The 114087-nt window shown below is 39.4% G+C and overlaps 1 protein-coding gene across 11 annotated transcripts; it reads left to right on the top strand.

Annotated features, from left to right (window-relative positions):
- Positions 1–40936: 40936 nt before the first annotated feature.
- ZNF438 (zinc finger protein 438) lies at positions 40937–89922 on the top strand. 11 transcript variants are annotated; one of them, XM_032706298.1, is made up of 9 exons: positions 40937–41019; positions 43252–43333; positions 43825–43882; positions 44699–44735; positions 71987–72043; positions 76031–76188; positions 81396–81500; positions 85737–87585; positions 89122–89922. In XM_032706298.1, the coding sequence occupies exons 7-9, from the start codon at positions 81449–81451 to the stop codon at positions 89732–89734; spliced, it is 2514 nt and encodes an 837-aa protein (XP_032562189.1). In that variant the 5' UTR covers positions 40937–41019; positions 43252–43333; positions 43825–43882; positions 44699–44735; positions 71987–72043; positions 76031–76188; positions 81396–81448; the 3' UTR covers positions 89735–89922. The 11 variants fall into 11 exon arrangements, with proteins under 11 accessions (XP_032562189.1, XP_032562180.1, XP_032562150.1 ...); XM_032706289.1 differs by lacking the exon at positions 44699–44735; XM_032706259.1 differs by lacking the exon at positions 76031–76188.
- Positions 89923–114087: the final 24165 nt, after the last annotated feature.

Here is a 114087-nt window from a genome sequence, read left to right as displayed (position 1 = left end):
GGGTGACTATACTGCTTTCAAGGTGGGGGAGTTAAGGTACAGTGAGCTATGGTGTAGATCTGTGCTACAGTACCTACACTGGCTCCCTTTTCAGCCTTTTGAAAGTAACATTAAGGCAGAACAGCTTTCTGTGCTTTCAGTGTCCCAGAAACTCATGTAGGACAGGCCTAACTAGAACTGGGAGATGGTCAGGGATGCATGGATGGGTCTCTGCTCCTGCCCCACACACCTCCATGGGTTTTTGGGCAGTGTTCAACAGCTGGGTTACAGCACAAACACAACCTCTGAGATGATAATGAGTTTCCCTCTGTGAATACAAGTCTTCTTAGAATCAGCAGTATGCTGGAGCTTCAGCCTTTTCCCAGTTCTCCACACATCCTTGGTTGAAGTGGCCCATCCCCCCTTATCATGTGAAATAACTACAGGGCTGCCGCTCCCAAAACCTCAGGGCAGGGTTGTGTTTGCCCTGAAATGTAGAGACACAGTCCTTATGGGCAGAGATATCAGACACCCATGTGTGTGATGCACAACAGTGGGTTTTACTGAGTCAAAACAATAACAGTGCATTTAGAAAAAGCACGAATAAATGTATTCTGTACGATCATTTCTATTTCTGGGCACACAGGCTTTGTGCAGGACTGCTCAGACATAGGTATCATTTACCACAGCCAAAACAACACTTCTCCAGTTACCAGTGTGCTCTTTATTCTGTGAGGCATCTATGCAGGTCCAGCACTTTGCAGCAAGTCCATGCATACAAATAGCAGATGTTTTATTTTATTTTATGTTATTTTATGTTATCACTATCAGTTAGTATGAACCTGCAGTGCAAATTTCTGGATCCTTCATAACTAGGGAGGGCCAATTCAACAGGGCACCACTCTCCAGAGTCTACCCAGAGCACTTTTTGACAACCTGTTTTCTTTGAGATTTCAGGCATTCCAGTATTTCGGGCCATTAATTGTAGAAGTCTCCTGGCTTCTGTTCGAGAAGTAAAAACAATTTACTTCAACAGGAGGTAGTCCCTTATGAGGTACATCCAGCTGGCCACAGCGGGGGTCGGCCTCGTCGTCTTTACAAGCAGGATATGTTCACATGCCAAAGTCAGCAGAAGCAAAATAGATGACACATCCACAGTCTGAAGGTTTGTATTCCCAACAAACCCAAGCAGAAATAAGACAGGATGAGGAGCCAGGTCCAAATCAAGCATTTAATTCAAACATTTACATGCCTGAGATCAAACTCTTGGATTATGGATGAAATCCATAAAATGTGTAGGAAGGAGGGAGCTGCCTGTGAATTGTCTCTTAGGCATGTCTGGGGACATTTTGTGACATCTGTTGTACAAGCTTGGGTTTGTAAAACCCACATGCAAAACAGTGGGTTTAGACCAAACTGCTGATGTCTGAAATTTTCACTCTGCTTGATATGAAGCATTGCCAAAACTCCAGCAGTATCTGTGTCTGAGGCTCTTTTTCCTCTCATCCCACACACCTTGAGCTGATTTTTACTTGTACAACCTCTTGCTCTTGATACTTTGGGAGCCATATATCAAGTAGAAAGCTGCTTGGGAGGAGAGAACAGGCATTCTGTCTGTTCTCTGGTCCTTAATGCAGTTTTCAGCTTGAGGTGATTTAAGTCTTTCTGTTCAACAAATCTGACATCAGTCCTGCACTCTCAGCCGAGTGAGGTTACTCAGGATTTACAGCATTCTGTCATGTGACCATTCAACTTGGAGTAAGTTTGTTAGGATAATTGCTGTTGTGATTTGGGGACACTTTTGGCTCACCCTTGTTCTTCGAATTCCATATCCCCACATCCCCACACAGCAAGCGGTAGAGCAATGAAGTTCAACTGTACTTTGCAGAACATTCTACCGGGACCCATTGGTCCTGTCTGGAAATCATCACAGAGCCCCAGGCCACCTTCTCTGTATTCACCTGGGTATTTTTGAACAGGAATGTGCTTCTCGGAGGTAATTTCAGAATTTGTGCTGGAGTTTCTTGCAGCTTTGTGGAGTGAAACCTGGGGTGCTGACCAAAGAAAGCCCTCATAAGGATCACGCCTATCAATGGGTGCCTGAGTGCAGGGCGTGTCCCAACCTTTCCTCTGACCCCCCCACAGCTCTAGTGACAGCTCTGAGAGTATTGCATAGTGCTGGAAGGAGAGAGCTGCTTTCCGTGGCACCTGGAGGAGCCAAAGGTATTGGCAGATTCCTACTAAGGGCACTTTGTCCTATTTTGAACAAACTGGAATGGACTTCTTCTCTTGCCACACTGTTGGGTTTGAGAAGGAGCCCGTGTCAGCAGCTGCATATCACTGACAGACAGAAACTGCCATTAACAGGCCCTAAAATGGACCTCTGTGCAGATCTGGCATTTCAGCTCTGAATTCAGTGGGGAACAATCCAGAGCTTCTGTATGCTCAGTGAGTAGAGCATGAGAGAGGGTATCCTAGGGCAGGCAACTTTGTGTGTTCATCTCGTTTCAAAACCCCTTGCAGGGGTTAATATCTATTCCAGCATTTATCCACCTTTGGGAAATTTTGTGTGATACAGAAGTCCTGAGGGAAGAAAATGTTATGCTGTTATTGTTGGGGGACTGGAGTAAGGCTGCTTGTGACAGTCGTGAAAGATACATCCATGCTGTGTTGCTGCAGACAGCTCTCTTGGCACACAAACTCTCTGAAAACAAGGGGACTTCAGGCTAGGAGTGAGGAGCTCCATGAAAACCAGTTTCATTGCTTGGAAATAAAAAGACTGATGATTAAATGGACTAGTTTAGATATTTTTGACAGGTTGAGTGTCTCTTTTTTCTGTGCTTACTATTTTTTAACCTTCCCTGCATATATCATCCCAAGTACATGTTAACGCTTTCCTTATTAGTGAACAATAAAACCTCTTCTCTGAATTCCCCCCTCCCCAAATCTGTGCAGCTACATTCCTCCTTGACTTGATGGAGCTGCAAGACACCATCCCATGGATAACTTGCCATGCAACGTGTAGCTTTGCGTATATAATGTATAAATGTGTATATACAGTGTATGTAGTGTCCTCTGTAAAGGCAGGACTGTACATATTAGAGCTGTTTAGGATCATCACGGACTTGGGAAACATTTGTTTTGCATTTAATTTTCTCTCTCCCCTTTCCATCAGAAAGAGACTAAGTAGAAATTGTTCATTTGAGCAAGGTTCATCCCTGTTGGATCAATTCTTTACTCTGGGGGTGCCTGAAATCCAAGTGATAGCTCAGGCCTGAGGTTGCTACATTTGGGTAAATTAGGCAACCATGCAGGAGTGGAGTCTGCGGCTGCACCTGCCAACACCCAGCAATGGGGGGAGGAAGGGTGCAATGCCTGCCTGTGGGCATAAGAGCAGGTAGCATCCCACCCTGGGCAGTATGAGGCTGCCTGGTGCCCACAGGGATGTACAGCCCTGCAGTACTTCCCTGTGCCTTGGGGTTTACAAGCAGTGACAGATCTTTTCCTTTCAGTTAAAAAAATGCAGGCAAGAGTGAAGAATGAATCCTCAGCATTCACATCCCACTTTGTTTTTCAATGGCTTATAACTATTTGTTCCCATCCCTGTTACTGCTTTCTGTCACCCTCCCTTCTGCCAACCAAATCCTCTGAAAGTTTCTCCTCACTCCACAGCAGATGGAAGCAGCCAGCTCCAGTGTCTGCTCCATGGTCACCCAGAGGTGTGTGGGGCCAGGGCTGAGCTAAGCAGCCCCATCTCGGCTGAGTTGCACCGAGCTGGCTCAGCTCAAGATGCAGCTTATCTACCAACAGAGAAGCCACCCACGGATAATGGAAAGTGACTGTAGCAATGGAACGTGTTACAAAACTCCTACTGACTTCATGGGAGCCGACCGGCAGAAATCACTGTGTATTCACACTAGGGAAGTAATCTGGGACACTAAATTAATCTCAGCAGTCCTAGCTTCAGGGGTTCTTGAAGCTATTTTGTGCACTTTTCATTTGCATGGATTTGTTCCCTATTAAATTCATAAGGACGAAGCCAAACTTCTCTCAGACTGCTGAGCTGTGCTTTGTTTTGGGGCTTTCAGAAAAACAGATGAAGCCAGAGTTTTGTCTGACTCCCACCTGGAAGCAGAAGCTGGTCTTCTGAAAGCCTTGTGACTCTCTGCAAACTTGAATCAAACTTGGCCTGTGATCTACATCTGTGTCCACCTGGCTTCATGTTCCATTGCAGGAGATCCATCGAGCTGTGTTCAGGACTAGAACAAGTCAACCTTCGTGTATGAGCTGGACCATCCGTGATATTGGTTGGGTCAAAATGCAAAAATAAAAGCCATAATCATAGCAAATAGTGGAATTTCTGTTTACCTCTTTAATAAGAGATGTGTCAAATTCTGGGAGGAAAGAGTAGTATGTCTGCATGAGGCAAGAAGCCCATATTTAGTAATTCTATTTTTTGAAGTTAAAAGCAGGCCCAGCCTAAGCATCTTAAGGGAAGATCAGATTTGTGTCCAGGCTCCTGTTGGTATCACATTTTTGAATGTCAGTGGTACAGAAAGCAATGTTTTTCTTTTAAAGTTGAATTTCCATCTGTGGTGCTGTGCGGAGCAGCTCTGTGATGAATGAGAGAAGAAAGAAGAAAACTCTTGAGTTGCTGTGGATTATTAAGCAGCACAGGGAGGAAGTGGATGAATGCCCTCTTTATAAAGGTGCCTGTGCATGGGGGATATGACTTCCCCTCCATGGGTGCAAGGGCTGTCTCAATTGCAGCATCAGCTGGCTTGCTCAGCTAATGAGTTGTCCCTCACCTCTTTTCCTGCCTCCCACAAAAAAACTCTCTGTTGAGCTGACCTCTAGCCCAACAGGAAATACAGGCTAAAGAGAAGATGTTGTTTTCCCTCTACCCTGCCTGCTTGGATCAGCACAACCCCTCACAGTGCAGTGACTGCTAGGAGATGCTTCTAGAAATGCAGGTGGCACAGGAGAGAAGCACAGCCAGCAGGGACAATATTGGCCTGGTGGGACACTGTTGGGGCACGCTTAAGTCACCTGAGACAATTCAGAAGGCCCATTCAGTCTTTATTCCTTTGCCCCAACTCAACCCTCTGCAATTCCAGCTCGAAGACTGTCTGGCTCCCTTGGGGCCACTGGAAGTTCTTCAGCTTTGAGGAGCACAGTTGTTGAGTAACCTGACAAGGGAACAACAAATTTGTTATGCCTGTTTTATATTTTTATTGGCACTAGAACTTCTACGATAGGAGAAAGGGAAGGCGATACTTCCTAAGAGACTGAGAAGTGAAGGACACACTTGTATATAGTCACTGGTAATGGTGGAAGATGGTCACAAGAAGGTCCTAATTTGCTACACAGCAGACCTGCAATATGAAGTGGAAACAAAATGTACTCTTCTGGAAACTCCTGTTTGCTTTCACTTGAGAGTTAGCAGCAAGGCAAGGATCACAGTCTTCCAGGTCTGTTTTTGCCTGAGCACAGGTAAAAGCTTTATTGCTTGTAGAATTAAATACAGGTTTCAGATTGTTTTTCTTAGAGTAGTTTTTTCTCTTCCTATTTCCATAGCTGCTCTTAGAATGATGCTGTTGGTTGGATGAACACATTGCAACAAGCATGAAGATTTGTAACTTTCTGTGAGCTAAGACACTTTCTTTTCCCTTCAAAGGTTCCCACAGATGATGCTCAGTGCCTTCCCTTCTTGTGTTTCTGCATCAGTGAGTCATTTCCCTGTCTACCGCCTGCCTACACAGACTCCAGGTGCTGATGCCTCTGTGGGATGTTGAGCATGAAACTGAAGTGATTTGCTGAATCAAGGCTACATAAAAGTATTTCCTTTTTGTTGACTTCTTCAAAGATTTCCCATCTCTTTTTTTCCCCCCCATCTCTCTCTTATTGTAATGCTTCATCATATCTGCAAATTAACTTGGCCTGCAGACTACGTTCACTTTCCATTGACAGCCAGGGCAGTGAGGTGCTTTCAAATAGATTTTCCCCCCTCTCTGCAGTGGGAGAGAGTGATGACAGCTGGGGACCAGGAGCAATGCAAATTGATGTTGGGAAGGTTGGGAATGGGTTCATTTAATCAGGACTACAAAGAGGTTATCAGAAGATGAGATTCGGGAACACACTGTTGTGAAGTCTGTGTATTTAAACGGAGGATCCAAAGCAACCACGACAGTAAGGTCTAAACTTGAATACTCGTGCATCTATATCAGTGTCTTTGGGCCAGGAGCCACTTCCAAAGGCAGTCTCCCAGTTGTCTGCATTTCATGTGCTTCCTTTTGATTTGTGGAGTGAATCTGGAAGAGATGAATCCAATATCTTTCAGGTGAAACACACACTTAAAAACATGCTCTGGGAGCTCACGGTGTACGAACACATATTCAGTCCACACCGTGCTTCTGGTAGCACATCATTCCCATGGGGTGGTTGCTGAAAGGCCTGAAATTTAGGCTAAAATAAAAAAATCGAACTTTCAACATGAACAAAGGAACATGCATGTTCATACACAGAAAATCTAATGATACTTGGGAATAAGACCACCTATATTCAAAAAAGAGTGTTTAAGGATGTTGGTGAAGTGACATATCACTCATGAGAGAGTTGTCAGTCCAAACAGAGCTGTTGAAAAGATACCACATATATTGCATAAGAAATCTTTTTACGCATTTAAGAACCTTTTTAGTCTCCATGAACAACAACAAAAAAATCTAAGTAATATATAGAACAAAATATTTATATATATTATATATACACATAAAATCATTTCCCTGTGTATGTTGTGATTTTGAACACAGTGGATCTATTATTCACTCATGTTAATCTCTGTAAGGGAACACACAGGTTCCGTAATATGTTATTTTGTCCCAGTCCTTCCTTTGTATACAGAAACTGTAAAATTACTGATGTATAACCTGAAAGCAAATAAATTTTGGTATCTGAAACACAAACTTTGCTGCTCCTGCTCTACCTTGCTCTACATGACACAGGATCATGAGAAGTGGTTACAGTAGTGAAAGCTTAATTATTCTTTACTAATTACTGGATGAAATAAATTAGATGTCAAGGGCATCTGTAGTAAAAAATGACATCATATATGATATAATTAAATACACAAAACTATGTTTAAATAGCTGTAAATGTCTGGCTAAATCAAATCAACCAAAAAATTCAAAGACAATATTGACAAAGGCCATTACGTCACACTGTTGTGAATAAAAGTTGGTCCTAATTATGAATTTTCTGGTAAGTTAAAGTCTAAGTTTTATTTTTATGATTATTCATTTTTGTTTCTGTGGTAATAAAAGCCAATGATAATGTTATTTTGAACAGTTGGCATATTTGAGGTGGTGATAAAAATTAGTTGATAAATGTATAATATTACCTTGTGATATAGATATAGCTATGGACATAAAATTACCTAAAAGTTCTGGGAAGAGCTATCTAAATCTGTAGTGTGACTGCTACTGAGTTTTGTGTCTTCAGAAATCATGATCTCATGTGCTCGCAACAAAGTGTCTTAAATTGGATGTTCTTGATGTCAGCATGACTTTAAAATATTTGTGCAGTCCGACCAAGGTGTAAGAAAGCCTGCGGCAGAGCAGGAATTTGCAGTAGCTCCCGGGGTAGGTTTGATAATCAGCTGTAGCTTCTCCCTTCCTAGAGCTCCAGAGAATCTGAGTGTTGCTTTTGCCGACAACTTTTAGCTTAGGTTACAGGATGAAGTAGACATTACTGACATTAAAGGAGGAACTTACACAGTGTAAAAGCTGACAGACCAAACAGGAGCAGCATGAGTGTAACGCTATTGTAATGAAATTTCACAAAAGAAGTGTCATAAGAAGTGTCTATGTTATTCATTAACACAAACCTTGATTAACTTATACTAGCCATTGACACATTTAAGTTTTAATATCAGGTGTTTTCCGCTGATTTGAGTTGAGGAAGAACAGGCAACCCGGCTCTTCGGCTGAGGTCGCCGCGGCAGAAAGGCGGCAGTGCCGGCGCATCCGGCGGTACTCGGGCAGCAGCAGCAGCCTGGCTGCCGGTAATCTTAGTTCCTTTGTTCCCCCAGCCCTGCTTCCCTGAACAGACCAGCCTCCGCACCGCCTGGTCATGGTTTTGCTTTTTTTTTCCTCCTGCTTGCTCACCTGCAGTCTCTGTTCATATTGTTTTATGGTACTTTAGACAACGGGTTTTAACAGCTAAACATAAAAGCCACTGAGAGCATAAACAGGAAACTTGTGTTTAGGTGGGAGTGCCTAGGAATTTTATACTGCTGACCACAGAGGCCATGGGAGAAAGGAAATAGGAAAAACACTGTAAATACCTGGGTGACTAATGACTTATGCTGTTCATCTGGCTTTTCAGAACATGAAAAGTTCAGTCTTTTTGAAAGGCAAACCAGCACAAGGCAGGCACAATTTCTCAGGTCAATACTCTCCATGCCCCTATGCTGCCTGTTTCTCTGCTCCGCTTCCACTACAAAAAGTGCCTCGTTTCTATAAAGTCAAATAAACCCGTAATAAATTGTCTCCTGGCACTTGAGGCTGAGTGCATTCACTGCCGGCCGAGGGAGGGAGTGTGACACGCGAGGGTGTACGCCTGCTCTCCGCATTCACACTGCCTAAGAGGATTTAGACGAAAGAAACCAAATTTGTAGTCCCCTGTTTTGTGTTGAGGCAGCAGCTGGAGTTTGGGGGCAGCGTGAGCCTTTGTCCAGCCTTCCCTCGCCGGCTCCCGAAAGGGTTGTCATTGTTCCTGAGGGGCCTCCCCAGGGCTGCTCCTGTGCCTGCTCCCTTTTATCACCAGCCGCATGGCTTGTGAGAGGTTTTGTCTTTTGCTGACAGCAGCAGATCCGGCAGATCGGCATCTCCCACGCGACGGCACTGGGGTGGGATTTCCAAGTTAGCCATCTGCACGGGGGGACTGGCAGAGTGGGGCGTTTTGGTGACCAGATGATTCCCCTCCTGGAACCAGTGCTGTTGGTGAAACCACGACATCTGGTCACCTTCACCGGGAGTGTGGGGTCTGGTTTCTCTCGAAAGCTGCAGCGATTTCTCACACTGAGATCATGACCTGGCAGAGCAGGGATGAAAGCAGATGAGAATGCTCCCCAAGGGTCACGTTTCTCCCAGGGAGCAGCAGCCCTGAGGGAAGGTAGCAAGGCCAGGCCCTTCAAATGGGGTGCAGGATGCACGTGCAGCCCCCTGGGATCCACAGGAGCCCAGCTGTAGCCCTGGTCAATGCTTGCCTCAGTTTCCAAGGGAGTACTGACCAAAGGGTTTGTGTTGCAGGCAGGGCAGGGCAATGTGGGCTCCAGCAGGATGGAGGGAACCCCTTTGGTTCCTTTGGTCCTTTATTCAGTCCTTGCTGCTTCTCTCTCTCACAGTACAAAAACTGATACAGAATAACTAGTCCACTTTTCATCAAGGTCCTATAAAAAACCCCCAATGACTTACAGGTAATACTGATGTGCCCAAGCTGCTTCAGAGAAGGGCCAACGCACCCAGGGATGTCAGCCCTGAATCAGCTGCTGGATCTTGCTGAAATCAAGTGTGTTACTAAATAGGGCTGGAATTTCACTCATAGAGAGTTAAGCACATCTGTAAACATTTCTATGAATCCAAGCTGGGGTTTCATCCATAATGAACTTGTTGTTTGATTGCTGAACTGGTGTGATAAGCTCTGGCAATGTTTGGCAGGCAGCTGGGGAGTACACTTTTGTTGATAGCCAGGCATGATCACTTCCAGATGACAAGAACTGAATTGTATTGATAGAGATGCATGTATGTATATGCTATATATTTGTGCGTATATGTGTCTTGTATGTATACATGTATCTATAGTTATATGCGGTTGTAGATACAAATTGACCCAGTCTATAATAACACAGTTACTTGTTCCTACACAGTTAAAAAATATGTAGGAAAGGTTGCAGTGATCACAAAACAGGAGGTCAAACATCTACATTCATTTTTCCATGAATATTGTAGCAATAAAAGATGCTGGACTCTCTAAAGTCTCCTCATTTTCCGAGGGCAGCCACAGACCAAGAACACAGCAGTACAACCTGTCCAACACTACAATTCCAACGCATTCCGAGAGGACCTGCTCAGACCCTGTCCTCTCAGCAGCAGTGCCTCACTGCAGCAAGCACACAACCTCACTGCTGCCCAAGGAGATCGCTGAATGCTTGTCAGGAAAGTGAAAAACAATTCCGCTAAGTGACAGCCCTGGAGCAAAAGGTACCGAGGGACTTGGCGGTATCAGGATTGCACTGGTGAAGTTTAGCCCCTGCCACAGCCCGCACAATGTGGGTGTCTTGCTTTCCTTGCACGTTGCCTGGAAGGAATCACAGTGCTCAGAGGCCAGCAGTGCACACACAGCACTGCCTGAGACAGAGACACGCTGCATGGCTAATTCGGGGTGGGAAGGACACCGCTCCTTCCACTGAGCTGAGTACGTAAGCCAGCTCTCACACAATGACCCTGAAGTTGAGTCCTGAGGACTGTGGTGGCCAAAGCATTTCTCAGGGTTTTACTCCTAAATCCCTTCTCCTGCATAATACTGAAAAGGGGCTCTGACCCAAGACTCTTCTCACTTAAATACTTGATCTGCCAAGCTACAGATTTTCAGGGATTCCTTTTAAAACTCTTCCACTTTGTACAAAGCGATTAAATATTCATTGGCACGGGGACTGGGAGCCGGCCTCCTGGATGAGCACCCCCGCCCCAAGCAGCAGAGCCCTTTTCATTCCCATCCTCTGAATATTTAATCAGCTCATACAAAGCAGAGCAGCTTCAGCAGGGGAGCCTGGGAGAGACCCGGCTGTGAGACCCACTGATGACAGCACACAGCAGAGGCACTCGATCCCAGGCCCCTGCTCCAAAGCAGGCAGATGAAGGTTTTAAGCATTCGGCTCAGGATAGCTGTGAGCGTGTTAGCTATTCACAGCGGAGGATATGACACTTCCTTTCTCTTCTGTCCTCCACCCTGTCTTTTATGCCAGCTAGATGTGGTTTAACCACCTCAGAGTCCAGGAGAAAGACAGGATGAGGAATGCTTCGTTTGTGTCCTGAAAACTGTACAAAATGAATGGATGAAAATTTGATGAGAAATTTTTCAGCCATTCAAGCACCTCTCTTAATAATTCAGATGTTTGATTTTCTTCTTCAGTATGCAGTAAGGATTAATGCACTTTGAAGATGATATAGAAACTTTAGGTTTCAGAAAAGGAGAAAAGCCTCAGATTTAGAAAGAAAATCTCACACAGAGTATGACACTGTTATGTGAGTTTCTATCCCCCTGATTCTCTTAACTGATGACTGAGATTGGCTTTGCACTGAAATTTCAGCATAGAGAGATCTTTTGCAGCTTACCTCTAATAAACAAAGTTCACAGCGGAAATGCTGACAGGCTGTGATCAAAGCAGCACCCTCAGGTGTTGCTGTGATATACTACTTGCTTACTAAAACACAGCAGTTCAAACAGCCTGGCTGTATTTAATTGGGATATATAGTATTTCCAACTCAGAGAGCTCAACACTAAGGAGAGTTTTTCTTAGACCTTTCATTCTGCCATTGTTCTGCTATTTGCTCAGAATAAAGACATTTAGGAGACCAAGTTTTGCTTTTCATCTGGAACAAGGACTCTAGGATTATTCATAGCATTGCCTTGAACTTTATAGGAGGCTGCCCTGCAAGCACTCCTTTGCTGTTTCCACTTCGAAGACCACGCTGTCCTCTTCCGAGCTGTGGGGAGCAGCTCTTACCCAGTGGCAGCTGAACATCTTTACTTCAGTCACATCAACTGCATATGTAAAAAAACTGACACTAACAGTACACAATAATGTAGTTTTAGTGTCTTCAAAGTATTACAAAAGAGAAGGAGAAAAACATCCAGATGACGAATTCTTGGATTACCATCTCAGGCTCTACCAGGCACCATTCAGGACTTGCTAGACTCTGGAGTAGTGCTTGGCTCCATACTTGAAGTTCACAATTCACCCTCTGAAATTCAGATGCGTGTCTAAAACTTTGGTCTGGCCTGGCCACTGGAGATATAAACTATGCCTCAAGGATGCCAGCTGGACCTGAACTGCTCTAACCCTCACCTGGGATTAGATTTGAGCAATTTCTTTAGGGATACTTCTTTCAAGAGACCCGTGCAACAGTTAAAATGGAAGAGAAGTCTTTCAGGCTATAGGATCTGCTCCTGTTTCAGGAAGACAAGGGAAACCTTGTCTGCTAAGTGCTACATACTAAAACTGGTGTATCCAGGTTTGGAGTGAAGCAAACTCATTTGAGGTATGGTCCTTGTACTCTCAACACCATGACCTCTCAACACATGGAGCAGGGTTCATGGGCAGGGCACAACCCACATGCACAACTTGGATCAGCATGATTCTCTCCACACTCTTTCTCCATTGAGTCAGGGCAACGGACAGGCTTCGACACCTGAAAGGAAAGTCTCAGAGAAGATGACAGGGATGTTGCATGAGGGAAGCATTAACGAGAACAAAGGACTTATCAAGAAAGAATATTTTTTTCTTGCCCAGTTCTCCCACAACATCCACCACAGTACCAGATCCTGACTGTCACTCTCAGTCTTCTTAACTGAGGAGTCCAGACCCCACCACTGTCATGTCCCTCCCTCTTTGGTCAGCGAATTCCCACTCATAATCAGTTTTTATTTCTTGGTCCCACCATCTGTTTGTTGTTTTCCATTAGTCAATTTTTTGCCTTCTTTCCAGCTGCTCTGAAGAATTTCTTGTTTCTACTGCCTCATCGCTGGCTAGGATGTTTCTGAGAGTTCCCATCCCTGACCATTATTGGAGGAATCCTCTTTCTTTGGCTTTGGATGGAGTACGTTCAGCCCAGGGTGAAGATGATGCATGTATTAGCTTGTCTCCAGCAGGAGCTGTGAGGGGACAGAGCATGTGCAGTCACTCCCTGTAGACCAACAGTATCTTTTATAAGCCACTCCAGCAGCCCTGAGAAACTTGCCTGTGTGCCTTAAAGATGGGATGGATGGAGATACCAGCTTCTAAAAAAAAAAAAAATGTCTCTACTTAGCATGGGTAAAGTTTTTATTTAAAAAGTTTCTAACTTCTAACCTAAATGAGACACTTATTTAAAAACACCAATGGACATTTCCCAGCTGAAAAGGTCCCTTTGCCTCCACTCCTGCATTTTGAGTCACAGCTACGAATCCCTCAGAAATTAGGCTTTTTTGGAAAAAAAGTTTGTTATCATTTTTTTGGTAATATGAACAAAACAAAATGTTTTCTCAATTCCAGTTCCCAGAATCTGCTAAACTGTTTTGATAAAAATTTTTTTCAAAATTCAGCCTTAGACATACACCTGGAATATAAAATATCAGCCCAAATGATTAAAACTTGACAAAGTCTCAAAATGTGATTTTACAACAGGAAATATTGGGCAAACGTCATATTATGCACTATTAGCCCCGCCTATTAAAAATATTTTCTTATGTGTACCAAAGAGCTTTACACAAACTAGCAGATGTAGTCACTATTTCCTAGTATGCAGTATCTCAGTAATTTTGACTTTTTCATAATTACTGAGTGCAACAAGACAACATAAATTAAATAATCCCTTGATGAACTTATTCTTTTAAATAAGAGCTTGATTTGAATTATGCTGAAAAAATGTATCTTTAAATCAACTAATTTCCATTTAATTACACGGATATTAGTTAAAAACAGCTGAGTGGACTTTTTAATTTTTAATTGTGAAAATTCTCTCCCAGGCTGAAATCTTCTGTGCCAAGTTTCTGTGCTGAGCACATTTTTACGGTCTAGTTATAAACCCTAGAAAAACAACGTTTATAGGAAATGTTGACACAACCTTAACTAAAGTGGTGCTAGCTGACACCTCTGTATTTTCAATTTGGGGATTTCTACAGGGAAAATATAAACGCTAATGCAGTAAAGGAAGCCAACTATAATAAAACCCTCATAGTCTTCCTGTTCACCCCATGAAGACCTACTTCAAAAAGCACCAACTCAGACTGGAGATGAGTTGAAGTTAACTGCGTTCTTCTGAGGGTACTAAAAATTACCTGCAGGTAGTTCAGCCTTATATTACTTGCAAGACTTCAGTTTGGTCAAAGTCACATGAATATCCATTAAAAAAAATCCTTACAAGAAAATGAGAATGTGCATAAGCTCAAAAAAAGGGTGCTAGTCCATTTATATCCTTCCTAACACAATATAAAAAGAGGAAAATAGACTTTATAGATTCTAGTGAAACAAATGTTTCACACAGGGGAAAAACGGAGAGATGGAAAGTGAAAAGTGAAGTTAGCTCTCCTACTTGTATCTTTTAAGTCTGGCTCACCCGAAATGAATGAATAGAGGAAGGTCTGGGGCCTCTGCTTAGCCTTCTTTTTAAAGGTGTTTCAACAGATTCATGAGCCAAGATCAGGATCATTTTCAAGATCAGGATTTTCAGGTTTTGGTGACCAAGATCTGAAAGTCTTGGGTAGCTGATTCTGCCTCAATAATAAAATCTAGTTGTGTTAGTGACGCACTGGAAGTGATATATAATGTTGGAGGGAGGATGTTGGAAAACGTGGTAATCTTGGAACATAAATATGAAATACAGAATGAAAAATAAATTACATCGTTTAAGGGTAAATTGTGCTGAACCAGTCTGGTTGCCTTCTGTGATGAGAGGACTGACTCATGAGGGGAATACTACGGATGGCATTTCCTTTGATTTTTGCAATACTTCAAAGATTATTTCCCATAGCATCCTTGGCTGGACTTGAAGATTTGTTGTAAACTGGCTGAATCCTCAGGCTTAAAGAAAACCAACCACTGGTTCAGTCTAACTGGTAACCAGCTGAGTAGTTTTCTGGATTTAACAGTGGGCCTGATGTGGTTTAATGTCTTTCTTAGTCACTTAGACAACAATTCTTAATGCACTTTCAACAGATTTACAGACGGTATCAATTTGGGGAGAGTGATCCATAGGCTGGAGGGTAGAGCTGCCATTCAGGAGGACACTGACAAACTGGAGAAATGGGTCATGAGAAGACTTAAAGTTCAACAAAGGAAAGAGCAAATGCTGCACCTGGGCTGAATTACCCCTATGCAGCAGAACAGGCTGGAGTCAGCTGGACTGGTGGTGACTTGCCAGGAAAGGAGCTTGGTGAAAAGACAGTCTTGGTGAATAACATGTTAAACATGTCAGTAGTGTGCCCTGTGGGAACAAAGGTCCGTCTGCATACTGGGCTGTATTAGGGAGGGTAAAGTCAATGGGTCAAAGAAAGTGACTATTCTCCCCTTGACAATTATGAGACCTTGTATGAAATAATGAGTCCAGTATGGGATTGCCTGGTACAAGGGAGACATTGGTACATGGCAGAATCCAGAAGGCGGCCAGCAAGATGCTCAAGGGGAGGGAGCATGAGGTAATAAGGGGTGACTGAGAGAACTGGCTTTGCTGAGCCTGGGGAATAGAAGGAGAAATCTTACTGTTGTTTTCAGTTCCCTAGGGAATGGTTGTAGAGAAAATGGAACTGATTCTTCCTGAAGCTGCACAGCAGAGAGATAAAAGGTAAGACAAATGTAAGAATGGGAAATTCCAATTGGACATACGGGAGTAAAAAATCCCAGTGAGAATATTTGCCCAGAGAGATTGTGATAACTGTCCCTAGAGATACTCAAAACTCAGCTGGACAGGTTAACCCCAATTTGAAGAGTAGGTTGGGCAAGGTGATCTCCAGAAGACCCTTTCAACTTGAATGGTTCTGATTCTATTTGCTGTTTAGAAATCATCCTGACTTACGAGTTCAAGAGGTGGCTGGGAAAACCAAGATTTTCCAATGTCACTTCTGGCATTTACTTGTTCAGTGGAAAAGGAGAAAGTGGGAACAGTCAGAGCAGCAGCCTGCTATCTCTCAGATGCCACTCAGATTCCTCCTTTAGACAAACTGGCTGTTGATGGACCTGGATACTTGCCTGCTTCTGAGAGCCCAGCCTTATCTGTTTTTAAAGAAAGGCATGCTGAACTCTACCAACATTAGAAAGTATTGGCCTGAGTTTTTCTTTAGTTGCTATCATACCTAACCTTCACCTCTTCAGAGGCAAACACTAAAAGGTTACGTAAAAAGCCAAACTGAATCATCCTGGTAAACAAATGCAAAACATTGACCTTGTCTTAGACCTGAAAATGACCTACCCTTATATAGCTGTAATCTACTCCACTTAGTGCAGCTAACAAACTGTAGTCCTTTGATTCAGTGAGACGCTTGCTGCTTTTACCATTACTTTTGTCTTGTCTAATTGTCTATTAAGAAGGTAATTTGGGTTACACCCCAATGAAAATCAGACCTACCTAACCTTCTGGAGCTCCCAAGGGACCTTTCACTGAGGTATCTCTGTGAGCAGAAGAGCTTTGGATGATTTTTTTTTTTTAACCTTGCTAACATTTCAGCCATTCTGGCAGCAATTTTCTATTGTTTCTGCCTGCTGCCTACTTCTTCTTCCATTTTACCCCATAGGTTTCACAAGATATCACAGTAACCTTGGCAAAAATGTGAAGTCTGTTTTAAGGTTAATGCTAAACTTCTGTAGGACATTATTTTAAGTTTTAAAAGAAAGATAGTAAGTTCCAGTATGTACCTGTCAGTACTAAATGATTGTTCATTTCCTGTGAATTGGGAATAAAGTAATAACATACATCTGGCAAGCTAAAGCATGTTGCTTATTTCTTTTTCTTCTCTGAGCCATATCCTTTACCAGCTGTGAGACATCACTATGCAGAATCTCCAAATACCTTTGAGGAAAATTAAAACAAAGGAACAGAGGGCTGGAGGGGACCCCCTGTGTCTTGGAGCCCAGTCTCCCACTAGCCCCAGGCCACATCACACAATGCCTTTCATCAGCTGTTCCCGTCGCACTCCATCTTACAACCCCTCTTGTGCCCCCATACTCGTGTTGGAAGTCTGCTCTCTCCAGCATTTAGTGCTCAACTGGCTACATAATGTCCTTCAGTTTCCAGTTAAAAATGCATTCATTGGCAGTTTATGCCCATTTGTACTTGTGCCAACACTGTACTTTATCTTCAAAAGATCTTTTCCTTCCTTGATGTTCAACCTCCTGGTGTATTTATAGAGAGCAGTGACATTCCGTATCGGCTTTTGTTTTGCTACACTAAATGTGTCAAGCTCTTCTGGCCTCCTTATGCAAAGCAGACTTTCCATTCCCTACCACAACTTTGCTGCCCCTGTTCCCAGGTCGTCTTTGGCCCAGGGGGCTAATGCTGGACACAGCATTTCAGATAAGGTTTCACCAACTTATTTTATTAGTTGATAACCATTTTCTTGTGTGAATCAAGACAGAAGATGACATGGTAAGAGGATATACATCAGCAAATGTACTAAATACACTGAGGAAAAATCTAATTATAGACTGCTTGCTCTTTGTTAATGTAATATTTGTAAATGTTAGGTGTTTGTGGGCTTCACAAGACCATGGAGTTCTGATGACGGATCCTGAAGTACACGTTAGAGCCTAGAAAAGGACGTTGAGGTATGAAAACAACAGCCATGGAAACGCAGTGACCTGAATAAAAAGAGTCCTAGGGAGAGGTGAAGTAGATTTATTACTGCATTGCAATGGATGATAAAGGAGGTGATTAGAAATTAACTGTCAAATTCAATTTTTTATACTCTCCTGGTCTGACAAACACTTGAAACATAACAATACATATTTACATGAAAAAAATCTCAGTCTGTGGCATTCTCAGATTTTCCATTTGAAAGTATAAAGGATGGCAAGTGAAATTTTTTTTATGCTATAAATACTGTTTGCTTTCTGTGTATCTCCAAGTCAGAACAATAGAAAAATGTAACCAGCATGATTAAGTGGAGAAAAGAAGATCCTTTGCATTTTTCTCCACATGGACTCAGTCTACTGAGCTCTTGAGTAACTTAATGTAAAAGTTTATTATTTTATGTTCTCATTGTTCATTTCCAAGGTGTGACCTGAATAAAATCTTTGGGGAAAAAAACACAAAGCAAAAGGTCTTATTGACTGAATGTTGGTACACAGTATTTTATGGAATAAAAATTAAATGTACATATTGTTTATTATGGTATTGAAATAACAAATTTCCTCAGTCTTTCACAGCAGTTCCAGAAATTAAGCATCTCTTTCATGGTTCCTGCCAGCTATGCCCCAGTAGAGTAATTTTCTTTAGTATCACACACCACATAAATATCACAGTTTTATCTGATGGCAATGAATCTTAGAGGCAAACAGTTGTTTTTCCAGCCCTTTCATATTATATTCATAAAGGCATGAGGGCAGCTTGAATCATTAAACATTAAACTGAAAGGCAGCATTCGGAAGAGACCTGAGTGGGGACCTCCCTGCTGGATTAAATGTAATGTTCTCGTTGCAGAAAATGGCTCACTCGGCTGCACGCAGGAGGCTAGCTCAACTGCTCTCTTAGTTCCCAGAGAGGAGAAACTGTGGTTTGTGCAATTTTGCTTCATGTAAGAAGCAGATTCTCAGCCACTGTTCAGTTGCAGTTGCATTAGGCAAAGTCTTTGTACCTCTTCTGCCCTTTGTGGCTCTCTAGACATGGGAGCGTTGTCTTTCTTCATGTAAATCTCTGTGTTTTTGAAGATATTTTTCTTCTGTGACCTGCCTATTGGACTGGTAGAGGCTCAGATTACAGTGGTTTTCAATGGACATTAAGCACATGCTGATACTTTTTCAGGCAGGAATGACCTCTTGAATTTGGAGCTGTAAAATGCAGCTACTGTGTTTACTCAGTTGAGGGACAAATCATGCTCCCCAGGTCTCATATTCTCAGGTTGGTTGTAAACCTTTTTGCTTTGTTTATACTATATTTTGGGACTCAGATTTCACACCCCCATGGGGTCTCTGCCTGTTTGAGACTCTCTCAAAAGTATGACTTGACTCAGTCCTAGTTCTGCATCAGTCATCCCTCCAAATCTAATGTCAGCTCGAGCATAATGTCTGATAATGGAGAAAACTCAGCTGCACTGAAGCAGTTACTACACAAGATAGCCATTTTTATTCTAATATCTTCAAATGAGGCTATTTCAGGAATTAAGAATAATTCTCTTGGAGCAATGAAGTTTATATAGCCAACATAAACAAACCTATTACTGCTTCATGCCAGGGGAGGAGAGAGGGGAGATATTTCTTTTGCTACCAACATAGGCTCTTTTGCTTGAATAGTATTTTTGGCAGATGCTACCATATTTAACTTCCCACAATGGTACTGTTTATTTAAGGCCAATATAAAACATCCCTGGCCCTTCTCTTAGATTTTTCAGTCCCTTGGTTGACTTTCACGTATCCTTTTAAGCACATTTTTTGTGGTGCTGTTGGAATCACTGCTCGGTGCCTTTAAATGAAATACTTCCAAAGAACAAGAACTCCATCTTAGCAGGGTGAGGAAATAAGCCGTACATGCCACAACACTGCTCATGGATTTCACTACTTTCTGTACACCCTGTTCTCATCACTGGTTCAGAGGAACAGATAACTGCCAGATCAGAGGTCTACCTAGCCAAGTACCTTTTCACCAACAGAGATCAGTTGTGATTATGTACAGAATAGTGCAAAAAATTGTAGTGGTGCTCTGCCCAATATGCACTTGAGCTTCTGGCAATCATTTTGTCCAAGGCTGCACTGTTTTTTTTTATCAGACTGACCTAGGAGCAATTTACTTCTGGTTTTTGCACTCTTATTTTTCATGCTATAGAAAATATATTTGCAGCTATAAATCTTTCCGAGATCTGCATTTGATTCTAAATCAGGTATCTGTAGCTGTAAAAATAAGTTTCAAATTCTTATAGGAAGTTTACTAGGTTCTTAGAGATAGTGGCTTATGATCAGCCAAACAACCTCCACTTTCTACAGAATGTGATTACTTTTAACCCCTGATTTCAGGCTGAAATCTCCTTCTCCACATGAGTGTAGTGACACTTTGTACCTATTATATCTAAGTTACTGGTCTCTGGCTTCGCATGTGCTGGAGCAGAACTATGCTCCAGCCACAGCTACTGCCTAATAATATCCATCTGCTAACCAAGCTGCCACAGGTCCTGGTAAGCCACCATGGGCTGCCTGCCACGAGTCACTGCGGCCACAGGCACAGGATGCCTCTGTACAGGAGCAACCTGGGGGTTTGGAGTTGGACAGCTTGAGCAGTCAACACTTCCCAGCCTGGCAAGGACAGCTGAGGAATGCAGTCTTCAACTTTCTTGCCTATTGAAGTAAATGTGGTGGAAATGGCCTTATAGTGGCCTACCCTTATCCTAATGTTTCTCCCAGATGTGTTATTTCTGCTAAACAGTATTTACTGTTGGCATTTTGGTAAACCTCTGGCTGCTCAGAGCTTTTGGTCATGCTCTTCTACTGTCTTCCCCAGGTAAGAATATTACCTAATACTTTGATACCCTCTCCACCACCACTGTTTTTTTCCTGTGTTTTACTGTGAAATACTGCAGGTGCCAAACACAACCCCAGTAGCCATCTGCAGAAACAGTGTCTCCCAGAGGAGGTGCAGTAGGTGCACAAACATGTGCTCTGTTTTTCTAAGGACACCTGCCAGAATCCTGCTGATGCATCAAGCATAGGAAAATATTTGGCAAAAGTCATGTCTCCAAAGATTTCTCTCCTTGTAGGTAGCGGAAAATATTCCTTTCTTAACATACTTATTTCATTTTTTTGGGTTCTCTTTATATAAACGAGTGCTTCTGTTGTTCCCTGCTGCGGTGTCCAGTAAGCACAGCCACTCGTGGTTTCTCAGATCTCTCAGAGCACTTATCCAGTCTCATTTTATCTCCTGCCTCAAGGTGAGTGGTGTGAACTGTTGTCATGCTGCACTCTCTCTGCTCAGTCCTGTGCTTCTGAGAGTCTCCTTTTTCCTCAGAAGAATTCCCCTAATTCTTTTTCAGTTTTTTAAATCCTCGGGCTTTCCAACAAATGCATCTTCTTAATGGCAGTAAGACTTTTTTAACTCATTAACGGGTACTGCCTTCCCCAGTATACTCACAAACTGTGCTGAGGTGGTGGCATGACTGGAATATTAATAAACAAAACATTAGCTTGCTCAGGAAGGTCAGGAAAGATTGGACAAAACAAGATACACTGCTCTGCATTCAAGGGTACATAGGTGTGTTGAGAATGTGGAGGAAGTTACAATCTCTGAGAAGGTAAAAAGAACATAAAGGCTGTGATTGTGGGGATTGCAAAATACTAAACAAGGAAGACTTGAGGCTTTTTGTGTCCAAAAAGCAGAAGCAGCCAAAGAACAGGATATTACATTAATGAGGGATTTTAACAGTCCAGGTATTCCCTGGTGAAAGAATGCAACAGGACACCAATGTCCAGTGAGTTCCTGGAATTACTGGCAATTCTTGTTTAAAAAAGTGGAGTAAGGAGTTAGAAAGAAGACTTTTGCAGATGTGATGCTAAGCAGTAAAGAATGATGTGAGAGTGTGAAAGATTACATATGTAAGAGTAACCTTGGAGTCACAGGGTATATGATCCTTGGAAAGGAAATGAAGAAGAGTAAAAAAAGATGATGAACTAGAAGTGTGGAGACTTCAATAAACTATTTGAAAACAGGTAGCTAAGTGAACATAGGAATAAAAAGCAGCTGTAAACTCCTCAAAGGAATGTTTCTAAGGACAGTAGTATACATTATTCCACATCAGACATAGACACTGTAAAAAGACACATTTACATAGACACTGTAAAAAGAGACCAAACTGGTTAAACTATTGGTAATACATGACCAAAGAAAGTAAAATGAAACCAAGTTACATTGTTCAGGGCACTGAAAAAAATTAGCCTGATTATGAAAGACCAAAATTTGTGCTTTGTTTTTTCTCATTCTGTTTTTTCCTGATCCAAAATTAGATGCAAAGAGCAAGAGACATGACATCAACAAGTTCAGTAGTAATGAAGGTGATCTAGGAAAAGTGATTAAAAATGGAGGAAAGCTATAAAGTCAAGAAAGCTGAAGTAGATAATTTTGTATCAGTTTTTACTCAAATGATAAGCTCTAACAGTTGTCTAGCTCAATTAAGACTAACTATCTTAGGGCTTAGAATAGAGAAGGAATTCTTAGATGAGGTAAGGTGCTTTCAGACCAGTTGCACCTGCCTGCTAAGCTCCATTTGTGGTCGGCATAAAACCTTGTTTAGAAAACTCTATCCAGAAAAAAAATATCTCAGGAGTTCACTGTTGCAGTACAGGTATATTTCTGGAAGACTTCCACAGGAATCTGTTCTGGAGCATTTTCTGCTTGATGTCCTTCTTGAGGACCTGAATGATGCAATATATTTAATAATTTTCCAGATGAAATGAAGCTGGAATGATGGCAGATGGAATGCACAATGGAATTGGAATTTAAAATTATCCTGAAGAATTACTGAAGAAATTACAAGCAAAAAACAGAATGAAAACAAATAGGGACAAATTTAAGAAGCTGCACTTGTTCAAGAGTGATCACCTGAACAAATAAGTGTTGTGCAGGCACCTGACTACCTGTTAGCTTTTCAAAGAAATATGGAGTTGTAGTGGGCCATGGGCTGAGCAGGACACCACACATTCAGGCTGTTTTAAAAAGGCAAACTCCCAATAGCAGACTATGTAAATACAAGGCACAGAAAGGTTTTCACCTGCTCTAGTGAGCAACATACCCAGTTTGAACCAATGCCCTTCAAAAAGCATGGGAACTAAATCAGAACAATCCAACAAAACCAACAGGAATGATTAATGATAGGAAAGAAAACCTGGGGAGGAGAGCCTGGGAGAATCACATTTGCACAGGCTAAACAACACAGTGAAAAAATAGAGGGAAAAGGAGCTACAATGGAACATGATAACTATTCTCAAATAGATAAAAAATTGCATAAAAAATAACAGTGGTCTGTGTTTTGGCTTTTGGGTGGTTTTTGCTTGTTTGTTTTTCTTTTTTTGTTTGTTTAGGTGTTTGGATTTTTTTCTTCTAAACCACCACAGGACTAGCTTATAACAAAAATTTCGATTTCAGCATTAGTTAAAACTTTCTAATGAGAAAGTAGTAGACAGATAGATTATACTGTTTGTGAGTAGGGACATCACAGAGTTTACATCAATGGAGGTTTTTAGAAAAGATAGGCAACCTTCAAAATTCACCTATAAGTAGTTCCCATTAGTGGGTAAAGCAGTGGACTTTACATGACCTCTTGACTATCTTTCCAGCCATAAACCCAGTTTTTATGGAACTGTGCTCCATTTATCAATCAACTTTGCCATTTGTTTACATGCTGTGTTTGTGCTTGTATGCTCATACATACATAGAGGCCTAAATCTTACTTCTTTGTCCCTTTCTTTCTGTGAGTTTTTAGTGTTAAAATTCATGATGGTTCTGTTTTGGCTAGTATACCTCTGTCCTCCTTAAAACTTGGAACTGTCCCACTTGCTTTCCCTGATTTTTGATCACATTTTCCAGTGATCCTACAAAAAAGTCTTCTGAACTGGAAGTTCTGTTAATTGCTCTATTTGTTCCTGCTGGGCACATTTTCCTGCCACTTGGAAACTCTTACACAGTGATGCTGTCCTTTAGTCTTTCATCTTATGCCATGGACCAGCATTATTTTAAGATGATGGGTGTTCGATCTGCAAAATATAATGATGAGAATGATTAGAAGAGGGAAGGAGGAGCACACAGATTGAATGCATATTCTTCTTACAGGAGTAGATTTTGTTAATCTTTGAGATTTTCACTGGAGTATACTGCAAGGTAAGAAGGAGAATCAGGGGGACCTGATGACTGAGGCCAGCTCCCTGTCTTTTCTTTAGCCACACTGTTCTTAGCAGTTCATTCTTAGAGATTTTTGACTTGTGCTCAATTTCCCTAGCAGCAGAGTTCATATGTACTTGATTACTTACACAGGAGACAATTTAACCATGAAAACCTCATGTGTGAGGGATTAGCTGAGGGCAAAGTAGGGCTCTTAAACTCTTAATGTAAGTATGGTCATGACAGCACAGTTTGATTAAATTGAAACATTTCACTTAGCAAAGTATAGATTTAATTCTAATAATTTTAAAGGTGCCAAAGAGTAAGGGGTACTCATTTCACTCAGCACATACTGTCTGCACATCTGTCTCCCTGAGGAGAACAATGAACAAACCCTGCACAGAAAAAATAAACAATTACCTTTTCTGTACATCATTTATCTTCTGGTACTTGGAATCGTTGTGGACACATCTGCGTGATTTCTACAAATCCTATTGCATCTCATAGAGAAATGAGGTTAGTGATACAAAGTTTTATTTGAGAGGCAAGACATGCTGTTGCTCTGTATTAGAGATAAAACATAAGTGTTAGAAATTCTCTTTTATTTGCCGCAGATATAAAAACTAACTTACTTGTAATGCAAATGCTCTTCAGGATACTACTGCCATATTTTTCCCATTGCAACAGTTTTGTCTCTGACCATGGGTTTCATGCTTAATTTTTATGTTTACCATCAGTCATGCAATTGCAATTGACATATGATTTGATTTTTCTGCTACATAAACCAATTTTACCTCAGTGTAGTTCCAGTAACTGGGGCTACTCACGCCATAAGAAAAGTACCAAGCCCTTTTTGTTTTCTTTAGTTTCTCTTTCCTTATTCTCTTGGGCCAGATTCTTAGCTGATTTAATTTTAGTCTCTTGTCTTCAGTACAGCTCTACTGACTTACTGTATTGGCAAAATTTGCACTTCGTTTTTACAGTTAACTTTGAAATAAGTCACTTAAAATTTCTGCCTTCCTGTTCTTCTTTCCTCTGGACTGAACATTTTGAGGCCCAACTTGCAAGATAGCTCCCTAAAAATAATCACATTGAAATCAATGGTTTGTCTTAAGAAATCTTGTTTATACATTTTATGTGATGTGACAAATTACTGCTGCACTGTATTAAGAGTTTATACTGAGGGTGACTAAGGTGTATGGTATGAACTGCTTTATCCAGCAGCTAAAAATTTGTTCTCTTCTGCCTCACTTCTGTCTCACAGAGAAGGGGAAAAGCAAAGTGGATTCCTGGCTGGTTCTGACTTCAATAACAGAGTAAACAGCCCCCCAGGTGTGTGTGGAGACCAGAAAGTGTGTAACCGTCACCCTCTTACAATGGCTCACAATTTAAAAGCCAGCCAGCAGCAGGAACAGGAAGAGAAAAGGTCACAAGAGGACAGCATCCATGGCCAGCATCAGGTTTCAGAGCAGGGACCATAAGGGAGAAAATGAAAAACATTTGGACTTAATTAAGGCACTAATCTGGAAAAATGAGGAACAGTTGAATGCTGCAGAGTTGGGGCATTATACAAACTTCTTTTCTTGATCACAAAGTAACCTTGCAGTAGCTTCTGCTACTGAGAATAAGGAAGGAAGAGGTTGGTAGGAACTGGGGCTCTGAGGTCTACCCTAGAGCACTGTTTTTTTATAGTGCAGTAGCATCAATAAAGGCAAAGGAGGGAGTACAAAAGGAAAGGGGTCTGGGACAAAATGACATACATTGCTTAGAGCTTTGCTCCTTAACGGATAGTGCTTGTACATCTTTGAAAATATGTATTTCTCCTAGAAGTAGCTTTTCAGTTGTCATCTTGAATTTTCTGCTAGAAAATTCTCTGTGCGCTTATATAAATAGCAGGTAAATCTTGAGTTATATAAAATAACATTGTAGATAATATGCACATATATTTGCGTGTATTTATCTCAAAAAAAAAAAAAGGTGACAAGGACAGCTGCACAATATGAGACGAAAGAAGACAAGATGCTGGAGTTCTTTCCACCCTTTGCAAGGTCTATCTGCACTACAACTTAGATTAACTAAAGGTAGAGGTATCTGACTTAGTTCCAGTTCTCTGTGTTTTATCACTGGTTTGGATTCAACTGTGCTGAAGACCAAAATCAGGGGACTTTCTTACACTCAGGGACCTGCCCATACTTCAACATGAAAAGCACATTAGAAAACCTGTATTTCTGGGCATCCCAGACAGGTAGACGCCAAAAATGCTTGACCTCGAAGTTTGTCCTTCCAACTGCTGCAAATTAGCATAGCTATTCACCTGGGTAATGCAGCGTTGCTCAGATTGGCACTGGTATAAATTTACCCATTAGAAGTTATATGCACACGTCTCAGGGTATTGAATGAGCAGAGATACCAGTTAGATGAGGGTCAAAAATGATGTTGCATGTCTAAATGCATAATTCCTTTTTGTCTTTACGGCCAAAACAAAGACTAAGAAGAGTATATTTTGTTCAAGTGTAGAGACTAAGGCAGGTTTGCCACCAGAGTTGGTAAGCATGTCTTATGCAAAACTTTCTATGGAAAGATAGTTTTCTATCCCAGGATTCAGAAGAAGGGATTCTCATGAGTAGGAAATGAGACACAGTAATTATTTTTTTTTAAATCAGCTGTTTTACACCTTTAATTAATTAAATTTACACTTAATGGAGACAATTAATTTTCAGTATAATCAAATAAAAACTTGGATATTAGACTATTTTCCCCATTCTAGTTTCCACATGAAATTTCTTTTTACCAGTTTCAACACCCCTATGGCCACATCCTTATCTACAGAAAATTTACTCCATTAAGAACAGAATGGTGTTGACTTACATCATATGGGAGTATGGCCTAGAGTCCATTAATGTCTTCAGTTGAGTGTGGGGCCCTGATTCTCCCACACATTGTTTCATATGCAGCTGTCTGTGCAAACCAGTTTTAAACTGTGTGTAGAAAGCTGCTCAAGCACCTGATAGTAGCCTGCATCTATTTTGCATGATAAGTATCATACATAAAGACAAGGTAGCGCAGAATCAAAGCAAACTCTCTTGTTCCCTCCCTTTAACATACAGGAAAAGAATGGAGCACTGATATCTACTGAGGTAAAGAATTATGTAACAACTTGATGTTATTATTTGAGAAAAATTAAATAGAGCTTATTTTTGATAGAAATATGTACTATTTGGTAAGGACACTTAGAAGTTTGTGGATTTTACATGAAAGTACTTTTTAAACTATATTTTGTGGCAATTATTTCTAAAAATAGTTGTGGCATGCAGTAAATAGTACAGTTGTTGCTTTGAAAAAAATCTGTGTCTGCAGTGGTCTGAAAATAAAATCCCACATCAAAGAGTACAGTACCAGTTAGCCCTGATCCACAGACAAAGGATATTTATGCAAGGCTGTGTTTCTAAGCAATGCTTTTCCATTTAGTTCTTTTGGAATTGCAAATATTTTTCTCTTCTCTTGTTTTCCCATTACTGGTGAAATGTGTTCCCTTTCAGCCTTAGCAGACTACTGGACAGGTGTACTGAAAGCCCCAAACTTGCAATTGAAGGGATGCTCACATGGTTCACTAAGCTGGTAGAGCTTATTCTGGTATCATTTAGGCCAAATTTATGCTGATGGAACACCCCTGGGTGAAATCCAGGTCTTTTTGAACTCAGAGCAAAGACTGACTCCAAGGACGGCCAAATGAAATCACCTTACAGAGAAAGCACTGGAAATACCTTTGTTATTTATACATTTGACTTAAGCCAAGTGATCTAATTGTTGATGAATTTCAGCAAAGTATGCCTCAGCTGCTGCCATTAAAGTCAACCAAGTTAATCTTGTTTTACATATATGGGATTGGAATCAGAATTTGTCTTAAGATTTTTTTTCATTCAAGTGGAAGAACTGTAAATAAATGTTTTTATTTACAGATGAATAAGGAGAAAGGAAGACTACAGTGATGTTCTCTGAAGTATCCAGTCTACTAGGGAGCAGATTCTGTTGCCACTGCCAGCCTATATAGTTACATGCCATCCTTATACTTTATTTCCAAAATCCTCACCAATGAACTTCCTGCCTTTACTTGTGTTACCTTTCTCACAGAGAATATCACCAAGCAGGTTTCCTACTCCTTGAAAGGGTTGGCAGTAATGTTTTTAAGCAGCATCTCTGCAAGCTACATAGGAATACCTTTTTTTTTTTTTAACCTCTATTGCTGTCTGAGGCAAATTTAGGCATAGATGCAAGGTAGCAATCATTAATGCCCTTTCATCCATGTGCACGGACTACTGCAGAGGTCCATCCTGCCCTTCCCAAGCGGTATATTTAGTTCCATCTAGGAGTCGCTGAACACAAACATTGAGAAGGCAAATGAAGCAGAAAAGGTGCTCCCAAAAATCAGTGGACACAAATACCTCTCCTCTGCTTTCTGAAGATATGCCAGTTCCTCCTGTGTATACACCTGGTAGAGCAGCACTGCTCAAAGAAACATCTCAATCTTCCATGGCAACAAGCCCAGAAGCTGATCTGCCAGCCCCAACCTGGTTAACTACTAGCAGGCAGTAAGTGGGGGCAGCCAGCTTCCCAAAGAGCAAGAGCAACCTATATCTTCTGCACTGGGGACAACTTTCACACTGCTGCTCCAGTGCTGCAATTCTTAGGTGACTTTGAGGACACAGATTTCTAGGAAGTGTCCTTTGCTTTTCTGACAGTCTGTTAGGAGGCCCAGACATCTGAGTTTTGCTTCACCACCTATCCCAGGAGCCCTGCTAGCTGGCTGAGTCTACAACCATGTCTCATATTGTGTGCAGTGATTCCAGAAAAACAGCTTTTTGGTCTTCACCTTTCTTCTCTTTCTCTATTAAGAATATTCCCATGTCCCCAGAAGCCCTATGAAACTGCCCACCTGCCAATGTGTGTATACTCTGACAGACATGCTCAGGGCACTCAGCAGCAACCCTACGCTGCCTGTCAGCAGGTCAAAAGTGGTGCTGGCAAAATCAGTAGATGCCAGCACAAGAATCATGGGAATTATTACTTTCAAGTCCAGTTTCCGAATTCCTGGAAGCTTCTGGTAGGCATCCTATAATTCACCGTTAGAAAAACAATTCTGGAATAGCTTCATGGAATATTCAAGAATTTATTAATATATAGATGTAGAGCTGTAGAGACTATAAGAGACTAACAAGAAGAGCACCTTGCCTGTGGAAAGAAAAGGTGGTATGGGTACACTTCTGTTTAACTGCTTTAATTACTGCAATTTCAATGAACGAATAAACTAATCCAATGGAATAACCCCAAGCAGCCATATCCATGAATTTCTCACTGATGTCCCACAAGGCATGTCCCTACCTTTTGCATCTTTCTTCTCTATTGCTTTGTAAAAAAGACTTCTAATTCTATAAACTTTATTATTCAGCCTATTCCAATTAAGAGTACCTCCAAAAAACTTCATTTCATTCTCTCTTCTGTAGAAGGAAAAGCTTTTGTGTTGAAAATGAAAGCAACCCTTCTCCCATAGTCTGTTCCTGTACTGTGTATATTTTGGTATCCTGAATTTTACCAATGCAAATTCAGAGACATGATCTCTCTGCATGGGGAAAGATGTAGTTATTTATACATAACTTAGAACATGCTTTGGTATGTGTTCCTAGCTAAATATATTAAAAAAAGACAACTACCAACTTAACAACATCTCCTGAAAAATTAACATTCTCAATTCAGTGACATTTTTCATTATGCACCTTCATTTGGCCTAGGAGGCTATGCATGAAAGCATCCCATCTGGAATCACTAGTGACAGCTACTAAACTTCAGCTTTTGACTCCTGTTCCTAGAGTTGGTTTGTTGGGTTTTTTAAAAATTTTATTTCAACATAATTCTGACAATGTTTTCAAGCCTAAAGGATATAAATCACAAAAATATTAAACAGACATTCATATACATCAGAACCTCTGGTTTCTTCTCAGATTTACCCGTATCATCTCTACAGGACTACAATAAAAGGCTTGTTATCAATTAATTAGTGATGCTTTAAATGACCTTTTTGTGTGGCATTTGGGATAAACCTGGTAATAGCAAAACATATACTTTCTCCTTCCAAGTGTAGATCAAACTTTGACAACTTCACACTCAGCCTGTCTTTCAGATATGTGACTATAAACCCATTACATTTTATCTCTAGATACGATGCTCCAACTCCCAGTTTCAGGTAACTTAAATTATGTAATATGCATGCTCATGAATTAAAATATAGTTCTTGCTTTTTATAAAGAAAATAAACAGCAGGGTATACATTATCATTGCTACCACAGAGGGCCTTACTGAATTATTCCTTTGACTATAGTATGAAACATCTAACTTAAATATTAGTAACTGAAGTACGAACAAATGGACTAATAAAATGTTTTCCTGACCAAAGTTTCATCTATTCCAGCATCCTATCTCCTAGCATATATGAAGGGAACAGTATTACAAGAAAAGCATATCTCAGGACTTCTTTGGAATACTCTCCTGCCTTCCACAATTTGTGACCCCGGGACTACCTTTTTTAAAAAACTTTTATTCCTTACATAAATATGATATTTTTAATAAATATAATAATAAAGTATGTACTACGGATATTAATTTTTTATGATGTAGACTTGTATACTTGTATAAGACTAACACCTTTCTTTAGCTTTACTTCACAAGCTGGAAAATACTTGTTAGATTTCTTATGCTGAACAAAAGCAGTCTCCTCACTTTTTATACGGACAGGCCCTGCTGCTCTGGAACCTGGTGTGGGGGAAAGAAGTCATAGGAGACTTCATGTTCCAAAAAGCCCTTGGCATGGAAAACATCCCTATAGCTTTCAAACTGAATGGATCCTTCTTGCACCTTGGGTACATCTATCCCATAATGACCAGAGTCTGTGTAACTCCTCTGCTGTCCTCTGTACCAGAGATATCACAAGGTTTCTGACATGAGGCATCTCCTTTCTTTTTTCTTACATCTGCTAAGTAATTCAACGAATATACTAAATCCACCTTCATTCGTGTTATCATTACTATGTGGACTATAATTAGTAAAAATTTCCTAGGATATCCTGCATCCTTTCTGTGACACATTTTACCCTTAACCCAGGAGACAAATTACCAAAATGGTTCCATTTCTTTCTGTTCAGGACACAGATGTTTTGGCACAGGATTTGCACTGAAGAATCACAGCTCAGTATTACTGGTCTTTTCCTTCCTCTCACTGCTGCACTGCTCATGGTCAAGACCTGGATTGACACAGGCCTTATAACCTTTTTTCCTTAACCTGGCTGCCTGCAGAAATGAGATATTTGCAACACTGCTTTTCATCTGGTTTGGTCTGTTGTTTTTTTTTTTCCCCTGTCTGCCAGTGCCCTGGTAGTAACAGAGGAATCCACTGAGAAACTTAATCTACACCTGAAAGAAGAGACTCAAAGAAAATGGTGTTCTTACTGGTTTTGCAGCCATAAGAAGGTAGGGGAGAACAGTGAGATAAAATCATGCCATTGTGGGGGATTATTGGGCATAAACTGTGCCATATTTTAGGTGACAGTAGCTGGCTGATGAGCTGGATTTGCTAATTTAAAGTACAGTTATAGTTTGTCCTTGGTGGGCCTTATTCACTATATATCTATGTACAAATAATACATATGAAAAATAAAATAAAAGTAAATGTATCGACTATGTAAAAAACTCAGATAACAAGCTATGAAAATTTTTAGGCTTCTTCACCACTGATTAAAAAATATAATAGTTTTAAATTATTTTATTTACATAATATGTATGATACAAATCCTGAAAATAGCAAGTAAAAAGAATAATAATAAATTTTTAATGCTTTTAAACATACTGATTTTCTGGGAGCTTTAGAGGACAGACTTTTATTTAATTGTATTTCTGGGCTGTTGCCAGGCTGTCACTATTCCCTAGAGCTGAATCTCTGGACATCAGAGGTTCTCCCCTGGAGCTGCATCTATAGACATTAAAGATTCAGAGTCGTTACATACCTTAAGCTAGAAGAGACAGGGGACTAGGTCTTAATTACAGCTTATGCCCATTTAAGATTCTTTAAGCTTAATGCAGAAGCCTTGATGCAAATGAAAATCAGGTCCTCAGTTACTTCAAAAGTACTCACAAAAAAGGTTAAAATTCTGTTTAACTTCCTCTTCTTATCAAAGTCTTGGAAAAAGAGAGCCTTTTCACAACCACTGAGCACTGCATGTTTTATCTGAAGTCTGCCGTTTAAAGAGGGTGATTGATTTTTCCACATTAAGGGCAAAATAGCAGGAGATCTGTGCCTCACCAACTCTTACGCACATACCTGCTAGCAACAGAGAAGCTCACTATTCAAGTCAAAATGGGATTTCTGGGTTTTAACTGCAGGAATTGCAGGGCTCAATTCCTTTGGCCTTGTCTTAAATTAAGAGCCAGAAATTATTTCCCCCTGAGACTTCAAGTTAGATCTTTGCCAAGGCCATGGGTCACTTGATTGCATCCACAAGTTTACTCTAAACTTAGCTGGTGATGTGTCGATGTGATGAGGTTTCAGCACATGATACTTCATAGTGACCAAAGGTGGTTCCCATGATTTTTTTAAATTCATTTGGGGAATAGGAGTACATAAAATCTGACTGTAATTTTCAGGTTTTTATTCCATGTTATATTTTTCCAGAAACGCAAGCATTTACAAGGACCTTTAATTTCTCCCTTCCATCCGTATACTGTAAAGTTATTCATGGAAATGAAAAATAAAACTGCCACGTAGATGCACTGCTGTGAAAAAAAAATATTACTAATTAAATGTAGAGTAAGTGACTATGATAAAACCTCTTGGTAATATGCCTGGCCACTGTGGGACAAGAGGTCATGCTTCACGTGCCAAGAATGACAGCAAGATGCTACAGGGGTTTGAGAACCAGTCGGAGAGTCAGTTCTCTAGTTCAGTGACCTCACTTCAGTGGGAACTGTATAAACACAGAAGTCAACCAAATAAATTTAGACATATTTATAACTCTCTTGTGTCGTGAACTACATTAAGATAAGGGATGTAGGAATTACAGATTGCCAGTAATGGTAAAAGAAAACAACAACAAACACAACTTTAAATATATATTATATAGAGCAGACAAGAAAAAAATCCACAAACTTTCCAGAGAAGACTGCCAATAGCTCAGTGACACTCAGCTTTTCCACATCAGGATCCTTTTCCTATAAGGTTTGCTTCTAACAGGAACCTCCATCTTATTTAGCAGTGTGGGCAGAACAAACTAGCTGGAGTCCTCCAAGAAACCTTGCAATAACATTAAGGCTTCCTTGCCTCAGTGCCTAACTGGAAAAGGAGAATATAGTTTTCTTTCTCACTGGGTGTCACACAGATAAAGTATTCAAATTATTTATTTGAAATGAAAGAAAGAAAATAGCAAGTAAGAACTGCTGTAAGAGGTATTAAAGAACTATTTTAAATTTCTTGAGATTGAAATGATGAAAATTCCTTGCAGTCCAGTCTCCCACACATCCCATACATTTTGCAGAGACATACTGGATGATTTAAAAGCAGTCCAGATCACAATTTTCATTAAAACCAGTGGTCTATCTTGTGATTCAAGAGCAACCTGCTCACCCTCAACTCTGCAGCTCTGCTAGATAATGCTGCATGAATGCCACCTTTGCACTCCCTGAACGTCCTGTGCAAACTGTATCCTGGGACAATCATCTGCAAGCGAAGACCCAATAAGCAAGTCTTCTGCATGATGAAACTGAAACACAGAGAAGCATTTCCTTGTATTACAGCACAGACATATTGCAAAGTACACACACAAAAAAAGGTTTTTATGAGAACATGTAGTAAATCATATAGAAAGCCAACAAGTGTATCCATGCTACAGATCATCAGGTGTGACAAGAAGGGTTGTCTGTGCAGGGTTCCTGCTCTAGTCACTGCCTTGAAAGGTCTCTCTGTGAGCTGTAGTCTTCATCCAAAGATTTATTTTTATGAACCATCTTCTCATTGTCAGCATAGCACCTTCATGAACTAATCCAAAGTTCTAAGTAAAAATAATTACATCCTTGTCTCTGAAACACAGCATCCTCTTGCTACACAGCATTTCTAGAATCAGATACACAGTGGTCAATTATAATCTCCTGGATTGCATTTACAAAGGGCATTCTATGCTTTCTTAGAAAGAAGAGGCAATATTTGATTTTTTTTCAGTCTTCTAGTGTTTGTCCCTCTTTTCAGGCTTCATTGACAGCGCTACAGGAAGCTTCATAGCAAATACCTTTTATCCCCTAGGATGCATACAGCTGGGCTGGCTGATGGACTTACAACTCTGCACATTTTTCAAATGTTTCCTTTACTGCTTTTTAGGAACAGCTATTTTTATAAACCTTTTGTTACTTCTAAGTTGTCCAGCCTTCGTGGATGTTTCTGTCCAAATGAATATGAAACTATCTTCATTACTTCCAAATCACTCATTTCTGTCCTTCCCATTTAATCTTGTGCTTATGTTCAGTTTCTCTTTCCCCTCTTTATTCTGTTTACAAAAGCTTATTTTCCCCGTCTTTTGAAGTATAATAGTTTTTTTTCCTATCCTCTCATTTATAAAAGATTTTATTTATGCATTTCTCTTATATTTCCATTTTCAAAAATTCAGCTTTTTTTAATGCTTCCCAATGCTATAGGTCTTTGTAGAGGCTTTTTAGTCCACATAAGTAGTAAAACATATTTTGTGCTGCTGAAAGAAGGGAGTTTGCTCTTCTTGCTTGCAAGCCTGCAGGTTCTCAGTGATGTGTTTCCTTGGCTTCTCATTAAGAAAAATAAAAAAAGAGACAAGAACTATGTGTTCTTGGCTTGTCATAGTATTTTATTACCTTGAAGGACAGAGATCAACTTGTTGGGCATAAAATGAAAACTTCAGAACAAGCAGCTTGTGGGGTTTTAAAAATAATTTTTATTTGGCATCACCAATCAAGGCTTTCATGTTGTGGAAATCTATTGCTGTCTTTGAAAAATCAGTCATCCTAAGCTGGTACAAAATCAGTTCAAAGAGTGATTTTTCTTACTTTATGATTTCTTAGAAGCTTTTGAAAGTGTCACCTCAAAAGAAGGATAATAAATACTTAAAAAATGCTCCCAGTCTCTTCTATGATGCAATAATAAAGGACATAAATTTCTGGCCTTCCACATATCACAACACAGAAGCTATGTTGAAAGAATATTGGGAGGTTGAGAAATCACATCCTGAGAAGTTAGGCAATACCAACCAGCATTATTTTGGCTTTCGTGCTCTTGATGAACATACAATTCCTAGTTAAGAAAAACCCCAATCAAACCAAAACAAGAGATTCACAAAATGAGCAATTACTGTGTATTTGCTTTATTTATGGCCAGGTGTGTGATCCACCATACAGAGGGCAGTTGTTTTGACTGCTGGGCTGACCACCAGCAGCGGTGGATTCTCATCTTCTGTGCAAATGAAGTTATACGCTTTTGCCCTTTAATCTGCAAATATACATTATTGTAAGGGGAAATATTAAAATCAAGCATCTTGGATCCATTCCAGGATTTAGAATAGGATGTGTTCTTTTGTGCAAAATTATTCTGCTTGCTGTCCCTAAATTTGATCCTACCTCTTTTGACCTACTCCTGTAAATCTGTCTTGTCCCACTTATGGATTTCTGCCCAATCTCAGTCTTCTTGTCCAGTCCGTTTCAAGATAAGATCAAAATCATTACCTGAAAACTTCCATTCGGCCATCTTCTAACACTGGAGGTACCCGAACTCTGAAGAGCTGAGATTCACATATTTGAGGTAGTTGCCATAGGCTCCTCTTACAGTCAGAGGAGAAGAAACGGGAACTTACAGGGCACCATTGATCCATCTGAGACTTCGGGAGATAAACTGCTGCCCAGACTTCTCTGGTGCATTGTCTTAGTATGCATTCACTCCAAATCTTATGCAAAGATGTTTCTTACTAGCATACTAACTGCCCTTCCAATTGCCAACAGTATTTGTTTCAGATTTTCTTATCAGTTTTCCGAGCTGTATTTTTTACATCTGCTCCGTCCCTTGGATTTTTTCCTCATATTTATTTTATTTGCTTGTTCTGCTTATTTGATCTGGATCTTGGCTTCTTTATTATCTTAATTGGCATTTCTCCTTTCTTTTCCCCCAAGAGCAATGTTTCAGCATTAAAAGGTTTGACAGGTTAATCATGACGAAAAGGAATGTACTTAAATCTCATTATATTTTTCAACTTCAAAGAGTTTTGCTCATATTTATTAATGTATCTTCACAATATTTAAGTCAGAATTACCACTGCTGTTTCAAAGGTAGGTGAACTGAGGTGCAGACATTAAAGCTGAAACATCTTATATATTCAACAGGTACAAACAGTCAGCAGGAGGCCTAATCTGTAGGAAGCAGGAGAAGTCTGGTACTAAGAGGTTTTTCAAAGCTTGTGTTTGGTGTTGCCCACGTTCCCCAGCCTCTTTGAATCTGTGCTCTAGTGCAGTGAATTTAAATACCTTCATCATCTTTAAAAAGCAATGGTATTTCTCAAAGGCTGCTGAAGTACTTCAGATTTAAGTATCTAAACCAACACTAACCTAAATGAATCTCTGCCTGGTCTAAAGCAAACTAGTACTATGCAGTAATACCTTACTGCATGTAGGTGGATTTTCTCTAAATGTGATGTAAAATTCCTCCATGTACACTAAAGTGTAAGAGAGAATAGCAGCCTAGCAATAATTGTTCTAAAACTTCCCAGATTATGGGAAAGTGGGAAGTATTACACTTGTCTGTTGATGTTGTTCCCCCCATAAAGGCTCCAGTTCACAGCACCACAGAAGACAGAGGTTCACCCCTTTATTACCATGTATTGCCTTTTCCACTTCTGCTGACATATGGCAAAAGCCCTGCTGTGCAAACCCCTCTATTGATTTAATTCTGAAAATATACCACACTGCTAAACAAAGAAACAAAAATAATGTGGGCTTTGCAATTCTGGCTTTTTTTTTTAGCCAGTTTATTACCCTAAAATACTAAGTAATGCATATTAATACTGTACATGATAAAGTTCCTAATAATGTAGGTATACTCTTCAGTTTATTCTGACTCTTCTAAATCATTACCAACGTAATCTTTAAAACAGTAGCTCTTCATCCACTGTAGGCTGTAAAAAGAGAAAGTAATATCTTCATCAGATATCACAGCTTTCAGGTTTTTTCCTATGGCATTAATTGTTCATTGGTTACCAAGTTCTGCTTACTTTCAATTCTAAGCACAAACTTATTCTATTACTTTGCTTTTAAGTAAAACTTCTTCACAGAAATCTGTAAAGAGAATTCAGATCACTGATACACTGTTCTGAAAAATATTCCAGAAACAGTACTTCAGTATATCATAACTTTGGGTATTGAGGGGCTACTCCACAGAAATATTTTCTTCAACAAGTCACAACGGATTTTTTCCCAGTGTTGTTTTAAAACTTGCTATTCCAGACTGACATTAATTACCACTGGTACAAAGTTTCTACAGTTTATCATGATGTGAGGCTTGAGGAAAATTAATACACTCCCTATTAGAAATGACTTATCTTTTTTGTGAATACTGAAACCAGCTTAATGGAAACTTATATAAATCCATTGTAGTATTTTATATTATTTTAAAATGAAAACTAATATATGGTAAAGGCACAAACACATTTGCACATCAGAATGAGTATTTTTTGTCTCTCCAAGTGGCATGTAATATATCAAGAATCATTGCACGCTAATTAAGCCACATTTGTGGTTCACAAAGGCAGTACACATGCAGAATATAGTTTTGCTTAAGCAACAGTTAAGACTTGTATGACTTCAAAAGGAATTATAATTGTTTAAGATCATTTGGAGAACTCGCCTTCAAATTCACTGTATTTTGTAAGTTCTGTAATTGCAAACCACTTAAACTTTAGTAGGTACAAAAAAGTGAACAATAAGTATGTTTATTTTTAAACTTCAGTTCATGTTGAAATTGTCAATGACTTTTAAATGAAGTATTCTGAAGCACTGGAGCAGTTATTTCAGATACAGAGCTTCCAAGTGGAACACATGACTGAGGGAAAGTATCGTATCATAATGTACCTTGGTTCTGAAATGACTTTGAGTCAGTCTGCCTGTTTTATCACCACAAATTTTATTTGCCAAGATGTTGTTACTGTATTCACAAAATTGTTTATGTTCGGAATCACTAATTCTAATTCACATTTATTTTCATGAAACCTGAGTTCAAAAAGAGCCTCCTGTTACCCACTTTTTCCAGAAAAGGGATATGACAAAAAGCTGTGCCAAGTGCAGGCTCACAGGAGATGCAGGTGTCCTGACACAGCACACACAAAAAGAGGTTGGGAAGATGGAGACAGTCCTGCATCACAGGATGAAAATGGAGAAGGAGGTGGCCCCAACACCCAATAATCCTTGAAGCAATGAAGACAGAAGTCCTTTTCTCCCCCACAAGGATCATCTCTGTGATAGAAGAGATAGTCAGGAGAAGGAAAGGAAAAAAGATTCAGGTTTTTTTCCCTGAATGTTGTTTCCTTTTTATTTTCTCATCTACATATTCTACACTTCCCTTCTTTCCTCTGCACCTTGTCACCTCTCTCCTGCCCAAATCACTTCTCCCTTCATTCTTCCCTTAAATCCCATATTATCCTATTTCTGTCACACTTTCATTTTGCTTTTCATAGAATTACATTTAGATTGGAAAAGACCCTCAAGATCATTGAGTCCAACTGCTAACCCAGGACTGCCAAGTCCACCACTAAACCATGTCCCTAAGTGCCACGTCTACACGTATTTTAAATACCTCCAGGGATGGTGACTCCATCACTGTCCTGGGCAGTCTGTTCCAGTTCTTGACAACCCTGTCAGTGAATAAATTTTTTCCTAATATCCCATCTGAACCTCCGCTGGTGCAACCATCCTGTTGCTCATCACTTGGCAAAAGAGACGGATGCACACCTGGGCACTCTGCTGGTTCATGTTCAGCTGCTGTCAACCAACACCTCCAGGTCCTCTTCCTCCAGGGTGCTTTCCAGTTGCTCATCCCCGAACCTGGAGCACTGCATGAGGCTGTCGTGACCCAAGTGCAGGGCCAGGCACTTTGCCTTGTTGAACCTCATATCATTGCCCTCAGCCCATTGATTCAGCCTGTCCAGATGCTTTTGCAGTCTTTCCAGCCTCCAGCAGATCAACATTCCCAACCAACTTGGTAGGTCTAAGGTTGACTGAAGGTGCCCTTGATCTCCTCATTCAAATAATTGATAAAGATTAGTATTAAACAGAACTGGCCCCAATTTTAAGCCCTGGGGAACAGCACCAGTGACGGGCCACCAGCTGGATGCAACTCCACTCATGAACACTCCGGGCCTTGCCATCCGGAGAGTTTTCTACTCAGTGAAAAGCACACCTGGTCAAACCTTGAGCAGCCAGTTTCTCCAGAATGATGTGGGAAACTGTGTCAAAGGCCTTGCTGAAGTCCAGGTAGACACATCCACAGCCTTTCCTTCATCCATTAAGTGGGTCACTGAGGGGGGTGATCACTGCCCTGGTCCTGCTGGCCACACTATTTCTGACACAGGCCAGGACGCCACTGGCCTTCTTGGCCACCTGGGCACTCTGCTGGCTCACACGCACTTATCTCTGACCCAGACATAGAATCATAGAATCAGTGTATGGATTGGAAGGGACCTCTGAGATCATCAAGTCCAACCCTTGATCCACTACTGCTGTGTTTGCTAGACCATGGCACTAAGTGCCACATCCAGTCTCATCTTAAAAACCTCCAGGGACAGAGAATCCACCACTTCCCTGGGCAGCCCATTCCAATGCCTGATTACCCTTTCCATAAAGAATTTCTTCCTAATATCTAACCTAAACCTCCCCTGGCACAGCTTAAGACCATGCCCTCTTGTCTTACTGACAGTTGCCTGGGAGAAGAGACCAACCCCTACCTGGCTACAACCTCCTTTCAGGGAGTTGTAGAGAGTGATGAGGTCTCCCCTGAGCCCAGGCTAAACAACCCCAGCTCCCTCAGCCTCTCCTCATAGCACTTGTGCTCAAGTCCCTTCACCAATCTTGTTGCTCTTTGCTGCATCTCCTCCAGCACTTCAATGTCCTTCCTGAACTGAGGGGCCCAGAACTGGACACAGCACTCAAGGTGTGGCCTCATCAGCACTGAGTGGAGGGAAAGAATCACTTCCCTGGACCTGTTGGCCACAGCGTTCCTGATATAGGCCAGGATGCCATTGGCCTTCTTGGCCACTTGGGCACACTGCTGGTTCATGTTCACCTTCCTGTCAATCCAAACTCCCAGGTCCCTCTCTGCCTGGCTGCTCTCCAGCCACTCTGTCCCCAGCCTGTAGAGCTGCAGGGGGTTGTTATGGCCAAAGTGCAGGACCTGGTACTTGGCTTTGTTGAACCTCATCCCGTTGGAATCAGCCCAACTCTCCAGCCTGTCCAGGTCCCTCTGCAGAGCCCTCCTGCCTTCCAGCAGGTCGACACTCCCCCCCCAGCTTGGCGTCAGCTGCAAATTTGCTCATGATGGACTCAATCCCCTCATCTAAATCATCAATAAACATATTAAACAGGACTGGGCCCAACACTGATCCCTGGGGGACACCACTAGTGACCAGTCGCCAACTGTATGAGGCCCCGTTCACCACCACTCTGGGCCCAGCCCTCCAGCCAGTTCCTGACCCAGCACAGGGTGGCCCTGTCCAAGCCGTGGGCTGCCAGCTTTTTCAGGAGAATGCTCTGGGAGACGGTGTCAAAGACTTTGCTGAAGTCCAGTGCTTTCAAGGTCCTTAGGTTCACTTTCCAGAACAATTCCTGTACTTTCCAGAGACTCCTTCTCTAACCTGCCCCCTGGAAACTCCCATCCCAGCGCCCCCAACCGCAGCACGACAACGCTCAGTTTTGGAGTCGGTTGGCAGCGCGGCTGCCCCCGCACGAGCGGCCGGCTGGGAGGGGAAGGGCGGGGAAGGGCAGGGCAGGGCGGCCCCCGAGCCCCGAGGCAGCAGCGCCCAAGGCCAAGCGCGGCACAGCCCCCACCCGCCGGCCCCGCGCCTGCGCCCTCCCGCGGGGGTGACGCGGCGGCCGCGCCGCGGAGGCGGGACCGGGCACGAAGGCGCGGTGTAAGTTCCTTCCCCCCGCGGCAGAGGGGCCACGGCCCGGGTTGGGGGCGGGCGGCGCCGGGGCGCGGCTGCCCCCGCTCTGTGCCCCGCCCGGGGCCCCTGGGGCCGGGGAGCAGGAGGCGGCGGGGCAGAGGCTCCGGGCGGGGCGGGCGCCTTTCCTCCGGCGAGCACGAGGGGTCCGTCGTCCACGAGGCCCTGCCCTCGCCCCGTCACGGCAGAGCGGGTCCGGCAGCTCAGCCGGGGCTCCGGGCGGCGGGAGGGGCTCGGCGGTGTCCCCTGGGCCGCCGAGATGCGTGCGGGGCCCGCCCAGTTCCCGTCCCCGGAGCGCGGCAGCGGCGGTGCGGGGCCTGCGGCGCCCGGACGGGGCGGCTGTGGGAGCTCAGGGCTAGCGCGGGCACACGAGCCCTGCCCGAGGGGTGTCGCAGCCCTGCCCCGAGGGGGTGTCGCAGCCCTGCCCCGAGGGGGTGTCTCAGCCCTGTCCCGCGGGGGAGTCGCAGCCCTGCCCCGAGGGGGTGTCACAGCCCAGCTTTAGGGGTTGTCACAGCCCAGCTTTCGGGGGTGTGAGAGCCCAACTTTGGGGATTGTTACAGCCCTGCCCTGGGGGCGTGTCGCAGCACTGCCCCGGGTATTGTCAGCCCGGCTCTAGGGGTTGTCACCCCTGCGGTAGAGTGTGAGTGCAATTACCAGTTCTGATGTTACAATAAAGACCTGCAGAAGGGCTGTATATTACAGGTTCCTACAAGTCTCGAAAGTTACTTGTCCAGCTCACGTTTTTTTTTTTAGCGGTGGCCATAAAGCGCGTCATTTGTGAGGGGTGGCCGTAGCTTCCTCCAGGTTCTGTGGCAGCGTTTGGCTCCTGTGCAGCCCCAGCGTGAGTCAGAGCTGTGTGCCGAGCTCTCGACTCCGAGACCTGAGCGATGTTTCATAACCTTGCTGCTGCTTCCATAAAAGTACAAATACGATGTGCAGTCCTCTCAGGCTCCTCACGATTTGGGAGGAACTGAGAGCCGAAGGGCTTTTGTCCTGTAGTTGCAGAAACGGATGCACTAAATGAGTGTAGTGTTTGTGTGTAACTAGGGCTGAGGCCTGCCAGCTTATGAATCTATTAGAATTTTTTATATTGCTAATGACATAAGGAACATATCACAGGTTCCAAATGCTCTCATGTGTCTGGCATAGATAGCATAAGGAGGGAAGCACTTGAAAGCAGCATAAGAGAGTTTTGGAAAGACCATGGTAATGTCTGCAGTGTGGCAGATTTGAAATAATATGTAAGATTGGGTTGTTTAAATTATTTTGCCCCGAAGTCATGCTTTATTAAAAGGTTTACCTAGTTCTACGCCTGAATTAAAATTGACATGATAAATCCTGTCCTCAATTCCTTTCTTCTTCTCCAAGTTAACTCTTATCTTGTTGAAACTTTTTAGTGTGTATTGGAGTATCAGTCAACAGTCTAGCCCTTAAATGCTGTGTAGTTAAACTAATTAGTCTTGAATTTGCTTGTACGTATTTATTTGAACCTGTAATATACCATTAAAAGTGATCTTTCCTGTTATTCATTAGTAAGAAGGAAAGAGGAGGATAACATAGGATAAATGCACAGTTCCCTTGGATCACAGTAGTTTCTGTGCAGTTTTTTCTTCCCACAGAACTATTCAGCGACCAAAATACTAAGCTGTTTTTTTGTTTTGTTTTGGGTTTATTTTTATAACCTTATCGTAGCTAGTTATTTTTAGTACTAGTTTAAGTTAATCTTTTTAGAAGCTGTTTTTATACAAAACAAAATATATGTATTTCAGGGATGAGTGTGTATTTTTTTCTGCTTCAGTAGCAAGAAGAATTGGATTCTTTCCAACTTACAGTTTGTCAAAAGTCAGAAAGGAAAAGGAAGGAAAAAAGCTTATGACAATTATATTATACGTTTAAAATATTTTTTGTAATGATCTAATGTTCTTAGCGTTTAATTAAAGATATTCTTGGGTAATGATAACTGGAGGGTCAGAAGAAAACCAGCACTATTGTAGGATTCAAATGTTTTTAGCTTTTGTAATTAAAATGTTTTTCAAAGCATTTCATGAAGGAAAACTGGTTTTCTATGTTTCCTACATCTCATCTGTGAAAATATCAGAATTAGCAATGACAGTGACAGCATACGGTGAGGTATTTCTGACTTTCTCACATGGAACCTTAGATACACGTAATGACTGTCATACATATGTTTTTGATTTACAGGTTCAAGGATTATGTTGTATTAGATGGAAAAAGTGTTCTTCATTGGTGACTTGAGCTGTTTCGAAGAATTGTATGTGCAGAGGTAATACATGATTTATGGAAGTGGTGTAATGTTTTAAATGTCTATGAAACTGGTGATGGTTTTATGTATTTTTTTGCACCTAATGAGGCGATGCTGTCAGGTCAAAGTGAAATGGCCAAATGTTGAATGTAGAGCTTTGATCTGAAGTTGACAGAAAATATTACTGCAGTTAGAATTATAGAAACTTAAGGGTTTTAAAAGTACATGGTAAAATCAGAAATGTGCAAACTTTATCAGTAATTTTGGCAATGTTTATTCAAATATTTATTATTGCAATTTCTAGTATGAAGTACTGTTAATATATGGTGCGCCTCAGAGGATTTCCTGTTTTATTGAAAGTAAATATGTTTTAGTAGAATTCTTGTTTATATACCACTTTCTAAAATGTTTGTCTGTTTTATTTAATATGATTTTCTGTCCTTTGCTAAACACATTTTCTGAGATACTGGAACTTTCTGTTGTTGTTTTCATTTTTTATTTCCTTGAAATAGGAATTAAGATGGATGAAATGTTTCATTGGCTGTAGGAGCACCAGAATGCATAACGTGGGTATGTTGAAAGAATACAGTTAATATCCTTGCAGAGTATTTTAATTTTTGATCCTGTGTCTATCTGAACAAAAAGATGATTTTTGTCGTTGTGCTTGAATTGCTGTTTGTTTGTTCATTTTAAATTGTTTAGCATCATTGAGGGTGTACTCCATTGGGTTTGTACTCCAAAGAAACTTGTTTTCATAGTTTCCATATTAGTGGTTCAGCAGCAGGAAAAGATGTTTTGATCCTCATCCTCATCTGCAGTGAAGTTAAGACATTGTCCCTATTTGCTTGGACTTAGTGCTTCATGTTGTCATTATAATTTGCTTACAGAGATCCAGAACATGCGTTTATTTAAAAAGATTTTTTTTTAAACAAAATTTAAAACATGAACATATATTTTTACAAGACTAACATTGGCAAATAAGAGAACAGTGATGCTCGAGTAATAGTTGAGCCCTTTCTCATGAAGTATATTTGCATGTTCTTGTTATCAAAGTTGAATGAATTTCAGTCTTCTTCACAATGTAACCATTAAAAATAATATATAATATAGATTTAATTTTTTTTTTAATTTTGCAAATAAAAAGTTGTGGGTTTTTTTATTTCGTTCTTTCTTTTGCTGGTGTAACAAAGAGATTCTTACTGTCAGCTTAAAATGGCATTTGAAGAATGCTGTTGTCTTTATGTTGTATTTGCTTTGTGTTACTGTTGGTGTTGTCACCTTTCATGAAAACGAAGAACAGCTGGGTAGAAACCATGCTATTCTTCATGTGATATTTTCTAATTAAATGTGTCTTTGACTTACTATATTATAGTGCTGTATTTGCAGGTATGGGTTGGTCCTTTATAAGCTGATGAAGCATAGTGTAAATAATATTCAAGCATTACTTTTTTTAAAGGACTGATTTCATGGGTATTTATAGCGTAATTAAATGTTGTAGGAAATGTTATCATGATTTGTGTAGCAATATGTTGTAATCTGATAATGCTTTCTAATTAATATCAAGAATGTAATCAAAACACCATAAACCTAACTGTGGTAGAACTGTACCGTGTATTGAACACGTATATGAAAGTGCATAAATTAAGGAGAGGCTATCTTTGGTTTGTCACTTGAGTCTTTTACCGTTTTAGGAAAGAATAATTTCCTCACCTAAACAGCAAACTGTTCCCTTTATTGTTGGCTTTTCTTGTATCTTTTTGAAGGCCATGCAGTACTGAAAACCTTGCCTGAAGGGAGGCTGGCTGGTGTCCTGATACCAGAACAGGCTTAGTAGTGAGCAGTCAGTGTACCTTGAATTGTTGCATAAATGGAAAGGAGAGAATGTAATAAGTAGTTCAGTGCATCTTTCAGAGTTGTAATACCTTGTGGTCACTTTATTTGTGGATAAGTTTTTGAGGGTTTTTGTGTTTTGTTGTTTGTTTTTTTTTACAGAATGCTGAGATTTTTTTTTCATGGCATCATATAAAGATTATAGTGACTTTTAGAGGCTGATATAAGATATGAATTCATGGGTACGTGTTGTGTTGTTTGTCTGTGGCACAGCTCTTTATCGTTTTTCAGAAAATCTAAGCCCAAGATTGTTGGTTTAGAGAAGGTATCATGGTTAATGCCAAGAAGTCATGTGATGAGGTGCTTTAAAGCAGCACTGTCGCAGCCTTGCTGAAGAGCCTCTGCCACAGCAAGTCACTGGGGAGGCGGGAGTGTTCTTTGGCTCACTTGGGTATTTGCCAGGAGGAGCAGGTGCAAAAGGGATGGAAAAAACAGCTTGGAAAATTTGTTTGATAGGTAAGGGAGTTGTGGGGGAAATAAACTACTTCTGTCAGACTTACTAGGAGAATTTTTGCTGTTTGGTTGAGTTTGGGTCGCGGATCAGTCAGAGCAATGTTTCCATACTCAGTCTTCCACATGAAGCATTATGGTACCAGTAAATGAACATTGAAATGTCTGTAGGAAGTATTTAATGGTTTTATGTGACTCAAAAGCAGAAACCAAACAAAAAAAACCGCTTAAGGGTGTGTTTTCTTACTTTTTTGTGCATTATTCAGCTGTTGTAAGGGACAATTGCAAGGGACTCTATCTGTTCTTCTAAGGACTTTTCCCTAGGGCCAACTCTCTGAAAATGTTGCATGGTGATAAATTACAGCTTAGACCGATGTAATTTCTGTTGTACCTGTGCTTCTTTGCCACTTTTCTTCTCTTATATATATGTTTATGGTTATTTTAGATGAACCAGAGAAAATAAGGATGTTCCTTTTACTCATTTTTGTAGTTTTGAGCACACTTCAGTCTTCTGTTGAATGATGCAGAAATTAATTTTGGTGGGTTTTTTGGCCATCCTTGACTGGTTGGCCTCCCCTAAGTGAGGCTGTAGTCTGCCAATTGTTTGTGAGTGCATGTAATTTCAGATTTATATCAGTCTGCCCTTTCAAAGAAGTAGTGCTACATACACCAAAACATGAGCTTCTGGCAGTTCCTGCTCTTGCTCAGCTCAATAAAAGTAGAGCTACTAGTGAAGAAATAAGGTAGATCCATGATTTTAGGAAGCAAGGCTATAAAGTTGAAATATCCAGCATCAACTGCTAATTATATACACTGTCCTAAAGGTAAAACTATATGAACACCCAAGATACTGTAAGAGAATGAGAAATGATCAGTCTATGGAAACCCATTGTGTGTGTAAGCATGACCTGGGTGTGATGAATCAAGAACTAAGAAGTTACCGGCCTACTAGTAAAATGTCCTAAATTAATAATATGGATGTTCACTGGGTTGTATTGCTTTTGTCATCAACAGATTTTGAGGCTTTACTGAAGAAGGAACTTAAATTGGTATTGGATTTAGAAAGAAGGAACTGTTCTGTATTAGAGGACTCAAATGGAGACCACCCAAATGCCTTTGTTGTTATTTTCACAGGTAGTTTGTTCTTTTACCGGAGTGTTTAAGAACAGAGAGTTGAATCAATCACTATACTAAATAGCAATATTAAGTAAACTTTACAATACTGTTTGGCATCAAGAAAAAAAGTCATAAATTTTAGATTCTCTTGTTTTTTTTAGCTTCCAGAGAAAAGTAATGATAGGCTATAGTGATTTCAAATCTTTAAATGCACCATGTTCTTGGAAACCTTTTTCTGTTTTTGCCTGGATATGTACCTCCTAAGGGCCAATATATTATCTGTTATATTTTATGGTATTTCAGTAAGTTAATTCAGAGATGTTATATGTTTTCTGTAGTTCTGGTAGAGTAAGCAGGATGTAGAATGTTCTTGTCTTCCATATATTATGAGTTATCTTTTTTTTACAGTCTTAATTTTTTAAAGGGCAGGTCTGCTGTATTACTTTTCCAACTTGCTCTTGTGCCAGATGTATTTGGTGCCTCATTGAATGCCTAAAGCTGAAAAGTCCTGGTTAGTTACCTTTGCTTAGTGTGTGTTTATGTTCTCCTGTAAACCAGTCATTTTCTTTTTGGGAAGGTATCCTGATTGGTATATGACAATGATTTGCAGACTTTAATGGGTGAGATACAAGGAAGAAAAGCAAAGACTACCTGGCCCCAAATGATGTCTTGACATGTTGCTTTTATAAAGAGAAATTGGGAAAAAGAATTGTTTACCCTTTGAAAGTCAGTGAATATGGAGAAGTATAACACAAATACACAGAATGATGAATGGTTTGAAAGAAGTAATTCAGAAGCTTTTGTTTTGTTGGTTCATGCTATAAGAGTAAGGGGACATTCTGTGAATTTAGGGTGCAAACTGAGAAACTTGAGAAAGGATATATTTCTTAATAAATTGATAAGACTGAGCTCTGCAGGGGATAATTTTATTTTAGGAAAATTGTAATAGAAATTGGATAAGATAGAGTGCAAGAATATTTACACAGGCTCAGGTTACCTTTTCTCCTGAAAGAATATAATCCCTCATCTTTTCTTAGTTGCAAGATTATTTCTGTCATGATTTTTAATAAAGCTCATCTAAAAGCTATGTATTGATGGTGGGAGTAAAGCAATTAAGTCTATCCCTAGTTTGTTTATGGGAGGAAAGGTTATGGTATCTCACTAATTTGTTTTCTCTCATTCCCAGAATTAGGTTATATCTAGATGAGATACCCACTAGGAGCTATGTCTAGTTCCCTTGGTAGTATCCACTGATTTACTTTATTTTTCTGGTAGATGGGGACATTGAAGAAGGGGTTTTGGGGATTAACATCAGGATCCTCGTTAACTTGGAAAGAACTTATGTAGGGCAGTTGCTTTTGTGACTTGCCACTAGTGAGACGCTGTTCTGTTCAGCTTTGATTTTTCTGTTGCCTGGGCTCATGCATTAGGTAGGTGTTCCTGCAGTAATTTAATCCAAGTCAGTACACAAGTTTGTTCTGTACCTAGAGTGATGGAATATTTAGGGAGGGTGAGATGAGCTAACGCTGGCCTTCTGTGTCACCCAGCCAACTCCCAGCAAGTATGTAAAAAGTCATAAAAATAGCAGTGGGGGTATCTTAATTAAATGAGCATGCTTGTCGCTCTGCCAGTCTTTTTTCTTGGCATGGTTCAGGTCCTAGAAACTGTTTGCTTTCAGTCTCTATCAAACTCAATTATAAAACTCTGTGATAAAAGCATCAAAAGCGGTGTTCAGCAGGAAAAGACTGCAGAATTGGCTTTTGCTCATTCCCACTGAAATGCCCTTTTCTCTCTGTATAATAGAGGCTGCAGTTTTTACTTTTGGTGTGTTTAGCAGCAGATTGACTTAAATTTGTTGTATTTGGCTCTAGAGCAGCAAAGAGCAGATGTCAGGGAGGTGCTGTGACAGGAATAAAAAAGTTCAGAAAGCTTGTGGGAATTTGAGGGTGAGGGGGAAGTCTTCCTCCTATTTTTTCCATGCTAGAATCCATATTATAACATTTAGAACTGGCATTCAGTTCAAAACTTGCTCTGCTGTAAGGGTTGCTGCATTGACGCAGACATTCTTTCCCACAGCTCAAATTATGGAAACAGAGTTTATTTATAAAATAAAATATGCCTGTGAAATTATAATTGATACCTTAATTATGGAGAACTTGCCTGAAAGATGGTAACTTAGCGATCTGTGGGACATTTTCCTGGCTTAGAATAGCCATGATTTACACTGAAACGTTTTCTCTGTATGAATCTTAGAAATGGAATTCCCCTGTCAGGGCAGACAAACTTCAGTAACTGAGAGGTACTCTGTCAGGGATGATAAGCCTAAAATAGTGGTCAACTTTTAAACATTATTTAGGCTTGGCACATCTGAAAAGTAAGCTTTGCTGCTTGGGGATTGTCACTATTTGAAAAATATGCATTTAAAAACCACCACTACATTATGCCAGTCTCTACATAAGCAGGTGGATGCCAGATGTATGTGGGATCTTGGAAAGTTTGTTGCTTTGGATTATTTCTTTTCACTTCTGTAATGAGCAGAATGCTCCAAAAGTCAGTGGAGGCTTTTTTTTAAAAAAAAATCTTCTTTGCTTTGATTAAAGGGCCATTTCTGAAACACCTGGTGTTAGTTAGTAGAATGATTATTTGTTTGTTTATCTTTCTCACATCTTTTCTTTTCATTCATCATCTACTTGCACTACGAGAGTATATATTGCCACAGTATAGTTTATAGAAACATAAATATGATGTAATTTACATCATATTTACATTTATGGAATTTTGATTGCAGGTTGCTGTATTTGAAAATTGTGCCAGTTCTCTGTTGTCTTACATGTAGAAAGATGTACTTAATATTTTCTGGAGGAATTTTTTTTCCTATGATGAAAAAGTTTTACTTACAATAATTACAAGTACAATAATCTGCAGGGGAGGACAGTAATAAATCTGCTTTTCCTTGAGAAGATTGTCATTAATCTTGTATTAGTGTTTTAGTAAACCATGTTGATTCCTACTTTGGGTCTTGTATTTTAGTGGTGAATCTACACTTTTGTCTAACTCCAGTAGTAGCTTTTATCATTTTCTGGGGAGATGGGATTTGAAATAGAAGGAATGTATGCTATTGTGCACTTCCTAAGAATGTAAAGTCTGGCTTTTTTTAAAAGAAGCAATTAGTATAATGGTGTGAATTGACAAAAGCATCATGTGTGTAAGGTATGTAATGTACGTGCTCTGTTCTCCTCTTACAAAGTAGGAGTGGAGTGTGCTATTTGGATTTGAGAACAAATCTTCCATCTCTTGTGCCGATGAACAGTGTAAAGGCACTGCTGAAAGAAAACAGGACAAACTATCTTCCCTGTTGGCTGTAGCATGTTGAGTTCTTGGTTTGGTAGCTAATTTCAGTGACTTTAAACTGACAAGACTGGAAATAATTGTGGCCAGAGCTGCTCCCAAGAGGATTGAGTGAAACCTTTTTGATTTCCTAAATGTAAAGGAAGCCAGGTTTGATCGATAGTTGCTGGGAGGGTTATTTAAACGATGAGTTAGTCCGGTCCAGTGCAGGATTTTCTACCTCTGACCAGTTTAGGGCATCTTCTTCTGCTTAAGATGAGATGCTGAAACTGTGAGAGTTTGATGTGTTTGATTAGCATCATTTATGTTTTGTCATATACTTAATTTCTTGTAGGTATTTTTCACCTGGCTCTCAAATTAATTTGTTTACTGCAGTGTTGAAAAGACTTCCTGACCACATAAAAAAGTATTAGAAAAATGGTTAAGTTATTAATTTTGTAATTAAAGACTCTATTCTAGATCATTTAAGTAATTTGTGAGATTTCTTTTACATGGTGAGGTTTTTCTTAAAAGAAGCTAACTGTAGAGTCCATTTAGGCTAGATAAAGGTAATACTAGTTTTATTTTTTTTGTCGTGATTTCATGCAAGTATTAAACCTCTATTTATGTACTAGCATGCTCTGAAGATATCTGTGTATTGTGAGGAGAGCTGGTGGAAGATATTATTAAGATATAATTGATCTAATGCACTAAGGTGTAATTGATCTAATGCACTGTAAAAGTTTTGAAACTTTTTTGAAGGTGTTTCTGCATCTAAAAATCTTCAAATACTTGTATATAATGTCAATGTTCATTGGAAAGTAAAATTTCTTTTCAATTTAGAGACAAAAAACCTTTTCCATGCTCAAGATTAAAGTAGAGCAAACTTATTTTCCTTTTTCAATTGTAAAATTTATCTACACTTAGAGAAACACAGATACCTTTGAAAGATTTAACCAAGTAGCTTTTGGGAAGCAGAAACACTCCTTAGACTAAGAATAATGCTAACTACATTGATGGAAACTCCTGACTATAGAATTGGTTTGTTCTGCATAAGTCTCTTTCTGTTCCAGGAAGCTGTTTGTTTCAGAAAAAAGCAAGAAGATGAAGAACTACAAAATATTGATTACAAAAGTTGTGGAATAATGGGCTTTAATTGGACCACCAAAAATGCAAGCCAAGGAAATAGAATAATGTCTTGATGGTAGTATCTAGAAATTAGCAAAACATCTTTACCCTAGAAAACAAAAAGTAAAAAAAGAAGTATAATTTGTGTAGTAGACTGTACCTACACACTATTGCAACTGTCCTGTTTAATCAGGGAATAGGACAGGCTGAGTATCCTGGTGTTATTTAACCCCGGGGGATTTTGAGGATGGGAGATATAATAATCTTGGACAGTGTAAGCCTTTTTTTGTCTAAGTGGAATTATGTTTTAAAGTGTGTGCTGTTCAATAATGGAAACAATTTACTTGAATCATCTCTTTATAACGTTTCATATGTGAAACACTGGAAAGACCATTTCCAAAATGTTTATTAATGATGGGAAGGTAATAGATAAACTTATTTTTATAAGTTAGTACTGGTTGACAGAGAATAACTGTACTTGCTTTCTTGGAGGATATTTACAAAGAAGAGTTTCAGGTTTTCTTTGGTGACCTCTCTTTCCAATACTTGCCTGTGATTCAGGCAAGTTACCTGAAATTCAGTGTTTGGCAATTATCTTTAGAAAGCTGCTCTGTACTGGAAAGGAGAAAATGTTTAGTGTATTTCCTTGCAGTGAGGAAGACACTGAGTGGGAATATTAACACACATGCTAAGTTGACTGACTATAGATGTCCCCAAAAGAGGAAGTTTTAAATTTCTGTTGAATTCTAGTCATATTACAAATAACTGTACTTAGAAGCTTACTAATTTTCAAAGCTAGTATCTTTGGAATTTACTTTTTCATTATAAAAATGAAAAGGCTAGAATATGACTTTTTTACTTTCGATTTTTTAAAGTTATTATATTTCTTTCTGGAAATAAGGTGAATGCTAGTAACCTCTCAGTTAAGAAACCTTACTCGTACTGGTATGCTAGAATCATAGAATATCCTGATCCCACAGGGATCGCTGAGTTCAAATCCTACTAATTTTCAGATGTGAAGTCTAAAGAGGTTTTGTAAAGAGCAGATGTGGTCAGGTGGAAAGTGTTGTTGATTTGCAAAGGAATCCTGTGTTAGCTGTGCATGCTGTTGTGAGCCACAGTGCTGCTTCAGAGTCCGGCAGATGAATCAGGTACTAATTCATGTATTGAATGGAATGCTCAGTTTCTGACATGTTACCTACACTTGGGAGGTACAGGAAACACTTCCTGGTTACTGTTACCACCAATTCGTCTGCATGGGCATAGTTCTTGTAGCCATCTCTTGGCTTCTAACAAACTTGAGGCAGTTCACCTTGCTGAAAAAAGGCTGTGGTTTTAAGCACATTGAACTGAAAAAGCCAAAGCACATTGAACTGAAAAAGCCATAGCAGTATCACTGGAGTATTTATGCTTTACGTGTACAAGTCCTTTGAAGACAGAATATCTTGGAGCAATAATGAAATATTTTTCTAACCAATCAACAAACACTGTTATATGCTCTGGGTGGATTTGTATTGCATTTATAGCCATCAAAAATTTAGTGGCTTATCTACTATTGTAGGGTTTTTTGGCTGACATCTTGTATGGATATTGTACTGCTGAATCTTTAATCTGCTGTGGAGACAGACAAATTTAGGAGAAGTGACTTTAATCTCTGAAGAACTTGTATTGACTGGGAGAGTTAGTTCAGTTTGTTTTTGCAAGTCACCAACCCTTAGAAGTGGGATTAAGTTTAGTGCAGGAGAAAATGGAACCTTCTCATTGTCTCCAGAACAAGGTCATGGTGCATGTCTCTTTTCAGCCTCCATCTCAGTAAAATAATAGAAACTATAATTGCTTAGTTTCAGTTTTATCTCCTGAAGAATGGGAGTTACAGTTACTTGTGCAGGCCATAATAAAAGCAATGTCTTTTTGGCCTTCTTGGTTGTTACTTCTTTACCACACCATAACTGCCCTGTTTGCATGCCCATACTTGAAATTCTCATGTCCTGATTTTGTATTTTCTTTTTTTCTCCCTCAGTTTTATTTATTTAGAGAGTCCAGTGAGCAGGTAGCTGAGTAGACTTCAGTCATGCAGGAGCTGGTTGTGCATGCGGCTTTAATGATGGCAAAGGCTCACCCACCTTAGATGTGAAGGCAAGAAAAAGGAAACAAAACAGAATCCAACAGAAGAGTTGAGAAAAGGAAGACTTTGCTAGTAAAGGAAAGTAGAGGGGAACACCTGAGTGACAAGGTGAAAGAAAAGAAGCTAAAGCGCTAGTATGGTCTGCTGGTTTTGGCAATGCAATATGTGATGATGCTGTTCTGATTTGTAATTTAAGAACAACTAAAGAAGCATGATGCTTAAATAAGATAATTTACTGATTTTTAATTGTAAAAGTATCTTTCTATCTCGTTTTTCGGTAGATCAGATATACACCAACTTTTTAGGGGAGCTTATTTTTGTTTAATGAGAGTATATTCATGGTATTTTTCATCAATAAATTAATAAAAACACTAGTGCTTGATTTCTTTATTGCTCATCTCTTGTCTGATTGGGGTTATGTGCAGCATTATGTCTTGGTCGATATAAAGGAATGCAGTTTTCCTTAGTGAGGAGCTTAAGAAAAGTCTCATATATTACTAAAATGGTTCCCAGTTCTGTGTGAAGAGCATGTGTATATGATCACTGTTCACTTTGCAAAATGACACTTGAAGGCTTTTGAAGTAGATTGAAGTCCAGTCAGATTACTCAAATTCCTCCATGTCCCTAGAGAACAGAAATTGCTTCACCAACAAATACATAGGGTAGCTTGAGCCCATTCTGCTGAGCTATGGGGTTTATTTCAGAATTTGGGACATTCATTTTCATGGAATAGGTAACTGAGAGAGTTAGCATTCTTGCTTGAATAATGCACTATATATTTTGGAAGGATGTTTCCCGTGACTAAATAAGAACAAGATGTTTGACCATCTTCTGGAGAGGAGACTGTTTGGTCAGCATAAAGTTAAAAAGTCTGGAAGAGACAACTGACCATTCTTGGGTGGTGTTTGCAACTTTCTCATGTTTCTTCTGGGCTTTAATTATACTGCATATACATGGCAAGAAGAAAGACCAGGGGTTTTGTTCTTTTTGTGGAGGTGTAGCTTTATCACATCGTTGGGAATTTATAACCTAGTAATATATAGTGCTTTCTCCATTCCTTGCGTTTTGCAATTGGTTTGTACAGCCTCATAGTTTAGCAGCTGAGAGCTCACTTTTTCGTGATTTTTTTTGGCATGAAAGGGTTACTGTTCACATTTCCTGTGTAATTCCTTCTGATCTTGCTGGGCTGTAATTACTTTCTTGATGTTAAACATTCCCAGGCTCCTATAACCTTCTAGCTTGCTTGCACTGGCCAAGTTTGTCCCAGGTGATCATGTGGGCGAACCTCCTGTTTTTAAGGATAAAAATCTCTCCTTCCTGTGTAAGATAGGCTACATACTCATTCCTTTGCTGTGCAATCCCAAGAGAAATCTTTTAAAAAATAATAATAAGGTAACACATCACTCTTTTAGAGTCAGATTTAGCAGCCAAAATAGATGACAAATCAAGTGTGTGGGTTTAGAATTTGCTGAATCTTGGTTGAATGACTATGAGTTCACATGAAAGATTATTTTTTCTTAATACATTTGGAAAATAGGTTAAGATATAAAAAAGACAGATTTTGACTGTAGCTTCTTACTTTTGACCATATAATTGGCAAATCTTTTTAAGCTTGTTTGAATGTGGAACTACTTAGCTGAGCCTTCAGGATTCTTTTTTCTTTTAAATATCTAAAAAAAAAAAAAAGAGAAAGACAGGATCTTACTCAAGTCTGTCTTTCCCACATAGTTCAATTATCCTGTATTTCTTCTGATTTTCAGTTTTGGGATATAAACAGTAACCCCAAGGTATTATTTTGTTTTTAAATAGAAGTGACTGTATACTACTGAAAAATGTTGACTTCAGAGGTGTGGGAACTGAAGTGTTCTGTTCTGCAAGGGCACTGAAAGGTCCTGTGTGTTACCACTCAGCTGCTCTTCAGCTTTCATGTGGAGGAGACACCTGTAAGAATGCGAGTGAAGTTTGTTTTCCATGACCTTTATGCCGTTTTCTCACAGTGCCAAAAAAGATGCAAGATTGTGGTGGCAGGGTTTTTTTAGGGTGTGAGGAGTTGTAATGTGCTGATACGTTGATATTGGTGGGTGTATTTTTGGTACTACCTATGTCAGAAGAAGTAGTTGGAGAGGTTCTGTGTACTGTTAATTCAAGAAGCAGCCCAAATTTTGATTTGGGCTTCATTCAAGAGTGATCTCATTATCCTTTTACAGATAATTGTTTTGGTCATAATCCTAGTCTTATTACCTTGTGCATTTAATTGGCTGCTTTGTGAAATTCTCAGGCTGCAAGTAATTCTATTTTGTTCAGCTGTATTACTGAACTTGCAGCACTGATACTCAGAAAAAGTCTTCCCAGTAACTGATTGACTGAAGCCTTGTGAATGCGTAACTTTGAGCTCAGGATGCTTATACACTTATACCTGGAAGAAAACAGATTGCAGGTAATAAACTGTAGCAGTTTGAGCCTTTTCTTAGTTTAATTGTCATGCATACCGATTCCTGTGCTTCACTATATAAATAGAAGTTAGAGCAGTTGGTGTGGCTGTTGTTAACTGTGCTGCTATGCTAGTGAAGGGTAGGAAGAATATATTTTAATGAAAATGTCTTTTTAATCTTTTCAGGAAGTATTCTCAAATTTGATGGCTTAGTTATAATAGGAATGCAGTCAGTATGCTGCCCAGTTCTTAATTGCATACTCCATCATGTAATTGGGAACATGACTGTCAGATATGCCTATTTTTGTTTTTGAATCCAGGTGTTCTTAGTGGAATATTATTCAACATGCAAAAGTCCAGTCCTGGCATAAAGTATCATGTGAAAAAAACCATGAAGCGCCAAGTGAGTATAACTGGACAGAAGAAGATACTGCTGATAATTTGAATAATCATTTTTTGTGACCTGCATGTGATCTCTGAGTATCTGAGATTTTGTAGGAAACTTCATATGAAGAGAGTTTACCTGAGCACATCCACTTGGGTATGTGTTGAATGTATTGCAAGCATGATAGGCTTCCTGTGCAACAAATTGCAGCAGGGTGGTGCTTTGGTTAAAGCTTTTTTTTAAAACCACTTATTTTTGACTTTTTATTAATGAAATACTGATGAATTTAGACTTAGTTGAGAGGAAAACTGTATTGAAGCCTGTTTTCGATCTAATAGGATTTATAGATCATCTTGACTTTTTCTTTACCTGTTTAATTTTGCTTCTGCTCAAATGAAGACAGAGAAGAATTACATGTTATATTGTAATTAAAGGTAACCTGTTTTGAATTTACTTCATAAAGTACTTAGAATGTAACTGACCAGACTTTCCATTATAAATTTCACCTTTGCAGTGGGAAGTACTCTGAGTGGTAATGAACTTTCTTTTGTGAAAAATCTGTGGTTTCAGGGTCTATGCGAACTACCTGTTGCTTTTTGTGTAGAAATCATGTTACAGGATGTAAGCTGGTTCTGTTGATCTTGTGTGTGTGCAAGTTGATCTTCCAATGGCTTAACTTAGAACTCTTTTGGACTTAGATGTCTCTATTATACTAAAGGCAAGGTGAATGCATGTAGCTGTGAAGCAGGGAAGAATTGGACCTAACCTTAATGCAGCGAAAGAAACTGTTCACTTTTAACAAACTGCTATAGAAATAAGGAATAATTTGAATTAGGTGAGCTTTTAAGCTTTCAGATAATGTAGTCAACTGTATTTTTATATTCAGAGTTGTATAAGTTCTCTTTTAGAGAAGACGTGTAAATTACTGTTGTGACAAAATGCACAAATATGTCTAGGTTTGATACTAATTAGTTCATTTCACTTATCTAAGGAAAGATTAAGTGCCTCAGTTTAAAACTGGCTATAAGAAGTAATATGTAAACAAATTTAACACTCATCCAGTGTAATAGCACATTTTGTAGAACTACGGGCACTTTGTTCTTAAATGCGGTGGTTTCTCACTTTCAGTGTTCACTAGCTGTTTAGTCACAGAGTGCCTCTTGACTAGATTTTTAAGTACAGTTTTTATCTCCATGAGCCCATGGCTTTTTTGAGTTACTTGAACTGTATATAGCAGAGTCTTAAGTACTGCTAAAATGTTGATTAGCACTCTGTTGTTGTTATGTTGTTTACCACTGATGCACAAAAAGAGTCACAGAATCACAGAATATCCTGAGTTGGAAGGGACACACAAGGATCATTGAAGTCCAAATCCTGATCCTGCACAGGGCAACCCCAGGAATCACACCATGAGCCCGAGAGCATTGTCCAAGCACTTCTTGAGCTCTGTCAGGCTTGGTGCTGTGACCCCTTCCCCAGGGAGCCTGTTCCAGTGACCAACCACCCTCTGGGTGAAGAACCTTTTTCTGATATCCAACCTAAACCTCCCCTGGCACAGCTTCAGGCCATTCCCTCGGGTCCTGTCACTGATCACCACATAGAAGAGATCAGTGCCTTCCCTCCACTTCCCCTTGTGAGGAAGCTCTAGATTTCAATGAGGTCTCCCTTTGATCTTCTCCAGGCTGAAAAGAGAAATAGAACAGTTCAGACTGTATGGTTGCTACTTGAGACAAAAATTCCTCTTCTGCTACACTGCCCACTCAGAATTTCTTGGTTTGAGCAGTGCTTGTAAGGATAAATAACAGGTATTCTGGGTAAAACTACCATCTTTCATTTAAAAACTGAAATGGGCATGATTTCTGTATCTTAAAATTAGATAATAGTCAACTGACAAAAGTAACTGTGTGTTAAAGGCTTGGCACTGGAACCAGTAATTTCAGATTAGGTGAGAATCCCTACCACATTAATAGGTTAGTTAGTGAGCTGTTGTCTTGAACCTGGTGATCTGCACAAACTCATTTGAGTTCTGAATCATACCCATTGAGAAAAAGAATTCTGTTGTTTTTTTTCTGAAATAACTGAAACTGGTGTATGTGTTTTTATTAGTAAGTGGATTTCAGGTGGTATTGTTTTGTTGTAGAATAGGAAACATGATGATTGGGGTAGCAGGGTGATAATTTTCCCAAGTATACCTAATGCTTAACAGTTCTATTTTTTTGTTTCTAGATGGTTAACATATTTTTGAAAGTATCTCTTTTCGAAGTTCACTAAGCATGCATCCAGCTTGTATTTATTCACTGGACTTTTACTAAATAAAATAGACGGTGAGTTTTTTAAGGGAGAAAAACTGAACACCCCTGCTCTCTGCAGTTTATTGGTGTTTACAGTAGTGCAAGCAAGGTCCGAGGTGTCTGTTGCTTCTGATCATTTAAAGAAAGCATGCATCTTCAGTGATGGGAATAGCTTGTTTGCAGCTCTTACTGGCTAGTTAAAACATTTTCTGTGATCCACAGATAAATACAGGAACAAAAGATACCGATAGCCTTTGCTAATGTTAAATTTCACTGCCCATTTTACCACATTCAGAGACTATTATTCAGCAAATGAAGAAAAGATTAAATGTAGTGATAGAGGCATTGGCATTTTTTTTCTGTGCCAAGAGAAGATGAAGTATCATGACATTTTTAACATTTGAGATGCAGTATCCCCCAGAATTTTTGAAAGTTCTGTCTATATTTTTAGGGCTTTTTAATTGTATGGTTTTAGATGAACAGTCGTGAAAGCAGAGAACCTTATAAGGTATTTAACAGTTTGAAACATGTTAGGAAGCAGAATACGCTGTATCCTTACTATACCTGTGTTTCTGCTGTATAGAAAGAGTTCTATTCTTGTCATCTGGTCTGATGCCTGAAACAGTTCTATGCTGTCTATGTGATCTGCTAAATGTATATATGTTGCCTAAATTTGTTACTTACTGGAGGTTTCTTTTAAAAATCCTGTCTGAAACTTTGCATTGCAAAACCTTAAAGCTTAATTCTTCCATCTGTATAAAATGAATTTGGTTTCCAGTCTGTGGATTTTCATGACCTTTAAATGCTATAGGTGTTGCAGCTATTGCAGTGGGCAGCTTTGCAAATACTTTCAAATTATATATGTATGTAGCCAGAAATATTGAAAAAATGAGTTACCTATTTGTCTTTAAAGAATAACTGGCATCATTGGAAAAGCTTTTTTTATTTTTCAGATTAATCAAAGGACTGTGGGTTGGAAGGGAACTCTCTGTCATCACCATTTCATGTTTCTTTTTTAAGGTTAATTCAGTTCCGACTTGTATCGTGGTCATTGACATTTACATGCTATAGGTCATGAGGCCTGCGTGCAGCAAGTGAATCCACACAGATCAGAAATACCTTAGAAGGAAAGTGCAGAATGTCTTTGGCAGTTATCACCATTATTTTTCCTCTCCACTCCTCTCTGTCAGTGCTCTATAAAAAAGTGGTAGAGCTGGATGGATGAATGTTTGATACAAAAGATGATGCAGGTTGTTGGCATGCACCCAGCACACATCTCAAAACAGCAAAGTTTACAGCACAGATCTTACGTTATTTCACTATTAGTGAAAGGTGAATGGACTTTACAGAGAGAAAGTGAATATGGTAGAAATAATATGAAGGGTTTTCTGCTTTGCTGCAAGGGAAGCATTGATTTTTATTTTTACAGAAACGCATTTGGTAATGTTCTTTCCATATTAAAAGTCTTATCTAAATCTTTCAGGGTACTGTGTTCTTTGTCCAGGCTTATGTATTTCTGCTATTTAGCACTAGTTTTTGAGATAAAGCAAAATGATAAATTTAAAAAAAACCCAAATCACAGCTGTGTAATGAAAATGACAGCAGACTCAAATAACTTATATGTTAAAACATGTTTAATGAGTGTTTACTAGAGGACCTCTGTGAAAACTAGCTTCTCATCAAAACTGTATAGACTTTTCTGTGGTCTTGTACATTAAACATTCTATACTGCCTCCTTGAACAGTTCTCACCATTCAGAAGATGAGTATTACTGTGCCAGGGTTTTTTATCTGAAAAAAATATATTAGAGGCTTTTTGTAAATGTAATTCAGATCCTAGAAACATGAGTAGTTTCTTAAAGCTCCTTTTGTATTCAATAAAGGAAAATTATGAGAATTCAGCCTGTTGCAGGTATTGGAAGCTTGTGCTGATAAATGAATTGGCCACTGATCAGTTTCTGAAGCTTCTAAAATACTTCTTCATATATATATACACACACACACATGTGTATATATATACACGTATGTATACATATACATACGTACTTACATACATGACAGTTTTCTGTCAAATAAAAGCCACATTATTCTGCTGAATTCTGTACAGGTTTTTCTTTCTGATGCATGTAGAATAAATAGTGCAGATGTGTTAGGAACTGCAAGCTAACTTCTTGTGTTGAGAGCCAAGAACAAATTTTGCATGCATGTATCTACTACTTTAAAAGAAGAGCAAACTTAAAAAGCAAAGAGTACTTGAGCATAAAAATGTGACTGACTTGATAACTGCTTACTCATTTAGTTACTCCCAGAGCAATTCTTCTCTTAGGAAACATGATTTGTTTGGTTAAAACAAGGTAAGAAGGGGAGTGAAGTTAGCAATACAGTTTTAAAGAATGAGGAGCTGATGATGGCAAGCACTATATGGCTTGGAGACAGGTGGTTAAGGAGGTAAAGTTATTAATAAAAATCTGTGGGCAGTAGAGTACAATGGAACTCTTTAAATATAGAGGGTGTTCTTGAAGGATACAAAAGCTCAGTAATGATAGAAGTCCAATAACAGGCAAGGATGATAAATTTCTGCTGTGCAGAAAAAGGCATAAATATTCAATAAATATTATGTTCTGTATTCAGAAAGAGGCTGGATGATGCTTTTACATCTCACCACCTCCATCATTAGTGATGGGAAAAATGTATTATCACTGTACCAGCAACTATTAATGTTAAATGTTTTTAAATCTGCTGCACTGACACCTACAGATACTAAAAAAGAAAAAAAGCTTAGAAGCCATATGAATTATTCATTTTGAGTTTTAACAAATTGTGGAACAGTGGAGAAATGCTGGAAGGCTGGAGGAGAAGGGGAACTAATGTGCCCAAATTTAGAAAGTATAATATGTGCACCTTGAAAAGTCCAGTAGTATTACGCCGCCAGTGAAGATTTAAAGGAGAATTGCATAATTAATGCTGATCAGGATGGGCAAGCTAGACCCTACCTTGTACAGCTGCATGGGGTTACTCCTTTCTGTGAACCAAGATTAGGCTGACTGGCCTGTAGTTTCCCAAATTCTCTTTCTTGCCTTTCTTGAGGATGGGTGTGCTATGTGCCAGTTTCCAGTCTTTGGTAATCTCCCTTGATGCCATGACTTTAAAAAGATTATAAAGTGCATCCTTGTAGTGACACTGACCAGCTCTCTGAGCCGTCAGGGATACATCCTTCTGATCCTATGGATTTGTATAACTGCATCTTTATCTACTGTTGGTAATATTATATTTTTTGATTCTATTTTAGTACTTCAACCTTTTCCATGGCTTCTTTCCCCTTCTTTGCTAAGCATTTGGCCCACTTTTTCCTTAGCCTTTCTTTTGTTGCCAGTGTACTTGCAGAACTGTTGTCACCTTTCCTGTCCCTTGTTATTTACAACTCCAGATGACCTTTGCCTTTCTTATTTCTCTCTGTGCATACTTCAGCAGTGTCTTAAATAATTAAAACTCTACTGAAATCTAGAGACACAGAACACTACTAGCAAAGTTTGGATTTGACCCTAGTGTAGGAATTAGTGCCCCTATTCAAAAAATAGATGTTTGGTTATTTCATTACCCTAAGTGAGCAGCACTTTAACGTTAGGATTTGAAGGCTTGACATGACTCAAGCAGTGTAGGTGTCCCACAGCATGGTTTTTATGGGCAATTAATGAAAAGGTGTGTCAAACCTAAAAAACTTAGTTGCTCTAAAAGCTTGGTCATGCTTAATTGTTTTTCTCTTGAAGTACTAATTCAGTTTGGTCTTGCTTAGTTTGAGATTTAACTGAATGCATTAGGAATACAAATATCCGTAGGAACAGAAGACAAAGCTGGAGGCCCATAGAGAAAGAAGAATGTTCCCAGGGTTAGCATAGTATGCACGCCACAGCTGGTTGCTGGACAGTGTCCAGGAATAATTTTGACATGTTTATTTCACATTTTTTCTCTGTGAACATGTTTTGAGGACACTTCATTAAATATGTCTGATAGTCTTTGAAGCTCTGTGCCTTTAACGTTTTTCAAACAACAAACAGGGTGATGGATACAAAAATGAAAATTATACTGGCAAGGACTATTTGCACAATGAGAACAACATAAGCTAAGTGAGTGAAGGCAATGGACTAGGACAGATTAGACTTTGATTTATTCCTTTTTTGTATGTTTAACTGTGTGAAGGTTTTTGTAATAAGTACGTATGTTTCATCAGTAACGTGCTGAAACATAGTAATAAATCCCAAAAAAAAGGAATCATTTAAGTAAATCATAGAATATGAACATACACTTTATCTTGTAAATGTCCTATATATGTACCAGTTTGAACAACTGCTGATGTTTTGTGTGCTTCTTGATGGTAATCCATCATCACCGAAACTAGATAAGCCTATGGAATACTTTTGTCTACTAAATTTTACTATTAGTATTAAAAAATGTGTTTATATCAGATTGAGTAGAAAATATACTCTGTTATGTCCTGATTGTTCTTAAAATAAGCAATATATTGGTCACTTCCACCAACCAGTTGCTTTGTCTGTTGGGTCAGACCTCCGGGAGCTCCCAACCAGGGAATTGGGGCATTCCATACAGGAGAATCCGTTGAAGTGGTGACAGTCCTTTCCCAGAAAATGAGAGGGATATGACCGAGCAAAGAATGCTGACCAACAGCTGAACTTCTCTGCCGTGGTCTGTATGAAATAGTCTGGACACAGCAGCAACAGGGAGGGCAGCTGCTGCCTCTGCTGGGTGTGCTCAGCGCACAACTGGGCTGTCACTTCTCTTGCTGCAGCTCTCACAAGGGCTCTACAGCTGTAGTTCACTTCTTCAGCCGTGGGAGTTGAACTGCCCTTAGTCGTGCAAGATAATTTTGACTGTGTCAGTTGTGTGTCGGGAATTCTTTCTATCTAACAAGTATAAAATTTATGCAGTATTCTTTAACACCTAAGGCACCTACTATGAGAGAACTTATATAAAATGTGACTTTTTAATTTCTGTGCTAAATTTGGAACTCTGAGTTTTATGAGGGTGCTTCAGTGAGATTATGTTCTAATTTGTAAACTTACTCTTTGATGATTCTTCCAGTGTAGAATAGTTTATTATATGCTTAGGAGACAGTAAAGGTGGAAGTCAATATAAGATTGACTTCAATATAACATTGAAGTTGCTTATGCCAGTCATTAGATTTTTATGGGTTTTTTAGGTGTGACCTGTTAAATACATATTCCTTTCTCGTGAGTAGGATCATGTTTGGGAAACATAGGATATAATTTGTAGTTGGGCAATGTTTTTAATGTTCAACATCATTAAAAAAAATCCAACTATTTACTTCTATGGTTTTAAAAGCGTACGTGTTCTTGAAGTGTACTGGGCACTAAACTATCCAGAAAAAAGATGTCCTTAGCTGTGAAACAGTCTGGGCTATCAGCATTAGAGGCAAAGTTTCCAGGCAGAATCCATGCAGCACCAAACCAGTCAGAGCAGTTCTTACTACAACATCTGATCAGTTACCTGGTATAGTTTTTACTACAGGGATCTCTGCGAGGACCAGCTGTGCCTCACAACAGTTACACATGCTCAAATGAATTCTACTTCTTCATTTAGAGGTTATTTTGAGTTCAAATGCAGAAAATAGGCGTTTTCCTTCAATATAAGTAACTAAATATTTCAGTGTATAATTCACATTAAGAGCTTTTTTGGTAGAGAGAAGTTAGGCCTTAGAATTTAGTATGCTTTGAATACTTAGGCATGTGGCAGTGTTTGGAGTTTTTTGGCACCAATACCATTCTTCTGTTCTTTGTTTCTTTAACTTCTGTCTTTGAAGCTTGTGTGTGTGTGTGTTACAGATGAGTCCTTTTGAGGGGAACTTTTAAGAGAAAGTTGTTACTTGGTAGGCAATTTGGATTTTAACATCTTGGAAATACATACCATCTTGGCCTAGCTCATGTATTGCTTCATCAGGCGTAGTCATAGTGATAGTATAATTGTTTTATTTTTTTTTAAATTTTTATTTTTCAGTTCTTGAATGCATGTTTTCTTGGATCTGGAGGCCCATAGAGAAAAGTACATTGAATAAGATACATTGAAGTTACAAAATATACACTGCATTTTATAAATTATGGAGGATATTTGCACAAACTTTATAAATGTCACAGTGTAGCTTTCTTGATGACCTTTTAAGAAACTCTGTAATGAAAATTTTTATAGAAACAGCTTTAGATGATGCTCACTTTACTTATTTGGTACCATGGCAAAATTTGGCACTATGCTCAAGTTTGCAGGTGTAAAATCATAAATAATTCCATTATTTTAGTCAGAATTGCAAAAGCAATTCACCTTGCAAAACTCGGAGTGTTTTTTTGCCTTTTGTCAGCTGTTGGTTACCTTTCTTCTAAGTAGAACATTAACAACATACCCAGGCTATATGAAAATCATGAAACCCTGTACAAAATCCTTCCTGAATGGCACAGGAAGTTTTATCAGAGGGATTCAGGTTAGGCTCGAATAACCTGAAATATTTTAGTCAAAATAGAAGAAGCGATTGATTGATTGTTGGTTAGTCTTTCCAGAATTTAAGGGCCTGCTGTGATTCTGTAAAGAATTCAGTGCTACGTTTCAAACTTAAATCAGTCAAATTGTTACAGGTGTCTTAATCATTAAATTACTAATGGCTGTGTTATCTGACTACGTGTGATTAAGTTCTGAGGTATCAAGTATCTCCAAAATGTGTTAGGACTACCAAATTAAGAAAACAAAACTTGCTCTCTTTTCAGCATTGCAGTCCTGACTGGTTATTTCTGTAGTCTAAATTACTAATTAACAGAATCCTAAGATTTTCACTGGAAGTTGTTGTTACACTACATGTACTAGCTTATTCCTCAAATGTCAAAGTTGAGGAAGATGAAAAAACCCAAGTAATATACATGTAATGTGTTTTGTTTTTTTCAGTCTTTCCTTTAGTCATCTTTAATTATTTGGTTGGTGCCATTGTACATTAACCTCATCCTACTCTTTGAAATAACCTGTTTTTCTGTAGCGCAAGAACAGGTAAATAAAAGGTATATATGGCAATTTATTACAAAATGTCTTTGTTCTCTGCAAGTCTTTGAAATCCTCTTTAATCCTTCAGCATAACATGAAACATGGGGGGTTTAGCTAATCTGAAGGATTAGCTAATCCGTAGGAGCGTTGCAACAGGGATTGGAGCAATCTGTCCTATGTATGTAGACCTAGTTTTTCTGTGATTTTTCAGGCTATCCTGAAAATATAATCAAATATAATTTGATTTCTGAAAGGCAATTGTTAAGGTTTTCAAGACCCATCTGGACAAAGCTGTAAGCCCAGCGTTGACCCTGTTTTGAGCAGGGAGCTTGGACAGGATGACCTTGGGCAGTCCCTGCCAACCTGAGTGATTGTGTGAGTAGCTGTGTACGCAATTGTAGATGTTTGTCTGCTTCTATGAAGTTTTATTTTAACTCCACTGAAATTGCTGTTTAGTATTTGTGATATTGTTTATCTGAATGATATCTGTTTGTCTTCTGAAAGAAAGCTAATGTACTGCAGCAGATACATAATGGAAGATATATTATGTAGTCTGTTCTTATTAGACTAAAGCAGTAATTAATTATGAACAAAATTCAAAAAGTCTCCCAATTTAATCAGACATTGCAAACTGAAAACCATAATGGTGTACTGCAATTCCACTAAAATGACATAACATATTCCTTACAGAAGTGTAAGGTACATAGATTGTGTCTTGTGAAACTGCATTGTCGAGAATCCCAGCAGAGCTTCAAACCAATTTGGACCCAAGCAATAAATTAATGCTTGATTAAGGACCAGGACAGCGTGGCAGGGGAACAGGAGTAGAACGAATTGCACAGTTCGAATTTTAAAGTAAATTCTAGATTAGTCATTACCAAATAAGAAAGCTAGATGTTTTTGTTTCTAAGTTTTTTTTTTAAAAAACACTAAGTTAATTTGAAATTGTAAGAACTATGGACAGCATAGATTTTATGTAGTATGTAATAAAAATGAAATTAGTTTGTATTTTCCAGAACTATTGTTTCTAGCTGCCCTCAGAATCAAGAACAAAATGTAGCAATTTATATTGATTCATCATTTCACAGTTACTTTCACAACAGTAATATACAAGACTGTATTTTAAATCAGAAACTTTGACCTTTTAATGCAGAGTAATGGCAAAGATGTCTAATACAGATGTGGAACTTATGCAGGTCTCCAGTTTGTGGCATTTAAAGCACCACTACTGAAAAGATATTTACTAAGGAAAACATAAAATGATAATATTTCCTTTTAAATTGGAAATTTGGAAAAAAATATGATAGTTTTTGGCATTTACTGCACTGTCTTATATTAGGCATAATAGTGGCTGTGCTGTTCCTTGCTCTTTTTTAGTTTTCCAGAAAGAAGTTGTTTTCTTAAGTGGAAAATAGTTGGAGTTATTTATAGTTGTAAAAACTGTTCAACTGCAATTTGTTTAATACACATACATTTCATAGAATGAAGAATCAATATTGCTCCTTCTTTAGCCTTCTCTTCTCCCAGCATCCTTTTGAGAAATTTCACTTCTATACATTTTTTCACAGGTCCTTGAATTTGCTCTCTTGGAGATAGTTATAGCTGTAAAATAGGAATTACTGAGACTGTATACTGGGCTGGATGCAATAGTAGAAAATGTGTGGAAAAGCCTCATTTCTTGCAGTGTATGTGCTAGTTTTTATTCATACAATTGAAAAACCTTAGAAGTTGATTTTGAAAGGCTAATCTCAAGAAAAGCAATCATTTTTCATTTGCTTGCTATTTTAAGCTGAGCGTTGAAGTTGCCCTATGTTGTTTCATAAATAAGCTTTTATTCTCAGCAACATGTTACTGAAAGTAGCATAGAACCTGTCGTGTAGGCACAGTTCCACTCTGACAGATGGGCATGGGGTAGGCATGCCAGCCAACGCTTCCCCACTTCACCCAACAGAGTATGAAGGGAAGCATTTTTGTCCAGGATTGCCACTGTGGCATTCAGTGCATGCAAGGCTTGAACTTCAGGAAATGCACTCAGACTGGTCCATCTCACAGGATGACCGAAAGTTTAAAAATAGCCTGAGTTTTAGGGTCTGCTGGGTTTGTGCTGTTCTGTTTCTTTTTGTGGTTCTGCTGAAGTCATCTGATGGGCTCAGCCAAAAGAATTCTGCCATGGACACACGTTTCCCCCTGGTTAATTATCTAAGTATGGAATCATAAGCACTCTATCATTTCACTTGTAAGAAAGCCGTTCTTTGTGACTACATCCATATCTCTTTGGGTGTAGAACAGGAAGACAAGGATCTACTGACACAGGATGAAATCCTGGTGTAAAAATACAACGTAAAATAGAGAAGTTTGAATAAATCAGGCATTTGAGACTGAAGATGAGGATACTGAAATGCAGAATATTTTTGCAGGTTTTTGGAAGTGCAAATAAGCTATTGCTTGGTTATTTGGGCTTGGGATTTTGGAGGGGTTTTCATTTTTTAAACAAATTGGCTTAATGCCTTGTGCTTGATTTTATAAAGTAGCCAAGCACTGCAGGCTTTTGGCAAATATACTTGCTTGAACAAATGCTTTTGTGTGTTACACTAGTCAGTCTTTGTGTCTGTCATTTTTATCTTCCTCGGTATTTTCATGTAGCTTCAGTGTGTTAATCTTTTATTTCAAGTCTAACTTGGCCTTTATACACCAATGAATTTTGCTAACTTTCCTGGAAGCTATGTTGATTCAATACTTTCATGCTTCTAGGGAAACCTGGTTTCAGTTGAAAAGTTTCTAAATTAAGGAAAATAATATTTGCATGGCACTCATTTACAAGGTGGCACAGTATGTGAAAGAACAGGTGTGAAAAATGAAGTGAATAAATTTGCTTTTGAAACACAAATGGGCATTTCATGGGCTTCTGTCAGGAGAATGTCTTTTCTTAACTGTTCTAAGTATTTAATTTTTCCTTTTAGCTGAGTGTTTTCCTTCAGAAATTAAATTACATAATATTTGACTAACGCTTCTTTGCATGCTTAGTTTTAAATTAAAATTCATAATTAAGCTTAGTATGAAATTAAAAGATTTGATTTAATGCTTTCTTCCGATACCGGAACTAATGTTCACTGCGTTAGAAGGCGCAGTTGTCATTGAGAAGCTTTGTTCTTTTAACAAAAGGTACCAAAAATAAATTCGGTTAGGGTCATAGTGGTTTAGTTTAATACTGTTATGATAATAAGTCCTATAATTACTTTCAGATAGTTCTTCTTCCCCAGAGGATGAGGTTTTTAGTTTTGATGTCTGCTTAAAGCATGAGAATGACAGTAAAATTAATGTCATAACCTTTACAGCCTATTTATCACTTTCTGTGTAATATCCTAAAGGATTTTGTGTAACACGTAAGATAAATGTTTTAGTATGGACAAGCATCAAATTAGGTTAATTGGGTTCAACTGATATTCAGATTCAGTGTGTCTATCAGGGCACCTGTTTCATATAAAAGACCTGTGAGTATCGTCCTGTGAAAATTGCTTTTAAATTATTACATGTATATGCTCTGCTTTCTTTGGTTGTTAGAGACCAAGTTACAGTGTAGGATTTTTTTTCCAGTTTATTTACTATTTTTGCCTCTTCTGATTGAAAATTAATTTATCCTTTCATTCTGTGATAACATAAAGAATAGTATAGGCATGATGGAGCTTATTTTATGTCATTAAGATAGATTTTACTTTCTAATTCTGTTCAACTCCACTTCACTTGAAATTCTTGTAATAGATTTCTTTTCATCTCTGAGTAGTCAGCAGCAGATTTCCAGAGAACTGTTTTGAGTTCTGGAGTATCGTGGCTTGAATGATTTTACTTACTGTCCTATGCTAGGGTTACAAATTAAATAAAACAAATTTTAAGATTATATAGAATTTTAAAAGTTTTGTCATTGGGATAGACTCTCAGGTGGAGAAGAATTTATGAGAATATAAGATAGAAATAATCAATGTCATCTCCAGTATTTGGAAAGAGCCAGTATTGGACTCAAATATAACCAGGGAAAACTGTAAGAACGTTTGCCTCCTCAGTATTCAGTAAAAGCAGCTGGATATCTTGAATTATTTGTTGGTGACCTAAAATTTGTTCTGAGTGTAAGACTGTAAAACAGGTGGGGCACTCTTACATAATACAATCCTCCCATACACAGGGAAGGACCATGAAAACCTAAAAAGTATGACTTCAGAATAATAATTTTGAGAATCTTCATTTGAACATCATTTCTTACATTGTTTTTACAAGATTATGTGTTTCTTTAACCACTTCAGTACATTTTGAAGTGCTGGAAATACTAAAGCGGAAGGAAAACTTTGACTTTGATTCTCTTAAGAGATGTTATTGATCAATACAGTCTTAAAAAAGGATGCGTTACAGTGTAGGTGACACAGAAGTTGTAACCCAACACTAGTTTCTAGAAGTGTTTTGCCATTCCAAAATTACATCAAAGTGGTCTGTTCCATTCTTGTATGTTGAGGGAGTTGTCTGTATGTTCCCATGGTGTTAAGCTACATTTGGGTGACCTGACGTATTTGTGTGCTGGGTCTGACAGCTCAGGGGTTGGCTGGTTAAGTACCACGGATAGAGGCTCTTTGGGGGAGCCTGGGACCTGCTGGTACTCATCAGCAAACCTCTGCCAGGAGGTGCTGGTTGATGTACCAGAGCTGCTTATTACGTATGGCTCAGCAGAGTAGGTACAGGTACCAAAGAGCTTCACTGAGAGGTCTCCTCACAGCAGCCACACTTAATGTTCTTTTATGCTTTGGTGTTGAACTCCTGAAGATGGAATTGGCTTTGCCTCTTTTTTACTTCACTGCTACCTACAGAACCATCTCCTTCCCAGCACCTCACCCTGGCTGTTCGAGAGTCAATTGCATGATGGTACAGAAATATATTCAAGACTTATTTTGTTTGGGAAGCGCATCAGAATTCAGCCTAACTATTTCTGTATTTAACCAAGACCAATTTTTGGTACTTTGTGTGGGTCTTGAGTGCATGTTTGGCATGTTCTTTATATAAGATTCTCTTGGCTATTAAATTGACTGGGAAAGTAAGCAATCTCCACATCTGTGCAGCTGGATTTGTTTGTGGGAGTGTTGTAGATGTGCACTGGTATGAAAGCCTGGATCTGGGTAAACCCCCAAGAAGTTGTTATGTTAGTCAATAGACATATCTGTTACCTTCCCAAAGCCTCCAACTGCATCAGAAGAACAAGAGCTTTATACCCTTTGTGACTTCTTACATGTTAGTCGTGGTCAGTTGAACCCCAAACTATTATGCAGCCATTCCAAAAGCTAGACTGTTTTATGAAAAAGAAAATCTAAGTGGATAATAACACAGTTTTATATTTTCACTATATTATACTATGTCTTTGTTACTTGACTGTTGAATCACACTTCACCAAAGCTTGAAGAACACACTTGACTGCACTGGAGAGAAATAGCTAATTCTTAAGTTAACCATGGGTGGCCATTTGGTGTAATGCCATTTTGTCAAATGTAGTGCATCAGATCTTGTTCTAAGTACCAACATCAGATTCATGCAGGATGACAGTGTAATATTTGGTTCACAAGAACAACTTAATATCTTCACTGTAGTATTCACAGAAGATTCTGCTGATCAGTCAGTTCTGTGGGATCCATGCAGTCACAAAGAATCACAGAAAGGTTTGGGTTGGAAGGGACCTTAAGGGCCATTTAGTTCCAAACCTCCTGCCATGGTCAGGGACACCTTCCACTAGACCAGGCTGTTCAAAGCTGTCTCCAGCTTGGCCTTAAATGCTTCCAGGGATGGGGCATTCACAGCTTCCCTGGGAAACCTGTTCCAGTGCCTCACCACCTTTATAGTAAAAAATTTCTTCCTAATATCTAATCTAAACCTACCGTCTTTCACTTTAAAGCCATTACCCCTTGTCCTATCTGTATGTGCCCTTGTAAAAAGTCCCTCTCCAGCTTTCCTGCAGGCTGCCTTTAGGTACTGGAAGGTGCTCTAAGGTCTCTCTGGAACCTTCTTTTCTTCAGTTCCCCAGCTCTCTCAGCCTGTCTTCGTAGGAGAGGTGTTCCGGCCCTGTGATCAACTTAGTGGTTCTCCTCTGGGAGCCTCCCCAACAGGTCCAACAGGTGTTTAAAGGAAAATGACCGTACATTGTCTGTGATTCTTAAGAATGCCTTGTCCCATTGGAATTCATTACATTCCCTCTTTCCTGGCTTTAACAGGGGGTTTTAATTACAAGAAGCCTAAGTTAGTAGTGCACAGTACTGAAATATGAAGAGTGCATATAAGGGCCGAAAGAAACGCTTGGTTTAAAGCTCTGGTGGTGATTTTGCATGAGGTATGGACATACTGATACCCATTCTGAAATACAAGTCTGGAAACTGTTGCCATCGTCCTATTAGTTTTTTTGTTAGTTTCTGAAAAAATTATCAGAGCCTCTAAGTATCTGTATTTCTTTCCAGGAACATTGCTGTAACCATTAAAGGATATAATGCAGAATCCGTTAACAATTTCTGCAGGTACAGTATGCTTTCTATACTTCTTTTGGAAATTAAATGCTTGTGATTCAAAACGTGGAAGAAATTTCATCCTTAGTAATTGCTGTATGATTCTTGTCTACTATTCTACTGTAGTATGGTTTTAAAAAAAAAGCCGTTATATTGCAGCATTTATCACTTTAAACAATTGCAATATCTAGAATTGTTTTCTTCTTTAGGGCATTGCTAATTACTGTTACCACCTGTAGGTGAAACTTGAAAAGCTTCTTGTTTGATTCAGCAGAATTGTGTTCAGGTTTTGTTACATTTTTTAAAATTCTATATTTGAAAATCATTGCTATATTTGATCCCCATATAATATGGGGTCAAATCTATCTCAAAATTGTGCTACAAGACTAGGAGAAACAAGAAAATAAACATTAACTTAGACCTTTTTTTTTTTTTATTTTGAATGCCTTTTCTCCAGCACTCCTATCCTTACTAACATTTTTTGTGTTTAACACTTTGTTCCATGTTTTATCTCTTCAAAAGTCGACTTTTGTTTTATATAGTTTTCAGTAGGGTTAGTGTCTTGATTTTTTTCCTTCCATTATTAGTAAGGATCTTAGTGCTGAACTGTGTATTCCCAAGCCTCTAAATGTGTAGCTGTAACTTCAGTTTCCTTTCCCTTTTGATCTGTCACAATGCTGACATTTAAATATGATTTTTAACATGAGTGTCATTTTTAATGATGCTTCTTAAATGTGAGTGAATGTTTGATGGATACGACATCTGCTCTAATGGATCTTTCAGAACCATTGCTGGTTGTCAGTTAAGTTTCCATTGTTAGTACTTATGTTAATTAAGAAAAGCACTATATATTACTTAACTTGAAGCCTCGAGCTTTTAGTGTCATGTAAGTTTATACTTTACCTGTTTTGTGAAGACTGAGTATTTTTACGATGCTGTAATAATTCTGAGGAAGTGGTTCCTGAAGCATGTCATGCAAATTGATGTTAGTTGATGAGTTCTGTGTCTAATGGGACTGTTCTTTCAAGGGAGATAGTACTTACTCTTGAGTAAAGCTGTCCACCCCTCAATGTGCTCTACATCTGTATGCTTGTGACTGAAGTACTTAATTTGAACACTTAAAAGCCTTAATTTAATTTTTCCTTTAAGTAACAGGAATTTGACCCTGGTTACAGTCTTATGTTAAAGCCATTTCTGAATAATAGGAGGAGAATATAGACTGTGAAACTGTTTGCAAACTTGAAACTGATTAATCATTTGCTTTGAGGTTTTTTCAAAGGCTTTTTGTTTTCCCCTAAACCAAAATCCATTCCAGTCAGTATTATCCAGTGTTATCAACTTGCACCAGGAGTGAATGGTAGACTTTGGAAGTGAGTGTTCATTTTAGAAGTCATAACTAGATCATGACCAGGAACTATATCAGCGTGAAACGATGATATTCTACAAATATATTAGTATCTGTATTTTTTGACTCTGTTACTCTCATACTTTTTTGTCTTTGTATCAAACACCACTTGTTTCTTAAATTTGGCACTTTGAAAATATGGAGGCTATTAGCAATTTGTAATGGTTTATGTACATGTCTAACATTGCTGCATTCCTTACAAATAAAAGGTTTGAAAATAAATGATATTCACAGTAGAACCTATCCATCAGTTACATTCATTATAGCATTTTTGTCAGTGTTTCCATACTTCAAAAGTGCTTGTTATTTTTCAGTGAAGTATGGAAGTAATGATTAGTGCAAGTTCTTTGAGTGACAGCATAAACCCTTCACTGCTGCAATTTGTCATGTAATAGCAGGAGTTCTGTAATTGGATCTGTACTCCTTCAGGACATCTGTAGTTTTCTCAATTTAAAATATTTTATAAGAAAGGTGATTATCTCTTATATAACAAGCAGTCATAACTCTGTGTTCAAATAGATGCACTTTTCTGAATAATGATAAATATCTAACTTCTCAGATTTTATTTTTTCCTAGGAATTATGAAATTATCATTGAAGCATCATATTCTGTCATTCACACTCATGTTAAATATTTACCAGAGCAAGTGATGGGGTTTTTTTACAATGCTCAATAATGACATAAAATACCAGTGTGCCTCAGTGAACTGAAAAACCTTTGGCCTTGTCAGATTTATGAAATTTTTTTTAAATGACTCTGACATGAAATAATTGTGTATCCTATACAAATATTTTGCAAAATATAAGGCTATCCTGATTTACCTAGGAATTTATTTAATACTTTCTGTCTTTTTTAAGTATACATTGGAGAAGGATATCATCACTAGCTGAAGTAATAGTTTTTCTCCTTGAGTATGTTTATTTTAATTTTTTTTTAAATCCATAGGCTTTTTTTTAAAGTTAATGTATAGTTCAGTCATTTTGTATCCATGTTAGTATGGTCATTTGGTGCTGAGAGATCTCAAACTTCAATTAGCCATGTAAATGTGTTTCTTAGCATCAGCTCTCACGTTGCTGGAACCCCTGCTGCCTTTATATCATTAACATAAATGCAGGTGCAAATAGCATTTATGTACTTTGATAGAAAGCAGTTGGAGACATTTCACTGTGGGACACGACACTTTCAGATTGTGTACATCTGTTCAAATAATGTATCCAAGCCAGTGACATGAATGCAAGGATAAAAACATCTGCCCCTGAGACCATTTGCCATACAGCAGATGCTTACATCTTTATTTATGCAGATGGTTTGTGTGATGAGCTGAGCAGTGCTGAAAGCGAGAAAGTTTCACAAAGATTCCGGGGTATTCCTTGGGATGGGAAAGTATGTTGGTAACAGTACTTTGTTTTCATGTGTCTGCCAAAAGAAGAACATCTATTATAAATACTGGTGCTTCTAGTAACATGGACATACCATTTAGGACATCAACTAGATTAACACAAAATCACTAAAGGATTTTTTTTTTAAATCTCCTGCACAGTAATTGTACTGCAGTTATAGAAAATACTGAATAGTCTAATAGGAGTAATTACTTTCAAACAGGCAAGCTCAACTGCTTTGCTTCAGGATGTTCTCCAGTTATACAAAACATTGAATTGACTGAAAAGTTTGCAGAGGTGGAATGCTTTGAAATACTAACCGAACTCATCACAGAGTTGTTCGGAGGTTGTGTGCGGTGCTGTACAAGATTCCATGACTTCGTGGATTTTTCAGGACGAGCCATATTTAGCGTTACAAAACCATTAGAGAAATAGTTTAGCCTGTCTGTTGTTTGAAAAGTACCGTAGGGTAGTCGCCGCGAGTTGCGGATCCAAACTGAGCTGGCGCTTGGGGAACAGGAGGTGCCCGGGAGTGGCTTCCCGGCGGCGCAGGACTCGCCTGGCGCGGCGGTGGCCGGAGGCTGCGGCCGTGGGCGCCCAACTCCCCCTGCTGGACTCGGCACCGAGGGGCTCCTTTGTCTGCCAGCACCCGCCGGACACACGTGAATTTAATTAGAAATGGACTGATATTTCGGGACACATCAAGCTAAGGATATAATCTTCGGCCTACATTCCTGTTGACTGCGTTCCTGTTTCCATTCCCTCGTATGCTGCCACCGTTGCCAGTGTTTGCTGATACAGTATCACCTCTCAGCAGTACATTCGGTAGTTCCTTTACAGCACATCTACTACTTTGTTTAGAGAACCAGTGCTGCCTTTAAACAGCAAAGTGACTAGCAAGCTTAGCAATGCCAATAAGCTTTGCAAATAATTGTAATTATGCACAGGGGGAGGAAAACCAGTCAGATACTGTAATTTAAATTGTTTTCTGCTACATACTACTGTCAGTAAGACTTAGCTATGTTTGGGTTCAGCAGCAAGTGATAATTTTATATGTTCTGAAAACTAATGTCTGCCTAGCCAGGAGATATATTTGAGAAGATGTTTTAGTTTTCCTGTGCTATACAGGACCATGTCTGTATTTGAAAAAAATATACGTACCTATTTGAAGTACTGTAGAGATTCTCTAATCTTTATTTTTGTTTTAATCTTCAGTGGAATTAACTACAGGTGGCAATGTTTTGCATACCTCAGCCAGAGCTGGAGAGTCTTTTTCTGAAGACATCTGGGTCATGAAGAAAGAAAAGGGGGCACAGCTAGAGCAAACAGAAACCTTGGACAGAGATTCCCCATTCAAAACTTACACCACTTAGGTAATTTTCAAGAGAAATGAGCTATTTACAAAATCCCTCAGGAAATACCAACTATCCTTGAAGTTCAACAATTGTTCTGGCCCTTTCTTTGGGGAGTGATAAACTGTGTATAGTTCATAACAGAAGACTCAAAATAGGCCAAACCAAGCCAGACAGTCTTCTGATCCTCTGCTTATCTTGAATAAGAGAGCACTTTCTGAGGTTTCTACTATGGGTTTTTAATCCCTCAGGTAAAATATATTTGCTCTGTTGAGCCAAAGTGGCAAATGAATTGTTTTCTCTTGCATACAGTCTTTCTTTAGAAAGAAGTACTCTGATTTTCACCAAAAACCAAAAAGTGGTACTCTGTGGAAGGAATAACACTTCTGCTCTTCTGTTGTGCTCTCTAATTGCACATCAGTATTTGCAAAAAAATTAATTTGGGAGGTAAGAAGCATAATTTCCTTACTGCAATCAGACATATGTGTTTTCTGTCCTAAGGAGGGTAGAGACATAGATAGGTTCTCTTCTTTGAAAGGAGAGCAAAAATCTAATCAGAAAATATTTTATGATTTATTCATAAAATGTTTCTACTTGACCTTTTCGTGCTGCATAGTTTCTAAAGAATTCTGCCGTCATTTTTTTAGCAGACTTGGTCATTATTGTTTCCTGCACTTAAGAAAAAATAAGTCTATTAATTACCACTTACATTAGGCATATCGAGATACCGTCCAGGTTGATTTGATCAACACACCCTTTAGAAGTGACTTTATACTGACATTGACTTTACAGTGGATGAATTACTGTTTAGGTCCATATCTTTCCTGAAGCTCACTAAAAGAAATTTCAACTGGCAACTCTCCCGGGAAATAATTTTTAAAAATCCAATTACAAGTGTTTATCCCCACCTTCTAAAGTACCTAATTTATATTTGCAACGCTATTGGAGGGTTATGAATTACGAGTTTATGACCAGTGCTTCTATCACCTCCCTTCAGCTATTATCTGAACAATTAGTTCCCCCAAGTGGCTGCATCACTGCAGCCTTGCTTTGCAAGTCTTAGGGGATTGTGTCCTCTATGGAACAGAATGACTGGACAAAACCAAAACCAAAAAAGATAACCACCAGATTTGCATTCTTCTCCGTTGCATTCTCTCAGGGCAGCATGGTTTCTAGATAATGCCTACTTGAAAGCTGACATGTTTGGTTGCTGAAAGTAGCAGAGGCATATAGAAGCTGAAACACAGTCTTTGATGATGTATTGAACAATGTCTCTTAAATTTAATAGCGATTTGTGTGGTTGCAGAGGCCAGACACCATCTTGAGCCCATAGATTTATCTACGTAAACCTCATTCTTAAGTTCTCTTAGTGCCAGAGTGGGAAAAGTCTGTGTGTGATTTCAGCTGTAAAGGCGGAAAAAGTTATTAGTAATTACAGATGCTTTATGTCTAGCTCTCTTTCTGTCAGTTTTCTTGATATGAAAATGTTTTGATCTGCTTAAGACCTATTAATTTTGTTGACCTTAATAAGAAATGAATAGCTTATAACTTGAAAGATTGTGCCTTCAAAAAAAATGGAAAGCTTTTAAAGTTCACAAACACTGCATGAGAGGTGTTAAGAGAGCATGTAGATCTGCTAATTTAAATGTATTTTAAATCCATAGCAAAAGTGTCTAAAAATCTCTTATGTATATATGTTCTGTCTCTTAGGAAGGACTTTAAAGACTTTCTTCCTTTATGCAGTAGCACAAAAAAGGCTTTTTTAATAGGAGGTTGCGTTAAGCCTTGCATTGCCCACATTTTATATAGGATGTTATTTTTGAATATTGATTTACCTGTGTGGCTAATTCATCTGATGTTACAACTCAAAAAGGTTACCTCAAAGCTGTTGGCCACTTGTTAGTGCCTATAGAAATAGTATTTTATACATATTTTAAAAGCTACTTGCACTGGGACAGTGCAGAGATCTATGAAATCTAAATCTCTGAGAAATCAAAAATTACCTCCTCGTATATTATTGTTGCTAATGCTGATAATGTACTGACTAAATGCACTGATATCTTGATGTGTTAACTTTTGTTTAACAAGTCTCCTTTTGTATGGGTATTGTTTTATGTTGCACTTTTCTCTGAGGGCAGAGATACTGAAACCAAGATGGTGGTGAGATTGATTGGCAGATCATAGTAAAAATTGCTTCCTTGTATCTAGTCTGAATCTGCCTTCTTTTAGTTTAAAACCACTGTGTTTTGTCCTGTTTCTACAGGCATAGTAAGAAAGTCTGTCACTGTCTTTGTCTTAAGCCCCCTTCAAGTACTAAAAAGCCACAATAAGGTCTTCTTGGAGCTTCCTCCAGGCTAAACAACCCCATCTCTCAGCCTTTCCTCATAGAAGAGGTGTTCCATCCTTCTAATGATTTTTGTGACCCTCTTCTGAGCCTTCTCCAACAGGTCCATGTGTTTCATGTGCCAAGGACCCCAGAGCAGGATACACATGGGGTCTCACAAGAGCGGAGTAGAGGGAAAGAATCCCCCCTCGACCTCCTGCCCACGCTGCTTTCGATGTGGCCCAGGACACGATGGGCTTTCTGGACTGCGAGTGCTCATTGCCAGCTCATACTCAGTTTTGCATCCACAAGTACCCCCAAGTTCTTGGCAGAGCTGCTTTGAATCACTTTATCCCCCAGCCTGTATTGATACCAGGGATTGTCTTGATCATGTGCAGGAACTCATGAGATTCCTGTGGGCCACCTTATCGATCTTGTTTGAGTCCCTCAGGCATCCCCTCCTTCAGGCGTGTCAACTGCACTGCTCAGCTTGGTTTTGCCTGCAAACTTGCTGAGGGTGCACTCAATCCAATCCCATTGTCTCTGTCATTGATGAAGATATTAAACAGCAGTGGTCCCAGTACAGACCCCTAAGGGACACCACTTATCCCTGACCTCCATAGGGACATTGAACTGTTCACCACTACCCTCTGGCTGCAACCGGCCAGCCCCTTCCTTATCCATTCCATAGACCATCTATCAAATCTGTACTTCTCCAAATCAGAGAACAGGATGTTGAGGAGGAACATATCAAAGGCCTCACAGAAGTCTAGAAAGATGACAGCACAATAATGAAGCAACTGCTATGTATACTTTCAAAAAACAGAGGAAAGCAATTCTGGAAATTGATAAAGTGGTGTAATCTTTTTTTTCGTAAGTTGTGTTAGATCTGTGCAAACTTTGGCATATATCAATAGTGCATTAAGGATGTTTCTAGCAAAACCAGAAGACTGAATTAGGCAGGAAACTGAAGAACGTCCCTAAATGATCCTTGTGGGTCTCTTCCAACTTGGCGTGATTCTGTGATTCTGTGAAATATGAACTATGTACCCATGGTCGTGGATTACTATATGACTTATCTCTGCAAGGTGACAGTTTATGCCAAAAATAGTTTTAGCTTATTCCCGCACTAAAAAAATGTCACTAGAAATTTTAATGTTGAACATCTGCTTCAATGGAGTCCAGTTAACATAAAAAAAAATTTATTGTGTACCTTTGTTATTGTAATGTGTTCTTCTGCTAAGAGGAGTCTTTTGGAGACCATTTAAGGAATCCAGGAAGCATCCCACTGCTCACAGAGTTTTTTGAAATGCACTATAATCCTAATTCCTCAAGATAATAGACTTGCACAGACTGTAAAATAGAGAAGACCTTTCTAAATTATAAAATGCTTAGTGCACAACTAGCAAATCGTATTTATGCTCAAATCAGAATTAATTATCTATAGCTTCAAAGAGGTCTAATATTCCCGTCTAGAATTTTAACACTGATCTTGTTCCTCCTGTAGTTTACAAGAATAAATTTTCTAAGTGTATTTGCACATTCTATAGCTTAGTGTTTGTGTGAATGATGTACTGTGATTTTCCAATCTCACATTAGAGTACTGTTATATTGTTTATTTTTCTAAACTAGTTTAAATTGCACAAAAGTGCTCTTATGTAAACATAATTATATTACTCTTTGAAAAATCAAGTACTAAAAAGGTAAGAAATGTGATTCTCCCTTCGGCTTGAATGCTTCTCCTTTCCAAATCACATGTAATAATAATGTTGGTTACCTGTCTTAAGTCTGTGTGTAATTCCCATATCCCACCCTGACTCTTTGGCCTAGACACTTTTCAGGTCTCATTTCTAGTCCTCTTGTCCTTTTTCTGCTTGCCCTGTGTATATCCGTGTTCCTCTTCCACACTGTCAGTTCTGCAGTTCAGAGATAAGGAGAGGCCATTTCCTTGTTCCAGCTTGGGTGTTTGGACCTAAAGCTATAGCTCAGGGAAAATCCAGCCCAGCTTGAAGCAGAGGCACATTCAATAGAATGTAATCATTGGAAAAATTAGCTGCTTAAAGTATCTATTGAACACGTGCCCAGAGCTTACAACTTCGCCAAATGTTGGCAGCTTTTCACAGACCAGAGAGACATTGCTGTGTCACGTATCAAGGTCTTTACCTAATGCACAGATGTGTTGATTCTTTTTTTTAGTTGTTTTTTTTTTAAAATGCAGACATACCTGGCAATGGCTGGCATTTCCTGTTGAAATTAATTTTAGAAAATTATCTGATGCAAATACCCAGAACAGAGCATTCCACCCAAGTAGTTATTATTAGAAAAGGTAGAAACAACTGCAAATTAATTGCTGTAATGTATGGAGTTGGACATTCATGGTTTATAGGCTTTATTACCAATCTTATTTTGTATAGGTGTGTGGCAAAACTAGTTTTGAACATAGAAGGCCAAATTCTGTTTTCTAGAATATCTGCAGTTCCATTGATTTATGTGGAATTATGGCAAGTGTAAATTAGCATAGAATTTAACCCCTGTATTTAAAACCCTCACTAAAGCTACTGAACCTTCACTTTTCTGAGCTTTTTATTTTGCTGCTGTTGACTGTCTGCCATGACACTGAAACTAAACCATCCCATCTGTTTGCCACGTTACCCAGCTTTACTCAATTATTAAGCTATCACCTTGTATTTGGCATGTAATATATTGGATTTTAGAACATATTTTGAGGAGAGAAAAATGGCAAAGAGCAAGAAGCAGTAGCTTTTCTAATGCATTAACTGGAAGTTAATGTTTTATATTGTCATTTTATATTGTCTTTTTCTGGGATTTGTTGGTTTTGGGGGTTGTTTGGTTCTTTTTTTTTTGTCCTGGAATCTATTTATAACTGACTGAAGCACTTTTGCAGGTGGTGGTTTTTTGCATGCTAATCCTGCAGAGAAACATTGTGTCCAACAAAGTATGCTGGGTCAGCAAAAGCAAGAAACTTGTGCTGGAAAGACAGTATCCACAGGTATTTAGTGTGTATGGAGATTTGGCAAAATGAATGATTAACTGTCACTGGCAGAAAAAGATCTAGTGTTGTCTGTTAGAAAGTTGTGAATTTTTTTCTTTCCTGTAGAACAGATTGTTCCTTTCAAAGTCAGCAAAAGACTCAGCTATATACATGTGCGTTTAATAAAATATTTCATTAATCTTCTTTATCTATATTGTCTTTTCCTTTAAAACAAGGTGATCTTTTTTTGTGTTATTTGCCTCTCATTTGTCCGTTCATACAGAAATTAAATGCATACCTGCACAACTGAGGTGGACCTACAAGAGTTATTAAAAAAAATTAACACTGTTACCCAGTGGTTTGTGGCATTTTGGTGGTTTTGTTTAAAATAGACCAGATAATGGTGAAAATTAAATTTCTTCTGATGCTTTCTAGAGTGTCTGAGTTCAGCAATGTTACGTGCTTTACAGAGAAAGCAAACTGAAGAAAGGACAGAAGTAAGGCAGATCAGACTGGAGTAGACTAGACTTGGATTACTTAGGAAGGAAGGGGAACCACTGAGGAAGAGCAGCCCCATGGAAGACTCCCTTTCCTCTGTCAGACTCTTCCCAGCATGGCTATATCAGAGAATTTGATGCATCATTGATTTTTCTATTGGTGTGTCACTGTCCACTCCTATACAAGTTTAAGGTTATTTAGAAGAGATGAAAGCTTATGACATGCTGCAAGTTTCTGAGTGATTTGATACTTGCAGGTCCTGTCATAGTAACCATTAATCTTTTAACAGAGACTTTTAAAGTAAATGGGTTGAATTGCACTTGATTTAGCCTTGTGCTTAATTATTTAAAAGTGTGTACCTGTTGCCCCAAATCCACACCCGTCTGAAAGACTGAGGACACAGCAATTAAAAATAAGCTTCAGGTCCTTCAGATATTAATGCTAATCTTTTCATTTTAGAGAAAGTATAAAAATCATTGCCTTTCAACGAAGGACCTGTAGACTGACTTGAAGAAAGAATGTTGTCCAAAACCAAAGGCCATCTTCACAAATGCCGTTGCAGAGCCTCCCTTAACTGAAACTTCCCCTTCTTAGGTGCACGACTTCATGGGATTGCATAGGCACAAAGGCCTTTCCTCAGGTCACAGCTGTCAAGTCAAAGTGAGTCCTTTGAATCAGAGACAGAAAAACTTTGGGAGAAGTGGAATGTCCCAGAAAAATGCATATGAAGTTTCCAAGCAACCTTTCCACTAGCCAGACAGCCAGAGCATATCCAAGTCCTCCAGTGTGGTGAAGACATGAATTACTGTAGGGCTGTCTTTGTGCAAAGGAAATTGTTGAAGCTTTTCACCAGCTGTAAATGGCAAGCGTAATTTTGGTTGCTGACGATACTTGCACGCTCTGGGTGGAGTCAGTAGAACCTCTAGTCTGTGAATTAACTGGCTGCTTTGTCATGATCCAGGATGTTAAATAGTCTTCCACCAGTTCTTCCAATTAGCTTTCCCAGTCTGCTTGCAAAATCTTAAAAAAGTCTGAAGGATATCCTACAGCTAGTCTGCATCTAGCCCTTCCCTATATTTAGGCACTGACTAAGCAGCTTAACTACAGTAGCTGTGTTGGATGAGAGGGAAATGAACTCAAAGAGTTGAGTATCCTTTGCTTACTCGAAGGACTGTGATGAATATTCTGCACTAAACTGTCTAATGTAAACTTCGGGGGGAAAAAAAGTTATATTGAAGGCTGATACCAAACAGCTTGCCTGGAAGATGTCTGTGATAAAATTACACCAGTTGGAAAAAAGGTGTATAAAAACCCCTTCTCAAACAGTTACGTTGATGCTTAGTATTGTGTTAGCTGCACAAGAAGGATATTGATCTAAACAGACCTTGTTTCAAAGAGCATTTTGTGGTTGATATTCATGAAGGTCTTGGCTTCTAGAGCATTAGTTTCTTGTGGAATACTGAGAAAATATGTGGAGATACTCTCTTTATAGAAAAGTGATTCTACTGATTAATTTTACAGTAAGCAAGTCAATGCATTTGAGAAACATGTGGTTCTTTTTAAAGCTAGTGCTGTGCATTATTTCTACGAATATTTCCTCCTAACCTCAAATTAACCTTTATTTTGTGGTGCTTTGACTGCCTTTGGGCACCTTTGTAGAAGTGGCATGTCCACAGCAAAACATCTGCCTTTTCCTGTTACCATTGGTTGGGAGCAGATGCCCGGTAATGTCGAGTAGCACAGGTGTGCTGGCTTTCCTAAAAAATTTATGTAAATCAATGAATAAAATTTTGAAATACAAAGAGAGAGGAACAAGCCAAATGGGAGAGAGAATGGAAACAGCTTCATGTTGAATATAGTGGCAAGCTGAATAGCTGCTGGTTTGAAGAAAGTCTTTATTCAGTGTATGGCAAGCGTAATCTGGAAAAATAAGAGCTGACTCTGTCCCTAAAAGGAAAGGACATTTGTTCTGTCATCTGCTGTATTTAAGCTATACTATTTGACCTGTAACTAGCACTGAAGTTCAGGGCTAGTTTAGTTAGTGATTGCAATACTTTACATAATTTTATTATTCTTCTCAGAGGTTCTTAAAAGTGTTTACTCAAAAGCAGTAACAAGAAAATACCCTACAGGAATCAACTAATCAATGGAATAGTAATAGCAATCTTAGCAGCTGAACATGTAAAGGTTCCTCTATATACTTAGTGACTGTAGATTGTAAAAAAAAAAAAAATTGAGAATAAAAAGAACTGGGGGGGGAAACAATTTTAACTGTGCCATGTTTCATTTTTTTCCAGGTTTCACAAGCTCTGTAGGCCTGGACTTATCCCTGTGTACAGGGATCTCCATATTTGTGTAGGATTTCCATGTGTACAGTAACCCAGTCTGCACAGAATGTCTAGTAATATAGAATATCTCTACAGACATTGAGCAGAAAGTTTTGGTGGTGCTCAGTAGTTTCACTTAATTGGAGGATAAAGAAGGTACATAATGGACTTGGGGTTTGGTGCTGTAGATGGCAATAAAAGGATCAAAGGCTTATGCCCTGCATAGTTATTGCTCTATGAATATGCTGTGGATCAAAGAGTTTTGATAAGCATCAGACCTACTGTGTATGAACTATACAGTTTATATTTGATTGTTCAGTGAATCCTGTGTGTCCTGAAGGCAGTGGATTTACTGCACATGTGCATACCATGAGCGTGCATGTATATCTGTCCAGGAGTTCTGGTCATGAAACAGGATACGTCTGTAACTTTCAGTGCATGTTGCAAAGTGTGTGATGTCTGAGAAGAGCATCCAGGGTTAAGATGATAAACTTTCTGGAGTTTCCAGTGTTTTTTAGTAATTCACAGTTACCTTTTTAAGTCCAGAACCATATATAAATGCATTTGTAAAACAAGTCTTTAAAATGGCAGGGAATAGAAATTTTCCTATGGAATTACCTTACTACAATATTACAAGGTTCCAGCATTTACTTTTATGTATTCTATTCTAATGTCATTCCTCCCTCAAAGTGATTTTTGCCTTCCCAAGGTGCCTTACTGCTTGAGATCTTTGTAGCTGAATTTTCAACGGTCAAGATTGTTGGGATCTTTCAAGAAAATGTTTGAATAACTTACTACAGTAGTTGTATTAAGCATTAATGGCACATAAGCAATATTTGTGATTGGATATTTAACAATAGTACATCTTCTTTCAAGTCTTCTTTGATTTTGTTATATATTATTTACATGGTTTATAGCAGTTATTTTTTAAGACTTCATAAGGCAAACTGTGGTCTTTATCTGATAAAACCCACAAATTCTAAATATTACAGAAATTTTGAAAGATAGCATGATTCTGTTTGAGAGGTATGATCAGAGCAGGTGCTCAGAAAAGTTCTGTGTCCTGTCCCTGTTCTTCCAGCTGAATATTGCCAGCATGCTAGTCCAGCTTTTCCAGGGCTGAAGAGGCTTATGGGGGTATTTGTTCTGAAATGCCATGTAGCTTTTAACCTAGAATGAAACATCCATTTAAGAGGGTTTTTTTTTTGCATATCTGTGTTCAAGCACATTACTTCAGGCAATGCTTTTGTTTTGTCCACAAAACTTTTTCAATAATAAATTTAACATGGTGGTCATTTAAATGCCAAAATATTTTTAGTAAGCTTGTGTGTAATAGTATCCTTTGTAAGCAGTTTTAGTTTTGAGACAGTAATTTTTTAAAAAGAAATACTATATTTCATATTACAACTTTGTTGTGTTGTTTTTACAGATAAACACAAACGCCCTTCGGATATAATACAAAGTTTTCAGAAGAAAAGTCAGTTTAGGACCATTGCTCCAAAAATGGTACCAAAAATTTTAACACCTGGAGTGGTTTCTTGTCTTCAGTCTTCTTTGCCTGAGCCAAACACACCAATTTCAGCTGCAGGTTCTAAACCACTGGTGGTACCAGCTCAGAACTACACTGTCATGCAGGTGGCTGGTCAGAAGGGGACATTTTCCCTGCTGGCTGTGCCGTATGTTGCTCCTGCTTTAACACAGCAAGCCCAGCAGTCAAATGTGGCCCCCTCTGAAAACCTAAAGCTGCCTATCCCTAGGTACCAGTCTGTAAGGAATAAATTGCTAGGTGACAAAAAATTGGCGAAAATCTCTGGTTTGGGTGCACATAAGAAGATTCCTACAAAAGCATTGGTCTCATCACAGACTTCGTCAGTGACTACTGTAACTGAAGACTATCCTGAAACTCATTCTAGTTCAGATTCAACTGAGCAAGCGACGCTGACAGACTGTGACTCATCTGAAATTGCAGTTGCCACAGTAGTAAACAAAAGCAACTGTGTGGAATCTGGACCTCCTTTAATGAGCAAAACTGAAAATGCTAACAGTAAGATTTCTGTACCGTCTGTAGTTAAAGAGTCTTTATCCAAGCCAGCAAGTACAATTAATCCCCCGAAACTAAGTCTGCGCTCTGTGAAGACAGCATCGGAAACCACAAGAAAGTCAGTCATGACATGTGAGAAACGAAAGGAAAAACCCACAAATTCTGCAAATCCTGTTGCTGTCTTGTCACCAGCAGTTCTTGGCAGCACAATACAGATGAATCCATCAGCACCAAAAGGAAAACTTCCTATTTTGCCTTACTCAAGGATGAAAAATTCACTGTTTTGTAAATCTAAGCAGAATATTAATGTTATGGATGTATCTGGTCCTTCACTAAGATCTGAGTGTGAAAAGACACCAGTTTTGACAAAAACCAAAGCATTTGATAAGCAATTAGCTGTATCATCTACACAAGTCCCCAAACAAACTGTTCGAGAAAACACCTTCTCTCCATCCAGTGAAGTGGATGTCGACAGTCTTAAAAAATTGAACAGTGCAGCCTCTAAAAAAAGAGGCAGGAAAAGAAGAGCCTCGGATGATTTATTGGCTTTTCAGACCAAGCGAAGGAGATGCATCATTAATAAGTTTAGAGAAGGAAGAGAGAGGGAGAAGGTTGATATTCAGACACCTGAAGACAAAAAAGCAGAAGCAGTGAAAAAATACCGTAGTATTAGACCGAAGCCAGTGGTAGTTGTGCAGACTTTCACACCACTGACTTCTCCAGCAACAGTAGAGACACCACCTCGTGTCCATTCAGAGCAAGCTGTTCCTTTAAATGGTTCACTTGCCAGCAAATATTTGAGTTACAAGCAAAGTGATGCTACATCAGCTAAATCAAGTGATTCAAGTAGAAATGCGTGTTCAGCCACACCTAAGCCACTGCACAGATGTCCTGTTTGTAACCATACCTTCCAGTTCAAACACCATCTCCAGGACCACATGAACTCACACACGAAGAAACGGCCCTACAGCTGTTGGATTTGCCGGAAAGCGTATATCCATTCTGGGAGGCTCAGCACGCATATGAAGCTTCATCACAATGAAAGCAAACCCAAAAAGCTGGTGTGCTGTGAATTCTGTGCTAAAGTTTTTGGCCATGCAAAAGTGTATTTTGGCCACCTCAGAGAAGTCCACAGGGTTGTTATCAGCACTGAGCCCTCTCCTAGCGAGCAACAGATGCAAGATGCTTTAAAGAAGAGAGACACGAATATAAAAGAGACAGAAGAAGCTACAGAGAGGTGAGCATTTTCACTAATTAAATGCTAGTGGAAATTCATAAACATCACCATTAGGAAAATTGTTGCTTCCCCTCCTGCCAAGTGAGATTCCTAATGGTTTAAATATTGTCCTTGAATCTAGTCAATCCATTAGACCATACAGTATATTTTAGCTGATTCATCGACTATAAATCATTACTGACACTTGAGTATCCAAAGTAATTTTGCATATGTTCTAGTAATATTGTCATTGGAGCTGTTTGGATCAGTTGGTTAATACTCTGTTAATCTGCAGTCTTCTGTCCTACCTGTTTTGGGGGTTTCCCTAAAAGACAAGTGAACCAACTGCAGTAAGCAAGAAGTGATTCATATTTCATTATTAGCTTATAGTTTGTTTTCCCTGTTAAATGTCATTATCCCATTTCTTTCTATGGAATGTTGTGAGCTAATCCATCTTGTGTGTTGATTACTGCTGCTTTTGCCATCGCTCAACCAAGTAGAAAAATTAATATTTACCATATTAGGATGGATAGAACCTTCTTTTACCACTGCATTGTGATTTTGGGGTGAAATTTCTTGACACAATATAAATGTTGGCTTTTTTGTTTGTTCCACTGTGCATTTACTTTAACTGAAGAACATTCAGGCCTTTAATGTGACTCCTCACTGCAGCACTACATTTTATTTTTACTCGTTTCACTCTCTGGGGCATCAGTTAGAAATTTTTAATATCTTGAGCCTAAGAAACACCAGCACTTTTCTGTCAGTCTTACTAGTCATCACAAAGTGAATCATTCAGTTTATCTGTTTTGCTGGGTAATCTCTCTAATGTGTATAAATACAGTATTATCCTTTTCCTAGATGTTCTGAGAAGATTTCTGAGGAGATCTTGTTTTGATTGGCTTAGGTTACCAGGGACTGTGTATCCTTTATACTGCAGAGCTGTCCTAAGTCAGGGAGAGGGGCTGTCTAATTGTGAATTAAGTATTCAGACTTTTCTAAATCATGTTACAGACTTTTAGGGAAAAAAAAAAAACAAGAAACTTTGAAGTTTCATTGTTTCCATTGTGGAGAGGGAGGTGGGACATGTAGTTTTGCCTTAAATTGACCTTAGAACACTCACTGTAAACAAAGAAGTTTCTCTTAGTAGTACACTACAGGTAATAGTCATTTTCACTTTTCCAGCACAGCACTTAGAAGTATTTGGATTGATCTCACTGAATCAGGAACTTTAAAAAAAGTTATCAACCTTTTATTAAAAGGCTAGTGTTGTTAAAAGATTATTTCTACCAAGGCTAATTTTGGAGGCAATTCTGAAACTCAGAAGTGTCAAATAACATTTGGTTTCAGTTGCTTCCTAAACAACCTTACTATTACTTTCTTTTTTTTTTTTTTCCTCTCTTCCAAATGAATTAGATACTGTAAAGACAATGCTTATTTTTAATTAAAAGTGTTTTATGACTGTCATCTCATCTAGGAACTTATGACAGAAATTGCCATCCCTCTTCTGTGCCTGGCTAATACTGAAATAGTTTGTATTTCCTTTCTTTTTAGCAGGGGAAATAAGTGCAATCTTGAGGACCTATTTCATAACCCGGGAGGAGTGAAAATACAGGTCAAATGTGGCCGATGCCAGTTTATTGCACAGTCTTTTGGTGAAATGAAGTTCCACTTACTGTGCTGTCATGGAGAAGAGATTCAGGGAAGAGTAAAAGAAGGGGGTTTGCAAGGAAATAAAGGAGCGAAAGGGGAACCGATCAAACATACAACCCACTTCTGGAAACAGCACAATGAGAGAAGACATTTAGCAAAATGCAGTGCCCGTGAGGAGGAGCTTTATACTTTTCCAAAACTGAAAAGACAGATATACTTTCAACATCAAAATAATGTCAATATTTTACCAAAAGGCGAAGTGACTCAGGCAAGAAGTGCTGAAACCACCAAGCAGATGCAAAATATGGGGTTTGGTACAACAAGCAAAAAAATGGAATCTTGGTCTAAAGCAGGCTATAACTGCATTTTATGCAAACAGTTATTTGGAAAAAAAGAGGATCTTTTTAGTCATTGGCAGAGTCATCATAATTGTGAAGACCCTTCCACTTTATGGACAATTTTTAGTTTAGTATCAAAAGAAGGGATTATTGAATTTTCTAATAATGGTGAATACTGAAGCTCAGTTCTGCAATGCTCTGAACAACATCAACTACCTTAGCAAATTTTTTAGTTTTTTTCACTGTCTTGCTAAACTAACTCAACAGAAGTATCACTTCAAAGTTTTGTTGGGTGAGTTTGTTGGGTTTTTTTAAAGTTATGCTAATTTTTTTTTTTGTGAATAGAAAATATATTTATTCAGTGTCATTCCAGATGGGTACTTGGAAGCTGATTGTGAAACACTGTACTTAATATTTGTGTTTAAGGAACTTCATAGCAGCAAATACCCAATACTAATGGTTAACATCAAAGAAAAAGATTTTCTAGTAAAATTATACTGTACACACAGAAATAAATCAATTTATATGAAGCAATCTCAATCTTGAATGAAATTATGAAACCCACTGTAAGTGTAATTTCAGTCCCAATCGTACTTCCAAATTTTCTGGTAAATACATGTTTCCAAGCAGTTCTGTTGGTCACTTGTGCATACATGCAGCTGGCATTCACGAGTTTTATAATCTGTAATTTCAGAACTTTTCATTTTGGTTTCCTTGATTTCAGTGTCTTCAGCCATGTTTATTGCTTGCAGGCCTTTTTGTTGTTAAATTCCGTCCTGGAAATAGCAAAGATTTTGTATTTTATAAATAAAAACTGTACATATATTTATTTGCCGGTAGCTTTTTGGGTTGACGATGAATTATTTGCTAGCCATGAAGTTGAAGCTCTCCAGGCTGGACTGCTTTATGAAAAAGAACAAGTTTGTTTTAAAAATAGTAATCTGAGTTGGTTACTTGTGGGAAGTCTGACATTCTGCAGTAGACTGCACGTCTCACAGTGGACTTTTAGTGTATTCCTTGCACCTCCAGTCACAGCAGCACCACTGCCAACACTGTTAGCACTCTGCCTTTAACACTCTCGGTGTATCACTTCTGTACCTCTACAGCTGACCCAGTCTGCCTCTAAAGGGAAATTGTTCCTTCACTTGTAAATATGTGGCAACTTGTGTTGCCAGCTTTGCTGTACTAGAGGAACTGTGTGCAACACCTTAACCTTCCAATATCAAGAACTGGTAACCATTCCCTTACCAGGGGAGCAAAGCTGTAGCAGCCTGTGGCTCAGGAGCAGTGCATCCTGTGATCCCTGGCAGCAGGGCAGGCAAGGGTAGGGACCATTGCAGCACATCTCCAAGGGGGCAAGTCTGGTCAAGCTGTAAGGGATGGAGTTCTGGAGCTCAGTTTTGACGAAAAGGTCATTGAAACCATTGAATCTAGTTTGAAATTGGTGTTTGAACTGCTGTTACTCAAAGCCTTATGTACCACTGAATTATTTTGGGAGTAATAAAGGAGGCAGTCTAAGAAATCACTACATCACTGTTCAACGGAAGTCAGAGCACATTAAAGGGCAAGCTGAAAAATACACCAGTGCTGTCCCCACAGTACTACTCTGTTCATCTCTGTGGTCAACCGTAATTGAGGGTTTGCAGCGATGAAAGAGTCATTCTTAAAATGTCCTGGGTCGCCTCTCACTGTTTTGCAAAAATTATGGTGATGAGAACATGAAAAGAGATCTAAAAACGTTGGACTTTCTGAATAGGATTCCAGAAGCTGTTGCAATACTTTGTGTATGTGTTTTGTTTTTAAACAAGAAAGGCAGTTTTGATGAGCTAATAGTTTTGAATGCAATTTCTTGTTTCATGGTGCTTTGCCCTGGAGATGAACTATAGGGCAGGAGCCAAGTATAATAAAAGACAGAAAGAAAATGCTCATAGAACTATACAGGTGCTTGGTAAGGTGGAAGAATCCCTGTGGATTCTCGAAACTTCCTACTATCTGTTGTTTTAATACATATTTGTGCTGTTTCTTTGCTTTTGTATGTTTGTTTTTTGTGCTGAATTACTGTAAAATACTACTTGTTCTTATTCTTGACACACCCATTTTCAATGCCTACAATATATTCATATTTATTTTCATGGGCACTTTTGGAAAGGAATAGTTAATTTTAAAGTCAGTGTTTGATATCAAACTGAAGCCATATTTAACTTAGTAGACTGTGTTGCATTTAGAAGCACTTTTTAGCCCCCCAACTTTAAAATCAAATTGAAGTTAAATCCTTCAGCTTTAAAAATCAAATAGCGTGGTGTTTTCCCTGAAACAGAAATGTGAGAACAATACCTCCTTCCCATAGTTATACTATATCAAAGGGAAGCTCATTCCCTTAACCTGCATTTTAATAGTTGGGAAAAAAACCCAAACATTTAAAAGATTTGATCGTGTTCTTTATTTAGAATTAACATCAAATCACCTTTCTTGCATAATCACACGTTCCGTGGTATAGTTTAAAGTGAGCTGAAATGAATGCAGTGCTGAGACAGAGTCCCTCCTGTTCAGGAACAGCACCAGTGATGGCAGAGTTGTCCTTTAAAAATATTTTCAAAAAGTATTTATTAAAAACAGTGGTGCATCAGAGCCAGTGATGTAGATGAGTTGTTTGGTCGTGGTCATCAGGCAAGAGGAGTCAGTGCCTTTCAGTGAGAAGGAGGTGCAGTGGGGAGGGGAGGAAGGGCTTTGGGATGAGGGAGTCAGTTGCTTTTTTTTTTAATAGAAATTTTCATGTACAGTTCTTTTCATCATGTTTTTGTACTCCTTTCCCTTCCTGTAGTCCAGGAAAAATGGTAAAGGTCTCAGCTTTCAGCAGTTTAAAGCCTGAAAACATGTTTTAAAGCATGGTTCTAAGCCACTTCTCAGTGTCCTCATAAATGTTTAAAATTAGAAACCTTTTTTCTGAGCCTGAAAGCATTCTTATGTTTCAGGCTATTACGATTATAGTAGATTATGAAAGGTTGGGATTTTTGAGAATAGCTTTGCATTAAATACAGATGTGTCCTTTGTTTAAGATGTGTTTGTTTTGCATTTTTGTTCATTTTGATAACATTTGGAGGTAGGAAGTGAGCCTTTATAGACAACAACATTAAGTAGTGCATGTTTGCTGTTCAGCAGAAGGGTTATTATGAATACAGTTTGCTGTTTACCTTGAAGCTGGACAAGTTAACATCTGGTTTTGCACATAAATTATGTTTTTAAATTGTTAAACCGAATGTTATTGTTTTTGTAGCTGTAGTTTTGTTCCCCTCTGATTTTTCATTAAATCTCTGTTTCAGCTTCCCTGTTCAACTTTAAAGCTGTTCCTCACATGGAAAGTTGTTCCTTCATCATCACACCATAAATAATCAAAGCTGGAGGAGTTCCATTGCTTTTCTGGCTTGCAGAGTATTGCCCTTCTCCAGCTGCAGAGCTACAGTTTCCTATGGCTAACTTGACATAGTTGCTGGCAGTAAACGTTTTACTTCATTTATTTGTTTATTAGAATTCAAATCTCTGCTGTTTAGCTCAATCAGAGTTTCTGTCGTACCTCATTAGATACTTATTTTATCTACTATTCATGGAACCCTTTAAAGAAAGTGTCATAAGAAGGATGAACAGGTATTTAAGGGAGCAGATTTCCACCCTAACTTTGTGCAGATGATAGTGATGTTTGAGAATCACCAGCTTATCTGGGCTCAGCCGCGTAGTATATTATATTTCTACAACACATCCACCTACACGCGCATCTATTTTGGAAGGAAATGTATACTTCAAATTCAGCTGTCAGTTATTATTACCAAACCTGTACAATGTAGGTTATTATGCATAAAGATTAAAATGCTATTAACTGTAGTAGGTTTACTTGTCAAATTCCTTATAGCTCTGAAAAATGAAAATCTCTGTGTGCTGAGTATGACACAGAAAAAAATCTGGTTTCATGAAGAAAATTCGAATGGCTTAAAGGTTGTCCTCATTTCAGTGTGTGCTTTTACAGCTGATCTGTCACATTGCAGGATTTTCTCCACATTTTTTAAATTGCAATAATTTTCCTTGGTTAGGAATACAGAAGATACCTGCAAGCAGGTTTCCAGAAAAAATGTGTTTACTTCTTTTTTCTGTACAAGCGGACACGTCCATGAACTCAAAATAGTCTTGGTGGCCTTGGATGTATATGCACAATGTGGGGAACATGCAAGGTTTGGGCTTCGGAGTGTGACTTCATGAGGCTGACTGTTCTGCAGTTCCAAAGTAGAAACTAGAAACTTGAGTGTAAAAATAACTTGGTTTTCAGAGCTGAGTGAATTCCTAATACCTTACTGACAAACTTTCAAGAAATCCTGAAAAATTAGAAGAGCATACTACTTGTGCTGTGTTTGGCAATTTTTTGACGTAGTAGTACCAGAGATGTTCTAAAATATGATATGGCTGGTGCGGTGGAGTACAAAGAAAGAGCTTTCTCTTTTTTGTTTGGTTTTTTTTTTCCTTCATTTTATTGGCTTTTCTATGTAAGCATTAGAAATTATGGGATGAGTTATGATGAATTATGATTTCTGCTGCTGAAAAATCCAGAAACATTATTCTGACTTTACTTTGCAGAAACTTCCCATTTTAGTCTAGAATAACAAGTGAAATCAGCAAGAAGCAAATTCTATTGGAAAGAGATATGTGAGCAAACTATTCCATATCTGGATTTCTCTGCATATTTACACCAGTGTAGATGAAGTTTATAGATGATGGGTCTTCTAATGATATGTACAAACAGTTTGTTCTTATCCAGAGTTACTTAGAGTGGCCAAGGGAAGTAGGAATTAAAAAAATATCCATATCTTCTCTTTGACTTAAATTTTGTTAAATATTTCTGCTGTTATGCCATTACAGATTGTGTTCCAAGGCCTGTAGATACTCAAACACTTTCTAAGGGACTTACAGCATAATTCAGTGGAGGAAAGGGGAAGAAATATGTGAGAGAAAGCAGTAATGATGGTTTGGCACAATTTACCGAATATACATTCAAGCTTCAGTATGACTGGCATTTGATGGAAGTGTCCTGGAGTCTTAAACTTCTCCCTTTCACCCCCTCTGGTTACATTGTTCCAGATTCTGCTCTAATTTAAGGTATATCAGTTTGGAGCACCCTCAGCTTCTCTGGGCATGAGCTTTTCCAAATGGCATAGCTGACTTTGCAGATGTCCTCCTCTTTTGGTATCTCAGTTACACACTTGTAGTTAGGTGAGCCACATGCTGGCTGCTGAGAGCAGCTGCTGCCAGACTTGAAATGTGGTCATTCAGTTTTCTGAGGAAAACATCTTTTAGCTTTAGTCCGAAAAAATTAAATCAAAAGCTGCATCTGTACTTAACAAAATAGGAAAATGGCTTACTCAGTTTCCTTCAGATGCAAAACTGATAAGTGGTAGGAAAAAAAAGTGAAATGTTGGTATAAGAAAAAGCAGCTGCTAAAGGTGATTTGGCATATTTAGATACCATTGTAAAAGACTAGAATGTTCCATCATCTAGTTAGAATCGAATAATAGAATCAGAGAAGTTCCATAAAAGTGTCTCATGCAGATGTGATGGTATAAAGCAACAATTCAGAGACACCATGACTGAGATTCCTCTCCCCTCTTTTCCCCTCCCCTCCCCTTTTCCTTTTTTCCCTCTTTTCCTTTTTCCCTTCCTAGCCACCCTACCTTTTCAGCACCCATTCTGACTGAATGCAATTTATAAATGTCTGGTTAAGCAAAGTCAGCATTGTGTCTGGCATCTTTGCTGCTAGCCAAACCCAGGGACTGAGTAGTTGTGAACACTCTTTTGGAGAACGTTTCAGGAAAACACTGGTTGCAGGGGATCCCAGAGGTCAGCTGGAGCAGCCTCCTGCCCAAAGTAGGGCTTAGCACCAGCCCAGGAGCAGAGCAGTGGTTTGGCTTTTTAGAAGCCATTTCTGTTGCTGTCCCACTGGTCCATCGCCAGTGGGGGGTCACGAGTGTAAACAAGGCTTCAGGATAGCAGCTGATACTTCAAGCACTGTCATAAGCAATTTTATGACTTTAGTAAAGCAAGGATGAAAATTGGGACCAAAAAAATCTCCCCAAACTCAAATAAAGTTACAGTTTCAGCTGGCAACCCTTCAGTAGTGAGAACATCTCCTAGCACAACCCCCAGTTCTGTTGCTGCAGACCATGGCCAAGTCTCTTTATCCACGCAAAGCAGCTCATGCTGCTTTGGCTACTCTGTTTTTTCTGAGACTTCAGGCTCCCTGCCTTTCACATGCAGTGAAAAGGCTCCTTTTTTTCTACAGCTGATTCAGGGCAAAAATAAAGCATTTTATTTCCTGAATGCTAAGTAATTTTGTGCAACTTCAGGTTTAATCTGGCTTTTGAACGTACACCTAATCAAGAAGATCAATACACCTTCCTATTGCTAGGAGCAGTGAGTGACACAGTGAGGGAGGAAAGCAATAAATATCCCCATGACCATACCTTTGAAGCAATGCAGTTGCTTGCCTTTCACTGGAAGTTTAATTTCTTCGTGTTTTTAGTTAAAAGCTTTTAATAACTTTAGCTGCACTAAGTACACTGCAATACTTTGCTATTCAAATAAATCCTTTTTCAGCTCCGAGTCCTTGGAGTTTGAATTCCATCCAGCCTTTTTCTGCTATCTGCCAATTCCTTCCTAAGTGCAAACCCAACATGCTTGCCAGTAAATCCACCTTTGTGCCATTTAAAGTCATCTGCTGTTTTTTTTCTGGAGCTAATCAAAGTTTGCAAGAAGACATTATTTAAAGGGAACCAGCTCTAGGATTTAAGCCATTTAAATTGTGCGAGGTAATTAAAAGAAATTGCAGCTAACTATTAAATAGAGAAATGGTATAGGCTGTTAGAAAACTCACTTAGTTTTATTCTCTTTTATGAATATTTGGAGAGCAAGTTTTCCAGGGAAGAATTTGGGAGTTTATGCTGTTTTATATGCTGCTCTCTTAATCCACTTTTTAGACTCCCAAGCCCAGCACGGCAGAGCCCAGCCCTGCTTCCTAAGTTGATTGCAGCCTGTTAAACTCTAAGCACCATTTTATTTTCACTTTGTGAGACAGCTGGGGTGATAAATAGATGGGATACTGGCACTCCAGGAGATAACCACCGTGTCTGCACAGGTTAATAATCTCATGTCTTTCAAGAGCAGCATTTCCAGTGTCTTTATGCAGGCATGCACACATGATCACACACAAAATTATAAAAGGATTAAGTCTCTGGAACATTTTTAACTTTTATGTTAGTGTCTCACTGCACAGTGTATTCTAGTTATTTTTATTTTATTAAAATGCAGTAACAGTGTTGTTAGTATTATATTGCTCATATATCTGTGGCTGATCTAAAGCCTGAAGTACACAGTGGTCACGCGAGTTCTTCCAGGAAATTGGATTAATTGTTTCATTGTTGGAATTTCTTTTAAAAAACATGCTACTCCTGCTGGGTAACACCACATGTAAGGCTTAAACGATATTTCTGAGAGTGATTTACTGGTCCAGCATAAAAGTCTGGTGATAAACCTTTCCGCTGGGATTTGCTTACATTAGGAAGCAGTGCAGGTGGCAGTCTATTTCAACATGGAATGGATTTTTTCCCCTTTCTTTCTGATGAATGAAGTGCTTATGTACAGTGAGAGATTGAAAAAAAATGAGAAGCCTTCATCCCTTAGAGGATCCATCTCCACATCCAGGCAGAGGAGTGCAGGGAAAGTCTGATTCTGTACCTGCTCACCTCACGGGTGATGGGAGCCCTGGGTGATGTTTGTGCCGGCCTGGGAACACAGCTCAGCAAAAGCTCCTCACTGTAGCCAAGAGTTTGAGTTTGGAAGCAGTGACCATCATGTGCAGCACAAGAGGGTGTGCTGACACCAAACTCATTTCATTTAATAAATTGTTCCCAAATCTTCATGGTAGGAGTCCTTTATCCTTTGAGCTTTTGTCTTGTGTTTTCATTTTGTGCATCACAGATAGGATCTGGGTTTGAGTTAGTGCTCAGCAGCTTGTCTGTTCTGAAGCTGCATTGTGTGCCATACCTGTCCCTTTGGTTACCTCTAATACCTAGTGTCTTCCTCCCAAATAAGTCATTTGGTGTCAATGACAAACATTTGATGGTTTTTACTGTCAAGTATAATATGCAAATCTCCTTATAGTGTCATATTCTTAAATTATTGTAGTGCTTGATTAAATTAGCCCTTTTAAAAGAGATCCAGGTTCACTAATAGTGTTTCCTGTAATGCACATCTCTAGAAAAAACTTCAGATCTGACTTCTGTAGTTAGAACCAATTAGACTCATTTTTTTTTTCCCCTTCTCTCTGCAGCATTCAGATGAATTGCACTTTTCAGGCACAGTTCAAGCAGACTGTCAGGTTTCCGGGGCTCTTTGCTTCCTGGGCTCCACATTCCCACTGTCAGCCATGAAAAATAATTCCCCTTTTGCAGTCGTGTCCAAGGGAAGTAAGATGATAAATCCAAAAGTTAGATTGAAGAGGTGAAGTACATTATTGTTTGCTCAGCATTGAATAAGGTTTTGTTCCAGTTTAAAGCTTTCTAGCTCATGAAGTTTTTAGGATTCATTCTCACTTGGAGGAAAATTTAGGGGTTTGTTAGTAAAAATCTTTTCAGGGTCCCTGAAATGTGGCAGTGGTTTTGAAAAACAGCAGGCTGAAAAAAAAAACAGGAAAAGAAACTAAACTGTAAACTCAGAGTAACAGCCCTTGAGAAAAACTCAACAAAAATCCCTAACATATGCAGGCTCTCTGAGTGTAAATAACTGCTTTCAGATAAAATTCACAATGGAGTGGTCTTGCTGTTCAGCTGCTCTCATGACATTGCAATCTGATTGAGAACAACTTTTGAACCAGAAGAAAACATTAGATCTGTTCATTTTGGAGGACTAAGTTCTCCCTGAGGTAGGGGAGAAGTGCAGGTATGAAGTTAACTTGGAATCACTGCTCAGTTCTCTGTGCAGCATTTGTTTGCAATGTCCTCTTTGCTATAATGCCATGATAGTGCTTTTCAGTGGAGAATAAATGGTAGAACTTTAACCACTGCTAAGTCTGCAAATCGATCGAGCCTTCAGTGTACAGCAACGGGAGTCTTCAGTTAAAAAAAAAAAAAGCCATTGTAATGAAGCCCAAGTCTTTCATCATTCACCTTTTCACCTTTCAAGTTTTCTGTCCCTGTTATATCAGTGTTAGATTTAATACACATAAGTACCAGTTCAGCACAGCCATCCAACATCCTGCTCTGTACAGGCAAACCCTGTCACTATTCTAATAAACCTCTAAATGTATCCAAATCCTTCTGAAGACTTTCAGACAACACAGCAAATAGTGCTTTGCTTGTTGTCAAGTGGAAATGATTAGTTTATTTCTAAACACCAAGCTTCTGAGAAATAAAACAGCATGGTAAATGAGGCTACCTTCCTTCTTTAAGTTGGTTTTAATAGCTTGCTGCACTAATGGCCAGAACTGTAATTGGGTGGGAGAACTTTGAGCTGCTCCATAATTCAACTGGTGGAGTATTAATGTTATATATTGGAAACGTTTTCACAGACCACAAAAGGCTAACGTGTCTCAGGAGCGAGGTTCATTCAGGAAGGTCGCCGTGCATCTCAGCTTGCCTGCTCCCAGGGAAGAGAGGCACAGGGTGTAACCTCTGTCCCAGTCTCTGTGTGTCCCTGGTAACAGAGTGCTGTCGCTGCTCCGACTCGATGTCCTCTGCTGTTCAGCCAGCACTGGGTGGCAGAGGGGCAGAGGGGGTGGTGCTGCCTCCAGCCAGAGGAGCTGCCTGTGGAGGGGTGCCCTGCAGCAGGGACCCAGCAGACCTGCGAACACCTAAGTTTTAGATATTTTGGAAATTTCTGTGGCAGTTAATAGTATTCTCTGCAAGCCTCTGCAGGACGGACGTCCGTGATGTGACATCAGTGACAGCCAGCCCCTCCTGGCACCTGTGAGTTGCCTGTTGGCTGAGAGCCGTGGCACTGGGCGAGTGTATGCGAGAATATGATGAAAAGGGAGAATTAATTTGAATTAAGGGGAAGCATATCTTATCTCTTCTAATTAATTAATGAGAAAATTGTGTCTGTACGAAGAAAAATCCTGTTCCTCGTGCTGATTACAGCAATTCAAACAACAAGACAAGAAATCTCAGTACAAGAACCTGACGTGGACTTCAGTGAATGTCCTTACTGGTGGGTTATTAGTAATTATTGGACAAAGAGTGAGTCTGACAAGAAGTCTAAACTAAGACAGAGGAAATTCAAGGAATAATTTTACTTAGTTATGAAGGAAGATGTTAATTAGTGTATACAATTACAATATAAGTTAGAATAAATAAACTAGTCTGAACTCAGACAACAAATTGCATTTTGCAGAAGGTACCAAACCAGGGTAATAAAAGCATGAGAGGAGCTGGAGAAGTTTAAAAGTATTTCCAGAACTGGATATTTGGTAAGAATGAAAGCAAGATAACTGAAAAAGTATATATATTTTATATCTGCCAAATTCACTGCAAGGGATTAAAAGGAAAGAGTATTTGGTTTCTCATCTCAGGTTAAATTCACTGGGGAGTGTTTCCTCCCCCATTCAAAGACCCCGTGAAGTTAAGGGGCACATGGGCTCACTGCACTCCTGACGGTAGCAGGGAGTGGCTGCTCAGGCAGAAAGAACAAAAATTTCCTTATTGTCATTTTCCTTACTATAACCTGTAAAAAATCTCCATCTTTGCAAACAGCAGCACCTAATGCTAAATAGAAATTACTGCCTGAAAACTGAGTAGCCATGGGTGACCACAAAATTATTTCTTTCTTAGAGACTCAAAGAACACATGGTTTGCTTTAGTTTTTTTCTCCCTCATACATAGAGGGTATTCAGAGTTTTCCTATCTGTAGCACTGATTATTGACTGATGTTTTGTAGACAGACTGGGGAAAATAATTAAGACAAGCAGATCTGGAGGTATTTTCAGAGATTTCAAATAGAGCAAGATTGTAGTGTACTTTGAGAAGTATCCTTGAAGATGTAATAGCAGTTTGGTTTCCTCAGGTGTGTGGTGGCAAATGGTATTTTTTGTTGTTCTTCTAGCTTTATCCTGCTCCTCTCTGCATACAGCAGTCCCTTCCAGCAAAATCACTTCTATTCATTCATTGTATAAGAAACTTTAAAAAATATTAGAAATTAATGAACGAAAACCTGGGTGGTTTTTTACCAGGTAGTGAAGCTGAGCATCAAAGTTTACTGAAGTGCGCCCCTGGACATATAGTGGAATCCCTTTTCCTTTGGGGAGACATGTGTCCAGGGAAGGGGAGAGATACAAGCACACCAAGCCTCCCACTCTTATTTTCATGCTTCCCATCACAGACTCCGTAAGTGCCCAAATAAGAAAAACGTAACTCATTGCTGGAAACAGAATACTTTTTGTCCCATATGAAATGCTGTGCTAGTGAAATCCGGCACAGGCTTCATGTTGAAATAATTGATATAAAGTTCAGCTTACTGCATTGTGATACTTCAACCCTCAAAGCACTTTGGTTAAGAAGCAGGAGCAGGGAGCATGCAGCCCTCTCCTTCACCCCTGAGCCCTGGCGCACCAGCAGCAGAGGGGGAAGGGTTTTGGAGATGGTGGCAGGCTGGGAAGAGCAGAGCATCTCTTTCACTGCCCAGGTGCAAGTACAGCTCACAGTCTTGTCCAGGTTTCAGAGGCAGTGCAAGGGTTCACATGGTTTTGTTTTGTTGTCTCTCATGCGCCAGGTTAGGTGTGAGTGCCCTGAGCTGGCGCTCAGGGAGAGAGCAGCTGCCCCTGCAAACAGCCCTGGAGCTCTGCCACTGCTGGGCAGGAGGGCTGTGGCAGCTCCCACAATGGCTGCAGGCAGCAGGGAACTATGAGGCTGTTCCAGCTCCAGTAGAAGAAAGCCTGTGTGGTTGTGCATGAAGCTCAGAGCAATAGGAATAAACTTCTCAGGTCATAAAGTTTGATCTCCTTCCTTACTGCCTCACTGCGCTGGTAGCTTTTAGTCATCTTGTGAGCTGATAGCTCTCCTCTTTCGATGTCAAAACAAAGTAAGTCCCCATGTGAAAGCTACTTAGGATGTCTACAGATGCATGATGTAGAGTTGGTGCAATCAAGTTTAATACATTTCTAATATTTCAACCCACAAAGTCTCATACATAGTATTTTGGTAATCCCATCATCCTGACAGTACCAATTAACTCTGTAAGATCCACAGATTTCATTAGGATTCTCCTACCTGGTTAATAAAAGGTATTAAATAAAATAACTTGAAATGCTGAGCATTCAAAAATAGTGGTACCCGTGTTTCCTGATGGCTCTTCTTTCAGCACAGCCCACAGTTGTCTTCCTCTTGGCCTGTTTTTGCCCACAACAGTAGTGCTTGTTTAAGCAACCTCTTTCTGTATGGCACCTCCTCAATGAGGTGAAGGTGGTTTACACCCAATGTGCCCCACTTGCAAAAGGTCACTCCTCTTACTGAGGAATGGTGTGAGATGAGGCTGAGGATAGACAACTTTGAGGAGTGTATACCAACCTTCATGTCTTTCTTTATCTTTTGACTTCATAAATACTTCCAAATCATAGTTCAGCATTGAGGATGGACTAATGGCTACAATAGTTGAGATTGCTTGGATTTCCCTCTTTATAATGTAGCTTTTGCTGACATATTGATGCTCTTTATTTGATAGATGTTTGGCAAAAGAGACAGGTTCTGTGCAACAAAATCTTTTTTTCAGGTGGAATATGGGCACTTTCAGTTTTGCATTCATATTCCCATTTCTCAATTTTCTTTTCATGATCTAATTGGGCTTGTTCACATCCCTACACTTTCTTACCTGTAAGAGTGAAGTTTGATTTTTCAATCAAGTTCTTTTTCAGTAACTCACCCAGTGTTTACTCCTGCTGAGGTGACAGACAAGGCATCCTCTTACAAGGTTTTTCTCCTTGTTTGGGGATGATGTTTTTGAAACAGACTTTTTACGTTTATGGAGAGAAATGTCATGCTTGTCCCATGCTCAAGTTCTTCAGTTGAGCTGATGCCATTAAACTGTTTCACCAATTTCTCAAAGCTTGACATTAGAAACTAAAAATCTGATTCAAATACTTAATTCAATTGCTTTTTTTCACCTTTTAATTTAGAGTAAATCAAGTTGACTCTTCCAGGCTCGGTATCAGGTGGGTGCAGAGATCCCCACTGTGGGCAGGGAAACCGCAAAGCAGAAGGAAAACATTAAGTGTTTTGAAACAGTTGTGAGAGGCCCTGCAGAATTTATGGCCTTCAGGGGCCTGTGAGAGGTTTACGAGGCCGGAAGGTTTCTGGGGAGCAGTTTTGTGTGGGCTTTTGCAGGTGGTTCCCCGAGATCATACATCTCCGTTGGCTGGAATTACCACGTTGCTGGATCTGGTGCTGCTTTGGGTTTCTGAATGGCAAGTCATGTCCTTCTGGGGAAATGTGGAATTCTGCTGCAGAGCAGCAATCCCATTCTCAGATGCTCTGCATCACCAGGAGGACAGGCAGGCTCCTGGCATGATGTACCAGTATCAGTGAAGACCAACATGCTGTTTTGGAAAACAGCTGTTTGTAAAATGTCTGTGCAAGGTCAGAAGGAAAAAAAAAAAGCCTTATATTCTGGTCAGCCTAAACTGAACAAATTTATTCCTCCAAGTAGTTTTATTTTCAGTGGAACTTCTTGCAGCAGTCCAGAAGTTAGTGAGTGATATGCTGCAAAAATCTAGTTTTGTGTGTTTTCTCTTTGACTTTTCATCAGAGGCCTGTCTTTTCTGATGATCAGTTCTTACAATTCCTTTAAATAGCAACAATATAATTTTAAGTGGTTTATTTAGTGTAACACGCAAAGATTGTAATAAGCCAGAAACCTCTCCAGGAATGGTGGCCCTGTCAGTGCCTCCTTTCCTAAGCTAGCTAAGCTATCGAGGACATCTGGAAACAGGTGTGTTTTTGTGTGCTTTTCATCCATTGGCCAAAAAGGCTTCATTTGCCCATCCACTCTTGACTCTCTCTGTGACTCCAGTGAGAAATTAGCACATGAGCCTGCAGCTCCACATTTGCTCTCTCTGGGCGGCTGCAGAGTTTCCCTCTGTGAATAACCTGTTCCACACAGGAGAAAACGCAGCCACGCAGGTACCTGGCTGCTTTTACAAATTCATGACAAATTTAATTCTTCTCACAGACTGCTGGGTCTCACCCTCACAGGCCTTGAGGCAACACTTCCAGTGAGAGTGAAGTTGCTGGTGTTCCCCCTATCTGGCTTGGCAGCACCAGGTCCCAGTGCTGTGTCCCAGCCCATGCTGGAGAAGTTGGGAAATACTCACTCCAGTCCTAGGTGACAGAGGTCGCTCTGATTTCCCCAAGCATGTCTCAGTGGCCATCCCTGTTGGTGTTCTGCCTTGGTTTCTTGTCTGTATTTACTATTTTTGGCTTAAATTCCATTTGTTTTGGCTTTGGCTGCAAAAAAAAAAGATGAAGAGGGAAGCCTCCACCACATGCTGATAGGCTACAGGCCATGAGGGGGTTTCCCAATGTTTCCCAGACAAGACCATCTTCTATTCCATGTCCCACCTAAAAGATGCATGCTGGTAAGGTGAGTTTGAGCATTTACTCAGCTTCCAAAAAAAATCCCTGGTGGAGCTGAGAGTCATGAGGATCTACGGTATTTCACTGAAGCCTTTATTTACACAACTGGTGTAAGTATCATGGAAAGATTATTGCAGAGAAGTGGATATGGATTGTTTAAAGTGGATTTCAGAAAGAATATAGGAATTGATAATTCAGTTTTATGAATCACAAAACCTGGCAGCTAAAACTTAAACAAGGAACTATTTGGTAGCTTGTGTCATAACCTGTCCTCCCTATGAAGATATTATCCATCCTTGAAGAGGCTGTGCTACCTGTCTTTTAAGGGATATACCTGAATGTGGTTATTTCTCAGGTTTTGCTCCCCTATAGGGTTAGCAGCTGGAAAGCATGCTTTATAATCATATTTTGGTCTTATTTTTAATGCATTTCCCCCCACCCTAAAGTGTTTATCATCTGCTGTAACCTGTTGTTTCAGACAGCTGCTAGATCCTAGCTGATGGGGTTTATTGATTTCTGACTGTGATCTTGCAAATCTTATTTCGAATTCATCACCTGCCAGAGCCGTACTGGGAGCCTGAGCTGAACTGCAAAATGTTACAGATGAGAGAGCTCTCTCATGGGCCTTTTCGTGTCTGTAAAGCCCCTCTGTGTGCCCTGCTCTGGAGCAGCCCACCCTGATGCCAAGAGGTCTCAGAGCAAACCCTGACCCCTTCCTCTCCTGCAGCCCCATGCAGGGCTGTGCCTGACACCTTGGTGTGCCAGCACCAGCCGTGCTGTGTTGCGTTGCACCATGGAAGAGGAGAGACAAGGAGCTGTGCACAGCAGATGTCAAGCAGTGGGTTGGTGGCCCAGCTTGGTGGGTGGCAAGCCCCCCTTGTGTCAGCCCACTTCCAGCCCTGCTCTCCTCACACACAAATTATGGTCCTGTTCTCCCCACTGCAACAGAAAGCCTGAAAACCTGAACCAGATGCAAGGTTTCACCTGAGTTTACAGACAGCCTGGAAGCAATAATTCTGGGAGGTATAAACTGCTCCTTTCATCATAATAAGATGTTAATGGGGGGAAAGCCCCTCTGCTCCAGGCAGTCCTCTATTAATGCTGCCGCAGCAGCTGGGAAAAGGATCTGCTGGATCGGTTTCAGCAATGCCCACCCCCGTGCTTCCCCCATGCCCATGGCTTAGGGCTTCCCATTCAAATGTCCCCCTGATGTGGTCCTGATTCCTGAGGCAGAGGATGCCTGCTCGTGTCCCTCCCCCCAGTGCAGGGTCCCCCAGGTCCCAAGGTCTCTGGTGAGGGCTGTGGGCAGCAGCCCCCTTCTCAGGGCCTGAGCAAAACATCTGTTTGCCATTGCTTTGGGTTGTTTATAGCATTTTGATGCTGTCTTCTGCAACATTTTATTTTAAAGGGCCTGGTGATACTCCCATGCAAAGTGCATCCGAAATGCAGCTTGCTCCTGGTTTATGCATTTCAGCTAAGTTTACCTATAATTTGGGATGTTCCCAGGGCATGTGCCCCTCTGATGCAAGACCACATATAAAAGTATCGTTCCCAGCTCTCACATCTCTGGTCACAAGCTGTGCTGCTCTGCTCTCCCCCTTGCTTTCTATGGGAAGGGACGTTTGGGCCAAACCAAACTGTCCCTTCTTTGACTTAAAGTAAAAAATTACTTTGGAAGTCAGGCTGCAATCTCTCATAATGCAGGATGGGATTAGAGGGGCAAATCAGCCAGTGCCCTCCTTTGCAGTGCTCTGTATGTGTTTGCTTTTCTATTGTGGGAAGTCCATACATGTGGTACAGGGCTCAGGTAGCTTTGAGGTAAGAGGAACAGAGGGGTAACGTGTTTTCCGCTGGGCAACCTTATCTGCTCTGATTGTGCTGGATTTTCAGCTAAGGGAAACTGTGAAGGATAATTACCATCATGTGTTACCTGAGATTATAGGGTTGCTTTCCAACTAATGACACTAGGAGAACCAAGCAGTTGTTAATATTTAATCAGACTCTTGGCTTAACAATTGGATAAATGAGGTGTGTAATTACACAATTATAGAAGACGTTTCAGATAGGAACTGTGCTGTGTTATTAATAGTGAAGGTGAAAGCTGGTGAACATACATCGTTCAATCCCATCAAGCACGTCATTAAAAAAAATCTTCAGCATAAGAGTCTAACAGCATGTCTTATGAGATGGTAAACAAAGGTTTCAGCTGGTTTTGAGATAAAAATTCCTGCTTGGCCAAGAGGTTTCAGTGTAAGAAAAAATACCAGACCAGGTGTTTTGTTGATGTGGCAAGCTGTAATCAGGGGTAACTAGGGAACTTTAAATACGTACACAGAGTATATCACACATTTATGGTTGTGTTTAATGTATAATTTCTCAGCAGTCAGGCAGTTATTTTCCTTAGGTTCTTCATTTTAAATCTTATAGGAAACAGAGAGGTACCTTTTAACTCAGTGTAGTGCCTGCCTGCCCAGTGGAACTTTTCTTTAAAATAAGTGTTGTCGTATAGCACATATAAGGTGTTGTGTTTGATTGCAAAGTGCAAGTCAGAATGAAAATGGAGATGCTGTCTGTAATAACTTCATTAGTCTGTTCCTTTAATCCTGCGCTTTATCTCAGCTCCTTTAAAACTTTACTCTTTTCAAGTGATTTGGATTTGAAAATATTGCAATAGTTGTAATTCTTCAGTGTTCCACTACAGCGACCACTAACTGTAAGTCTCTCAAGTGTCAATTAGTGGGATATGGAAAGTTAACATCAAAATCAAGGAACTTATTGACCAGCATGATTGCAGGTTAGTGATACGAATTGGAATAATGCAGGAAATTGAATCTTTTCACAATGTGCTGAGGCAACATTCAGGTGTTAAGGTGATTTCCCAAATGAGAGGCTGTAAAAACAATAAGCACGTTTCTTGGCAGATGCTATGGGCAATAGTGTTTTGAATCTCTCCTCTTCCCAACTAACCTTCCTGAAAAGTTTGCAGTCATCTAGATCTGGATGCACAGGCATTGTTGGATTTCTTAGTGTCCAGTTCCAGCTGTGACTAGATACCACCACTTCTGGGGTGCGCTTTGAGATCAGGGGAAGAAATGTCCTGTCGAAGTCACATTAATATTTTTCTTCCAGAGATATTTACATTAGGAAATCATGTAATTAGAAGTGGTGTGCATGCTCAGTGCTCGGCTGAGAGCTGGTTTTGTGCCAGTGGCTGAGCTGCACAACACGCTGTCAGGTCCTCTCAGCATGTGCTTGCACAACGGTTCCTCTTTAATATCAATTTGTACTTGGTGTTGAGCTCCTGCTGTGAAAAGTGCAGAACCCTTCAATTACAGTGATGCAGAGCCAACAGGTTTAATTAGGAAAATAAGATTTACCTATATGATATGTTGGAACAGAACTGTAAAAGGAGACATACAGAAATGCACAAACGTAGTAATTTCCTATAGAATGTTAGCCTGTGATCCAATTTAGTGCAACCTGTTTCCTCATCCTCTGTCTTCTCTGTCTCACTTTGAGTTTGCCAATCCTGTCTTGGCCAAATTAGTTCCCCTGAAATAATTGTCCTCTGTTCTGCCTTTGCCTTTGTCATGCACCTTCCTAAGTCTGCATCTCTGCAGCTCCCAGCCTCACTTTTGAGTTCTGTATGGCCATGGACTGTGCCCTCCATCCTCCTTGGCAGGCCTCTGTTGCTCATATGTGATACTCATGTTCTTGTGCTCCCCATTCCTTCTAGTACTTTCATTACATTGCCACCAAGAAAATTGTTGGTAAATAAAGAGACTTGCAACTCTCTTTTCTTTTCAGGACTTGATTCCTCTGCTTTGCTGTCCCCATGGGCTGCCTCAGAATTACTGGATGAAATATAGTTTAGAAACTGAGGAACTTGGGAGGTGTTAGATTTGAATGTTGTCCAGACAAACTAAAATACATTGAACCTGTTTGGTTGAGAACCCACCCTCATTGCAGCTCCATCCATGAATTATCCAGGCTTCCCTAGGGAAGGACCACCTATGGTACTTGGATGTGAAGCATTTCATGTCTTTATATCCCTGTGTAAATGGATTTGGGATAACGAAATAAGCAGCATGCAAGGCTTTCCACCCCCACCCTGCAGACCCGGGCTAGCCTGCCCTCTGAGGGAGGGTGACCACATGGTAAAATCCCTTTTGGCCCAGTTTTTCCATGAGCAGTGGGGAAACTGCTGTTGAGTGGTGGTTTTGTGCTGGAGTGGGCAGAGAGCTGCCTACAAGGTCCTGCCTGCTGGGAGCATGGGCATGATGATGCATAACTTTCTATAACAGAGTCTAGCCTCCTTCCAATGCACTGCTTTTAGCAGATGGTTTCATTATCTATAAAGCTTTTTGTTGCATCATTTCCCGTTAGTCAAGACATGATCTGTGCCCAGTGCTACTGCAGCAGTTACGATAAAGGCCTTTGCTGTTGGCTTTCGGGGGGAAATCCAGGACTGACGGAGGACTTTTTTAGCTAAGGTAAGCAAGATTCATTTGTTAATTAACATTTGTGGCACCTTGAAAACAGAAAATGCTGCATGTGTACTTAAGTATTTTTCTAGAGTCAAGATGGCTTACATTTAAACTTTTTGGAGCCCTAATGACTTGGTCTGTCAATTCCTGATCACCTCTATCTATAAAAATAAAAACAAACCAGAAAGATGTTGAGCCCTGTCACCTGAAGAAAGTTTCTCTTTTCCCAGGTGTGGAGTATTCCCTTTCGTACCTGCAGAACACCTGCAGAGTCGGTGATCATAAACCACTTACTTTTGAATACATAAAACATCTATTTATTTACAATGTTAAAATACGTGGAATGTTTCAAGGACGCTGCTTTGTAGCTTTCTGCAGATTGGGCACAGCAGTAATTTATTCACTGTCTGGCTTTGCATGTTATTCTGAGCTATTTACACTCATCCTCAGGTGAAACATAGACCATGGCAACTTACCCCAGTGAGTCAGGACACTTTGCAAAGGGAACACACAGTGACAAATGCTTTCTCACAAACGTTTGAAGCAGTGCACACTCAGATACACATGGACAAGCAATTCTCAAATAAAGATGAGTTGCTATTATTGTGGAGCTTGGGAGTAAATTTAGCTTTCTGTCAGACTGGTACCTCCATTTCTCTAGTCATCATTTGCAGAGGCAACTTTCATGGAATCCATAAAATTAGTTTGTTTCTATCTTTTCCTTTGAAGAAAGTCAGTGTCACCCAGAACTCACAGAGCTCTCAGCTTGGATGCACGTTGGCTGCCCTGTTTGATCCCCTCTGAGCTAAATGTGTTTGTTTGCATTTAATCTCTTTTGAAAGGAGAGAGAATCCACAATGTATCTTCTCTCTGTGCAAGGATCCTTCCATGGGTTCATCCCACAGCCCTCATTGGTGGTATGCAGGGCACTTTAGAATAAATTAGAGACACCAGCTATTCCTCTGTGTAATATCTCCTGAAGAAAAAAATAAAAGGAGGTTGCAAGAGTATGGATAAAATTCAGGGTGCATCCTAGCTTTTAATGAATCTCTAAATATCAAAAGTAAATCTGCTAATGTGAATGATGTAGTCAATGGAGAGTAACCAAAAGGCTTACTGAACTTTCTTTGAAGGTTTGAATAAAAAGGGATTTCTTTTGGTGCTTCTGGTCAATGGACATGTTAAGTTACATGCAGTCAATTGATTAATAAGTCAAATGCAGTCAATGCAGAGGAGCAGGACATCTGGGGAAGCCCAGGGAGAGGGAAGATGAGTGACGAGCTTGTATTTTGGCAGGGAGGTGACTGCAAGTCTGAACTCATTTCAGCATAAGGAGACAAGTGAAATAAGGCAGTATTGGGTTCTGCAGGATCCACTTATCTTTTATCTGTAGATTTTAATTTCTATTTGTAAAAGAATAGATGGATGTTACGCAACATTTTTTCTAATTCTCCAGCTGCAGAAAACAAACCACATCTGGCACATAAAATAACAATGAAATTATCTGAAAGCTGTACTGTTCTTAAAAGCAGCTACAAGTATGTGTTCAAATAACTTGCTGGAAAAGAACAGGTCCAATTTGTCAGATGATAATACATAAGCTTAGAAGGAGGGAAAAATAAAGCCAAGAGAAATATTGCACTTCAGAGAGTTCAAATAAAGAGGTTCTTTTCCACCAATCTTCTGTAGGCTTGCAAGACATAAATTACACAAACAGCATTTAAAAACAGGAATGCAAAAATCAAAGAGGAAAATTAAAAGCTCTGTTCACGTTCCAACTGTGTAACAAGTGTGCAGCAGATGTCAGAGGCCTATGGTTAAGAAATCCTCTGGTCTGGATGCACAATCTCCAGTGTGTCCTGCTGGCACGCATCTGAGGGTAGGCTGTAACAAATGTACTGTCAGCTGTATAAAACACACAGTCTGTGAGGAGAGGAAATAGTGCAAATCTGGCAACAATGCTTTCACTTGTATTTCTCTAAAAAAGCTATTACTTCATAGAGATTCTGAACGAGGAGCCACCAGTGGCCTGAGAGCTGTCGCACTCCATCTCAGTGAAGACCCACCTCCTTTCCCAGTTCCTCTCTCTCTCTGGGGCTGACGTTTCCAGTGAAGCACTGTGCCTTAAAATGGAGCAGTTCACCTTAACTGCAGCTGACGTTTGGGTTCTGAGGATGTAACCCGCTTTCATGGTCCATTATACCCTATTTGGGTGAAAAGACTTGTGCTGCCAAAAGTAGAAAGGAGTAATAAAAATAAAAATAGCATATTGAAATAGTTTAGCTGAGGGAAATTGTCAAAAGACTATGGATTTATGTCTTTGGTTTTAGATTTACAGTGATTTCTAAAGCTGCATTTTGATAATGTTCTTAAAATATGTCAGACTTCACACGTTAAGTGGTAGAAAAATACCCTGCCTCCTACACTCACAGTAGTGGGAGAAGCATGTTATGATGACTATATAAAGCCCTTCCTGCAACTGAGTTGTTCTTAAGTTAAATATTTTTATCTACCAAACAATAATAAAACATCAGTCAATACCACACACAGATCCCAGATGAATGCAAGACTGAATGTACATTAAAGGCTTTGCTGACAGCCCCAACAAGAGGGTTTTTCATGCAGGTTTGCAGGCTTAACATCCTTTAAACAACTCCCCTTTACATCACCTCCGCAGTTGCAATGGACCTTACTGTGGGAGTAAATTACACGCCCGCTTAATCTGAGAGGGTTTAGATTAAATGTGAAGTGTCATCCTGGGGGTGGAGGGGATGGGCTGGCTGGGGAGAGGGAGGTGGCAGGGGGAGATGATGCCTACAAGCCTGACATGGAATAAAATTAACTAGTTCTGCTCAGCGTACATTTTATTCCTTGGAATAGCTGTGAGTCTGAGCTGAATTCTGCGATAGGAATTGCTGTTTGTCTGCACCTTCTCCTGCCTATTACAGAAAAGGTTAAGAAAAAGTATATTCACATTCAAGTTTTCAGTATGTTTATTAATAAGAAATGTATAAAGTTTTTGGAGTTGTACACTGCAAGAGCAAGGCACGGGAAGGCAGGTGTAAAATGTACTGTTTCATATCGGTGGCAGCTGCAGTTTCTTTTTTGTGGCAGAGTGATAAATGACAGGAATTCACAATGTTCCCCCAACTCCTTTGGAAGATGTATTCTATAGAATGAAAATAGAAGCACTGAATTATTAAGAATCATTCAATTTACATATGAAAATGGTACAGTGTCACCTTAAATACACCATATTAAGAGGTCAATTAGAGACCTATTTTGAGTTAATGGAATTAGTCTTTTTTTATTTTACATTTTAAATGCAATATTTCAAGGTGTAGTGAAGATCGAAGGAATAGAAAATAGAGTAATCCAGTTAAAGGTAGTTAATGCTTTGTAGAATGGCTGAGAACAATGCCAGCAGGTGAAAGACTGTGATGGGGCAAGGGCTGAGCAGGCAGCTCCCTTTTCTTCCCATTTACACTGACTCCCCTGTGCATGTGAGCGAAAAATGCTGGTTTTTAAAGTACATTCCCTATATCCAAATAGAACATAAAACAAGGAAAAACATGCTTGAGCCCTGACTCCCAACCACAACCCTCATTTCACTAAACCTTACAGCACTTTCATTAAATCCTATTTGGTTCAGTGGAAACTGAGCATATAAAAAGTCCTGAGCACAATATTGCAACTGGTCAAGGTACAACTCTTGCATTAGTCACTGAACAGTTGTTCAGATGCAGATTTGCATTGGAATCAACTCCAAAGGGAAATAACTAGAAAGAACTTCTCTACTCTTCAAATGGTTTGCTGCTCCTGTGATGCCCCTGGAATATTAATGCACATGGAAATTGTCCCAGTCCATCTTACAAGAAAGAAGATGGCTGCAAAAGGGGAAACCTCTGGACTGAACAACAACTCAATAAAAGATGTACTTGATGTATTTTGGCATCTGAGGACAGTTCTGCTCACACTACCCCAGGACTTTTGCTAACCTTCTCCTTCCACACTGCCCAAGCACATGTTTATTGGTGGTTCCACTGGGGACCTGGCTTCAGCTTGAAAATCAACCAGAGAAAAAAAGCAATAGGATGGTTTTCTTGCAATTGATGTATTCTTGCCCATGTGGCATAAATTGCTGCCAAATATATATATATATATGTATATACTCTCCTTTTTCCTGGTTTCTAGATAAGGTGCGGAGAGCACTTTTATATTTGGAACACTGTTTACAGTACAGGCATGCAGGAATGCAGTTTTGTCACCAGAGTAACTAAAGAAATTATAGATACAGTGCATAAAAGGGGACACATTTATGCTGTACAGAAGAGCCTGGTGATAGTTTAGCTCACACTCATCCCTGTGCACATATGCTGCCACTGCAGTGTCTGCACAGAAGAGACTAGACTCCCCTCCCAGCTGTACTGCTGTACTAGTGAGGTGTCTCAGCTCAATTTCTGTAGCAAAGCAGGCATATATTCCTCTTGATTCATCTTGTCTGGTCACAGTTGAAGTTTCCAAAATGTTTTGGTGATTTTCTCCCTATGGAGCTGGTACCAGACAAAGAAAACCACCAGATCCTAAAGACTCCGCTGCTTGTATAATGATAATTTGAAAACTATACTTGGTGTAACATTAAGAAGGCTGCATTTCCAGTTGGTCGAACCATGTAACTGGGTAGGACTCTGGGACTAAAGGGTGCCAATTTTAACACTAGGAGGAACTTGTCCTCCAGTGCTTTGCCACAGAGCCCACATCACTACCTCCTTCTACTGCAGTGGCCAGATCCTGCACTGGAAAGATGTCAGCAACCAAGCCAGCTCTCCTGGCTTGGGAATATGAGCCATTCACTTTCCTGTAAGCTGGGCCACAAGACCACTCATTTCCTGGCACTTTCTGACTCTTGATCTTATTCCACAGATTTTTCCTTTACAAACAACAGGGGGAAAGCTGTGGAAAACAGAAAGGAGAAATAGGTCACACTAGAAATTCTGAAACCTCAGCAAATCTCTTGTTTAAAGTGATTAATTCAGTGACCTCTGACCACAAGGCAGACCTTCAATTTGCCAGCAGAGGATAAAAGAGTCAAGATCTGAATGAGTAAAGAGGGGATGAAGGGTGAGTTAATCCAGTAACTGTGAAGGAACATTACAAATAAAAATACTCAACATATATGTTTCTTCACTTTAGTCCTTCTGGTGCATGCAGTTTATTTCTGGATATGATGGAATATCAGGTACGTTTATATTCTTTTTGATCTCTACTGTTTCATCCAGATCCAGCCAACACAGCTGACTGATGCTCTTAATGCTATTAAGAAGCACAGTCTGCATTTATTTATTTCTTTAGAATAAAAACTCAAAAAGTGCTTGCAAAATGGTACAAGGGTAA

Source organism: Chiroxiphia lanceolata, chromosome 1 (assembly GCF_009829145.1).
Source record: "Chiroxiphia lanceolata isolate bChiLan1 chromosome 1, bChiLan1.pri, whole genome shotgun sequence".
Taxonomy (NCBI): domain Eukaryota; kingdom Metazoa; phylum Chordata; class Aves; order Passeriformes; family Pipridae; genus Chiroxiphia; species Chiroxiphia lanceolata.
Note: the sequence above shows the minus strand (reverse complement) of the source record. Positions and strands in the feature narration are given on the sequence as shown.

Excerpts from the sequence above, each read along its gene's own strand:
- ZNF438 (XM_032706254.1), top strand. The coding sequence starts at position 72,016 with ATGCAGAATCCGTTAACAATTTCTGCAG. Across the intron at positions 72,044-81,395 it reads TCCGTTAACAATTTCTGCAG|GTGGTGGTTTTTTGCATGCT; the intron begins GTACAGTATGCT and ends GCACTTTTGCAG. Across the intron at positions 81,501-85,736 it reads TGGAAAGACAGTATCCACAG|ATAAACACAAACGCCCTTCG; the intron begins GTATTTAGTGTG and ends TTGTTTTTACAG.